Source organism: Lytechinus pictus, chromosome 12, assembly GCF_037042905.1.
Source record: "Lytechinus pictus isolate F3 Inbred chromosome 12, Lp3.0, whole genome shotgun sequence".
NCBI classification, from domain to species: Eukaryota; Metazoa; Echinodermata; class Echinoidea; order Temnopleuroida; family Toxopneustidae; genus Lytechinus; species Lytechinus pictus.
Genome location: NC_087256.1, coordinates 20,686,015 through 20,830,193, shown reverse-complemented (window position 1 = coordinate 20,830,193; position 144,179 = coordinate 20,686,015). Strand labels below are relative to the sequence as shown.

Sequence of the window (144,179 nt, the reverse complement as noted above, 5' to 3'; positions counted from 1 at the left end):
AATGACCTAGATGCTGTACATTGGAATAGCTAAGTTTTTAATTTTGATGTGAAATTACGTATAGTTGTTGAATTCCTAATGTCGAGGGGAGGTTTGTTCCATAGTTGTGGTGCTGATATAAGAAATGACCTATCTCCTACACTGTAAAAAATGAAGTGCTCATTTAGCACATACGGTGCTTGTATAGTGACTGCACTACGAGTGCTGATTTTCTAGTTTAAATTTAAACTAGAAAATCAGCACTTGTAGTGCAGTCACTATACAAGCACTGTAAGTGCTAAATTAGCACTTCATTTTTTACAGTGTAGTGTTGCTTTAGTCTGTGTGGGGGTAATTGCGGTGTGAGTGTATCTTGTGAGCAACCATTAAGACATTTAAAGACAATCATTAGTATCTTAAATGTGATTCTTTGCCGGAAAGGTAACCAGTGTAATTCTCGCAATAATGGGGCTACTGGAGATAATTTTGGAAGACGACATATTAAACGTCCACATGTGTTTTGCACTCTCTGCAATTTGCTTATTTGAGAATCAGGTAATCCATAATCCAATTTACTTATGATGCAAACATGAACTATACAACGTAGTTTTCATGCTGTCCCGGTCAAAGGATTCACCGATACGTCTCAAGATATAGATCATGAAAAAAGTTGATTGACAAACATTGTTGAATTGTGATTCCATGCTTATAAGTGGGTATCAAAGACTACACAAGGTTTCTGGCAATATCGGATGGAGTTATAACAGAATCGCCAACAATTAAACTGTAGTCCCAAAATTTTGAAACCTGGCGTGGGGTAACTATGACCAAAAATTCGGTTTTCTTATTATTCAACATTTACTTATTTTGGAGCATCCAGGTTCTGATAATATTCCACACAATATTCTAGTGATTTATCATCTCGTATTACATTTGGGGATAAGTATAAATATAGTTGTGTGTCGTCTTCGTAGAGTGGGAATTGATACCTGGAAACTCTTTTCTTATACCGGTAAGAAGTCTGCTTGGGTACATAGTAAACAATAAGGGGCCGAGATTTGACCCTTGCGGTACACCGAAAAACACCTTGATTACATCCGTTACAGTATTATCCATCTCGATTGACTGCCGTCTCTCTGAAAGATAGGATTTAATCCATTCTAGTGCATTGCCATTGATTGCAAAATGATTTTGAAGTGTTTCAACTAAGCGTGAGTGGCCTATCGTGTCAAAAGCACTGCTCATATCAAGTATAAGCAGCAATGAGGCCTATTTATTGTCTATGGACATTAAGAGATCATTTTTATTTCTATGGAATTTTCGATATGGAGACTGATTAACAGGCAGAAGTGACTGAGATTCAAGGTGCCCAATAATTTGTTGGGTAGCAGCGTCTTCAACTATATAGTTTAGAGATATACTGAATATTGCTAACTGGAGAGCGTTTCATCAACATTTCTGTCCGACAAGTTGTCAGATCTGACAATTTTCCTTGAATCTGATTGGCCGAGAAGCACTGTTACTATGGTATTTGTCGAATAACACACCCGACAAGTCCTTCATGAAACTCTCCCCAGGTCTCAAATGACTTAATTCTGTTTCAAGACCAGGCTTCTTTAGCAGAGGTTTAACTAAGGCAAGCTTCCACTGAGCAGGCCTGTTGACAGAGACAGTGAATCTGTGATTCACATGAAACTACATCAAGAACAAGCTTGTCACCATCTATTTCATTGAGTTTCAACTCTATATCAGCATGAATTTTCCAAACTTTGTCTACAAATCATTCGCCGAATAATTTTATGTCTGTATTACTAGGTGTTGTTGGTTGTTCAACAAGCCCTTTACAATATCAAAAAGAGTTTCAGTGCTGTCTTTGTGCTCAGCTATCAAATCTGGTAAATCTTCCGTGCTTCGCTAAAAAAAATGAGTTCGAGTTATGGAATGACTTGATTTTTTCCCCCAAATCTTTATCTGTTTTAAATTTAAGCCATAATTTATCTGCTTTCGAACAGGGAGTTTAGGTTCTTCTTCTTCAAGCTACAATGACTGCCTCCTTCAATCCTGAAGATTCTTGCAGTATTGTAGTACCGGGGACCGGCAGGTGCAATTCACCAGGTGAACACTCTACACTTTGACGAATAGTGTATTGGTTTTAACGTGCATAGGTTGTGACTCTCCTATACACGGGACCAACATTTTCGTCCTGTCCGATGGACGGAGTGTTTTCCAACTGCATTCACACCTGCACTGAACACAGCGGTGAGACACGCTAACACACAACGCTAGCATCAGTTTTTTTGTTAGACATCTTCCGGCATGCTGCGGGACTCGAACCCACGCACATTGAGATCTACGATCTTATCCGGAACAGGCGCTCTAACCGACTGAGCTACGCTGCCTCCGAGGTTTACTAACATTAAGGTAACAACATGACAGGAATGTGATCTGAGATTATAGAAGAACATGCCCAGGGTTTTCGGATGATACTTTTATCGTCAGATTGCCTTCTAATCAACAGATCAAGAGTATGGCCATACACATGCGTACAGAAATCAACTAACTATGCACAGCACAGAGACTCGAGAAGATTTATGAGGGATTGAGAGTCTCTAATATTGGTACACTGTAAAAACTGTGGTGTTAAAACGGACACCAGTGGGTGTTAATAGATGACCACACCCTCTGGTGTTAAAATTACACCCTAGAGATTGAATATAACACCAAAGAGTGTACATGTAACAACCAAAGGCGTTGCAATAACACCTATAGGTGCTAAACTAACACTGTCAATTTAACTCCAGTGTAAAATAACTGGTGTGGTCCTCTATGTACACCGGTTAACACCGCAGTTTTTGCTGTGTATCAACATGTATATTGAAATATCCAACCATCATTGTAGGAGCATTAGATACTAAGTGACTTACTGAATTCTGATATAAAACATGATTCTGAGTATGTAGGCCTATTGTATTTATCAAGGCCAACTGATATGATTTAAAACAGTGAGATCTGGGCCCCGTCTTACAAAGAATTACGATTGATCCAATCAATCGTAACTCTATGGAAATCCTTCAGTGTCATAATTTTTCTACAGGGAATTTACAAAATGTTCTTTGTAAACAAAGAACACACAGGCCATTGTGGCATTATCCTGGTTTAAGTCACCAGTCCATTCACTGCCGTTTAATCCGTCAGCGCTGGTGACTTCTTTCCACTCCTTTGTGCAAAACGATTGCACACTGGCCGGCATACACGAGAAGAGATGTGACAAATTTCACGATAAGGCCCAAATTGTCAAGAAATCAATGAATTTGTGGATATACATTCATATCTAGAATTTTTTTTGAATGAACATGCATTTTATATGTTGACTTTGCTGGCTTTCCATTGTTGCGATTGATCGGAACAATTGCAACTCTTTGTACGACGGGCCCGTGGTACTCAGCAAATTCAAACGATATTTTCTGCTTACCGGCAGATGCTTGAAAGGCATTGATGATTTCTCTGAAAACTAGTCCAGTTCCCCCACCACGGCCGGGCGGTTGTTTTGATGGTGATGAATGAGGAGGAACAAATTCTGTTAGCCAGGTTCTGTCATAGGGAGAAGATCGGCGTTACTGTCACAGATGAAGTTCATCACGATTCTCCAGTTCAGTGTTCGGATGCACGTCACCTGAGTGAAGAAGCACTTATTGAAAAGTAGCTATTCGGATTGTAGGGAATTCTAAACTTGAGAAAGTGTTTACTTTTGAAGAGTTCAATAGCTGAAGGTGTAGGGCCTAAGTCTAAATTGTACACTATAGTATACAGTCCCATTCACAGGAGCATACAAGCAGAGAATCAACAATAGTCCAAGCTGAGGTCCCATTGTGATACCTTGAAGCTCAAGACCCTTGTAATTCAAGTTCACTCAGGCACAGGAAACATAATAGACTTAGGGCCTTTTCACACGTAAATCTAGAATCATCATTGTAATGATGATTGCAATTTAATATACCATAATATGAGTGTCCAATAGATTTCAAATTTCTCGCGTGCGTTCGAAATTTATGTATACAAATGATATTGTATATTGAACGACAATTAACATGTACTATGCAAGGGTGGAAATCTGTCTCCAAAGGTAGGGGGGACCAGGGGCTGGAAAATTTGACAAGCAAAAAAAAACGAAAATAGTAGGGGGACATTTGATATTGTGTCCCCCTACTATTTTGGGTAGGGGGACACGTCCCCCTGTCCCCCTGGTATTTCCCTGGGATTTTTGGCACTATGTGTTATATAAGATGTGAACATTTCTGACCTCTGAACACTTCTGAAATTGTATCAAAATATATGTGAACTACAAAATGTACCGTTGCGCGGCTTTAGGAGGTGACGTCACAATACGATTCAATTCATTGTGCTCACCTCAGTGGAAATGAAGGTGTAATACGCGTTTGGCCTGCTGGCTAGCTGCGCACTGCAGCTGCCCTAGATATCATACTTACTTGTGGGATTTTGCTTTTCCCTTTCAATATTTTTGTCTCCTTTTTCATGAACTAATACAGGGAATAATTCGATTTTTTTTCCGCTAAATTCCGAGGTGTTGTACAACGCAAATAGCGAATATTTATTTATTTATTGTAATGAAAAAATATCGCGGAATCGTTTTCTTCAAGGTATCGATCGATACATCACCCTTTGAGGTTTTGTACACAAGTTACCGTGCAGAAATTGCTGGTATATGCCACGATCGTGGCCATATTCCGGACTACGTAATTGCAAGAAGAGGGCAATTGACCAATCAGTAATATAAATGTAATACAAATGTAATATAAACATTCTTTGGACCGCCGGATTTATATTTTCCCGAGGGGTTATAATCATCTTCCCGAAGCGCGCAGCGCTGAGGGAAAATATAAATCCTTTAGGCGGTCCAAAGAATGTTTTTTACACACCCCATCAGTCAATATCTATTATATTAGATAGCCTTGAATGACACTAGATCTAAGGTTAAGTTAGGTCCAGATCTAATGCGTGCAGTAGTTAGATCAGTTGTTTATATTCACAGAGACTGATGGAACTGGTACAGGTAACGTTAGTCTGACTCAGTGAATGACCCTTTTCTAATCAAAATCAAGTTTGTCTAGGCCTAGATCTAACTTCTAATTTAGAGTCCGGTCCAGGTCCAGGAACCATGGCAGACCGAGAATGCACGTTGAGCCATGATCAGGTGCAGATTCTGATCTAATTGGGGATGAGATAAAACATGAATAGATCTAACGTTAGATCTGTGTCAGACTAGTTTACTGTTGGTGGTGGTCCTGATCTTTCTGTTGGCGAACCAGTTCCAGGACCAAATCTAACTAAAAAATGTTTCGTTAGCAGTAACTTAACCCGTTGTCGTAAGCAAGATTTAGACTCTAGCCTGGCTAGCCAGATCTAGATTCTAACACGTTAAATGGTTAGACCTAACTTATAGATCTAACGTTAGGCCTAGGGTCTAGGCCTAAATCTAGATCTACTTACCCAAGTTTATCGTCCAAAAGCTGATCTTATTCCTCATTGCTCATCAGACATCACCACAAATCCTTGACGTTAGACCAAATCCAAAACTAACGTTAAAAGTTTTAAAAATAAGCTCAGTTAGTATCTGCTAAACTAACGTTACGCTGGCTCCACTCACCAACCATAATCAATCCATAATTGTTAAATAAATCCAAAGAATTTCAGAAATGACGGTTATTCCTGTCTACACGAATCTAGGCTCCATTTTAGTAACTGAAGGTCTAATATTAGATATAACATTAAACCTAACTCGTAGTACTTCAGGCTCCTACTACATCGTCGTCGAACTCACTTAAATTCCGAGGTCCGGTTCGAAAATTTATTGATTCCGTTTGATATCGAGTGTTGATCGATTGCAAATGATCGCTACTTTAGTCCCACATATATTATTTTCGTGTTATTGGTAACATCTGATCCACAAGAGGGTGCCATACACGTAGACAAATATATTAATGGACCGGCTGGTCAATATATTCATCGAAGGTGAACCGGCTGGGAAAATACATTGATTTCAATCATATCACGTGACACGCTATGGACCAATCGCGCATGGCTATCTACTATCATAATGTCAAATGTATGGATGTGTTGATCACAATATTTGTACGTTCAAACCAAGCTTTGTAATTATGGTGTAATTTGATTTGATATCGTTTTTTTAATTTATGATCATGAATGTAATGTTTTACTATGTTTAATTTTGTTTGATGAGAGAAGAGAATAAAAGATTATTTAAAAAATACTATAAAATACTATGGCACAGTATGAATGGCAAATAAAGAGCTCTTTTGGAGAGCGAGCAAGCAAAAAGCACAGGCCTATGCATGCTGATGCGCTACTACCCAACTGTGGAAGAAACAAATGATAAAATTGAAATCTAATTCTTTTGAACTTAATTTTAGCGCAATCAACATCATCATATGCAAGGTGTATTTTTCATTAAATTTGATTTAAAGGGATGGTCCAGGCTGGAGATAATCATGTCTCAATAAATCGAGTAAAATTCACAGAGCAAAATGCTGAAAATGTGATCAAAATCGGATTACAAATAACAACTTTATTGAATTTTAAAGATTTGCATTATTCCGGTGAAACAGTTCTCGGCATGTCTTTATGAATATTCATTAGGTGGTTTGATGATGTCATATCCCCACTTGTTCGTTTGTATTTTATTATATGAAATTAGGTTTATTCAAAAAAATTTCTACCAAGAACTAAACAATTGGATTGACAACCGATTAAGTGCAATAGTTATTTATTGCCACAACTTATTTCATCATAATGGAGACACATCATTTAAACATGTATGAAAAAATGAAACAATTATGATTTCATGTAATAACATAGAAAAAAGGAAAGTGGGGATGTGACATCATCAGCCCACCTAATGAATATTCATGACGATGTGCATATAACTGTTTTCACAAAATATTGATAAACTTTAAAACTCAATAACTTCTTTATTTGTCATTCGATTTTGATAAAATTTTCAGCATTTTGCTTTGTGAAATTTACCGTATTTATTAAGATATAAATATTTTCAGCCCTGACCATCCCTTTTAGATCAATTCAATCAATCGCAGACTATACATAGATTCATGCGCATACATTCGTAATTCCGAAGCTTCGTTATTCCGAAGGCTCGGATATTCCGAAGGTTCGTTATTCCGAAGGTTCGGATTTCCGACGGTTCGTAATTCCGAAGGTTCGTAAGTCCGAAAACGAAATGAGGTTCGTAATTCCGAAGGATCGTTAATTCGAAAACGAAATGAGTTTCGTAACTCCGAAGGTTCGTTAGTCCGAAAACTAATGATTAACGAGCCTTATTTCGTTTTCGGACTAACGAACCTTCGAAACAACGAACCTTATTTCGTTTTCGGATTAACGAACCTTCGGAACAACGAACCTTATTTCGTTTTCGGATTATCGAACCTTCGGAATAACGAACCTTCGGAATAACGCCACAAATGTTCGGATATACGAACCCTTTTACGTTTTCGGATTAACGAGCATCGAGGTACAGGCAATTTACGTGTTTCGGAATTACAAACCTTCGGAATAAAGAACCTTCGGAATTACGAAGTGTAACCGATTCATGAATCTTGGTGAAAACACAATCCAAATTGGTATTAAAATTCTACTCAATCCTAATATTTGGACATTTTTGGTCCAACCTGTATGAAATCATTCGTTACTTGAGAACTTCAGGATGGCCGAGCGTCACAAATTTTGTCTCAAAGGATGACACATTACAGTGACAGAAATCTAAATTCCAGTTTATGGTGGTAATGGGTGGTCGGGAGACCCATGCCTAGTTAGGGTAGAACAATATTATACTTTTTTATTAATAACTCATTAATGGCGGAAAACCCCCGAGGAGAAACCCTGACACCTGACACACTGTACGAGGCCGGAACAATAAATGTTACAGAAAGAAGAAGGCAATTGCCCATGCAGGTAACCGACTTTGGCATTGACTAAGAACGCTGTGACTTTCCCACTGAGACAAGTTTCTCAGGGTTCTGCTCAATCATTAATCATGTTAATGGTACAAAAACATCTGCTGGTACGATTGATTCATTAGATCCACGTTTATTATTCATGATGAGGATATTCATTAATAAATCAAGAATGGAAACAAGGTACAAGTTATTCAGAACATTGCATTCAGTGCGAACTTGAACATTAACCTTGAGGCCTGGGGCTACATAAACAGAAGTTTTGGCCAAGGAACAATGTATACTATTGAGGCACTAGCATACCTACGGGGGGGGGGCAGAGGGGGCAGTCTGCCCCCCCTGACGAGCCACAACCCATGCAAAGGACGTATCCCCTGCCCCCCCTGACGAGCTTGAAAGACCTTTTTTGCCCCCCCCCTAACGAGCTTGAAGACCTTTTTTGCCCCCCCTGGCGAGCTTGAAGACCTTTTTTTTTGCTTGTCAAATTTTTTTCTGGTACGAAATCCTTCATTTGTGATTGAAGACTTTTTTTTTTTTTTTTTTTTTTTTTTTTTTTGCTTGTCAAATTTTTTTCTGGTACGAAACCTTCATTTGTGCTTGAAGACCTTTTTTTTTTTTTTTTTTTTTTTTTTGCTTGTCAAATTTTTTGGCGGACGGTTTGGCCCCCCCCCCTGTGAAAAATCCTAGGTACGCCACTGTACTGAGGTCTGAGGTTTTCTATTAAAGGGACCTTTTCTTTTGTACATTTAAGTGTGCACGTCCATTTACATTTTGCACTCAAACTCACACACTTAACAAGCCATCTTAGAACTATCGCTTGCCATTTTGTAGCCGTCTCCTCCCCCCCCCCCATCTCTTTTCAAAATGTCTAGTTAGAGAAACTTCAAACTGTAGACTGTTTTGGAATCGAAAAGTCTCCCCAATATTGTTTTGAAAGTGGTAAATGTTGCCCATTTATACCATTTTCCACTAGGAATTGTTCCGGAATTCGTACACCATATGACAATGAAGAAAAGAAGGTCACAAGTTCATCATCGAGGCAATCAATCTGAAGAGGATTTCATTTTTTTTGCAGAACCCATAAAGGAGCCTTCGCAACATTTCATGCTGGTTCTCCTCTAAGTTCAGCACATAGGCCCCTATTTTTGTTATGAAATTTTATTGTGATAAATTGTTTTTCTTCACAAAGTTATACATAATATTATTTAGAATCATCATATTCAACATGAATTAAAGAAAGAACATTACTTATTTTATATTTTAGTACATAGGTAAACCGTAATACACATTGTGTGATACAATCACTAAAATTTATTTGAATATACTCTAGCCATGCACTTAAAAAAAATCACCCTTTTACTATTTAATCAGAACCTGCTACAACACTCAATGACATAATGTTCACCTTCTTCTTCTTTTGTTGTTACATAACCACCTTAATATGTGAAAGGCCTCTTTAACCACTCCACACCTGTGACCAAATCACATGAGACGTAGAAGGATTATGAAAGGTTGTGAATATACCCCCTCTGGCTTTAACATCAGCTGAAAAGGGGGTGGAAAAGCAAAAAAAAAAGAGAGAGAGAGAGAGGGACGACCTTACATTATACATCATGTCCATGAGCAGCACCTGCATGGGGTACGGTTCATAAACACTTATAATCAGACTTAGGACAACTAGATTCTGATTTGCTGTCCATGTCTAGAGGGAAATAGTGAAGAAACAATCTTAATTGTTACCTACCCGGAACCATAAGCCTATACGCAGAAACAGACGTATCACATCCCCAAACTAACCAAGAAATGATTTGCATCTAAAGAGTCATAATGTCATTGTCACGAAATATCGAAAACAACATTATTTCAGCGATTAGAAGTGAGTTTACCTAATCACGAACCTACCAATGGACCCCTCCTAGCAGCTAATCACAAGCAGACGAATCAACTTGACAGCCACATCTGGAAACCGGACAGTCAACCTCTCATTACCCTACTTTCTTTACAAGTAATTAAGGCCCCTAGATACTAATACAAGCCATCATCAGGAAAATATTATTCCCCTAAAGCATACTTTTAAAATGAAATTATCCCAAGGATGGCATATGCCTTATATATTTTGTTCCCCTTGATACAATGATCAGTGAAGTAAACACTTTAGGCTTGCGAGAATTACCGAGCCTGAAGACTATCCAGAAAAAAAGGTCATCCAATTTGCAAAAAAAAATTGATGCATAGGATATTCACCTCAAAGTATTCAAACCAATAAATCAATATTTGTAAATACATATTCCGTTCCATTATCTCAATATTGTTTGAATTCAAGTGGAAGGGCAAAGTGCGGATTTTGAGTATTTCTATTTATAAATGTGAACGCAAGTAAACCAGTCAACCTTTTAAACGCAGCCAAATGTAACAGCTTAATTTTGTTCATTGTTTTCCTCTCATAGAGAAATTCCACCTCTCCTCTCAAAGGCATATTTCCAAATTAATTTGTCAAAATACAGTATTTTCAGTGCAGACTAGATATAACTTTCTAGAGCAAACAAGCCATTAAGTCATTTCTTGGTAACGGCAGATTGCGTGAAAACATCGTCATCAATCATACTGGAACATTATCGTTCGATTTCAACAAATTATCCATGTGTGAATAGAATCAGAGACTATATGATGTGGGTTAAAGCACCCATGAATTGCTGGAGGGGCTGCTTGGTTGTGATAGAAGAGCACGACTTTCTTAACAAAAAGAATCAAAGGTACAATTGAATTATTTATTCTGTCGCGCGGAAAACCGTAGCTTCCGGCAGCCATCGTTTAAGAGTCATTTGTCATCAATGCAGTCAATTTACCACGGTTCTTTTCTTGTTATTCTGTCTCAAGAACCACTTTGCTCTTTCTATTCATTTGGCAGCTATATGTTTGCTTTTGGATGGTACCTCCATATATTTTTCCTCTATCTCACCTTCCGCAAGAATAATACAGCAGATCTTTAGTTTTTAATGCAAAACATGAAGGAGAAAGGTTGTTTTCTGCAATTCAAAACAATTCAATTTCATTGTTCACATTGCTCAAAGTGTGAAAATTTTAATGAATGACCTCAAGCAGGCATTTGGCTGGTAGTCTGCAGGAATCCAGGCACAGACCCTAATTGATAATTTAATCGATAGGCTTGAGAAACGACTAGTTCAATTTGCAACTTCATCTGTAGAACCATATGTACACCACTCCCATTTAATTAGACCAACTTTGACCAACCAGGCATAAAAACCTGAAAAGACGTGTGGATGGTGCTGTTACATTTCTCTATATTTAAAATCAACTTGAATATGGTGTATTCTGGTTAAAACCAATTGAAACTAGTTGAAGATCTAACTGTCTTCAATGTATTGCTCCAGGGTAACATCCGGGGTAACATTAAAACCAATGTGCCATAAGTAACTCTTTCTCTTGATGAAGTATAAATCATGGTCTCAGAACGAAAGAGTCTAAAGGCTAAATCCTATCAATTTTTCAACTGGTTATTTATTTTCCTCAACATTCAACCCTTTCAATGTATATTTTAGTAAGCTTTTCAAATTCCTCTGCCTCATAAACGAGGACCATCTACCTTTCCATCCCTAAAGTGCATCTAATGTTCCATGTACCACAGCAAAGGCACTGTATCAATTTGTCACATCCAACACAAATCTCTTCCCCACAAGTACCTCCATTTCGATTATCGGAATTTGGAGGCAAACAAAGTGCAGAGAACCCACTCCACTCTGTAAGTCACGTGCAATCACTATACACACCTAGCAAGCCATCAGTTTAAAAGCTTTTTCAAGTAATCGCCCTCTTTAAGGCAGTGAGAGTGGGTAACTTTATCCCCCATGAGCACCGGTGGAGTGGACAGGTGGTCAACTAGAAATTCGACAAGAGCTTCAGAATGCAACAATAAGTTGTTTTGAATTTCAGAGTGAAAGACAATAAGCAAGAGCAATGAAACAGAATAACATTTCCATTAAGAGTCTGATCAATATTTAATTTAGCCATACCTTTTAGGCAGACGTTTGGTTGTGGCTCCTATTTCTTACGTGAACACAGGAAGTGCAAAAGTTTAGTTGGTCTCCTAATTTGTGGACACCAACCAAACGAATAGCTCGTGTAATTTACAGGCAATAAGGTATCAAGGTACGCTTGCATTAAGAGGTAAAAAGAAAGAAACCCCTTTCAAAATAATTCACGAGTCACAATCCATCGGGTTCAAATCATAGGTCGTGTCAGAAACTTACATTCATCTGGAAATCAAGCAACATTTCTATAATAAAGCATCATTATGGTTATGGGTGTCGGAAGAAAGTTAAGTGGAAATTAAACGCTGATCAAATTTATTTTTAATCAATCAGGACGTGCTCATGACTTTGATTTTTTCCTTCTCAGATCGAGACACAATAACCATTCAAACGATGAAACATGCTCTATAGAAGTTACAGGAATCCGAGACCCAAGGAAAGGACCAATCTTACTAGAATGTGTTAAATGAGAGGACCAAAATAAACCAAGTTTCATGAAAATCAGTTATATAAAATAATAGAGTTATGGAAGTTTGAAAAGTCTTGCAAATCTGTCTATAGGGATCCTCAAATTGGCAAACATGCTTCAATATGGTTGATTTTGTGGACACTTTTACACATTTCTGATTATCTACACAATGTACTTGTGTGAATAATATTTTCCCATGACATTATGTTGTGCTCAAAAGAAGACAAAATGTAATGTGAATAATAATGGGGAAAATCTTGAAATTTGTGTACAAAAATGAGGAGTTGTCATATGGATTATAAAATATGTTTGTCAATTAGAGGATAATACCCATATAGTAAAACAAGACTATTCAAACATATGTCACTTTCTTATTTTAATAACCGATTTTGGTGAAACTTGTTTTAAATTTCTCCTTTCATCATTCTTCACAAGTTGATTCACTCATTGGGTTTTGGTTTCCTTTAAATGGCAAGAAAATGTTATCAAATGATATCTAAAAACAACAACGACAAAATACAAAGTGGAATACAATAGAAAACAAAAGCATGTACAACCTGACTGCAAGACTGTTACTTAGTACGTACACAGTATCACTATCAATTGCATAAACTGGAGACATTTATCAACATGGTTTTGGAAAGTCATTATTTCCTAACCGAAGTATATAGATGAATCACACTTCATTTCGAAGCTTCCTCAGATTTACGAGGGTTGTCTTATTCTATTCACCATCTCAGTACATTCCCTGAGACTCGTTACAACAGACATTAATTTTCTGGTCGTTACGACGCCCTAATGAATAATAAACATTCCATTTAGCATTGCGAGTGGGCAGAAGCCCAAAGACAATTCAACCCGATATAATAAAAAACCATAACTCACGCAGTTTGACCCGACATACTTTTTCCAGCATTGAACACGTTAGAAAAAAAATGTATTCTACACATGCGCAGATTGCTTTAATTGCACTCGCACGTATGTACTCCTCGTGAGGTTTCGTGTGCTACATTTAATCGTGACTTAAAGGCCTTTGCTGTGTCATGAAAAAATATATATTTGAATCTAATTCTTCAATGAGTCACTTCAATGAGTTGAACTTGACATATCAGACTTATAATAAAAATGATGGTACTAGCATTTTCAGTTTCACACCAATATCATCCTGGCTTCACCATGCACATGTGCAATTACTCGGAAATCAATCGCCCTGGGTAACCATGCATTCTTCTCACCTGGGTTGAGTGCAGCACAATATGGATGAATATCATGTTTAATGCGATGGCTAGTATTTGAACCCATGACCCTCTGTTTTAAATAGTGGGAGCTAGAACCGTCGGATTTCAAAGCTTATCACAATATGAATCAAAGAATTGTTACATTACATTGGGTGGCAGTCTAATATTATCTGAAATAACAGTCTCCTGCTACCTGTGAAGAACTCAGTGGAGGTAAAAGAAGGTTGCTACCTATGATATATTTCTAAAATCTAGCTTATTCTGAGCTTTCATCAAGTTATTTACATTTTGAGATAAAAGGTTATATCAGCCCAGCAGCGGAGTACTTTAAGCAAATCTGTTAAATTGACTCCTGATTTCTTTTTATTTCTGAAATGAACAACACGGGGAGCATTATGAAACAAAGTTCATTGTCAATGATTTCCACTGGCGGTTGTTATAAGCTACACTCTGAGGCCCGTATTCTGAACTTGGGTTTAAATTAAAGTTTAAATTTAAAGTTGTGGTTTAACTATGGAAAGCTAACTGGAGCACAAATCCCTTACAGTACACATTCAATTTGTTAACTCATATGGCACCAAAATTATTCGTAAAGGTCTGGGAATGATAACCGAAGTATTTTTCTTCGTTATGAAAGCAAAATGAAACAAAATAGTAAACATAAGAAATATACAATATAAACAGAATTTTTGAATTTTTGGCTCCCCATAATTTTAGCACAGAGTTAGACCGTGGTCTAAATTAAACCTGACTTCAGAATACGGGCGTAAAAAATAAGGATTTAGAATAGATCCTGATCGGCTGTGAATAGTGACCAGCCAAATATTAGATTTAGTTTTAAACCTTGAATATTAAAATATATCTAAAAGGTTTTAATTTCAAATATTTTGCGATCTGAAAGTTAATCTTAAAGAGCCGATCTGGATTTATTCTAAATCCTAGATTTTTAGAGGTTTCCACAAATCATTACCTCTGATTGGCTGAGATAAAGTTAGTATGTGGTATAAATCATTGAATAAAATCCTCATGAAACACCCCACCCCTTGGTTCATTTCAACGCTAATGATAAAAAATAAAGTGCATGTATTGCTGCGCAAAATGAAATGTAGAAATGAAATGACCCTCAGTTCAGCTCATTTGTATACAAAAATAACTTCACCTAATAATGTTCGTGCATTTCAAATGAAGAAGAACACAATCCTCAAATTCAGCATGTTAGATTAGGCCTATTTGTTTCCATTGAGTTAACTTTATAGAGTGACAAAACCCTTTTAAACCCTTTTTTTAAGTAGCTTAAAAGTTGGCATAGTTTTATTTCGCTTTTCCAACAGAGCCATGTTAAAACATTCAGAACCATGGCCTTGGTCCATCAGTCTGGGCTCTGTACTAATGAAATTCATTCTACCTCTAGGCGATAAACCCATGAGAACAATAAGGTGAGAATCATATTTGCAATACTATGATTAGATTAATATGATCTACCAGTGAGACGAGATAATATCGTCTGCTTGAGCCACAAGGGCTTTCACCTTATGTTAAGGGAGGTGAGAAACCGACCTTTCAGCTCTCAAATAACGAACAAAACAATAAGGTGACATTAATATTTGCAATACTATGAGATTAATATGTTTTACCAGTGAGACTTGAGAGTCTGCGGGAGCCATAAGGGATTTCACCTAATGTTAAAGGGTGTGAGATACCGACCTTTCAGTTCTCAAACGAAGATATTGTATTTTCATCAATAAGCGCACATCTGAGCCAAGCTTGGCGAGAGAAAAGATGCACAAATGATACGATATGATCGCTAGGAAATGAAAGAGGGAGAGAAAGAGAAGGGGTTAGGTGGATCATATATGTTGACAAACGTAATGCTCTTGACAGGTTCGCCTCTGGATGCACAGCTGCGATGACAAAAAAAGAATCGCGTATCCGTCTGGCCGACTCTTCTTCAAATAGCCTAGAGGTGGTGCCGAGTTGACACGCTATTGGGGGATATGTGCTATTGTGTTCCCATTCCAAAAACTCATCTCCAATCAGGAAGAGGTGTACCTAGCATAGAGACATGGATATATTTGCATATTCAATACACCAATTTAAAGTTTTGCACTTGAAATCATGAACAAACCATAACTTCCCCCATATTTCAATCGGAGTGAATCATTATGGAGCTGCTTTATAATATCATCAGACTGCTATTGAAAGCAAGGCGAGGCTGCTTGTTCATGTATGTAATTAACCAGAGGACATATGGCTTTAGGTTCTCTCTGAAGGACCTGGTTAGAGAAGATAAATGCATTTACATCATTACATGTATATGGAAGGGTGTGACGTACACACAAAGAAATTCGGGTTCAATTTTACAACTCTAGGGGTGCACAGGCGTGTCCCTATACGAGTGCCCCTAGGGGTGCACACATACACCCCAAATAGGGGTGTACAGTGTGCACCTCTATTTTGGGTGTCTATCTGCACCTTAGAGGGTGTACACGTCTACCCCTTAGGGTGCATAATGTACCCCCACATAAAATAACAAAATGATTGTCGAGACTTCCGGTCTATTCGATTTTTGTATCGATTTTTTAGTTACTTTAGTTTGGACTCGAACTTACCTCGTTTTATCTGTAGTCAAGATTCTTCCCACTAAGCCAGCGAGAAGCGCTGAGATTGGATGAGGTCCCTATCGATATGATCTGATTCTTTTTTGCTTGTGCTGATAGTTGTGATTCAAGTAGATCTATTTACTGTTTCTCCAAATGTATACGCAATCAAAAGTGTTTTTGAAACAATTATCACATAAATATTAAATATTTAACAATTTATTTCACTTGGTAAAGTGTGGCGTCAGTGCATTGTTATTTCGGGTAATCTTCGATCACAAATCAACTTTATCTATACAACACGTCTATCAGCGAGACTGTTGGGATGCGCGCAAAGAGTACAGGGGTGTACGACAGACACGTACTCTCGCATAAGAGCTAACTTGCACCTCGATGGTACTAAGGGGTGCAGTCAGTCTGCAAGCCCTTGTGTTAATGAGCAAATGAGCAAGATTTATCCAAGTCCTCTCGTGGCTGAATTCATGTCCCTGCAAAATCTCGTGAATTGTGAGAATTTGTTTCTCAAAAAAATTAACCACTTTCTCCTTTCCTTAAGTAAAATTTATTATTTGTATACCATATGAAAGAGTAAACGTTACACTTTTATACTAATTATTTCTTTTGAATAAAATATTTTGATAAATAAGTGAATTTTAGGCATGAGAAGATACCTCAAACAAATTTTTTTCCTATTTTTTTCTCTTGCAAATTGTGCAAACTTTTGTGTTTTAGGCACAAACATTATTTATATCATCAAAAAGCTCAAACTCTATACTTTCTTACTATGTCACTTTTGATATGTGGCACCTTTTAGATGGGTCAGCGGCCAGCTTTTTCCAACAAAATGCAAGACGAGATTTCTGAAATTTCTGAGTAGCATAAAATCCAGAGTTCTGATTGGTTGAATAGTGTTTTCAAAACATCAGGCGCGGGTAATTTGATGAGATTACCACATGGTGAGTGTGACCTTGCAGAGGCCTAGTGTGGGAACATTAGAATTTGCGTGGGTGTGTGGTCTCTATGACCAATCAGAGCGCAGTATTCTTGTTTTTAAACAAGAATGTACTTGGCCTATGCTAAATGTACTTGGCCTATGAAAAGCTGGCTGCTGACTCATCTAAGATAATTCTTCTTATAAAAATAATATCATATTAAAGCTTAGATTTTCAGCTTTATCATAATTTAAAAATTATTTGGGCCCAACCAGAAATTAAGTGTAAAAACAACAAGTTTTGTTGCATGAAAATAATTATTTTGTTTCATGTTTTAGATCAAAAGTTTTACCTTTGTTACAAAATCTTTTTAAAAATCCAGACACATGGCCTGAAAGAATGATATTTCTTCTTTATAATGATACCAAAAACATGAAATTTTGCCAATATTCAGAGCAGCAATGGCCGAATAAAAAGAGATGTTTTCATCCGCACCAAGATCATTAATAATGCAAAAACCCTCTTGTCATGAATATCACTTGGATAAAAGAAGCTACTTTTTTAGGGCTTGCCTACTGACTGGGTGTACTCACGTATCGTATCCCATTTGCACTGGGATTTCTTAGTGTGTTATGTATATCATCACATTTTTACATCCAGATATTTCTAAAAACATAAGATACTGATCACGTTTTGGCATCTTATTTCACATTACTAGTGTTTCATGTTTTCAGAAAGTAACTGAACAAAAGGTATTCATCAAGAATCTAATTTTTATCAGAAGTTGTGTATTTTGTAATAAAATCTATGATAGCTGGGTATGCATATCTAAACAGAGATACATGTATAGTGGCTGAAATCCAGTAAAGCTTTCTCCAAAATAAATAACCGATCTGCAGATTAGAAAATTTAGAGAATTTTGCCACGAATCGGGTTATTTATTTTACAGAAAAATTAATATCTTTGGTTTGTAAGTGTTTTGACAATAAGCAATCAGAAACCAAAGAAAATAGTAGACCGGCCAAAACGATTTTTTATACTTTGGACGGCAAAATTTGTTAATGCTTGCTAATGCTTGGCATCCCAGCTAATAGTCTTGCAAAAATACACAGGAATAGCGTACGGCCGGATGCCAAGCGCAATTTTGCGTGAAAGTGTAATTTTTAGCGTAAAATCTGAAAGAATGTCGAAAATCACGCATTTTGATATTTTGACGGATTATATTAATATTTTTGATTATCTTTGATATGCAATTATTCTTATTCAGAGTTTCAAATTATAAGTCTCATAAATATGCATTTCAAATTTGATTATTGCACACACACATATGGCACAGGGAAACATAAAACCGCGATTTCCTCAAAATAAAAGTTTGTGAAAACTATCAATAGTTTAAAGTTTTTTACGCAACTTAAATTCTTCGATTTAAATGCGTTTCTCAATCGAATGTATAGTAAATGTCCTAATGCCACAAATATTAAAATAATTTTCAGGTAAGATGGAATATATCTCATTTTATGTTATCCGAAAGGAGACAATGTGCATTTTACCAGGTGCGCATTTTGAAAGAAAAATTGAAAATACAATACATTATGTACATAATTACATGTATAAGTACATACTAAAGCGAGTTTTTAATTACATGTATAAGTGCATTCTAAAGCGAGTTTTTAATTGGATAGCACAATTTGTCAATTCTTTGCATCCCAGCTAAAAGTCTTGCGGAAATCCTGAGGAATAACGTACGGGCGGATGCCAAGTGCACTTTTGCGTGAAAGTATCATTTTTTGCGTAAAATTTGAAAGACTGTTGAAAATCACGCATTTTGATATTTTGACGGATTATCATCATATTTTTGGTTATCTTTGATATGGAATTATTTTTATTCAGAGGTTCAAATTATAAGTCTACTAAATATGCATTTCAATGTGCAAATTTACACACACATATATGGCAATATGACATAAAAATCGTGATTTACTCAAAATAGAAGTTTGTGAACACTATCAATAGTTCTAAGTTTTTTTACAACTTAAATTCTTCGATTTAAATTGGTTCATCTATTGAATATCGATCGTTTCTAATGTCACAAATATTAAAAGAATGTTCAAGTAAGATGGAAGAAATATTTTCCGAAAGGGGGCATGCAAAATTTAGCGGGGAGGGGGGGGGCATTTTGAATGTAAAATTGAAGATACTGTAAATTATTAACATAATTACATGAATAAGTACATACTTAAAACGAGTTACAAAATTTCTGGCCGCAACTGCCTCTTCCCCCCCCCCTCCCCCGCTGCCTAAGGTTATGTGTAGTGTCCGAAAGGATTACATGGAGCTGAAAGTATCCCGTTTTCAAGATAATAAACCACTAGCGTAAAGGGGGGACAGACTGCCCCCCCCCCCCCTGACGATTTTTTTTTTCTGGTACAAAATCCTTTATTTGTGGTTGAAAACCTTTTTTTTTGCTTGTAATTTTTTCGCAGACGAAATATCCTCAAAAAAATTCCCCCCCCCCCTTTGGAAAATCCTGGGTACGCCGCTGTAATATACCCAAAGTATTCTGCTCGCGATTCAAGTGTATATTTTATTGTGGTGTAGCGAGATAGGCACCCTACACGGGATTACAAAAATATGGCAAATAAATTTTCGACTCGAGCTTCGCGCTGGCATTAATATATGAGATAAACAACTTGCTATCTGTTTAAAAAAAAACCTTGCTTGATGTGTCAACTTCTCAGAATCCAGTCGCATCCAGTCCATTATCAAATAAATATGAATACTGTATGTCCAATCTTTAGCTCTTAGTCTCTCCCAATTTTAGCTCGCGCTTTTGCGCTAACGTTTTTGTAAGTAAGATATTCATCTTTTTCTTCATTAAAAACATGTTTAAAATCCTTCGTTTAATTCGAAATTTTTAGTTCACGCTTCGCGTTCGCATCAAATGCTATAATTAAATACTGATCATTGTTCATGATTTCACGATTTTTGTTTTACCTCATTTGCTAAGAAAGCGTGAATGCTTCTAAGTAAGCAACCAGATGACCGATGGCTTAAGGTACTCTCCGAGGGACCTATAGGATTAAAATGCCTTACTATATACCATTTAAATGCCTTACTTGGCACTAGCGCACCAAGTGGGAATCGAACCCAGGCCACCGGAATCCGAAACCCCCTCACTACCGATTGAGCTATCGCGCCTTAGAATGTTTCGTTTCTAATTTAAAAAAAAAGCCAGCTCGGCTTGTGCTGGATTTTTTTTAAAAACAGATACATAACATTTCAAAACGTCATCAAAATGTCCAGTTTACGGATTGGAATATAAAAATCAGATTGCGTTTCACGCTCGCATCAATAGCCTATATATCATTTTAAAAAAATATTTATTAAATGCTCCGTTTCCACGTCAGAATATTAAAAATTTCTGAAATTTTTTACATTACAATAATGTTCATGATTACACTTACGAATTGTGTAACTTTCTATATTTCAACTCTAAATTTCATGGCATATGAATCAATCTATTTTGGTACCCCCTGCAAAATACCAAGCCCCGCCCCCGTGCTCCTCTGCTGACAAAATCCTAGCTACGCTGCTGGTGAGTGAGCTGACTGACCAAGTCTTTTAAGCAAAAGCCTTAATTTAGGGAAGAATTTGTGTTCATTAATAAAAAAATGTATAAAATTACAGTATTTACATTCAATTGAGGTTATAATAAATAAATAAATATGTATAAATATATAAATAAAGTAATAAATAAATAAATAAATAACTAAATAACCCCCTCCCCAACAAGCTTTCTATTATTTTGCTTCTGTTGTTTTATGCCTTTTCTTGATTTTTTTTTTTTTTTTTTTTTTTTTTTTGGGGGGGGGGGGCAAGTTTCCCCTCCCCCTCACTTCCATGCATCTTCTATCAAAAGGCTTATGTCAGTGTCCGTAGCTCATTTTCCCAATTTTAGAATGTCGAAGGCGTTGTTTCATGCAACTGCGGTCTCTTTGATCAGTTAATTGAACAGTTCATTAGACCAAAAATTAAAATAGATCGGTCAGTAACCATTTGCATGAGCTAAGAGTTTTCATCTGTGGAGAATGATGTTTGAAATACTAAAAGAGTAGGTTCTTTAAGTTCACATTTTAATTCTCATGTATTGTCATGTTGGGAAATGCAGTCGCACGACCATTATGACAAACAAATCTAAAGGCTAATGACCAGCGTCCAGCGCAGATATTGTAATATATAGATTGCATTTCCCAAATTGGCATTGGCAATACATACATGTATGTCCAGGGCTGCCCAGGGTCGGGCTGTCCGGCCCCCGTCTTAGACTACGATATATAACAGCATGGACCTATGATAATAGCAAACGCGAAAACTTAATGAAGCAACATGAATTGAATGAAAATTATAACTTGCAATGCAAAAGACCAAATAACATTTATTATTCATATTTTCACATAATAATTATAGCAGCAGAACATTGGAAACAACTGAAACTAATAATTATTCACAAAAGCGCCATTCATGTGATAATAAAATAATAAGCTCATCGAACCTAAATAACGTATAACCTTGATCATGTGAACTGAAATTTGTGCAAAATGATCCATCATACTTTAATACCCTTATATTCAAGTTTAATCATGAACTGGATCAATAAAATTAAAAAGTTATGATGACATTAAGAAAAAAATACCCCCATATATATGGCCAAAGTTCAGTGACTCTAAATGACCTTTGACCTTAATCATGTGATCTAAAACTTGTGCAAGACGATCAGTAATACCTGAATACTGTTATAAGTGTCATTAATGTTGTTTTCCTATGTACGTTCAAAGTTAAAACGAAATTTCGAAAACGTAACATTGGTTAAGATTTCAAGGTTGATATGACGCTGTTATATCAAAACTACCGTCGCCTCCGCCGGAAAAGTGGCTCCTTTAGTCCTGCTCTGCTATGCATGCAGGCGAGACAAAAAATAGGTATTGCCGTGGCAACGGCCATATTTTTTTAGACTTTGATAATCCAATAATTGAAGTAAAATGTAGATTGACAGTGTAGTTTAAAAATGCTAATTCGATCGTTTTATTCATACATGTATGTTTTCTATGCACTAGCGTACCTACGGGGGGGGGGGCAATGGGGGCAGTCTGCTCCCCCCCTGACGAGTCCCAACCCATGCAAAAGACGTATCCATGCCCCCCCCCCCCCCCCGACGAGCTTGAAGACCTTTTTTTTGCCCCCCCCCCCCTGACGAGCTTGAAGACCTTTTTTTTTTGCTTGTCAATTTTTTTGGCCGACGGTTTTGCCCCCCCCCCTTGTGGAAAATCCTAGGTACGCTACTGTTTCTATGATTTTGGATATAGATATTCATACAAAATTAATGTTACCATGGTAACGGCAAATTAAATATCAGACCTATTTATGAATATCGCCACAGGTAGATTTACGTTCAGCACCAATTCATTCGCGGAAATAGCAAGAAGATCGAACTCTACAAAATTAAACATAATCTGATATAATATCATGACGAGTATCGCACTGATTAATATTAGTATGTGCAATATAGATGTAATATTGTGCGCTGTTTGTATTTTATCATAAATGCGCATCCGATAATTGTACATTGTTATCTTTCGCATATATAACATAAAATGATATATCTTGCATCTTCTTTCAACATTTGTTTTCACTATATGTGCCATGACAACAATTATTATGTATTTATTCGGTTAGCGCTAAAATGGACGAAATTGAGATGCGGAACAAAAACATTATACTATTGATAGTTTTCACAAACTACTATTTTTAGTAAATCACGATTTTATATTTCATATTTCCATATATGTGTGTGTAATATTCCAAATTGAAATGCATATTTACTAGACTTATAATTTGAAACTCTGAATAAAATTAATTCCATATCAAAGATAACCAAAAATATGATGATAATCCGTCAAAATATCAAAATGCGTGATTTTCAACAGTCTTTCAAATTTTACGCAAAAAATTATACTTTCACGCAAAAGTACACTTGGCATCCGCCCGTACGTTATTCCTCAGGATTTCCGCAAGACCTTTAGCTGGGATGCAAAGAATTGACAAATTGTGCTATCCAATTAAAAACTCGCTTTAGAATGCTCTTATACATGTAATTAAAAACTCGCTTTAGTATGTACTTATACATGTAATTATGTACATAATGTACGGTATTTTCAATTTTTCTTTCAAAACGCGCACCTGGTAGAATGCACATTGTCTCATTTCAGATAACATAAAGTGAGATATCTTCCATCTTACTTGAAAATTCTTTTAATATTTGTGACATTAGGACATTTACTATACATTTGATGGATAAACGCAGTTTAATCGAAGAATTTAAGCTGCGTAAAAAAAACTTTAAACTATTGATAGTTTTCACAAACTTTTATTTTGAGGAAATCGCGGTTTTATGTTTCCCTGTGCCATATGTGTGTGTGCAATAATCAAATTTGAAATGCATATTTATGAGACTTATAATTTGAAACTCTGAATAAGAATAATTGCATATCAAAGATAATAAAAAATATTAAAATAATCCGTCAAAATATCAAAATGCGTGATTTTCGACATTCTTTCAGTTTTTACGCTAAAAATGACACTATTCCTGGGTATTTTTGCAAGACTTTTAGCTGGGATGCCAAGCATTAACAAATTTTGCCGTCGAATCCTTATCTAGAGCACTTTTTGACTTTTGGCCGGTCTACTAAAATGAAGAGTTATTATAAAGGCTATACTTTAGTTTGAAGTTTGACGTCCTGAGAAACAATATCACTCCTTTGTTTAAATTCCATGGATGTTTATCGCTCTTAAATTTTTCGAAAGGTTTTCCTTTTGCCAAAATACTGCACTGTTATGTAAGCATGGACCTATAAGGTAGTAGTTCTTTACAAGAGTTGTCAGTAAGCATCTAAAGGACCAACGGCTTAACGTCCTCTCCAAAGGACATGGTAGTGAAGAAAACAAAATTACCAAAGGGTACTAGTGCACCAACTGGCACTGGCGTATAGATGGGGGGAGCTTTGGAGGCAATGGACCGCCACACGACCAAAAAGAAGGAAAAAAAAGGAACCTGAGACGACAAACTCAAGAAAAAACACAAGCAGAAAAAAAGAGGAAACAAATGCAAACACATTTTCTTTAAAGTTATGACAATGACATATTGAGGATCTTTCCTTAGAATTGAATTCAAGTCTACAAGTGGTGAAAGCAACTAAACCCATATATATTAATGGAACTGTAAGGTATTTTATGATTTATTGTATGAATGTCAAACTGTTCAGGTACAAGATAAGCGCTTCTTCCGAGCAATTCATCAATAACAAGCAACATTCCCCCGGTTTTCCCTTGACCTTTTCTCTGCCTAACATGGAACATTAGTCAGAGGCAAGACATCCAATTGATGGCCCTTTTAACACTTAACAAGGTTTCAATTTAAAAGCGGCATGCACAGAGGGAAGACAAAATCAATTACAAGTCGGAGGGGGGCATCTCATGATATAATGCACAATAGGTCAAGTGAAAGATTAGAGCAGGGGGGAGGTTTCGGGATGTTACGTAGATGTCGATACAGATTAATTAGAACAAAGGATTTGTGAATTGGATGAAAATGTCATTCAAATTGCAAGTTTAACTAAAAGTTAACCCGTTCAGAATCGGTGGTGCAACAAAGAATGAGCGAGTCGATGCACTTTTTTGTAAATCGAGCGCTCTTTGATTTATTGACAATATCATACTTTGATGATATTATTTTGCTTTTGATCGTGTTTTTCAACAACTAAATGACATCCATATTCATAGATTCAGATGCGTATCATAAGAGAAGCAGGAGTAAACTGCATGAAATATATCATATCAATTAAAAGAAAAATGACGCACTAGCATATCAACAAAACAAAAATGGGGTAATTTCTCCCACAGAGAGACGAGAGAGCTTCCAAAAATACAAGTATTGAAATTTAATAAAAATAAAAATCACAAGATTACATCAAGACTTCGAAGAAATACGCCATCCATCTCAGTAATCAACGTCCTATTTCATTCCCTAGGTCAGTAACACATATCTGAGAATCATTGTCAGGTTTGGGATGTTTTCGTATTACTACGCAGGCGCTTTCTAGATCGTAGATAATTTATTGTCAAAAGCCCTTCAAATAAAAACGCGCGGCAATCTTTGTTGAAAAATCGGTGAATAAACACAGCAGTGTCGTCCCTGACTCCGCACAAACGACATATTTGCAATTTTTCGTCCGCTCAGAATTTTACGACGATCAGCTTTCCCGGTTCACCAATAATTTTCGACAAATATCTGTCAGCTGTTCAATGTGATTTGACAGACATTTTAAATAGATTTTATAGGTTATACAATCCGTCCCTGTTGCAATTGCGAGAATTCGCTATTATCTCACAAGTGAAGACATTTCAACAACGATCAACACTAACACATGCACTCAATTTTTGGAGTGTCCATGTCGTCTTTGACGGTTCCTATACCATATACAGCTCGTTAAAGGTTCGTTAAACTGAAAATGAAGTAAAGTTTGCATCATTCCATAGTTGGGGAACCATTTTCCGATCATCACACCTTTAGAATAACCCCTATTTCATCTTCAGACTATATATGGGATTGTGTTTGGATTAACATATGCCCTTTTCTCGTTTTCTGTGAACGAACATCCTGCAGTGTTTTGGGATAACGAGGGTCAGTCACGTTATTCTGTCGATGACGAAATATCAGTCTTTGGAATCTGCGTAACAACAAATATATAATTTTGCTAGACAAATCTAGGATATTGTTACTCCTTTCCAGAAAAAGAGAGTGTTTTGAAATATAGTCCACATCTTTCTATGCCTTGGAAACTTGGGTGAAGGTGAAATAGGAAAATATGGAGGTCTTTTTTTCATTCTCAAAATACTGTAATGGCATGGAAAGAATTTTTCCAGGTATAGCCAGGATTGTTGATGTCAACAGCAAATATCTAAAGGAAAAATTACGAGGCAAACTTTCACAAGTTGCTAAATGCACATATTTGATTAAACACATTGCCGGTTTCATCGTAACAAAGTGAGAAAAAAAGAGTGATAAAACAATAGAAAGGAAATAGAACTTGTATATTCAAAAGCAAAAATTGTAAATGCCATGAATTGTTAGTATTTTTATTTAAACACTTCTTCTTTCATAATAAAAAGGTGGATAAAAAGAGTGATAACACAATAGAGTATGCTACAACTAGTCAGTTTTTTGTAATTTTGATTTTATTCTAATATTCACATTGAGTCATCTTCAGCCTGGGCTATCCCTTTGAAGTTTTCGATAAATGTAATTAGTGATATTTTGTCCATGATATTTTCTTATCCTGATAAAATAATGATGTAATCAGAGATACCACTATCCACCAAGAGCTACTCAAATTTTCAAATATGGCATCATCATTATCATCCTCCTCCCCATCATCATCTTCATCGTCAGCAACATCATTATCATCATCGTCATCATAATCGTGGTCAAAAAATGTATTTTAAAAAATTGTTTGAATAGAGCGCATAATTTCCTCTTTAACATCAACTTTACTGCTTTTTCATGAAATCTATCCTTCAAGAAATCATTACAATACTGAAGACTATCCATTCGGGCTACAAAGTAAGCTTCTTTAGCAGTTCAGAGCGGATCATTGACAACTCTCTGTGTCATTACATTCGACTCTCCACTTTATTATTTAAAGAGCCGTTCACATATAACCAGTCCGTGTCTAAATGTTTCTATCTCCAACTTTCAAAGCTTGAAACAAACTTTTAGAATTTGTAAATGAACTTAAAATAGCTTTTGCAATTTACATTATTTATATATGTATATTATTTTTCATAGCTTTTGTCATACTTTGATCATTTTCGCTGGTCCCTCGGAGAGTCTTCAGTCCTTTGGTTGCCTACTTACATCTTAGCAATCACCTAAAAAAATCACTACCAAGTTCCAATAGCACAGTAGTCCTTTACGGAAAATCATCTGAACCGGTATTCAATTCTATAATTGAGCCAGAATTTTAAGTATTTTACTTAGTATTTTGTTAAGTAAAATACTTATCCATCTTTTGGTATTCAATTGTATTTTTTGGCTAAGTATACACATATAAATAAATAAATAAATGAATAAATAAATAAATAAATATATATATGTATATAAATAAATAAATAAATAAATAAATAAATAAATATATATATGTATATAAATAAATAAATGAATAAATAAATAAATAAATATATATATGTATATAAATAAATAAATAAATGAATAAATAAATAAATAAATATATATATGTATATAAATAAATAAATACGAATGAAACAACACTTCACTTACGCCAATCCCAGTCAATCAATACTTTAAATTGAATACAGGCCCTGGAATGTCAAACATTATTGGAAATGATTTTCAGCTGATTTGAGTGGTCTAACCCCTCGCTATAAAAATGATAACGAAATAAGGAGATCTATATATAGCATACAACAAAGTCTATATATAGCATACAACAAAGTCAAGCATACAACAAAAGTCAAAGAAAGAGAACCCTTTTCTAAATACACAGTAATTTAATTAACCTTTTCTGTCCCTGGCGCTCCAATAGTTGATTTTTCTTATCTCGTATTGTTTCAGTACTGAAATCTATTGTTTGTTGTAATTTTCTTTGCCGAATAAATAAATAATAATAATAATGATAGTAATAACGATAATAATAATAATGACAATAATAATGATAATAACAACAATAATAATAATAACAGTAATAAAAATAATTATAATGATAATAATAAGAAGAACAATAACAACAACAACAACAATAAAAAAAAAAAATAATAATCATGGGCGGAAATCCCAGGGGGACAGGGGGACCTGTCCCCCCTTCCAAAAATAGTAGGGGGCCACAATATCAAATGTCCCCCTACTATTTTTGGTCTTTTATGATAGAGAGAAATACATAATTCACAATCGAAATAATACACGCATTTTGACCTTACATTTTAGATGAAACGTTTTGGGTGAAAACCCTTTTCTCATATTTTTGGTTGTCAATTTTGTTTTGGTTAAAATGACCTTACATTTTGGGTTATAACCTTTTTTTTTTGGGGGGGGGTTAAATTGACCTTACATTTTAGGTGATAACATTTCTTTTTTTTTTTTGCTTGTCAAATTTTCCAGCCCCTGGTCCCCCCTACCTTTGGGGACAGATTTCCGCCCATGATAATGATACACCCAGTTTCTGAAATAGAACGATCTGCTGTCCCGGTTCACCAATTTTTGACAATGACCTTCAATCTGTTCATTGTGATTTGACGGGCATTTCAAATAGATTCTCAAGGTTCCAGAAAGCGTCAACGTAGTGTTGCTAAAACTGGCTATTTGTTGATTCCATCATAGGTGAAAACCATCGATTGAACGCAGCAGCCAAGATTGAGTAGCCCCATCATATGTGAATGGAGTCATTATAACCAATGCCAAGAAGAACGGTGGCTGCAGGCGAGACAGAGGATACAGGATAGTGAAATCGAAGAGGGTGTGATGCCACTGCTACCCATTCATTTAGCCGGCTTTTAGCCTTTGATCTAGCATCACTTAAGTTCACTTCGAGCAATATGTTTACTGTTATTCACAGGTTACCCACGATGCACCTCCCGAGGATCTTCGGCTAACCCGAAACCTAGTAGTGAGTCGGTCTCTCACCTCCACTGGTTTTTAAAGACACCATCACCGTGACGAGGGTGACGATCGTTTTCCTTTTGATAAACAGCTTGATATTTATCACATTCAATCAAAAGTTAAAATTTATTTCATCATAACCAAGTTGATTATTAAACATAATAGGGATAGCCTAACTCGGAGATTAATATACATGTAACTTGTGTGTACATAAAGCCCTCTTCTATCCGAATGTTTCCGGGCTGTTTTTCCTCTTTTCTTCTCTCTCGTTATAGGGAGAAATCTGACTGAAAACTCCTCTAAACTACGGATTGTTTTAACCAAAGGTTCGCGTTATCTTCCTTTTTTTGGCTCTCAATATTTTCCATTGGAATTTGTACATTAAAGGTTACAAAACAGTCAATATTATGACCTGCCACACCCAAACCAACGATACATGTGAGTCACCAAAAATCAATTTGATAGTTTATATAACTTGAAAAAGCGCAAACTAAGCTTTAAAAGACATTAAACTTTTAACAAAATTGTTTAACAATAAACTTCACAGGTGCTTGATTGATCGCTAAAGAAATTCAGCGAGAGTTTAAAAAACGTAAGTAGAAAATAAGGTCTGAACTAGGGTTCACTCAAGCATGAGATAAGCACACAATGCAGTCTCAGTGAAACTTCATAGTCCTGTAAAAACATGCTTTTAAAAATTATATTGTATTTTTTTCAACCATACAACTACAATTTTTGACAGTACAAGAATTACTCTTTCAGACAGTGGCGTACAGGGGGGGGGGATAGGGGTGCTTGCCCCCTAAAAAATCACAACCAAGAAAAAAAAAAGGAAAGAGAGAAGAGAGAAGGGTGTTTATTTTTTTAAATATTATGTCAAAATCTATTACAGAATTAGATTTAGCTGGACACTCCAGTTGGCCGCCATTTTAACCTTCCCAACCACTCCATCACTGACATGATGCTACAGGGCATCGAATCTTTAGGTACCCGTCCTGACTCAGTCCGTACTAGCAGAGAGAAGTTCTGGATAAGACGACTTCGCACCACCCAACCTCATGGCCTGAACATCCAAGAGGGGAACGACTGATTAATCTTTCCTATCCACTTTCAATTTATATATACATATAATTTTTCCCCTCAGCTCTTTTAGAATAGTTACATTATAGTTTCTTCCTCTACTTTCCTCCCATATCTCATACAAGCTCAGCTCCAATTTTTCCTTCCTTATTCAGGCGATAAAATAATTATTATATATATATTTTTTTTCTCCACTCACCTCTTTTAGATTTACTACATATTTATTTTGCTTATTTACATGTATACTATGGTTTCTTCATAATACACCCCCTCTCTCATGCAACCTCAGCTTCTATATTTGCTTTTACCTTTTTAGGCAATTTGCTTCTTCTTTTTCACATATACAGTTTTTTTTTTTTTTTTACTACTATATAGTCTTATGTTTTTTCCCCCTCACACCTAGCGGATTACAATATCAGTTACACCATATGTATTTATATATATATATTTTTCATATACATTCCTTTTTGGGTATATTTATATACATATTACTTATAGATACATATTTACACTTACCTTCTTCTCTTAGTTTGTTGAATGCTTTATCATATATACTTATATGTCTTTTGCACATTATCAGTTGTTCCCCATTCTTTCCCTTTTTTCCCCACTCTTATGCACCAGTTTATTATGCCTTTCTTTGTAACCTGTTTGACCCACCTCTCACTTATTCTCTTGTTATTCATCTCTTCCTCATACCCTCTATCACTGTTTTGTTCTAGATCCTGTTTGATGTTGCCTGCCTCATTATCTTAATCCCTCTTGGCTTGATGTCTTTTACTGGCCTTACTTACATTAACTTTCCTTTTTGTCTGCCTACTCCTTTTCTTTCATCCCCTTCACTAACCTGATTGGTCTTCTCTACTCACTAATGCCCCTTTTGTCTCCTTGTTTCTAGTGTTGCTGTAGCATGTCTGTGGTCTATATTATGGTTGTTCCACTTTATATGTTGGTCATTTTGCCTCCGACGAAGATTCTGCTAGGATCGAAAGCTTAGGCCCCTTAGAATTAGATTTCCTGCTCGCTTGGCTCGATTGAACCTTTTTTATATATAAGTTTTGCCAGATGAGCCATATCTGGCCTCCTCAAAATATTTGGATCATTATGCTATTGCTTTTAGATAAGCTAATGCTCTAATTTTGACCTTTTAAAGATCAAGTACCCTTTCACAAACCCAACCTCCAATTATCCGCCTAATAGTAATGCGGATAATTCAATTAAAAGTGCATTCACAAACTCCGAAAATAATCCGCATTATTTTTTACGAGCGCCCGACCTGAAAAAGGCGGATAATTGTCATGGCAACTGCACACGCCCCCTCCGATGGGGTTGTGTTGGAAAAGGGTGACCTTTGTGACCGCACCATGGCAATTATCCGCATTACTTTGGAAATGCGTTCATAAAGTCAAAATCTGGTCCCGATGCCGATATTATGCGGATAATTGCAGCATCGAAATAATGCGGATAACTCTGGTCCCGCTCCGATTTTACGACCAAGTTATGCGGATATTATACCTCTTTCATAAACCAATCCTCCAATTATCCGCCTAAGAGTAATGCGGAAAATTCAATAAAAATTGCATTCACAAACTCCGAAAATAATCCGCACTATTTTTTACGAGCGCCCGACCTGAAAAAGGCGGATAATAATTGTCATGGCAACTGCACACACCCCCTCCGATGGGGTTGTGTTGGAAAAGGGTGACCTTGTGACCGCACCATGGCAATTATCCGCATTACTTTGGAAATGCGTTCATAAAGTCAAAATCTGGTCCCGATGCCGCTATTATGCGGATAATTGCAGCATCGAAATAATGCGGATAACCCTGGTCCCGCTCCGATTTTACGATAATGCAGAGAACCTTCCCTGGTGACTTATTGTTTTGGGTTTCTTGGTTTTGGAGTGGCTGGTCACAACGTTGTCATTTGTGCAGAGCTTGTTCACATCATGTGAGGAAGAGCAAGGCATAATTTTAATAATGAATAATTGATAATAATGATGATAATAATAATAGACATTTAAATAGCGCCATCTATCTAGAAATAATCTATTCCGAGGCGCATGATTATTATTATTACCCCGGCTTTAGCTCGAGCTGCCTTAAGTGCGCTCAACAATGTGGGTAAATTTCTTGCTGAAGAAAAACGCGTCATGACTGGGATTAGAACCCACGTCCCACTGATTGAAAGACGAGTGTCGTAGGCGCTAGACCACAACGTCAAAGTCCTCTAGTAAGTTGAACTTTCAAGCATGCAAACTTAGAAAGAAGACTGAAAACTACTACAACTTTCTAACCCCACAAAAAAGGCCAACCAAAATACACCTATGATAAGTGTGCATGAAATCAATTCAAACATAACTTATCTTCTCCATTACAAAATATAGCATTATGGAAAGATTTGGATTGATGAATTCCAGCTTTTCCAACATGCATGCATTTAAACAGATTATGAATTATTCACGAAACATTCCTTATGGAGGAAAAAACTAGCATTCTTGGAATATTTACCCTCGATTCTTTTCAAGAGAATAATTAGGCTTAAAAAAATTGCAATTTGTCGTATCAGCCAGACGTTCCATTTACATTGGTAATCTTACAGACTTCTTTGCACCATTTAGAAGATTCATTATGACCACATGAGGATTAGAGAATCAGTTGAAATCGGTGTATGCACTATGGGAAATAAGCAAACAAAACATAATAGGACACATCAATCATAAAGAACCAAAAACTAGGTTAAATTTCAAAATCCGATATCTGGGTTTCCTTTGCGTGCTGGGAAAGAATGCATGGATGTGAAGTCTCCTGCCAGTTTTGATTTTACGTTAAGATTTTAGAGGTACCATATTTGCAGGTAAAGCAGGACCTTTTAGACTGGTGAATTGATCTTCTGTCGGCATCTATTGAAGACAAAAAATAGCAACAGGATTAAGGGAGGATTAAGTTTAACTAGGTTCATAGATATTCAGCAAATTAATTATTCTCAGTATTTGACCAAGTTTCACCGTAAAATAACGATAAGAGAATATGTCTGGTGTCAAGATGGATGCAAGCAAGCAATTTATTCTCATCTTCCACAAAACGGTGAAGGGCATTTTATTTATTAAATTATAGCATCATATATTACTAGGGCCTGGAAATACACATAATAGAAACATCATAAGAAAACTCTCCGCTCTGGACATTGAAAATACTCCCAAACATTTATTTTTTGCCCAATTAAGCTAATGATACGATAAACAAGTCATCCATGATTTGATGTGGTAAAACTTTTGTAACATGTCCTCTTACATAAGAACACCTCGCCCCCGTAACACAAAGAGAGGTAGAGGAAGACCGGGTAAGATGAGCCATATGCTTTTTTTAATTTTAATTTTATTTTTTTTGCATGTTAGGACTGATATGACTAAAGCTCTTGTAGAAATAAGTACCATGCCTTAAAATTTAATTCTTGGAAAATAATTTTAATATATGTGACTCTCTACCCCCCCCCCCCACACACACACACTGAAGGGGTTTACTGACGGTTGGTCTAATCATGGACCTCCATGGTCTAACATCACTTGGTTTAATAATCGGAAGGGCTAACAACATTCGGGCTGAACCCACTTACTAGTAGTCTAATTCTCATTTGGTCTAATGACCACTTGGTCTAATAACCAATTAGTCTAATGACCACTTTGTCTAATAGCCAATTCTAAAGACCACTTGGTCTAATAGCCATTTGTTCTAATGCCCAGTTGGGCTAATAGACACTTGGTCTAATTGCCATTTCGTCTAATGTATTTTAATTTCACTTGGTCTAATTGCATTTGGTCTAATACTAGTTCGTCTAATTGTCGGTAAGTCTAATACTAGTTGGTCTAATACCAGTTTGTCTGCTTTGTCGATTATTCATTTGGTCTAATGTGCAGTTGGTCTAATTTCCAATTCGGCCAATTTCCACTTGGTCTAATTTCCACTTCGGCTAGTTTCCAGATAGCCTAACATTAATTTCATTTACATGCCACTTGGTCTAATTTCCAATTGTCTAATTCCCATTAAAAAGAGAGAAAAGGAAGTGGGGAAAGAGAAAGACAAAAGGTAAAAGGAGGAGAAAAAAACGGAAAATCGAGGGAAAGGATAGAAAAGGGTGAAAAGAAAATACGACATCGAAAAAAATTATCTTGCTATCACGTACAAAACTACAATTTCTTTCAAATATTTTGTTGGGGACAACATTCATAATCTTAGGGATCACGCGCCCATTGCCCCCCCCCCCCCCTCCATTTTAAGGAGGAAGAAGCGAAGAAGTAGAAAAAAAAACAGAATGAGTAGATATGATCAATGACTACTAACAAAATATTCATAACAAAATTCCATGATATAATGGCTTTGTAACTTTTGGAATCCCTCAAACTGCCTAACTATTTGCTTATTTTCCGTCAAGTTCAAGTATCGTCCGTAATGGTGCATAACAATGATTATAAAAGAGGCATAAACATGTTTACCAGATACGTATCCACACAATCAATTACATTATATTTTCGTTCCTTTCTTCATAATAATGTTATTCTGATGAAACCCTCGCCATTCGACCATTATAGGCTACAAAGGTCCCATACTTATTGTTCACCCAATACTTAGAATTTGTAAACGTGCATACGTTGATGTAATGATTGTGAGTATGATATAATTTTCAGCATCATAGATATAATCAATATAATCACGGTGAGATTCGGCGCCGCGCCACCAGCCCTATGCCCTGGCTCTACCCCTCCGGATCCTGGCGACATGTATCAACTGATGCATGGTGCATCCATGAACATATTAATTTTAGATCAAATAAATTATAGTGAATGATGTTATATTGTACTAAATGGACATAAGACCAAGTGTAAATTAGACCAAACAATCATTAGACCATATGACAATTAGACGAAATGAAAATTAGACCAATTGAAGATTAGCCAAACTGGTCAATAGACCATTCGGCTATCAGACCAAGTGGTCATTAGACCAATTTGATATTAGACCAAGTGGAAATTAGACTAAATGGAAATTAGACCAAGTGTAAATTAGACCAAACGGTCATTAGACCATATGACAATTAGACGAAATGAAAATTAGACCAAGTGGTGTTAGACCAACTGGAAATTAGACTAAATGGTTTTAGCCCAACTGCTCATTAGACGAATTGGATATTAGACCAAGTGGGAATTAGACGAATTGGATATTAGATCAAGTGAGAATCTGCCCAACTGGTCATTAGACCAAATGGGAATTATACGAAATGAATATTAGACCAAGTGGTTATTAGATGAACTGGGTATTAGACGAACTGGTTGTAGACGAAATGGGTTTAGACTACTAGTATGTGAAGTTGGACCCATCATGACAAGAATGAGGATCCATAAACCTTGACTAATAATATTGTCATCTTATGTCCTTATTATAGTTATTAAAGATGCATGTGGGTAGAATGCATTTACTTATTTCACACTTTCGTACTTGTTGGTCTGAAATTTGCATTTTTTCCCTCTGAAAAAAAATTATCTTTCGATGTTTGAAACAATGTGGTGGGGTTAGGGGTTATGCAATTGGTCACCAATATAATGGCACCACCACAATGCCTGGCTCATTCATAATTGGCTGATTTAACGTTGATAATGTTGATCGGCACTTATATAGTCTAGTTCTTGACTTATTTTTTTCGCCAAAAAGTCATGCCGCGAAAATCAACTTTTCGCATTAAGGAACTGATTACAAGAATATGTTGCCCGAGAAGCAGAACATGGCATCGGTTGCATAGGTGCGTAAAGTAAATGGTTCAAGCTAAGGATTTCAGCAAATAAAACAAGAGTCTTAAAGTAGACTAATAGGTACCTAAGTTGGGACCATAGAGATGTATACTAATTACGTATGCATCTCTATGGTTGGGACTCATCTTTTCAACAGATCTTCATCTGCATAAAAAAAAATCAATTTCCTGGCCAACACTGAACACCTCTACATTTTGATAACGTGCCAAAGCATGAAGGCCATGCTGGAGTATTTTCAATGAGCATCCGGTCAGTGATTCTCCACTGGAAGTAAATTGCTCTTAGCCAATAGAATGAAAAGATTTCAGTAGCTTACAACAACTTTCAGTGAAAATCACTGCAAATGTTGCTCCATGGAATCCCCTCTCCCAGAAGAAGACCATGTAAAATGATGTCATCTTAAAGGCAAAATCAATTATTCACCGTATAACAGAGAATAGCCCACACAAATAGAAAACTTTTATAATACAGTTACAGTCACTTGAGCTAGGTGAGCATCTACGGTGCAGATTATTAAAAGCCTTACAGTTTAGCCCTATGCAATGGGGGGTTCAATCATGATATCAGCTCTCCGTATTAATTTCAAATTTTTGATCGCTCCCTTCGCTCGCTAGCGACTTTGCAGAAATTTTATCCCATATACCATGTTTGGCCCCCTCGTTACGACACCGATCTTAGATCATCAAGTTCTTGGATAACCGAATAATTGGCCTCAATGCCAATGCACACCCTATCATGACCATGGAGCTTGTCTAGGGCTTTCTGAAATGGAAGCAAGATTACAGTTGTTAAGGTCCTTTTTATTGTTGTAAACGAATGAGCATGATGCGTCTACATTGTAATGACAGAGGACTCCAAACTTATTGAATTAAATACCTTTATAAAGCTAAAGCAGAAGTATATGGAAATTAAAAAGTTTCCCTCTTTAACAACATTCCGGAATGGGTGTTTGCATGGCAGACAAAACCTTCAAATCTAAAGAAATCACCTGGCTTGAAGGCAGAGAGTATACTGACAGGTGTCAATAAGTTAAAAACAAAAAAAACATTGAGCAATAACATTCTTGTCAACAGCTAAACACTGCCTAAACAGTCCACAGGCAATTAACTCCATAAATATCATTAGAGTCACTTTTCCAAAGGTTCTCTTGAGCAGATCGAGGGTTACAATGAAGTTTAGCCATGACAGACATTTCCCTCATTTTAGCTTCATTTCACCCCCCCCCCCGAAAAAAATAAACCTTGGTAAAATAACATGATCAAGGTGACATACAAGTCCTACTGAATAAATAGAGAATAGATAGAAAGAATAGAGAATATAAAGTTCTAATAGATCTTTAGGCTCATATCTCCTCATGCCCTGGAAATTTGATATTTTCTTTTCCTCGAAATAAGATAGAGAAACTACTACATTCTTAGAATTCTAAGGTATCCATTTTTTTTAAATACATTATTACAATATGTACCCCTCAAATTCATGTAATAGTCAGATGTGTTGACTAGCGATTTGTTCCTTGATTCCGACCTCGAGGACAAGTAGTCTTGGCCTCTGAGGTCTGACGTCTTCAGCCTTGGCCTCAGGAGAGTGACCCCTGGACCAGACTAAAAAAGGCCAGTGGCCGTAAGCATTCTGTAGGCCTATGTGGTCTTCTTCTTGGTCAAGGAGATGCAAGCCTCCGCCTTGGCCTTGAATGCAGCTTGTCTTTGCTGTCCTGTGCAAAACACTGATGACTGCTATATCTGTCTAATTGGAAAAACATGTAGGCGACCTGATACTTGTAATGATACTCCCATTGAAAATAAAGCTACAATTAAGTTATCCAAAGGAAAAAACGTAAAAGGCTTTTGGCAAAGTATTTCGAAATAACTTCATGGAATGCATTATAATCCTCTGACGATGAATTCTCCTTTTCAACAAGGTATGCATGTTACCATAGGCGGATCCGGGGGGCCGAGAGGCCCGGGTCCCCCATCACCCCTATTGATGGAGCAAAAAAAAGGGGGAAAAGAAAGAAAAAAAAATGAAAAGAAGGGGAAAGAGAAGAGGGAAAAAAGAGGATGTTGACGAGTGAATAATATAAGGTGAGGGAGGACTTGCGGAAACTAAAAAAAGAGAATGTTTCATGTCACTATATAAAATGCATTCAGAAAGTTGACATATTGGGTAATTCAATTTTAGAGTGTTGGTGCTAATTTTGCATTGGTAGCACATTTTAGATTTCCTTCCTTTACTCCAAAGCTAAATCTGGGTTTACAAAAAAGAAGACACTTTGATCCGTGTAGTTTACTTCATTACTTCATCTCAGGACCAGACCAATTAATATACTGAGTTCTGTTAACCCATTTAATATGATTGAATTTCATTTTGCATTTTCCATATACCCACCCCGGCCTCAAGGTAACTCATGTAGGTTTCAAGCGATTTGTTGCCAATGAAAGGCAAATGTGTCAAACTATGAATTATTTGCCCGTGTTGAAAATAATCATTCATCTTTAAATCATGTTATAAGTTAGAAAATATTTTGTCTAATCTTGAAATACAGAATGACAATATGATTATTGCCAATTGAGGGGTAAAGGATGATAAATCCATAACTACCATAACTCAGCCATAAAGGATAAAGGGTGGTTTATTTCGTTCACCTCCCCCGAAACACCTGGTTCAGATGCACAGTTAAGTTGGGAGTGCTTTAAAACAAATTGCGCCCACTTGGAAATCAAACGCCTTTTGATGACAGGTCAATTAGAACATGTACCGAGCAAGATTGTATCAGCTCGGGTATATTAGGACCAGCGGCGCATCGCACGATCTATCAGCGCTGGCTTAGATATGCCCATCATCTCTTATCATATCTATGCAATATTCGGGTCAATGTAGCCCCAGGGTTTGATATTCTCAAAATTAAATGGTATGACATTTGGGTCTTGGCAGGTTGCTGTTATCAAACATTAACTATGCACTTAAAGATTCTCCCCACTAGTATAAAATGGGTATAAAATGAGTGAAATTTCAATAAAAAATAAGTCAGTGAAAAAGGGGGAAGTGAGTCAAAATGGCCTCATTTCTTTTATGTTACTGTGTATTGAATATTCGTGTAGCATTTAATAGTTTGGTATATATTATATAGGCCTACCATAACCGTTTGGTACACGTATGTGTAAATGCATTGAAGAAAGATTATGAAAACATCATCAACAAACAAACATGCTTAGATTTATCGTTAGTTATAGAAATGCTACTAATTGTCGAACGATCACTGTCCAACTGATAAAAAACAAAGCTTGAAAGAATTACAAATATTTTTTTTGTTTCTGTGTTATCAATTCCAGCTTTAAAACATAAAACACGTGCCTTTACCCAATATGTACATGGTGTCATCACTCTCAGGAACAATATACATACAAAATATTATACATTATGCTTGGATCCAAAGCAGTTGAAACGATTAATATAAAATGATATAATCTAAGAAATAAAATGCCCTTCACCGTTTTATGGAAGATGAGAAAAAAATCTATTTAGCGAAAACAAATCCATAAAATACATTGATTGATCAAAAGCAAACTGAAGCACATCGAAGGTGTCATACTGCAATATCAAGTAATATTGTTGTTATTTTATCTAGGTTTCTATCCACAACATAATAATTAAAAGGGGTACAGAATAACAATAAATATACTGACCCTCTGCCCATAAAAGCCATTTGAAAGACTTGTATCTGTGAACAGCCTTGGCATTTGCAGATTTTCTTGCAGATAGCTGGGGTATATGAACAGGGTATGAATAAACTATAGCCATGGGCAATGCATAATGTATCTAGGATGCTAAAGTCTTTTCTCATGTTTTTAACATCATTGCATAGAGAGATTGTTAGAACACTACATGCACTTACATGGCCTCTTTTCATTGGCATTATTTTACCCCCAAAAAAAACCAAGCCGCAATTGGCCACAAGCTAAATCCAATTGCTTGTTTACTGTATGAAAACCACTCTTTAAAAAAAAGAAACGCAAACATTTAGAGGAAGGTCAGTCAGAAACCTTAGATTGCTATGTGGGGCAATTATCATTTAGGAGGTGGAAAGAATGAATATTTGACTCACTTTTCATAATGCCATTTCATTCGGCTATCGCTTAGAATTATTCATCAAAACCAAGAGCATCTCCCAAGAAATAAAAGAAAGGTAAATGCGAGGAAGTAACTTTGAAAAGAAGTGGATTCTCGAAAGCATACTTCCTAGATCAGAAGGGAAGATTTGGAGGGGGCATACCACAGCACACGAGCAGAGGCGTATATATATAACAAAACAAATTACTCGGGAAATTATTCTTTAAACAGCGAATGGGAAAGTTATTGATATAAATGAAACATGGATGTGTAAAATAGAAATGGGACAGCAGGCTCGAACCCATCGATTTTAACCAGTGGCAGTATCGTTCCTATTTGTTCTAAATACATTATTCCGATTATTTTGCCTTGCAGTTTCCAATAACACTATTTTCTCCCTGTCCATACTTTCGAACTGACTTTTTTTCTGCTCGCATGTCTCTCTTCAGCTCTTTCCAACCTGAACATGTATTATCCCACCCCTCTCTCTCTCTGTTTTCTTTCTTCTCTTTGCATCCTCCCTTCTCCTTTTCTCATCTTTCCATCTCTCTCACCATCATTTATACTCTTTCTTTTTTCTTTTCTCTCTTCTTCTCTTTTTCTTTGTTCACCCACCCCTCCAAACATGTCTTCGGCAATCTCTTACCTTTATTACACACCCTCACACATACCCACACACACCCTCCCCCAACCCCCCCCCCCCCAAGAAAAAAAAAACAGACATTAAACAAGTCCCACTCTTCATGCCTTTCTTAAAATGATATAGATTAATAAAATACAAGGCGCACTGAATGAACAAATTGAGAAAAAAATGTTTATTATATAAGAAAAATAAGTGTTGCAAAAATACATAAGAAATGAAAATCCCACGATGTGAATAACAATCACACCATCAGTACTTATATCTCTTTAATGAATGAAGAATGAACTATTCAAATATTATTACAACGAACCCAGTCTCATAAACTATTTTAAACATTGTATTTTCCATACATTGCTACAGTGTTTTATCTCAATTATTTTCTTTATATACTTAACCTCACTTTTAAAGGGAACCAATGGTCACTTTACAAATCATTCTCACTTTAGCTGTTTTTTCCCCTCATATAAATATGATGGTTATCTAGGTCCATATTTTATTTCATGCAGAATACCCCAATGTAACGGTATTGTAATGACTGACGGGACTACCGTGCCAAATAAATAAACATTTCATTTGCAGACAAAAAACACAGCACATATATATATTTGTACACATATTTGAGTACAAAGACATACATGTATCAACTGGCGTAAATTCTTACGTCACACCTATTGTTCAGATAAAGGACATTTACCTATGCTATCTTTTCATCTATTCATGTTTTCTATTAAAAAAATAACAAGATCTAGTAGAGATGTATGTCTTCATTTATCCCATATAAGTACAATCTATCCACTCTTGTTGAGGCTGTGTCCAGTCCATTGTACTCAGCCTAAAAGATTTATATGTTGGTTTGAACACAGCCTCAACAAGAGTGGATAGATTGTGAGTAAAAAAAATGACACCTCACAAATCCCCATTTGAAGGAAAAATATGTCATAAATGCATAATCATTATATATGTCTGGAAAGAATATCTTCTCCCGAATAATTTGATACCATATTTATGTAAGTCTTCACCCTTGGATAATCAGTAGGTACTTATTGCAGTGATGTAAATTTGGACTTGTGCCAAAGTAAAGCAAGACTGCAATGAATGAATCCAGATGCCAATGATGTCAAAATCCTCCATGATTTAGCAAACATATTTGCTTATTCATTTTCAATGAAGTTAACTCGAGAATTGACACTAAAATGTGCTTATTAAAACAATTATAATGTTAATTACTGAAAAGGTGTGTTTGAAATGGATTTTAATGCAACCCTTATAGGATTAGGACATCATTAACATCAGGATTCATTCATTGCAGTCATGCCGTAATTTGGCACAAATCAAAATTTACATTTTGAATGAATACCTCCTGGTCAACCAAGCGTTAACATGTATCACATATTATAAAATTATTCAAAAGAATATACTCCTTTAGGCCATATATAATAATTATGTGTTCATGGCATATCTTTTTCCTTGAATTAGGGATTTGTGAGGTGTCACTTTGTTTTCTACTCACACGGCAGTTTGGATAGAACATATAATAAACCCTTGTGCATGCATCATTTGTATACGTATTATTTTTCTCTTATTACTTTTCTCAGCCAGTATTTATGTATCTTCCTATTCTTAATTTTCCTGCTTTATAGTGGTATTGAATTAAACATTTGGATCTCTAATCCAAACCATGCATTATCATCCTGATCCAATTGCTTTTAAGAGTCCATCTACCGATGAATGCAAGGAGTGGAAATAGTCATCACCGTCACCTGTCCGAGTTTCTTCTTCAGCTAGAGCACTATATTCCTTCCGTAAGGTCTCCAGTCTGAATAAAGAAATGGTGGTGATTTTTTACCTGATTGTTAAGAAAGCATGAATGCTTGTAAACAAGCAACAAGAGGAATAATGGCTTAAGGTCCTCTCCGAGAGACCTGGTAGTGAGGATTAATGCCTTACCAAAGGGCACTCGCGCACCAAATGGGAATCGAACCTGAGTCACCGGAATCTGCAACCCTGCTCTACCGACTGAGCTATCCATGATAGCTCAAAGCTCATAAAGGTGTTCTTCACATAAAAAAACATAAGAAAATTTATTTACCTATGTTGAAGAGTCCCTTTAAGGCAGAATTTACTATTATGGTACAGTTACCATCACTATTATGGTAACAGCCATGTTGGTTACTGGGCTCAGAGGCCAATCAAAATAAATGGCTCCCTTGATGGAAAAGCTCCCATGATAAAAGAATAAGCATTTGTGATGCAATGGCTCTAAGTCATTTTACGTGAAGCAAACACAGCAAGGGGAGTGTGTTCCTACTGGACTCCCCACACATTTTACATCTCACTTTGCCCTGTATTTTGCCACAACCTGTTAATTAAGAAATATTTGGTGATGATGATGATGCACAGCATTTGTATAGCGCCATGTATCTGTCAAAGACATTCAAAGGCGCATTTTTGGAGGAGCCAGCCAATCTGGGTCGCCTAGAAGGGCGCGCACACAGAACTGTGACCTGCAGGTCTCTCCTCCCGATATAACTGGTTAAGGGAACGCAGGTGGACTACTACACCAGGGTTTCTCCCTACTCTTAATCGAATAGTGCAGTGGGTTCTTAACGTGCAAAGGTGGTGACTCTCCTCTACACGGGGCCTCCATTTAACGTCCTATCCGAGGGACAGAGTGTTTTGCACTGTAACATAGCCTGCATCTATGAAACAGGGGGGAGACGATTACACTCAACGCACTGGCTTCAGTCATCCGCCCAGGGTGGACTCAAAGTGACAAACCCATGATCTTTGGTTCAACGGGCAGACACTTTACCGACTGAGCCAACTTCGTGATGCGAGGTGATCGCAATCATGATGGATAAACGATGGGGCAAATTTTCGCGGCAATCACGTAATCAGCAGCCGAGACCTGAAGGGGGGGGGGCCAAATTGACCAGTATATGCTGGTCTGAAATAGCCTAGTAAAATTAGGGTTAAGCACCAACTCAGTAGTGTGCATGTCCTGAGTATAATCTAACCAATATTCATTTTAATTCAAGATTATCTAACACATTTTTCTCATATTTAAGTAAATTTCATTGTTTTCAGAACAATACAAACTACCAAGACAAAAAACCGTCGAAAGCAATACAGTGATGCATGATATAAAAAACCTAGCATGATTTTTTAAATAAAAAACTAAGAGATTTGAAGTAAAACATAACTTTTTTATATGAGAATTCCTTGTTTAAAGTAACATACCTGTGGTGTAAGTCAAGGTTTGTTGAATAATCACAGAATGACTGGAAAGTGTTCAGCGATAGAAGAATTTTCTCTCTTGAATCATGATCAGGTTCATCAAGCAACATAGGCACTGTATTACACCAACCACCATCTATCAAGTTGGCAACAAGGTTGATTCTAAAGTAGGAAAAAAAAATGATGAGCAAACCTTTTCATTAATGATGATGAAAATAATAATAATATTAGTAGTAATAATAATAATAATAATAATAATGATAATAATAATAATAATGACAACAATAACAATAATAATAATTATGATAATAATAGTGATAACAATAATGATTATAATAGTAATAATAATAATAATAATAACAATAATAATAATTATAATACTAATGATAATAATAATAATTATAATAATAATAGTTCAAATAATAATAATAATAATGATAATAGTAATAATAATAAATACATGTAATATTAATAATAAGTATAACGATTACGAATTACACATCAGAAACATCAGGCAAAAAACAAGCTTTGGAGAAGCATGGTTAGAGAAAATCTTCAGCTATCCAACCTCCACTCCCTCGAAATAACAAAATTTAAAAAAATCCAATCTTTTCTTGCCTTCATTTATTTATTCAAAGATTCATTCGAACATTTACATGCAGTTTCTTCCATTTTCACCAAGAAAAACAGGTATCATGATTTTTCAATATGAAATACAGAATGTCCCACAAACAAATTCTAACGGCACTCTAGATGAAAACATGCTCATATCTCCGTGATTATTGGACCATATTGCATAAAATTTTAAATGCTAGTTTACAACTATTAAATTGTATACGATATGATTGGTGATTTTCAAATTATACTCATTTACAGTGGCAGTAGCATAATTTTTCATAAAAGACTATAAACGTATAACAGGTGTGTCTCCAGAAGAAGGAACGATTCCTAAAAAACTATCATGTGGCAGGATATGCCTGCATGAAACACTTTGAATATGCAGGATTGGCCAAACAGTTTACATTATGAACAGTGGCGGATCAAAGTAGGGGCACGTCCGGCCTGTGTCCCCCCCCCCCCCTCCTTTGAGGTCAAAAAATAATCTTATGGGATTATGGCACGCATGCGCGAGTGATTCCTTTTTTTTACTGGTCAAATTTTTCCTGTAAAAAAATGCCCCCCCCCCCCCCTGGAAAATCCTGGATCAGCCACTGATTTAAGACATTCTACTTTTACAAATTTCCCGTCAAGACTTCTCTCCTGCTCCTACTCTGCAACTCGACTCACGTCAGCCTTCTCTCAAACTACTCAAGCCTCTCAACTTTTCTGGTTTTCAGTTCTTTAAAGGATTAAATTCATTTTCAGAAAACGATACTCTACTTTCCACTAGCTCACCTCTCCATTATATAGTTTTGAATAGTTAGGAATCCTATTTGTATTACGTGTTTTCTTTCAAAAAGTGCTTTGTATCTTATGAAAAGGTGCTTTACAAATTTTCACTTTATTTCTGGCAGTTCTACCGAGACTTCATTTTCACTGAAGTGATTCCACGAAATGGCATCATTTAATGGTCATGCCAATACATACTGTATCTGGGTTATTTAACTTTTCCCTCAAAGTAAGATGTATAAAAACACATACACTCGTGGCCTATTTTAATTAGCATTTCAGACCACAATGGACCACAGGCTAGAATAAAATGCTTGTTGACTGTATGAAAATTAATTTTCCATAGCGTGAACATAAACAATGTTAGAATGACTTCAGTAGGAAACCTTAGATAGCTATGTGTGGCAATTATTTTCTTGGAGTTGATTTAAATGAATATTTGACTCACTTTTCGTACTGTGATTTCCTTTCTTTAGCAACTTCATCCGCATCACTTGTACCCAAATATAAGGCATTTTTCTGGAATGACAAATGTATAGGTTGAAATAAAAATCAAATAAAAATGCATTCTAATAGCAATTGTTTAAGTTAACACAACATATGGTTTAACTTAGACCATTTTTTTTTATAGAATACTGGTTGTCATCTCATCCCAAAATATAAATTACTTATTAAACCAATGATGAAAAGTTTTTCCCCAAACTATTAAATATTGTAATGAATTAAGAATAGGATAATGGGTTGCAATAGAGTTTAATTATTTAGCACATTATTATTGTCATGGATACTGAACAAGGTGGTACATGAACCACAAGTCACATCTGATTTTGCGATCAATATGCAATATATTTTGACCCCTAAATGACCTTTCAACATTTGTAACAACTTTAAACACAATTGATGCAGAAATAAATAAATGCGAGCAAGTTGAATAAAGATGGACTTAGCTTGGAAAGGTTCGTGTAAACATGTTTGATTTTAGGGAAATTTTCAAAGGAAACCAAAGCAGATTTGACTGTAACAAAGATTACGTTGCCACGCATGTCTGCCAATCATACACAAGGGGAGATGTTCCAGAAAGGATAAAGTGTGACTGTTGATTTCAAATTTAGTTTTCTAATATTGCATGCAGTATGACACCTAATTGCATTGGTCTCGGTCACCATCAAAGAAGTGTTCAAATTTGGTAATCAAAACGACTATTGAATTCAGATGCATAATGTGGGCTTTATGCAAATAAGTGAGCCATCATAAGTAGGACTTACTGTTCTAAACATGTGAACTTATTTCTCACCTGTTCAACTAGTAAATCATGGACAAGAGTCACGCTTTTGACTTGGATGAGGTGCACGGTATTGTCTCGGAGTGAAAGATAATCATTTGTTTCTCTCATTAAACCAGTGAGCACGCTTAGACCTCCAAGTTCAATAAACTTCCTCTGAGCAAACGGGAACAATCGGATGAGAGACGACAGTCCGTAGAGCGCCCTCTTCTTGACGGTAATAGAAGGAGATTGGGAGAGAACACGAAGAAGGGCGTGCAGTGCCCCACTGTCTAAGGCACTCACCTGAGCCTTGGGATTGCTGTGGAGAAAATGAAAAACATACCTCAATCACCAAAAGTCTGACATAATCGCCAGAAAGTAAGAAAGTGACTCACATTTTCAGAGGTTTACACTGGTGCATTCTTACATATTTTCACAAGCAGCTTTTATTGATATGGATCTCCTCTGCTTTATTCACTGCACTACAGATACATTTGACCTCATGATGACCTAATGTGACCTCACACTGGCCTTTGAACCACTGATCCAGTACAAGTGAATCTTCTTTCCTCCATAGTTTCAAAGTATTCACATTTTTCAGGGTTGATTTAGATAAAATTTAGCTTCAGCACTTTTGATATCTTCATACGGGCCTTTGAACTGCTCTGATCTTCAGTGCACTACAGATACATATGACTTCTAATTGACCTAATGTGACCTCACACTGACCTTTGAACTGCTGACCCCAGTACATGTGCAGCTTCACTGTTAAGAACCACCTCAGTGGAGTTCAGTGCACCCATGATAACATCCCATCCTCCTAAACTTGCAAAGTCAACTCCATTGTCCACCTGTTCAATCAAAAATGGAGAAAAATAACTGTGATAATAAATAATAAATATAACACGCTGTAATACTGTATACCCACCAACGTGGAAGATAGCAGTTGGGATCGTGGCTTCAGTAGACCTTTGCAATAGGCCTGTTTACTAAAGTCAAGTTCATACATGTAGATGATTTCCTAGACATCGTGAAAAGAGGCATAACCTTTTAGTATTTAATGAGTAACAAAAACTCTTTGTTTTAGGAATTTTTCACATTTTCAAGAGCGATCTTGATCATTAGAAAAAACAAATAAAGAAACATGCATAAAATTTCAATACAATAGCCAACAAGTCTACTGACCATAAAATTAGCACCTCAAGTCATTTATATTCTTTTATCAGTGTGAATGACAGGGAATAAGTTTTGAGAAGTGGCTGTATATTTCATCAAAAATGTGGTATCAGATTTAATATCTAATTTTTACCCTTTTTATTGCAGAGAGGAAAAAGTTAATCTTTAATTGCACATAAATTTGTTATCATTCAATTTTTTTACCTCAAAATCAATAGGCTTCATGGGATCCATGCTAGTATCATACACACCAAATTATATGAGCCTAAGTTAAGTTAAACTGAAGTTATCACGTTTACATGGACAGCGGAAGGGTAAGATGAAAACAGGTCAGTGTGACCTTGACCTTTCGACCTCAAAATCGATAGGCTTCCTTGAATCCATGCTAGTATCATACACACCAAATTATATGAGCCTAGGTGAAGATAAACTGAAGTTATCCTGAAGTTATTGCGTTTACAAGGAAAAGTTAATGGACGGACAGACAGACGGATACCATATGATACCATAATACGTCCTGTCTAGAATGGCGTGTAAAAAAGCTTCTACTGGGTTACTCAGCTCCATCACTTTTATGTATCCTATCCTAAGAAATATTGACCAAAGCTGCCTCCATCCACCCATCCGGGGGGGGGGGGGGGACAACATGTAAATAGCCTTGGGACCTATGGCAGCCATGCTAAAGCTGGGATAACAACTTGCAGAGCTAAGAAACATTCCCCCATTATATCAATGAGAAAAAATGATGCGATCATCTTTATGTCTTCCCCCCCAACATCAAAATCCTGACACTGCACTTAGGTAAATTGGTCTACTGCCATCTTGTATACACATCACATGATAACAATTTTAGTCTAATATAATTTTGTCCACCGAGCAGGATTAAAAAGTCCAGTGATCATGGCAGTGGAATAAATGGCAAATCAAGAGCGGTGTTGGCTCAGTCTGTAACACGTCTGCCCGTCTAACCAAAGATCGTGGGTTCGAGTCCACCCCGGACGGATGACTGAAGTCAGTGCGTTGTGTGTAAACGTCTCTCCCATGTTTCATAGATGCAGGCTATGTTACAATGGAAAACACTCCGTCCCTCGGATAGGACGTTAAATGGAGGCCCCGTGTAGAGGAGAGTCACCACCTTTGCACGTTAAGAACCCACTGCACTATTCGTATAAGAGTAGGGGGAAACCCCGGTGTAGTGGTCCACCTGCATTCCCCCCAATCACTTATATATCGGGAGGAGAGATCTGCGGGTCATAGTGATTCAGTTCGCTTTTCGCCTCCCAGGCACAGGTGACGCCAAAACAAATAATAATAATAATAAAAAGAGAAAACACACTTTCCTTTATACCTTATGAACAAAGAATTCCAGATCTTGTAGGATGAGTTTCCGAGCTTCGGGTGATAAATCTATACGTTTTCTGTATTCATCAAGGAGTTCTGCCATGATCTCAGAGTCTGTTTTGATATCGACCTCCAGCTTAGCAAACTCCTTCTTGATTTCTTCAATAGAGCGGTAGCGTTGTTTCACCTCCTCTATCTAAAAGGACGATAATCATTTAAAAATATTATGTTCTTGGACATGTATAACATCGTACGAGTAGACATACTGTTTTGCAATTGAAAGTTAGGACTTTCAAGTCTTCCTGCACTATCAGGCACATTAGGAGGTGCCTATATGTTGTTGTTTTTCCCAGTACTGAATGATGTACCATATGTACCATGTTTTTGTTCTGTTTTTTTATTAAGAGTGAAATAAATGCTATCAATATCAATATAAAAAATATCAATGCAGTTCAATTAATATTTGCAAATTACTGTTTGATATTAACGAAATTTCAAACCTTCATCCTTTCAATCAAAATTAAACTATCACTGTACTATTCTTCTGACTTTTTTGTTCATTCAATCATACTAATTAAGCTTTTATTTATCATTTATTATGTTTCATTGTATTATTATTATTATAATTATTTGTTTGGCGTCGCCTGTGCCTGGGAGGCAAAAAGCAAACTGAATCACTACGTAATGTACATATATTACTGTTTTCCACACATTACCAAACTATTAATAATAATACTAATAATCAGCTTTTTTATAGTGCTTAATACATCGGAAAGACGTGTCTAAGCGCTTTACAGATATATTATTACCTCAGTCATCGGTTTCAATCTGTTATTCCCACACACAATGTGTGCACATCCTCCACTCCCTGGGGAGTATTCCAGTCAGTCGCGGGTGAGGCGCACACAGTACTGGATAAGCTACAATGACTTTCACATCCTATCTATTGCTAAATTCAATGAATTTATCACCAGATTTTGGTTAACATTCAGCATTTTGCTTGTTGAATTTTACTTGATTTATTATGATATCATCATTTTCGACCTTGGACACCCCTTCAAACTCACCAATGCTTCATTATCATCGCAATCATCACACTTGTCATCATCTGTCATCTTAGCAAGCCTTTCCTGAAGCTCCTTTCTATTGTGTTTCTCCAATTCCTCAACATTGTTCTCCACCTACCAACAAATTAAAAAAAAATATCAGTTACCAACTGCAACATCTGTAAGCGAAAAGGGCACGCATCACAATGTTATCACTTTTGCACACTTTCATATTTTGGTCTGATTGTAGATCAAATAATTCCATGATTTTGAATGTATGTTTCGTATATTTTTCTGTTTTACAATTCATTTACTGCTTTATTAAATGGAATACAGAAATAAATTAATCACTCTGTCAATAAAGTATGCATACTATTGACTTCTATTTGTTGTTATCCTTGCTTATTTTGGATTCTTCAACTTGGCTATAATAAACAAGTTCAGCCCCCTCATCCTTTTTTCAGTATTTTTTGTAAAAGACAAGAAAATGACCATCAAATTCAGTGTTTTACTATGTAATTTAATGTGCCAACACCAACTTGTAAACATGAATTTTCCAGCCCCAGCTGTATTTTTTCATTTGCTTTGTTATTGATCATCAATAAAGACCATTTCTAAATTGAATTTGGGATTTATAATGTTCAGCCCCCTCCCCACCCAAGCTTTTATCTGAGCAGCTCATCTTATTGCCCACTGCCCCTTTATATTCCTACTGATTTGCTCTTGAGATGGCTTCTAATTATAACTTTAAAACATATCTGATGAATTTCCATCTTGCCTGGGAGAATTAATCTGGTTTGCTTTCCTTCAGCGAGAAATTTATCCACCTTGTGCTTGTACCCAACCCAGGTGAGGTGAAAGGGTACCCGGCAGGATTAATTTCTTGAATGCTCCAAGCACCTTTAGCAGCTGGAGCTACAGCTGGGGTAATATATACAAAGTGCGCCATTGAAGAGACAAGATAATCAGCACCTCATAAATGCTATTATATTATTATTATTATTAAGAAAATACCAAAAAGAGACATTTCTGTACAAACAGAAGAATGCTGGTGATGGCAATAAACCAATTTATTACTAGGGCCTGAATTCATTTTTTGGGGGGAGGTGGGACTGAAAACTTTCTTCACTTATTGGAATACACTTCAGGTTCAAGAAATTGATCAATAAAATTACGTTCCTTGATCTCGCCAGAGTCAATTGAGTAATCAATCAAAAACTCAATGAGTAATCCAGGCAACTACGATAGGTGGATATAAACCTTCCTAAAGCCTTGTACAAGAACCATCAATGGTCAAGTCCACCACAGAAATTTGTGGATTTGAATCAGTATAGAAAAATCAAACAAACATAATGTTGAAAATTTCCTCAAAATCAGACGTAAAATAAGAAAGTTATGACATTTTTAAGTTTTGCTTATATTTCACAAAAAGTTATATGCACAACTCAGTGATATGCAAATGAGAGAGTCGAAGATGTCCCTCACTCACTATTTCTCGTTTAATTATACATTTGCCTACCAACCAGGATGTGCATATAACCGTTTTGTGAAATTAAGCAAAACTTTAAAATGTCATAACTGTCTTATTTTACATCCGATTTTGATAAAATTTTCAGTGTTATGCTTGTTGGATTTTTCTCCTATTATGTATATCAACTTTTTGTTGGGGTGGACTTGTCCTTTAACAGCCAGTGGAGAGATATACCTTTTCCTGAGACTTTTCACCTGTCAGAGATGTCTCTTGATCATCCAGATATTTGGCCTCTTTTTCTCCTGTTGCTAGATTGATCCTAACATGAAGTCCTGCTGGGATAGCTTGACCTGTCAATCATCAATATGAATTCAATAAAATAATCAAATCATTCATTCGACCAAAAAGATCAATTTCTATTGTTTTTAAACGCCCTTTCAGTTCAACAATATTCTACATATATAGGTCATGATACTAATAATAATATAATGACTATAAATTATGAGTCAAACATTGAGAGGGAATTAACTATATAAATTACTTGTTTTTTCTTTGAGGATATTTCTCCTAAGGAGAAAATAGGAACCTTTCCAAGGGATAGCAAATACTATTCAACTTATACAACTCTGCATACTGAAATAATATTTTTGATCATTTGCTTTTAATCAGGCCTACATGCATATTGTAAATAACAAATCTGTAATTTTAAATAAACCCCCTCAGCCTGTACCGATTGTCAATGCTTATGCTTATTCTTATACCAATGGATAGACAAATAGATAAATAAATTAACCAAAATATATTTTTTGAAATGCACACTACGTAATGAAGTGATTCTGAAAAGAGGTTTGGTAATTATCTCCACATATCATTCTACCAAAATGAGGACACCAGCAAAATATCAGGGGATTAAAACAGGTAAAAATCAGCCAGACACTTGACTAAGTTTTACCCATGAAAAACATTTCAAAATCATATTTTATCTTCTAATGCCTACCATTCAACTGTTGGCTTAAATACTTCAATTATATATTCAGTATTTGCAAGGCTCCACAGTCCACACTAACTTTTTTTTCTTGGTGGCCCGATAGGTTCACCAAAATCATCAATTTCATATTCTTGGTAGCCCTAAAACAATAGAAAACATTACTTACAATTCATCAAGACTTTGGTAGCCCGACTGGGCCACCAAGTGTGGGCTTTTACAGAATTTTGGTGGCCCGACTCTCACTTTTGGTTACCCCGGGCCACCGGGCCACTTGCTAATGTCGAGCCCTGGTATTAAGAATTGTCTTTTAACTTCTGTAGTCATCTATCATTCAACTTTTGGCTTAAATGATTCAATTGGACTTCAGCACTATGAAATCATATTTTACCTTCTTTAATTGTCTGCCATTCATGCGTTGGTTTGAAGACTTCAAGTATTTCTTGATCATCCACCAAATCAACGACCCCATCCTCGTCCTCTTCACTATCACGAAAAGCTTCGGTCTCATGAAGGGTGATCGCAGTTGAATCAGTTCCCTACGGTTAGAGAGAAAATAATATAATATTAAATGAGAGCCTCAGTGCAGAATATCGACATAGAGAACATGAACCAAAATTGCCCCCCGTCCCAAGTTGACCAAACGTTTGGAAGAAGAAAATATCAAGAACATGACGACAGAGCTTGTGTTAGCAATGCCTGGAAAATCACTTATTGTTAGTAGCAAAATGCTAGACTGTTTTGTTTTTGAAGAACAGCATGAAATAACTCTCTGGTTATGGCATGCCTCACAATTCAAATCACTTGCTTACAACACACAAGCCCCCCCCCCCCCCCCCAAAAAAAAAAAAAAAAAAAAAAAAGAGGTTATCATCCCAAATTTTAGGTAATTTCTACCCAAATAAATTTGACAAGCAAAAAAAAGAAAAAGAAAAACAGGTTATCACCCAAAAAAGTAAGGTAATCTCGTCCAATTTCGATTTTGAATGATGTATTTCTTTCCATCATAAAAGACCAAAAATAGTAGGGGGGACATTTGATTTTTCGTCCCCCCTGCTATTTTGGGTAGGGGAGACGCATCCCCCCTGGGATTTCCACCTAGCCTTGAGGACTCTGTGATCATATTTTTTTAATGATTTTGATATTGTCATTTGATCACGGAGCCTTGAACCCCCTCCCATATACATATAAGAGACACATGTAAACAAAGATAGGATTTCCCTAGGAAATCCATCTTTGAAGATAGAAATCACATAATTTTTCCGTCATTTTATCTATCAATACACCCTTCATACGCCTAATGCGTATGAACGTGCAAAACATATGTTAATAAAAAGGTTAAAAATTAGAGGTTTCTTACCAGACCGATCTCGTGTAGATCCCTCGATCCATTCGTATACACCGAACATACAATAGGCTTGCCCGATTTGAAGAACAAGCTACGTACATGTACGTCATAACGAAGCGGTTCAAGGGTCAAGCCTATTGTATGTGCGGTGTATACGAATGGATCGAGGGATCTACATGAGTTTGGTCTGGTAAGAAACCTATCATTTTTAACCTTTTTATTAACATATTTTTTGCACCTTCATACGCATTAGGCGTATGAAGGTGTATAGCTAAATAAAATGATAGAAATTTACGTGATTTCTATCTTCAAAGATGGATTTCCTAGGGAAATCCTAGCCTTGAGGACTCCATGATGATATTTTTTAATATTTTGACATATACTTCTTCATCATGGAGCCTTGAACCGCCTCCCATATATGCATAAGCGAAACCTCCACACCCAGATAGATTTCCCTAGGAAATCCATATTTACAGGGTGAAATCGGTTTATAAGTGTGAATTTTATTGATATTTGAACCTTCAAACGCCTAATGCGTATGAAGGGATACAAATTATTTCACTATGAATGGCAAAAATGAGAGGTTTCTTACAGACCGATCTCGTGTAGATCCCTCGATCCGTTTGCCAACAAAGCAAATACAATAGGTCTGACCCAACGAACGTAGAGGGCAGCAACACACGGCATTGTTGCTATTAGGAAGGTCCACTCGATACGCGCATACAATTGAAGTGCGCGAACGATTTGGTAGTCATGCCAACGAAACCATAGACCGATACAATACACTAACGGAGTGACAGCAAAATAGAGGTAAACTAATAGATTATGGCAATAGTAGATCAAATTATAAAAACAAAAAACATAAAAAATTGAATAATAATGTACCACATTTTAAAAATAATGTATTACTAAATTATTGTCAAAATTTTTTGTACATCTTCAGCAAAACAGGATTAAATTCTGTCATAAATAAACCAGTCTGCTAATTTCACCCGGATTTAGCCAAGCTCATTTTGTGACCACCGAAATCCTCTCAGAGCACTTTTTTAGTAGATTGTAGAGTTGATTTATTTTCATTTCCTCTTTATCATTATTTTTGCTTGAAAAGTTTTTACATCAAATATCATGCTTAAAAATATGAAATATGTGTTCCTGCATTTTTCCTAAATTATTATATGGTGGTGACAACAGTTTTATGACTTTGCATATCAATATGATATGATAACAAGTATACGTAAGGTTGATACGTCTTCATCTAAATTTCGCTGCACCACCATAATGTGCCTACACAATCCAGCACCGCCTAAAGCGCCATGGCATGGTATGACCGCGCCGGCGCCCCGGGCCGGTCAGTGCTGAGGTAGGGTACGGTTGGCTGCATGCATATGCTAACACAAATTTTTGTAATTATGGAATGAAAATAGTTGATGTGACATATAGACCTTCGCCCCTTGATAGTTCTAAAGTCAAGACCCGTCGGAATATAAATAGCTTGAGCTCGATACTGGACCAGATAATTTATGTCTAACTTTACACTGGGACTTGGCTTGCTAGTTTATATAGTGGCAGCCAGTAGCCATATTCGATCCTGCCTGATGGATTGCAAAATGTGGGTTGGATTTGTGGATATAGCATAATTATTTTAGATTTTCAGACTACAATCTACACTGTAAGTGAAAATTAAAATTCTAACCTTTAATATTTATCGTTGCTCATCCACCATAGTGCCACATCAATGACAAACCAAGTCTATATCTTTGGTCTAGCTAAGTCGAGTCACGTCAAGATTATCCTGCAAGTGCAGTGCGGATGCGGCCAGCATATCATTTGGATAGCGCAGTACGCGCATAATAATTATTCATAATCACTAAATTTTAGTATTTGTTAAATAATAATTTTTATCTATAAATTGTTCTTCAAAACGGCATTTTGTAACATCCCTAATCGAAGGTACGTCATAACGAAGCGGTTCAAGGGTCAGACCTATTGTATAAATTTTGTTGACAAACGGATCGAGGGATCTACACAAGATCGTTCTGGTAAGAAACCTCTCATTTTTGCTATTCATAGTGAAATAATTTTTTTATCCCTTCATACGCTAGGGAAATCCATCCGGGTGTGGAGGTCTTGCTTATGCATGATATATGATATATGGGAGGCGGTTCAAACTAATGTTGGGCTCCATGACGAATAAGTATATGTCAAAATATCAAAAAATATAATCATGGAGTCCTCAAGGCTAGGGAAATCCTTCCTTGTTTACATGTGTCTCTTATATATGTATAAGAGAGGGGGTTCAAGGCTCCGTGATCAAATGACAATATCAAAATCATAAAAGAATATGATCACGGAGTCCTCAAACAAAGCTTCCGCCCATGAACTTATTTAAGTCAAAATTAGGACAGCTCGTTTAACAATAATATTGCAACTATTAAGTAATTATTGAGTATTGAACTAAGGCATGTCATGCCTTAGACAGGAATAATCGTCGTTTCTGGGGATTTATTCAACAATTTCTGACATTTTACTATAATCCCCATGAGTGAGCCAACGCAGTTCAGCTCAGCGGAACAACCAAAATACAGAGACTGAAGCTTGTTTTGGTCTAGTCATGCCTGTAACTGAACAACCCTTCATGTGCGCTCTCTTATTCTAATAATAACAGGCAGTGGATTTTGTATTTCAGAAATGGTTCAATTCACATCTTTTTGCTCAAATATTTAAAGAAGTTTAACCCGCGGCCGGGAGACTCGACTGTCTGTGACCACAATAGGCATAGCGAGACAAACTGATCGGGCGCGGGCTACGCTCGGCGGACTAAAACTCAAGACACCGTTGCAAGCGCTCTAGATAGGTATATGACATTCTTACCATTGAAATTACACCACAAAGTAGCGAAATATGAAGAATCACAGAAAGAAGTAGTATACCCATCAAAGTTGATCTGAAGGCCGCCATGACGACGGTAGCCAATAACCAGAATTTGGCTGTCAAATCTTGTTTCGCGTGCAACTTCTAGTTCAAGTGCTGAAATATGAGATGAGCTGGCCGGTTTTGTTTTGGTTTTTTGGACGCACGTGATGAGTCATCCAACCGTTTTGTACGTACACGTGTAATAACAGGTATACTCTCAAGACAGATGATTTAATCTCGACGAGTTAGCTGGCAATCGGGGGGGGGGGCAGGGGAGGTGGGGCGGGGGTATTATCTTGTACAATGTGTTGTCTTTGTGAGGTGTTTGCGTGCGTGTGTGTTTTTTATTTTAATTTCCTGAAATTATTTTGATTCAATGGTATTGTGAAGGAAAAAAACGGGCAAAAAATCTTGTTCAACTTGAAATTTACTAGGATTACAGTGCTTTATATGAGAGATTTTTAGAACATGTATATATTTTTTCTCTCTAACGTTTGGCCCTTTGTGATTATAAATTGTTGAAGAAATATGAACAGATTGATTCTAAGTTTACTTTTGGAATAACCAATTGATTATGGATGAATTCTGATGTTTCTACGGCCCAGGGGCAGCTTAGTCTGCTGGGCAAACCCTTCGCTCGAGTTAAGGGTCTGAATGTGCAGCCTACTCATGCCTTGTGTACTGAAGGAACAGCAAGTTTTGTATGTGCTAGTCTTTGCGTGGAGGCACACTTGTTGATCAAAGTTCCAATGAGGGTCTGTGCCTGCAGACTAGGCAGCTAGCGGAGCGAAATTGAAAGTGGGGGCCGGGGGGGGGCACAGGGGAAAAAGGGCACTATCTTAAAACAAAGAAAAAATGACTTATTTATATTTACACTGGTGTAATGAGCCAAAAATTTTGAGCGAGTTAGATATGTTGTATCACGTAAAATTTATAATTAAGCTGCGAGTGATGTACAAAGATTTCGACATTTTTTAAAATCCGATTTTGTGATAGATTTTGAAATAATATTCAGAAAATAATATCATTTTTTACCCTTCTCTCTTTCCTTTTCTTTTTTTTTCTTGGTCATGAACAAAAATTTGGGGTGAGAGCCCCAGATCGAGCCCCCCCCCCTCAATCTGTATGCCACTATAATATAGAAGGCCTATATAAATGCCTTTTTTTTTTTTTTACTTCATATCACATAAATGGAGGAGCTGCTCGTTTATAACGTCACAGAGTTAAAATTTCAAATATTTAAAGCTCCATTCTTGATTTTCATCAAACCTTCACCAACAATGTTATCTCATATATCTTGTCATCAGGGTGAACATCCCCTTTATATGGGGGAGGGGTAAAAACAACCCGAGATCCAAATGATTAATAAGGACATTCCATGCAAATTTCACAAGTGAAAAACATGTATAAATTTTTCTCTCTCTATAATTTCTCGGATGACGTGATTTATGGGCAATACAACAAGCTATTTTTTTGTCACCATCATTATCACATTGTCAAATCATTTCTCACTTTTTATCTCTTCATCAGTCCTTTGATCTCTTCTCCCTAGCTTCCCCACTTCTTTGATCTCTCTCCAATTTGTTTTCTTCTCTTCCTGTCACCCCAATACCATTTAACCATGCTCTCTCTTTATCCCCCTCCCTTTTCTGGTCTCCTCTCCCAATGTATCCTCTTACCTACTTTTGTTGACCCCCCCCCCTTCCTCTCCAAAATTTCTCATCTCTCACAAATTAAAATCAATAACTTCACATTTACAGCTACACAATCATATACGAAAAATACCTTTGGAGATCCCTGCGAATTCACCACGCTTCAGCTCTTTGCTCTCAAATATAATTATATCGATTATTTTCTATTGTAATTCATAAATTTCATACATGTCTATATTCAAAACGTTCAGACTGATAATGACAGTAATCAGCACCATGCTAACCTGTTTCCCCATTCCGTTAGAAGAGAGTTAAACCCTCTTTTTTGCACATAAGAATTTCTGGGAAGAAAAATGATGACTTTTTTGGAGTTGAAAACAATAACAGCAAATCAGATTTTCTAGGAGGAAAATGCAGATTTTTTTCTACAATATCCATCCTTATTCAAGCTTCAATTCACAGGAGAACAAGAACATTTAATTACATCACCCTGTTTTTCCTTAAACTTGTAATGTACACAGTAAGTGAAAAACCATTAATTTCCTAATAATTTTGAAAATCAATATACAAATATATCTCTATTATTATTTGTCTTCTCATTCATGTCTTGTCACTCTATATTGAAAGGTTTGACCATAATATATATAATATATTTATATAATGTGTTTATATAATATATTAATATATTATATAAACTGACGAAGTCTAGCAGCTTGCAGACGAAACGTCGCTTTCACACTACGTTTGCTACATCGTGAGACAACTGGTTAATTTCTTCTACTCATATTAATATAATATATTTATATATATATATATATATATAATGAATTTGACCTCATTTAGCAGTACTTCAAATACATTTCCAGCCAATTTATCCCAATATTGAATAAATAGGTACATTAGCCTTTGAATATTGAATTTTGTATCCCAACTACATGAACCATAAAGGGCCTGTTTTTGTATTTAAGTACACTTGTACTATGTCAAACAGAAATTCGCAAACAAGGATAAGGAATTACAAGCTTTTACAAGCTCATAAAACAATTTTTTTCAATTCTCTTAATTCTATGTTTTAACGACAATGCTTAAAATATATACTTTTATCCAACATCTAAATTAATCATAAACACACCTTGAAATACACGGTGACATGACAACACGGGGGGCCTCATATGGAAAAACAAAATATATATATTTATTTTTTCAACACACCAATTCTTCTCTGTGAAACAGATAAATGTTTGCCTTTGCATCAAATACTAGAGATCATAATAATGCACCAACAGACTACAGTAAATAATTCCAATACTTATATTAATATTATTGCTTTTTAGACGCAAAAATATACAATTCAATCCAGCCACGTAGCCAGGGCTTTCAAATAAGGAGTACAGTTCCTTCTATTCCTTGGTTGAAAAATTTGATGAGCCAAAAAAAAAGGAGGTCATCAGTCAAAATTGTTAGATATTTAGAAGCCGAGAACATGGGTTTCTTTTTCGTCCCCCCCCCCCCAGCTACGTGCTTCCAATCCAATATTACAATCCAATACTTATCTTTACACATCTGTACCAGTACAATATGCAAAATGATCTACAAAAATATACATACTAAATCTTGCTAGTAGAGTCTTTAAATAGAGTTGCTGTTCATTAATATACAAATTTAGATTAGAACACATATTCACCAATAAATTCATTTTTATTCATAATATATCCTAAATGTACATCACATTGCGAATGTGTGTTATGAGAATGGTTTCAGGACAATATTGCAATACAGACATGAAAGACAACAACTGACAAAACAGAGAAGTAAATATGACTAGAGCAGTAACACCTCAGTCGCATTTCCCCTACGGCGGCTATGCAGCGAGTCGAAAACAGCCATTTTTTTTTACCAGCTAAATATAGGTGGGTTGAATAAAAATAAATATAAAGGCTGCTTTCAACTCGCCGTCTGGCCCCCGTAGGGGAAATGTGACTGCAGCATAAGGAATGTGAATGGCTGAATTGAGAACAAAATTATCAGTGGATAAATCCTGAAAAATGGTGGTGGGGAGGGTTGTTGATACCTTTTCTTCACAAATTCAAACGTAAGTACACAGAATGACAATTAATTGAATCATTTACTAAATGAAGCATTACTCTTCAAAAATTTCTAGATAAATGAACAAAGAAACTGTAAAAGTACCACTGATTTAAATGGAATGAAGGTGGGGGATTATAAGCACAGATTTTGTTATGATTCTTTTATTTGTGACCGTGCAGCCACCCAAAAATCAACAATAAGTCTCCCAAAATGAATTTTGAGATTTTTATTGATATTTACCGGTACATATTTCACAATTAAATATCTAAAACATGGCAGAACTTGAACACTTCAAACAAAAAATAAAGATTATACGAAATGGTAAATGGGCTAAATAGTAACGAGACCAAAGGTTAGTAGACAAAGAGGCAGCATAGCTCAGTTGATTAGAGCACATGTTTCGGATAAGATTGTAGATCTCCTCCTATTAAACCCCTTTATTTACTATCTATAGTCCACGGTGGACTGCATGTTCATATTTTAACGAGTTAGAAAGAAGAGGATCTAGGGTATTTGAATTCCAGTTCATCGTGACTTAGCCGTGAACCAGAATAGCCTGGTGGTTTATTAGCTGCCCGGAAAGCAGTAGATGGCAGGTTCGAATCCAACTGGTTCCAATTTTTTTCTGACTTATGATTTTCATAACAGATCGAGCATGCGATCGTAAACACATAGGACTAATGCCGAAAATTTGTCTTCAAATTATAATTTCCTCCCATCAAAGCCACTTTATTAATTTCCAAATCCAATGCCTCACATTTTAGTCACATGGGCCTGTCCCATAAATTAAGTAATGATGGACACTTTCCTTCAATGACGCTACCACGGTAACAATAGCCAATAAAAATAAAGGTTGCTACAGAAATGACAATTGATATCAAAGTTAACATCAATGTTGTCATTAAAAACTGGAACCAGGGTTGGGAATGGCAGTGAAGGAGGGATACTTGGAAGTTTTACTTGTAGTCTGCTCTGACCTGAAGGGTGTTTTCTAAAGACCTTTTCTTGCTTAAAACCTAGAGCATGAAATAAAACAAAAGAAGGTGAAAGTGAAAAAAAAATCAATCTCCATGGATACTGAATTACAAGAATGCTTTGACAACATAATTCATAACAATTATCAAGAAGCAATTAAAGTATTGAGAAGTTATGAAATTGGATGATGGCGGTGTTCATGATGGTGATCGTGATGATGATAGTGATGATGCTAGTGCAGATGATGATGATGCTGATGAAAGTGATGATGGTGGTGGTGCAGATGACTACATAAATGATCATGATCATTTTGAATACGATCACATCAAGGATGTTGATGATGATGATGACGATGGTGGTGGCAGTGGTGATGATGATGACGACCATAGCAATTGTGCTGATAATGATAATACTGATGACAATGATGATGACAATGATGATGTTGATGATGCTGATGACGGTGATGATGATGCTGATAATGACAATGATGATGAAAGTTAAATGATGACAATAAGCAGGTTTAAACCTCTCAGTACCAAGCCATGAAAGCGCACTGAGTTATTCCAAACTGATAAGCCAACGGTACTGAGAGGGTTAAAGAGAATGCTACATACCAAGAGCGTCTCAATCGCTTTACTGAATTCTTTTCTCTGTCCAGGACTAGCAGGCAAAGGGAAGAAATCGGACAGACTTAGATGGACCGAGATCCTGGTCAGCTGTGGACAAGCACCTAAATAACAAAGATGCACAAATAAGTATTATGCCTCATTGATTATAACTTTCAATACCATAATAATTCCAAATATTTTGATTGATCATTACATTTTCTTTTTTTTTTTTCATTCCGGTAATCAATCTGGGAGACTAATATTTGTGGGTTTACAGATAATAGAATGAAGCGTCCAGTCGAGGTTATGGTTACGTTTCTGATCTAATCCAATAGTCATTTGATACAGCGCCTTTTGCTTATGGTCACAAAGCCCTGCACACCCACTACTCTATTTCAGGCCACTAAAACAATAATTCAACACCTCAGAATGATCAACTTAGTCCAAGCTCAACCTATGAGATACTGACGCTAGAATGGTTTTAAAGAAAGTTGTTCATAAACCAAAAGGAATGTGGCTTGGAAAAATGCCATATTTACAGGTTATTCCAAACTTTGTTTGTAATATACATACTGTACATGAATTTAAAAAAATGGATAGAGAAAAAGAGAAAGACAAATAGATAGATAGATAGACAGACAGACAGACATATAGATAGATACATACATACATACATACATAGACAGACAGATACAGTAAAATTGATAAATAAAAAAATACAAATGAATGAATGAAATATAAAAAAACATGTCACTAATGAGGACTGGTAAATAAAACTCACCATTAAAATGTAATATAGCTGAAGGAGTGATGGGTGTATGTCTAAGAATAAGAGTATGGAGACCTCGTAATCCATCTTGGCACAGCTCGACTGCCTTTTCCTCCGTTACCTTGATCATGTGATCTAGTTCAAGCACCTGTAGTTTGGCACATGACCTTACTATAGAGAGGAAGAAGATTAAAGTATAAGTGTGAATTGTAACAAGTGGGAGCAAGTTGCACCCTTATTGTGAGATAACTCATTCGAGATAATCATCAAGATCACCCTTCCCAGCCACTCTTTAATTCACTTCACTGGCATCTTTTGAAAAAGAGAATTATGTTCAAATAACTCTTGATCGTCTACAAAACACTGAATAAACAGCATCCAGAACATTTAAGCAACTGTTTGACTCTGCATACACCAACGGGAGCTCTTAGGTCGGCCGGTGACCCTCTTCGTCTCAGGTATTCATTGACTTGTACATTAGCCAGTGAGAGAACTTTTTAATGTGTCAGCTTCAAAATACAGGAATGAATTGCCTCTTACAATGAGCCAGTCTCCATCACTAGCAATTTTCAGATAGGCATTAAAAATCCATCTCTTTTGTGGTTTGTAGTTTTATGATGAAACAATTCCTTTTAAATATTTCATGGCAAGTGTTTTGGGCCTTATTGGGAAAAAGGCAGTATAAGTATGAAGAAATAATAATAATCATCATAAGATATTGGTCAACCACAGTGTACTGAAGAGTCAATACAATGCATTATAATCATAGTGCTTCTCTTTCAAAATGATTACAATCCTCATTACAGTGTTCCTGGGATTTCACTTTTAGTTCTCCTGCTTAATCATTGGAGTTAACCATTTCTCTGATTTTTCAAATTTTAAATCTCACTCATGGCCCATGCTTTTTTTAGGAAAAAGTTGCTGAGCAACAAGCTCATCATCACAATGAACTTTGATGGCCCATCTATTATGAAACACAAATTAATGATATGACAAGTATCTTTTTACATAATATTGCATATACCAAAATATATGAAATACAGCTTAGCTGATCTCTCCAATGCGAATGTGGTCATATATCTGAGTTTACAAATTACACACTTCATTTCACTCACAGAGGGGCAGATTTGATACAATAAATTGTATTTTAAAAAAAAAATAGAAATAATGAACTGTTGTGGCCCAGAGGATTAGTCTCCAGACTTTGAAACAGAGGGTTTTGGGTTCAAATCCCAGTATGTTTTAATTGCCTTTGGCAAGAAAGTGAAACTATAAACTTTAAACACAATTTCATCATCTTTAATATTACATGAGGAAAAGTCCTAATGCACCCTTTTGGCAAAACCCAAAGGGGGGAGGTGGACAAAGGGTAGGGTGCCCATTTACATAATGCTACCCACCCCTTTTTGGTACATGCCTAAAAGGGAAACAAAATTTGTGAAACTTTAAACTAAAAATACAATTTTATCATCTCTAATATATATAAGAGAAAAAGTCCGAAAGGCCCCTTTCTGCAAACCTGGAGGCAGGAGGGGGGGGGGGGGGCTTTGGACGTGAAGCGACACTACCCATCTTTTTGGTACAAGCCTCCTTCAATAAGGAAACTATGGCGTATTTTTACACGGGGGGAAAAACTTGTGGTCTATAGACTGGTGGTCAAAGGGTCATGCTTGACTGTACTCACCAACAACTGAAAGTGATTCCACTTTGACACTGGGTCCCCCGACACTCAGGGCTTTGAGTTGAGTCCAACAGCGTCCAATCATAGCAACGCAGGCACTGTTAAACCTCTTAGGTTTCTCACTGCAATATAAACAATACAAAGAAAGACTCATTTGTAACCATATTGGAAAATGAAAGTAAACTTGAAAATAAAATGTTTTGACTGTGTAATTATTATCTTTTATTTTGCGTTAAAGTAACCTCATCAGGGGCTTTTGAGGTCCTCGTACACACTAAAAGCTTTATAGCAGATAAGGCACTGTTAAATCCCTTGTGGGTTTTTTTCTGCATAAGTTTCTGCATTTACATTTAAATCAACATGAAAAAATCACAGCAATGCTAAAAACATACAAAATAATTGATCAAATTAAAATGTGACATTAAGATAATAGTAACTGTAGATCATGGATATATCATACACAAGTACAAAAATGAGGTGTACAAGGTCCTCGTATACACTAAAGGCTTTGAGACTTAAGATGATTAATAATAAAATATAAGGCACTATTAAATCCCTTGTGTGTTTTTGTTGGCATAAGTTTCTGCATTTATAGTTAAATCAAAAGAAAAAAAAATCACAGCAATGCTAAAAACATACAAAATAATTGATCAAATTACAAATGTGACATTTAGGTAATAGTAACTGCAGATCATAGATATACCATACGCAAGTACAAAAACACAAAAAAAAAAACCCTGAATGCAGGAGCCAGTTATCAGCGTAGGAAATACATAAGGGCGACGGGCGATTTTGCCCTCTTGACATCCAAAATTGCCCCTAAAAGTCCCCCAAAATGCTTGCTTTGGGGCGACCATTCTTTCTAGAGTTGTCCCAAGATCTGTCACTTAACAATATTCAAGAATATTAAGAAAATCAAAATTCTGACTATGGCAGAATAATGATATTTACTTTTACTGCATAATTGCCTGTTAATCCTAAAAAGTATCCCTTAAAATGAAAAAAATAGCCCCCCCCCCCCCCAATTCTGCAATTGCCTAATGTGGAAAAAGGATAGCCCGTAAAAAATATGCAAATTGCTTGATTGACAACAGCCGGGGAAAAGGGCTACATGAAAACCATAATAAATACACCACAACAAAAACAATTTATTCAACAAAGCTGCTTTCATTTACTGTCTACCAAACTGAAAATGTAGTATTATACCTTTAGAAAAAGCTTTTCCATTTCATAAGATTGATTCTCTGATTTTATGTTTGCTTTTTTTTTTCTTTCAGAATCCCATAGTGTAACTGTAAAGACAAACAGAAATTGACAAAAAAAAAAACCAATGAATGACCTACCAGGGATGTTTCGGTGGTATCTTCAGAGATTGAATCTGACGACATCCTGCTCCAAGTGCCCAGATGACCTCTGACCCTACAGGATCTGTCTTGCTGATGTATGTCACGCTCATAAGGCTCCGGCAATGACAGCTGGCAAGCCACAGTACCCTATCATATCAAACATGGAAAGCATCCATTATCATTGGTTACCACTGAAAGATAAATTGGTATTCACAGTTCTTGTAATTGCACTAAAATTTCAGCATAAATTGGCCACTCTCCTCTCACATGAACACCTTCTCTATGAGTATCATAAGATTAAAGGTCAAGTCCACCTCAGAAAAATGATGATTTGAATCAATAGAGAAAAATCAGACAAGCATCATCCTGAAAATTTCATCAAAATCGGATGTAAAATAAGAAAGTTAAGACATTTTAAAGTTTTGCTTATTTTTCAGAAAATAGTTATATGCACGATTTAGTCACATGCAAATGAAAGAATCAATGATGTCCGTCACTCACTATTTCTTTTGTTTTTTATTGTTTGAATTATACAATATTTCAATTTTTACAGATTTGACAGTAAGGACCAACTTGACTAAACCATATAATGTTAAACAATGGTAATTCCACATGTTCGGGGCAAAATAAAACTTGGTTTCACAGGACAATGAGGAGAAAATTCGAATATTTCATATTTCATTTAATAAAATACAAAAGAAATAGTGAGTGAGTGATGTCATCAGTTCCCTCATTTGCATAATGACCGGGATGTCATATAACTATTTTGTGAAATTAAGCAAAACTTTAAAATGTCATAACTTTCTTATTTTACATCCGATTTTGATGAAATTTTCAGTGTTGTGCTTGTTTGATTTTTCTCTTTGTATTTAAATCAACTTTTTGTTGGGGTGGACTTGTCCTTTAAGTAGCTTTATTTAAATTCCAGAATGGTGCTCATCGGACATCCCCATTCCCCGTTAATATTTGGACATTATCATATCGGGAAAGAGTATTCCAACATGTAGTCCCTCGACTAAAGAACTAACTTTTTTAAATCTTTCAATGTTTATTGAATATAAATCAACCACAGCAGTTAGATAACTATTAAAGGAACAAACTTCCTGATTACAGTGTATATCAGAGAATGGTTTTGTCTTTTCCATATATAAACCCTATATTTTCCTGATTCATGATGCATTGCAGGTAGTACCCAGTCTCTGGTTTCTATAATTACATTAATAATAGGTTCCAAATCCAATCTAAATTATTTTACTTTTCTTTCTTCCTCATTATACCTATTTCAGAGTGCTACAAAACTTAATTGGTATTTGCACTATATAAAAACTGAGTATCATTATCATCATTTATATCACATTCTTCCTTAACAAAAGCAATAAAATCAGATTTGATATTTCTCTCGTTCTAGTGATTATTTTTAATCATTTTCTCCAATCTACCAGGATAGACCTTTTGTTATTTACTCAAGTGCATTTAATTGGAAATGCAATAGGAAGTACCTATCTTAATGAAAATGAATGAATACTCAAGATGACAACACAAGGGAAATATATCACCTTTAGCAAACATATTCCACCACAAATTCAATTTCATACAAATTCAAAGCATCCATTTTATTGAAAGGGGAAGATTTAGAGCTGAAGGAACAGCACAAGCTTAGTTAACCTCATATCCCAAGATTCAACAGTGTTAGAAAGAAAGTATATTGGATGATTTTAAGTTCAATGTTGATGCTGGTGTAGGAAGCACAATTAAGTTACTTTCCCAATTTCCAATACCTAATCTCAGTTTAACCAAAGAATTGCAATCACATTATTCACTTTTTTTCATAAATCGTGTTTTCAATCAATAAGGAGAATACACTATCACATTGCAATCACTCTAAAAAAAACAGAAGATATTGCAAAGGAAAGAAATGCTAGAAATGATTAATGCTTTTCGATCTAAAATCCCAATATACAGTACAGGGGGAAAAAAAAGAAGAAAGAAAGCAAGCAAGCAAGAGACAACATCAAATAAATGTAATAAAACCAAGATGAGAAGGAAACAGATAACTGTAAACAAAACGCAATATATTATACAAAGTCACCCATTGCATACCAATAACATGTTAGGAGGATATTCCTCCTTGTAAGGTCAATAGACAGTGTCTAAGCATTCTGGCATGATCCAGATCTAGAAATCAATAGGACCAATGGAATTACGTGTTAAATACATAAAGGCATTGAAAGACTAGTATAAGCCACCCCAAACCAATAACGAGTCGCAAGGGAGGGTTCTCTTTGTGTTCTTGAAATAGTAGAAAAAAGAAAATTTGCATTTCTGAAAGGGTTACGGTACTCTTTTACTTCCTACTGTACACCTTTTTTTTTTTTCCAAGACTGCTCGGGAGTTTCATAGAAATTGTACAGTGTACACATCTCACGAAATTCGAACCTTGTTTTCTTTTTGCCTTATCTTTTTTTAATCTTGCTCTCATTGAATATCTTCTACTTTCAATCAAGTACTGGTGTGGGTTATTGCTGATCAATTTTGACAAAATAAAAACACCAAATTCATTTTGGGTGACTTTTTGTTGGTTTTGGGGTGGCAGGTCATATATGTTTATAATGTACAGATAAAATGCAGAATGATAGAAAGTGATAAAAAATATGATTAATATCAAAGGAAATAATTCAAATGTAAATTTTCACTAAGCAAGAGACAGCAAGATAATTTATAGTTCAAAATGATTTAAGGCCACCGCACACCTTATGATTGGTCTGTGACCTGATTTTGGAATAAAAATAGAATTCGATGATACTATTGAGTCATGGAATATCTTACTGTGTAATGTTCTAAATTCCTCTTACAAATACCTATGCTCAAATCTCTATGCTATCATCCTCATTAGAATAAAAGCGACTTTAACATCTAGTCATAATGACGTCATAGCAATCGTATGATCGGCTACAAATTGGCCATTACTCCAAAATAAAGGCTTGCAATCATCCAAGATCACTATATTAGCACTCTTACACTTAATTTGAACCTCAAATATATTGATAATTTTCTTTCACAATTTCAGAAAATGAGCACAAAGCAATTTGCTCCAAAATCGGATTGTGGACCAGTCCTAAGGTGTGCGGTGGCCTTTATGGGTTATGGGTTATGCAATATGATTGAATGAAGGTAATGCACTCTTCAAAGTCATGAGAACAATTAACACCAATGTCCCCTCTTCTGAAGTCTGGGTTAACTAAATTCCATGCTTAATTCAAGGGAAGATAAATGATGACAAAATGTTATCAAACGGAAAATGAAGGACCTAAATCAATTTGTCCCAAACAAAAGTAAATATAAATCCCCGGCGGCACCAAGATATTTTAAAAGGATAAGGAAGACAACCGAGATGTGACATCATTTTGTTCTTAATTGAATAACAAAGGTGATGCAGCCTCTATTTTATTATTCTTCTTTTACTTTCTGATATTTTGAAAATCAAAGGGCAGGCAGTACCCCCCCCCCATTGACTCGCTGTATTTCTGCCCCTGTCATGCCCCCCCCCCCCCAAAAAAAAAGGGGGATTTAAATATCAATAGTAGACAAGATGGAGAAAAGAAACAAATTACCTTTCAGTAATAATGTATGGACAATCAACAATCTTGAATGTAAGAAGATCACTGCCGGCTGATTGTAAAAGTGCTTCAAGTCCTGGTTCTAAGCAACCTCTGAAATCACAGCAAAATTCAAAACAATTCATGATAATTACCTTAATTACTAGATTTTGGTTATATATGGACAATTCTGTGGTCACATAAATGCATTATCTTCAGAACCTGATAATTCCTACGTTTGTTTATTTGCTTATATTTCTGCATTCAAATAATACAATACTTGTACATATGTTTATTTATACAATATGTTAAACTACACATGACTGTGGTTTAATCTGATTTTACTCGGGTATATAACTTTCCCTGAATCAAGATTATCAATCTGCAAATCTATGACCAATTAACATTTAAAAAATTACAAACAATTGGAAATATCTTTATGTAACAGCAAGCCATATCGACTGCTGCAGTAAGAATTATTTCAAATCTAATCACACTGTACATTCACAATTACCATTTCAAAGTTGGAAGATTTTGTTTTTCATTTATTAAAGATTCTCTGAAGGGAGGAAAAGAAACAAAGTAAATTTGAAAAGAGTTACTCATATCAAGGGTCTCATGCTCTTATCTCCTTGCATAGACATGTTGGATAACTTGAAACCCACCTGATTTTCTTGAGGTAGACATCATGACTTTCATCATCTCTTCGGTTTCTGGATGAAAGCTTTTCTAGGGTTAGCCACTTCAGTTGTGTGCACCATACAGATATAGTCTTCAGAAACTGTTAGGATGATAAATTGGTTAATATTCATTAAATAGTAATAATGATAATAAGAATGTTGGGTATTTATATCGTGCACCTTATTAGGTGCTGAAGGTGCTCCCATATTACCCCGGCTAGGATGAAGCTCCTGATTCTGGTGCTCACAGCTTTTTGTGGAATTGATTCTTGCTTGTACCCATTTACCTCACCTGGGCCGAGTGCAGCACATTACAGATCGATTTCTTACTGAAGGAAATTATACCTTGGCTGGGATTTGAATCAATGACCCTCAGTTTTAAAGGCAAGATACAGAACCATCTGACAACACTTTTCAGCTAGTATATCACCTGTAGTATAGCCTCTCTTGGTGTAGCCTCTTGTCGAGGCCCTGGCGGCTGCTTCCCGAGTGAAGCGAGGGATTTCCTAATTCGCAAAGCGAATTAGGCCTGGCGCGAGCCAGGGCCTCTTGACATCTGAGCTGAATTATATATTCATGAGGAACGTCTTCCTAATGAATATACATGAGTCATGATATTACCGGTCACCTAGTAAACCAATGAAATGTCAAAGCTGTTTCGTCCGAAGTTCGTAGTCCACTATTCTGCAGGGGAGTCATTTAATTGCGGGACACTAAAGGGGATATAACCAGCAAAATGCTACAAGTAGTGGTACTACTACTGCTAATACTAGTACTGGCCGTAACAGACCCATCACCGCCCCGAAACTTCCTGGGAGATAGTGGTCAGCCGCTGGTCAGACTCGAGTCAAGGGGAAGCAACTCACTCCAACATTCCCTCACTGCACAGCGGAGATCGATAATCGACGCATAGTGGAATCACATGAAATATTACATTTTTTCCATATATCCTGTGGGTAGATTAACAAAAACATCTCGTCCTTTCAGTGCAGATTTAATTTCATCGACTTGCAAATCCTTAAATCGGTCAATATTCAGCATTTTAGAGGCATATTCAATGCTCTTTGATATTTCGTTGTCACTCCTCGCCAAGAATCCACGGGTCGGTATTCAAGATGAGCTCATGAATATTCAATATGACGTCATAGCGGCTTGCGCTCTCATTGGATGATTTTCACCGACCAGTTCTTGGTTGGAATATTGGTAAAAACAATAAATAACAAAAGAAAGTCGGTGAAATTCGGCCCAGATGTCAAGAGGCCCTGTCTCGCGGCGCTCTGCTTCGCTATATCCCTTGCTTAGCCATGTTCGCTCAGAAAGCAGCCGACAGGGCCTCGACAAAAGGCTACTCTTGGTGAGGCAGGTGACACAAAAATGAGGTAAAAGTGAATATAATGAAACAAATGTTTCTGATGGGAAATTAAAAGGAATAAAGTGATTCTTACCTTGGAGGATATCTGCCTGCTACGAAGGTGGACATACTGCCACAACTCCGGTTGGTGACATACATCTCGCCATTCTCTGCACACACTAGCACACTTCATTTTGGTGGAGGTTCGTAGGTATGAAAAGACTAGGAAGAGGATTACTCGTCGCTTTCTTGGCTCAAAATGATGTAGGAATTTACCTGAAATTAATAATGATATTAATTGTAAGTAACATTTGTAGGGCGCTTAATCAGGTGTTTCTTTAAAGCGCTCAGTTTCACAGGGGAAAATAAAATGAAGTCTTAATCAAAAACAAAATTTAAAGAAATAAACAAATGAAATGAAACCCTAAGATGTGCACCTCCATATAGACCAACCCATAACTGATATCTAGACATTAAAAAAGTGGGACTTTTAAGGTGGGTCTTTTTTTTTGACAGATAGGCCTTTACAGAATTATGCAGGGTTAAGAATTTACAAACTCTTGCTGAAATAATCAATTATAACAATGTGCTCAGTATCACCACTGAACAATTGGCATGAACCTCCCAAAACTGGGCCCAAAATCAAAGTTAGGGTTCCAGTTTTGCCCTCCCCTGACCATGGTGTTTCATTCTCCATTTGTATTTTGACACGATGCTCTGTAATTAAGTGAACCTTATATATAAACCACAACATATAAATCCATGAGCTATAAAAAAAGGAAGCACAATTGCATGCCACTGGAAAAGAAATGGCGACTATACAATATGTTTCAAAACAAAAAAATATCAATGAGACTGAGTCTTTTCCATAATATCTCATGATTTCTTTAATATATCAATAAACAACCAAAATGATGAACTTAATATACAGTAGGTTTCCAGGTTTCTAGAGTCACAAAATATCAAAGAACATACAAGGCATACTAACTGTAGCTAATTAATAATTTTGAATTCAATTATATTGCAATAATTAATCAATATTCTATAAATTATATTTTCTTAACATTCATTCATTTCCATTCATTTATTAGTAGTTTACTAATTTACTTACCTCTCCTATAGTGATAAGTTGCACGTCCTTCCTCCGACCACTGAGACACCGATGTCACTGAAACATCAGATCCACTCTCTTGATCCATGACTCCGGGGTCATCATATCTATAATCTGGACTCTGACGGGAATAATCAACACCGTGCGAAGGAAGAGGGGAGAAGCCTCTGCTAACAGCTGTGGGCGAAGCACGTGGGTTGTCATGGCGACTTTGTCTTTGTTGTTCTTCACGTTTCCTCACCACATCCTCCATGACTTCCTCCAGGAAGTCCATGTCATTCCAGTTGTTCTCATCCTTGAAGATGGGATCCCTGTCATTGATAGAAGATGCTGCTGGAATGTAGGATGATGTCTTGGGCCACTGAGAAGCCGATAGGTCTCCACCATCAGAAGGTATCCCCAAGGACACACTGGCTGAAGGGGTTTCATATGAAGCATTCCGTAATGTCCTTTGCACGGCTGACTGCAAGTGAGGCACATGACTGACTTCCGGAGCGCGGCTGGCCTGAATCGGATCTTCAACGAGGTGACTGTATCCAGAGGGAGATTTGGCGATATCTACCGGTCCCGCCATAAGACCATGTCCAGGGCCTTGCGACGGGAACAGTCCGTCTCTGCCTAAAGGCTTTCTTGGAAGACCACTATGATCTTCAGGTGGATACTGGTGTGGCATGGTCTTTCTGGACATACTGAGTGTGATATTTGGGTCTGGTACATAGTGATCGTGTGACGGAACAAGTCTGTCCATCGCTTTGTAACCATCACTGGATCTTTATAAAAGAGAAAATAGAACTTTAATTTACATGAGGACAAAATATTATTACATTGTATCACATAAAATGCAAATTATGTATGAATATACAAGATAATTTCCTATACAAGGCATTTTAGCAGATAAATTAAAGTCATATTTCGCTCGCTACTTTCAATCCGAGACCAAGGAGGTAAACATTTGCCATGTTGCCCTCCCCAGGTTTTGCCCATAGGAATCCTGTACAAGACAAGAGGGCAATATTGGCCATATTTCTGCAAATGCGCTTGAGCAGTAGGAGCCAATTTGATCTCTAATTTCAGCATTTGAAAAATCTGGCTGGAACCACCTTACCAATGCATTGTAGATTTCTACGTGTTAAGTGTATGTGCGCGCGCATGAATGATGCGCGACTGCAAGGTAACAATTTACGTCACAATTGCTTATTAAGGGGGTACTTCGCTAAGTTCGTGAAAAGCCTGAAATTAGAAGGAGTAATAAGCAAATTGGCATATTAATTGTTCCAAATAATAGCTTGAATTACACATTGTACAGCCTTAGGAAATAATAATGATATTGACTGGCTCTTCTTTCGGGAAACATTAAATATGTTGCCCTTAAAAGAACCATATTGCCCTCGCCTATAGGCTCGGGTCAATACGATTCTGTTGTGGGCAACATATTTGATGTTCCCCTCAAGGCCAGTCAATATGAAATAAATATCAACATGCATTCTGTAATCCAAACAACAGTATTTTAGATCAAATGTTCTGAGTGAGTATCTTTAGCAAATAACGTGGCAAAATATGACCTCAAATCTCAATAACAAATATTTACATCATACACTGTATTCAGCTAATCTGTTCCCCAAAGAGTTGAATGCATAAGGGCTATTCCACGGTTACCCACGTTACATTTGGAGACACCTTGACCCATACTTGGAGCTGTAACTCCATCATTATTGATAGGAACTAAACATCTCTTTATCACAACATAGTACGCAGTCTGACTATCCTTTGTATAAAAACAAAACTTGGGAAATTTCATTATGCTCCTGGCAAATCTTTGAAATGTGTTGGTTACTCATGTTACATGATTTGGACATGCATAAAATGAAAAGTGGACATAAGTGAAAAGTGTCCTTATACAAGGCTTTTATGAAAGTTGATTATATCCATTTCAAAGAAGTATATTAGGGAGACAAATTTGTACATAATTCAAAAAATAAAGAACACATGGTTTTTACTATGGGTGCAGATAAAGTGGTTACTCACGTTACGGTTCAGATGGGCTTTATGTACAAAGACACATTGAGCTCATGTCCACCAACCTATGGAATTGCCCATAACCAAGTACCCCATGGCATCACAAACTGATTTATCATCCATCCCAATCATTTCATCCATGCATTTTATAAACATATTGGTAGAAATCATCACATGTGTAAATAAGGAGACAGTTTAAAATGGCATTAGATCCATATTGCCAACCCCATAAAAAAAGAAAATAATGCAATACTAGTACTTTGAGGGATTTTCGGTAAATAAAGGTGTATTTTCAACTTTCTCCAATAGACCTGTATGCATGTTCATTACAATTTTGAGAAAAAGCGTTTCTTATTTAAGATTTTTTAAGGATAAGAAAGGGATGAAATACTGCAAACAGAAAGATTGGCATCTCTGATATTGGTGCTGCAATCAAGAACAAGTAGTGTAAAGGCAGGCCAGATATGGTGAGTTAGAGGCTGAAATCAAACCATTATACAACATTGTGGCTTCATGCAAATGACAAAGCATTAACATTATCAAAAAGATTTTCATACCTCGAAATAGAAGCAGTTCTGGATAATGTACGCGATGTTTTCAAGTCCTCCACCTGATTTTCTGCCTTCTCGGCCCTATCAGCCAGGTCGTCTATATAATGGCGTAGCCGTTGGCGCGCTCTAGACTGCTTGGCTGCTGTCTCGTCCCATACGGCTTTCAATGTGGCTAAATTCCTGCAAAAATAAAATACTGAATACAATCATATCACTTAAAGTTCATTTAGTCTTCAAGCAGATTGCCTACTTCTCAATATATCTGATACAATTTCAATAAAAACAAAACTACATGGGCTAAACCCATGTGGACTACCACGTTTGGTCAATTACTCAAGTCTAACTCTCTTCCAAAAAGTCTAATTACCACTTCTCTACTGATTATTTTGCATTTCATCAGTGATCATCTACATGTACATGTAGTATAGACTATAAAGTGGTGTGAGCCCACGCAGGTGTAGATCACTTTGCTGCATCAGAGCTAAATTATGGTTTTATGCAGATTCTAACAATCATATCATATGTATAATTGCTATTCATCTCATTCACAAAAGACAAAACAATGAGAAACATTTAAAATCCACTGTGAAAGCACCTTTATGCATCTTTTAATCACGCTATCAATGCAATGCAACTATCCAACATTTTGGGCTCGATGATTCTCGTTGCATGATTTCTATTTGAATTCAGTTAAAAATTCATTATAAGTATTTACATTATTGATTTTTCTGTTTTAATGGCAATGAATTAAGTTTGGACGGACAGATGGATGAATAAATAAAAAGAAACAAAATAAATGAATGAATAAATGAAAATAAATAAATAAACAAATAAATAAATATATGAAAGAATGACACAAATGAATGAATAAATCAATCAATCAATCAATAAACTATTCAATTAATCAATTAATCAAACAAAAAAATAGGCTGAAAAGAAAATAACAAAATCAAATCAATCAAAATTCCTTACCTCTCTTTACTTTGAGCTGCTCTGAGAGTGTGGTTGACTTGTGTTTCCAGCATGGCTACTTCTTTTGTTTTCTCTTGAAGCTTACCTTCTAATCTTCTCATCTCGCTCTGCACTTTCCATTTCTCAAGCAATTCATCACCTAAACAAAATAAATTATTGACAAAGATATATCTTAAAAACAATGCCCATACTCATCAGGCTGAAATTAATGATTATGATGATGATGACGATGATGGTGTTGATGACAGAGATGATAAGTGTGAATGGTGAAAATGATGATGAGTTGTGGTTGTGGAGATGTTTATAATACTGTATTTGATAATAATTTAAGCAATATCAATAACGGTGATAATGATAGTGGAGAAGACGATAATGGCGATGATGATGCTGATGATGATGATGATGGTGATGATGATGATGATGATAATGATCAAGATGAATTGATGATGATCATGATGATTGTGATAAAGAAAGTGATAATGATCATGATGATAATGATGATGATGATTGTGATAAAGATAGTGATGATGAGATGATGACGACGATCATTGTGAAAAAGACAGATGATGATGATGATAATGATGTGGTGGTGTTGGAGAGGCAGTTTATAATCACTCGCGTCGCGTTCTGGTTCGTAATCACTCGCGTTTTGGATTTTTGGCGATTTTTTTTATTTCGGTGCGATTTTTTTTTTACGGTGTCTTCAATGAAACAGACATGCAGGGAAATTTGAGTTTCGTTTTAAGCCGGCAATTAAGTGCCTTAAAATAAAATGTACTCGACTACTGTTTTAAGTACCAAGAATAGATAACAAGCTTGATCCGCCCCAGACAGCTGGCAGCAGTCTGTTTTGAGGAGTTTTTTTCAAACATTTTTATTTTTTTTTTTAATTTCTCTGTATTTGTTCTTTTAAATTTCTCTGTATTTCTCTGTATTTGTTTTTTTAAATTTCTCTGTATTTGTCCTTATTGTTCATCTCCCTTCTCACTTCTTCCTTTTCTCTTCTCAGTCTTCCCCTTATTTTATCTTCTCTTTCTCTTCTTCTACATCCTCTCCTCAATTTTCTCTTTTTAATTTTATTTTTACCCCCTTATGTCCTCCATCTTCTTTTTTCTTCTTCTACTTCTCCTCCTCCTTCTTGCTTTTCTTCTTCAGCACTTTTTTCCTCCCTGATTTTTACGTTAGTGTAGAATAATTCACAAAGAAAGGAAGAAGCAAATAAATAGTGATATTATGAAATTGTAGCACCTCACTATGCTTTATAAAGAATACCACAGACTTCAGGAAAATCCTCCAAAGGCAAAGCTAAATCGAGAGTAGCCTTTCCTCCTTTTTCTTCTTTATTCCTTTTCTCCTTTCTTTCTCCTTTTTTCCTTGCTTCTTTCTTTCTGTCTGTCTTTTTTCTTTCTTTCTCTTTTCTCCCTCTTTCCCTTCCTTTCTCCCCCCCTCTCTCTTTTTTTAGGGGGAGCCCCCCCCCCCGCTTCCGCCGCCTATGGCTCTAAGATTTAAGATGTGGAATGTGATTATGTTAAAACAGTAGTCAAAATTTGCTTGTTATCTTAAAACAGTGGTCGAGAACGTTTTATTTAAGGCACTTACCAGCTTAAAATAAAACGAAACTCGAATTTCAATTTCATTTTATTTTTCCAGTACGTTTGTCCCATTGAAGACACCGTTAGAAAAAAAATCGCACCGAAAAAAAAAAAATCGCCAAAAATAAAAAACGCGTGTGATTACCAACCCGACGCGAGTGATTACGAACGCGAGTGAATATAATAAGCCGTTGGAGATGTTTATAATATTTGATAATAATTTAAGCAAAGATATAAAAAACAGTGATGATGATAGTGGAGAAGACGATACTGGCGATTATGGTGATGATGATGATGATGATGGTGATGATGATGATGATGGTGATGATGATGATGTGGTGGTGGGGATTTTTTTATAATATTTGATAATAATTTAAGCAATATCAATAACAGTGACAATGATAGTGGAGAAGACGATATTGGCCATAATGGTAATGATGGTGATGATGATGATGCTGATAATAATAATGGAAAATGGAGTCAAAGTTATTATATGCTGCACTATTACTATTAGAGACTTCTGAAGTTCTGATAAAGTAAGTGACAAGCTCCAGTATAAATTATTATCATTTCAAAGTCAATACACTGATATTACCCACCAGTCTTTCTTGCTGATCCAAGAGGACTATTCTGTTGATTTCTTTTCTCACTCCGTGAAGTGTACATCCCCGAGTAGAGACTGCGGCTACTATCTCCTCCCGGCTTGTGCAAAGAAATATCATCTAGATCTTCATCATCTGCCACACTCAAGTAGGTAGTACTCTTTCCACTCTTGGCATCATCTTTTATATCAAACACCCAGAACAAAGCATTTAGTCCAAAAGGGCATTTATTTTATTACTGTGATAATGAGGATGCGTCATGAAGGGCCAATACTCAATATGGACACTTGAGTTAACAATATAGGCCATGGAAAGAAAAGAATGATAATGAAATGAATTTGTCAGGATTTCCTCTTGAAACATTGCATGCAATGAGAGCATGGCTCAGATTTTGCAAACGTCAACAGTTACTTGACCCCTTTACCAATAGTCACATCCATAATCTTGTCATTGTTTACTTGATTATAGTATGGATTTCACTGTTCTAAGCGTCCCACCCCCCCCCCTCTCCAATTGTTGCTTTGATTTCTATCAAGAAACCCAAGCACTACAAGTCTGTCAACCCGTTGCCTACTGGAACCGGGTCATACCTGTACAAAGTCTATGGGGATGACATAATTCAGTATTCAATGGGTTAAAAGAGCACACCCTATCACGAATTAAAAACTCACTATACTGTAACTTCGAAGTAATACAATTATAATTATAATATATAATTATAATAGTATTAATTTTCATATTTTTTAGATTTAGATTTATTCATTTTCCGTTTACAAAGCACAACAAAATCAAAGTAACAATACATAGTCAAATTTAAAGTACAACATCAATTGGAATAATGCATAAGAATTAGAAGGTATAAACAATGAGAACTATAATGCAAACTAAAGTAACTTTGACTAATAACTATATAAAACAGAACGGAGGGGCTTGCCAAGAAAAGCAAAGCTTGTATGGGAGGCAAGCCCCTGTAACTTAGTTTCAATACGTATATTACAAAACTATAGTATAAAGGAGAGACGGAAGACAGTTTCAAAGGAGGTTATACAAAATATTGAAGGTAACAACGAAAGAGTGACACAAATTATAATACATGGTAATAGTAATAATAATAATGATAAAAAATAATAACAATATGGTTACAATAATTGTGATAATGAGGGAGGAACAAAGAGACAAATGTAGGGAGAGGGGGGGGGGGGTGCAGGTACAATGAATTTTATGAATTAGTGGAGCCCAAAAAAATCCAGTTGTAAATGTTATCAATTTTTTTTCCATCAAAATTGATAACAAGATAGGGTTGAAAAATAAAACATGAAATGAAATGGACATTACATAAAAGAGGGTTATTTCATATGCTGATATGCTTTTTCTGATTTCCATCACTTCAAAATAAAGCACATAGAAAATAAATACTAGTACTAGTATCTTGTTTTTCATGTGCAATGTTTATAAGAGTCAAACCTGGGTTAGACTTATATACTATCTCTCTGACTCTATTGTAACCACCAGCCTGAAGTGATATGTGTACATTTATGTGCATACATGTACATACGAACCAAGGGCCTGTTTCACAAGTATCGGAACTCGTAACTCAACGCAGCTTGACGCCATCTCCAAGATAACTATATACATGTACGCTGATTGGAAAAGATGCTGAAGCATGGAATTGGCACGTGGAAAGTATACATCTTGTTAACAGAGAAATATTATCCACCTTGGCTTGTCTAGATTTGGCGTTAAGCTGGTTTTATGATGCTTTCATGAAACAGGGCCGTTTCCCTACATGCAATTTAATAGTGGTCCCTGGAATAGTCAGGTCTCAATATTATACGAATCGAACAAATGACTGCTGTCCGGGTCAGATGGTGCCATACTCTACTCACCAGTAAATTGCCAATGGTCTACACAGCCGCATCACCTACCTTCTGTTTGGTTTCATATCCCACATGGAAATAACTTTAATTGCCATTTAGCTAATTCACCATTTTGTCTAATGGCTGAGAAGTATACCAGCTATATTGTAGACCAAGTAGCTCACTACTCACCTTTCTTCATCGGCAAGATATGCGCCGCCGGCCTCATGGAAGAGCGTTTCTTGAAAAATGCATCTGCTCTGGATTCCGCCTGTTTCTGTTTCATCAGGAGCTGTCTAGCCAAGGTGATCTGCTGTCCGAGCTCCACGGCATTAGGAGACAGTCCCCTCCCAGGGGGAAACTGTCCATAATGGGCCGACATGGTATCCTGAAAGAGATGCAGTTAATGGTTGATCTTAATCTGTCGCTAGCTGGAACAAGGTGGTCTCTGTAAAGAGCCAATTATATACAATAATTAGAATAAGAATTCAGTTGTCAACAGGATTTTAAAACAAAAAATGCAGAGAACAGACCAAAGGCATAGTACAACACTCCTGACCACCATTTTACTTTGCACATCAATCTGAACCATCATATCACTCTTTAATGTGCACAGACAATGCAGGCTGATTCAATATGTTTGGCAAATTAGCATGTTATAGTCTGGAGGTTCCATGACATTTGCCATGGCGCCATGGCAACAAATGCTCCGCTGTAAATTCCACACACTGATGGGATGACCAACATCTATACTACCCTGGATTTAACACTATACCCTAATCCTACTGTATACCTAACCCTAAATCTTACATCGCCAGAGCGAATGTTGTGTCACTGTTATATATGCAGAACATGCAGTCAATGCATGGCTTGCAACGTAGATCTAGTAGTTTTCAATGGGAAAACTTCAAAAGCACATTTGGAATAAGATTTATATTTTGTAGTCTGCCTCCAAAGAGCAAAATAATTGTATTTTCCAACATAGACCACATTTAGACCCTTGATCATCACCACTTCCACTGCCACAATAAAACATTTTCCCTCGCGACAACTACGGCAGCTCACCCGTTGTTCACTGCATGTTTGCATGATTTTGGTCTCTAACTTCAGTCGATATAAAAATTACGGCGAATCCAAGCGAAGCAATGTCTGAGAATTTGAATGATGGCGCCAAGATCGAAGACAAAATACAGCCGTTCCCGATCACAATATTCGGAAAAGCGGTGGTCATATTGACCGTGACCTGTGACTAAGATACTTGCTATGACCAGTAGAGGCGCACAGCTAATATGGAAGACTGTCTCCAATGTGGGAGATTATCTCCAATATCAGAGACTTTTGTAAAGAATTTGGGTATCCAATGTCAGAGACAGTCTCCAGTTTGGGAGTCAGATTTCCTTTGTTTCTTGGTGGCAAGTCAAAATGCAAATTCCTCATGAAAAATTACCCCTTTCACCACCTACTTTAAAAATTGACCATCTACTTTTTGGTTTTTTTTTTTTGTCATCAACACACAATTGAAACAGGCTTCTGACCTCGGTGAAACAAAATTTTGGGTGGAAAAAATTATGTTCTTGTTGGTGCTGTTTCTTTTATCCTTTTGCAAAGCAAGTCTCCAATATATGGAAGATTGTCTCCCAATATTGGAGAGAGGCTCCCATATTGGTCGTGCACTGCTACTGATGACATTTGCGAACAGATACTGGTGGGGAAATTTGCTCGAATTCGGCCGGTGCAAAATTGCATTAGCGCCAGACGTCACTGCCATTGTGAGCTCTTGCTGAAATGTAATGAATATTCATGAACTGAAAATGGTAACACTTACTCATAAGAATAGACTTCTAACAAGTTAATAAGAAATATTGTCAGACATTGACAAATAAATTTTTTGTCAAATAAAAAGGAAATAATTTCATATTCAATTCAATTTCAAGTTAACTTAGAATAAAAATTAACCATAACTTTGCGCAGACAAGGCCAGGGGCCAACTTTACAATCCAATGAAATAATCGATTATGAGAGCATGGATACTAACTGTACTGTAGTGTTCAGCATCACACACACGACAATATATTACATTGGATTCTAGGCCGGAGCCCCCCCCCCCCCCCCCACCCAAGGGTTCGTTACATGCCGCCGCGCACAGAAAAATCAAGCCATAGAAGTCGTGTGTTGTGGACCCAAGAAGTGAGATCCGGATCCCAGCACGCGCGACCCACTAGTTAGAAATCCACTGCCAAACGCGGTTCGTGGTGCGAGGTTAGTATACTATTACTAATACTAACCTCGCAATACGTGAGTGCCCCCCCCCCCCCCCCCCGTAACTTAGTCCAGCCTGGACTCCAGGCCATGCATGAAAAGCAATGAATGGGACTGAAGATATATCGTGACCACTGACTGACTTGCGACAGGTGAGGTGAAACGGAAATACTATAGGGCCTAGACTTTATTAAGTTATCACATCAATTTTTAAACGCAAGGTTGCAAACTTATCTTATCGCATACACAATTAATTTAAGCAGAATCTTTAAATAATTAACTCGTGCAATATTAACTTACAACACTTCTAATTGTTCGGAATATCAATTGCAGTACATCCATCAACAACGACAGCCAGTGCTGCTGCGCGCGCAACGACGGTCGGCCTTGGTGGGGGCGGGGGCCGGGGGGGGGGGGGGTCGGGGCGGAACAAGGTATAAGTGGATGGAGATGAATGACATGATGTTGAATTGATTAAAAGTTGAACAGAAAATCAGATGTAAGAATGTGACAAATGATCAGCACCTGATAGGGTAATTATTGGAATGGATCATGAAGCAAAAAAAATGTAGACTAAACGGAACTATTATGGCTGCAAAAGAAGAAGAAGAAGAAAAGAAGAAGATGAAGAAGAAGAAGAGAAATAGAAGAAATCCAAAGTAAAAACTAACTTTCCTACATTTTGAATGATTCATAACATAACAGTATTGTATGTTTGTGTTTTTGTGCAAATTCATTATAGGCCTATATTGTAAATGTTTATACAGACTCGATCTTACCCTTAATAAAACAAAAGGGGTAATCCATGCAGGTGGAAAATAATTGTATTTAAGCATGGACCTGATGTAAGTAAATAGAGTAAAATTCACTGAGCATAACCTGATTCGATAACAAATAACGAGTTTAAGTTGTTGAATTTTAAAGTTCGGCAATATTTTGTTAAAACAGTTTCACGGGGTCATAAATTAGCAATTTCTGAATTGATATGCCATACCCCCGCTCTCCTTTTACCAAATGTTATTACATGAAATTATAATTATGTCATATGGTACTGTACGTGTGTGTCCCCGGGATGTGTCCCCCTTCAGCATGCAATGATTATGTTACTCATTTGAATCAGGTATCAACCATTTTTTTCTTCTTTTTTTCATTCTTAGTGGACAAAATTTGAATAAATCAGGGGCTGCGGAACGTACGGCCCTTTGCAGGGGCCGCGGAAGCCGGGGGGGGGGGCTGGGGGGCTTCAGCCTCCCCCCCCCCACTTTTTTCCAAAACAGTGTACAAAAACGTAAAAATGACCATATATGATTGTGATTTTTTGCATGGTCAGCCCCCCCACACTTATGGCTCAGCCCCCCCCCCCCCATTTTGAAAACCGTTCCGCGGCCCCTGCTTTGAAAGTGGGGGAGGCTGACCATGCAAAATAAAAAAAATCACACTCAGGTGATCATTTTTACATTGGGAAAAAAGTTCGGGCCGTGAAGAATACCCAAATATCGGACAAATATATATAAATCTGCTACATTGGACAAGCTTAAAAGACGAAAAGATGATTTGAATAGAAAGAGGAAATAAGCATAACCCTGAAAATGTCATCAAAGTCGGTTCTAAAATAAGAAAGTTATGACATTTTAAGGTTCCGTTAAATTTCACAAAACAGTATATGCACATCTTGCATGGTCAGTATGCAAATGAGGGGACCGATGATATCACCCACTCACTATTTCTTTTGTATTTCATTATATGAAATATGAAACATATGAATTTTCTGCTTATTGTCATGTAAAACAAAGTTTCATTCCTCCCTGGACATGTGGAATTCGATTGTTTAAATATTTTTCTTTTTGTTCAAACAAGAGGGCCCTAATTGTCAAATCCATAAAAATTTCAATTTTGTATAATTCAAACATTAAAAAACAAAAGAAAAAGTGAATGAGATCATCGACTCTCTCTCATTTGCATATTACTGAATTGAGCATAGAACTGTTTTGTGAAAAATAAGCAAAACTTTAAAATGTCATAACTTTTTTTATTTCCATCCGATTTTGATGAAATTTTCAGCATTATTCTTGTTTGATTTTTCTCTATTGATTCAAATCAACCCTTTTCTGGGGTGGACTTGACCTTTAACATAACAGTGAAAGGGGATTTTCGAGGGTCTCTTTTGAGCATTTCGGGGGCAAAATCGCTCCATATTCCCCCGTGTATTTTTGTCCCTGATTCTTTAAATTGTTAAAGCAGTGGCGTACTGATGGGGGGCTTTGAAAGTGCTTGCCCCCCCCCCCCATTCTTTACGACCTAGAAAGAGAAAAGGAAAAGAAAGAGAGGAGGGTGGAATATGATATTACGTCAAAATCTATCACAAATTTGATATTTGTAATAAAAATGTCAAAATTTTGCTCGCTCGTTTCGTGCGCTCGAATTTTTAAATACGTTTTGCCCGATACGCCATATCTAGCCCCCCTTCCAAAATGTTTGGCTCATTACGTCACTGTTGTTAATTGATTCGTATCGCTACCCATCATTCAATTGCATAAAAACCGATTCGTTTCATTTTTTCATTGCATGTTTTCTTGAAAATTAATAAATCAACATATTACATGCATTTATTTTGTGCTCCAATATTTAGTGAACTCCTTCACAAAATGTACTCTTACACGCAAATTGATGAATGCAGTCAGCAACATTACAATGTTCGGCGAGCTCAGAGAAACAAAGCTTTTTATTTGATATAATATTTTATCACCTGAATTCAAAAATAATATCTAAGACATGGCTGAACTTGAGCGCTTTAATAAGTATGTTCATTTTCTGGTGGGGTTCACTAATCCCCACCATATTTACATGATTGGAATGTTTCAAACGAAAAACAAAAATGCAAATTTCCCCTTTTCTGTAGTTAATGTATCAACCATGACGCATGCATTGATTAAACCTTATAAATAAATCAATGTAATTATCCAAACATGTTAACCTTTATTTGAACTCATCATTATTTTGTCAACTTTTGATCTCAAGGGCCTTTTAAATGCCAGTTGTGTAATGAGTGAATCTTTTTGAGAGGGGACGACACGGTAGGGGTAAAATTCCGGGGTAAAATTCCGAAATAATAAGAGCGAAGCGAGCGAGAATACAAAAGTCTCATATGAAAGGTCGAATTTCATCATCAAATTATTTCATATTTAACACTCTTCGCATTCAGTTCCCCTTTTCTTGGTCGTAGAACTGTTGGGCGTCCCCTATCACCAGAGCCAGTATGTGTTTGATGTCATGTACAATTACACGCCCTCATACAAAATAACGACATACTTCGAAAACAATTTCATTCATGCTTTGTTGATCAAATGTGATTTTTTATGTTCTCATGCAGCTATTGATATGACAGATTAAAAATCAAAACCCAGTATGATTGTTATAAGCCTAATGGATCACGAGTATAAATATCAAATGTCAGTTAAGATGTTGTGCTGGTTCATATGAAACTGCTTCTTGAAATATTAGGTACAAGATAGGAATGTAAATGTTGCAATGGCAGAATTCTCCCACACAATCAATAATTTTGACGCCTGGGGACGAGGATATATTATGTTTACATTCGTGGAGCACGTGCAATTCCAATGTCAGCTTAGTCTGATCATACAGACACCAATTTTTTTCTCTAAAATATTACAGTATTTATTTTGGATGTTTGATTTTGAATAAGGCTGATTTTGAATTCCCGAAACGCTTCGATACTGACTGAATTTAGAGATATAAAATACATTAATGCAAAATTTATAGCATACTTTCTTCATATCACACAGTAAAAGTTTGATGACGCCCCGGGGGGGGGGGGGCGCACTTACATTGACGAGTGGATACCATGCGCGACCAAAAAAACACGTAAAAAGGATGTCCTTTTCACGATAGGGCACGTTACGTACGTAACGTGATAAGGGTGTCAAAAATAAAGAAAAAAGGCTGTCTATTTCGCTAGGAAAATTACGTGTTTATGGTCGAATTTGCGGGAATGATAAAACAAAATTAAAATGTTTTATAGAGGATGTCCATTTTGCCCCAACACTTCGTGTTTAGAGTCCGATTTGCGCGAGGTGTAGAAGGTGGGGTCGTACTAAACCAAATAAGGTAAAGCCGACGACCGAAGGACCCGTAACAATCAAACATTCCTGTACTTGTTTAGGGGTTCATTTCAGGGAATATTTGCCAAGAGTATCGTTTTGTTTCCAATACTTGTTAAGGGTAGGGTTTCACACGCCAATACTTGTTAAGGGGTGCATTTTCAGAATATGGAAATTACGTGTTTAGGGTGCTTTTCGAGACCCCATGGTCGCGCATGGTATCCACTCGTGAATGGAAGTGGCCCCCCCGGGGATGACGCAACAATCAGTCTTTTAGAACGAACAACATAATTTCAATATTTTGATTTTACAAAGAAGTCTTCTTTACACAGACTATTCTATCTGACAGTTCAGTTTGCTTAGTCTGTCGATATAGGCGCTGTGATCAAACGGTAATGGGAGATCAATAATAATTCAGTTCAACATGATTTGGCTTCGAATGTTTTTTTTAAACGTTTTTCATCAGAAATTAAGTGATGAAATTGTTGAAAAGATACAATGCCTACTACAGTATAATACTCGAATATGATACAAACAAAAATATTTAAGCTTTATAATCAATTAATCATGCACACATAATGACATACTTGTGACGAGTTATGATTACTCCCGGTGATTATTATTATTATTCAGAATGCGAATGGTCGACCTGAACACAGACGACAAAAAAAACTATTTGGTAAAGGAACCCCAATTTACCAAGAATGTTCATTTGCCCTTCTAAAGGCCTTAAACAACAATAATTTATTTCAGGCGCTTTTCCATGCCAGCTTTAGTATATAGTTTATGTGAAACTATTGAAGTGAAGTCTACGAAAATTTACAAGCTTCTGTATTCTACTACATTTGATACATCGTGAGACAACTGGTTATTTCTTCTAGTCAAACTTCTGTGTTTTCTTATTCATGATTATAGGCCTACACACAACACGCAAATTAAGAAGCAATTGAAAAGGCCTGCTAAATAAAATAACATTAAAAAAATAATAAGCATAGTAGCCTATATATTAGGCTTATAAGGGCTATTCACCCGACGTAGCCTGGTCATTTGAGTCTCCGAAACTTTCAATAAGTATTGTTTTAACAGGTCATTTTCACATAACCATTATCAAGACGCACGATGTCTTTTAATACTTCTTAGCAGTCATGACAAAAAAGAATCACCACCAACATTTCCGTGAAAACATGATCAGTAAGTATATTAGGGTCTGCGACGTATAAGACTACGAAAATAATATTCTCGGACTTCGGATTGAGTGTTTCGCGGAACAGGCAGGGGTCATATAACAAAGATCAGGGAAGCTATATGTTTTGGGTTCGTTCAACTGTGTATAAGCTTCTATTATGAATTTGGATTGCCTTGCAATGTGTTGCGAAATTTGGGGATTCCTATTGAAATTGACGGATATTTAATCGCATTTTCTACATTGTGAAATCGACATTAGACGGTGAACTTGCCCCTGGCATTGTTCGTTTGGTGTTCTTCAAGATCCGGCACTTGCCACTTATATATTGACTCTGCAGTGTAGGCCACACAACACAGATTGCACAGGTGCTTGGCTGGAACAGATCGTCTTTGAATCTTCGTGTTCTTGCTCCTTGGTCTTCTGCTACACCTTTTCTCGATCTCTCATTCTCATACCCTGCAACATCACAGGATCGAACACGGTGAGTTATAGGACCCTACTGATTTAACTCTTATTTTTCCACATTTTAATTCTTCTGTTGCTATTAATACTAGTCTAGTCCGTAGCTCAAAAGTAGAGAAATAGATGTGGTAGAGTATGCCTACAGTATCAAGTGTATGAGAGTGTGCTTTTAAACAAATTTTATACAGCATGCAAGTATGTTACACCAATCCGGAGGACTGTTACACGGATGATGATGATGATGATGATGAATATGATGATGAGGAGGATATGATGATGATGATGAATATGATGATGATGAGGATATGATGATGATAATGATGATGATGATGATGATGATGATGATGAGAGGTGATGATTGATGATGATGATGGTGATGATGATGATGATGATGATAACAATGATACTATTTTATGCAACATACTTTGACCAGGAGTTTTGGAGGTAGAACTGTACCCAATTCAATTTCAATATCAATTCATTTCATTTTCAACAGAACAAAGTAAAGTGGTCAAAATAATTACAATGAACTTATACAGACAATATAAATTGAGGCATTTACAATATATGATATTTTCTATAAGTGAAACAAAACAAAGTATTACGTATATAAGCAAAATATCATAAACTTTATAAAATCAAATTCTAAGAAAATGGAGGGATCCACTATAAAGCAGTGCTTGCATTGTGTGGACCCCTCTAAATAGGGGTCCACACACTATAGCTGCCCTACCTATAAACCTTGAGGTAAATGATAACTGGCATGGGTGTGCGTGGAAGGGGGGTTGAGAGAGAAAGAGGTGTCTTATCTGACTTCAAAAGAAATGAAATTCTCCATGAGAGTCTCCCTTGAGAAAATTACAAGAAATCCTCAATCCTTGAAATATATACAGACTTATAACTTTTTTAATACTTATATCATAATGTGTTGCTTTTATTAGCTTGTCACCTATGAATTCGCTTTATTTAAGTAAATTAACATGTCTGATGATAATTAAGCAAGGTTAACCCTTGTCGCCTTGCCATTTACCCCATAATTTACTTTATTTTTGTTGAGGTTAAATGTAGGCCTATATTTTCTTTTTCATGGGTTATACGGTTATATATATTATACTCACTTTTTATAGCCTAGGGAGGATCGAGACATTGAAAAATAAGTATCATTTATCATTATAAGCACTTTTGTTGACATACAGTATACACATGAAAATGAACATTTCGTTTTCGACGTGCTATCATGCATGTCTAGCTAGTCTTATGTTTTTCAGTAATTCGCAAAGTCTGAAGTAGTGAGACTAGAATCACTATAATATGTACTGTGGCTGCCTCTATCAATAATTAGATAGTCTTCACTCTAGACATGGTATAATTGCATGCCTAAAGTGTCAAAATTGAGTCTGTGCTTGCCGACTAATGCAAGTCAACGTTGACCTCAATACTGACATAACCTCGTTCTGTATATCAACAAACACAGCTGACTCATTTACATACAATTGAGGCTGTGGATTTCCCTTCTGTTATCCGCACTAGTCTCCGGTCAAGCATTTCCTTGTTAAATAAATCCTGTAATTGTGGTCGGTCAGACTTTATCACTGTATTTTATATTTTCTGTCTAGTGGCGTAACTATGTAACCCAGTAGGTCCATGGTAACCCCAGTCGGCTGGCCAAAAAAGGGGGAGAGGGGGAGACGAGAAAAAGAGGGAGAAAGGAAGAGATACGTAGTGGAAAGAAGAAATTATTGTACTCATAAATATGTTATATATATATTATGTTATATTACATGATAATTTGTTTTTCATATTAAACTCTATGAAACATGATTTGCTCAGGGTCTATGTGTTCATCGTTACCGGTGCTCGCATTGTCTGTTTAACGAGAAATATAATCCTGTTGTACTAAAACATCCCGTCAGTATACACCAAATATATTTCCTCGCACGTCGAGTTATTATTGTTTTATGCAGTGACATATGCTTCTTTTTAATAATAACTTAAAGTGATTGCCCCATTTTAAGGTCTGAATATTAAACATATCTTGTCCTTGCTTACGTTCGCATTAGTGGACTAGTGAGATATGTCTGCTCTTCATGAATAGTCCTTAAAATGTCCCTTTTTATGATTTTAATATAATTTTTTTAAAACTCGCGCTTCACGCTAGCATCATTTGGTTAGTGAAATACGTATGGTCTTAGTGAATTCCTACAAAAAAAAACCTTAGGATGCCCCTCTTCAAGTCAGAATTTCCTAATTTTTTAGCTCGCGCTTCGCGCTCGCAATATTTGATTAGTGAGATACGTATGATATCATGATTACAATGACTACAAAAACTTTTTCATGTGTTTAGATGTAATTCTAACAAAATCAGCAAGCGCTTTGCACTCGCATTCGATGACTATGGTGAGATATGTATACTCAAAATGGATCCCCAAAAAATAGTCCTTAAAATGTCCCTGTTTGGGATCAATATAGGGCCTATAAAACATATTTCAGCTCGCCCTTCGCGCTCGCATCATTTGGTTAGTGAAATACGCATGGTCTTCTTGAATTCCTACAAACAAACCTTAAAATGTCTTTCTTCAGGTCTGAATTTCCTAAATTTTCAGCCTGCGTTCACGCTCGCAATATTTGATTAGTGAGATGCGTATGTTAATCATGAGTACGAAAAGTGCTTCATGTGTTTAGATGTAATTCTAACAAAACCAGCAAGCGCTTTGCACTCGCATTAGATGACTATGGTGAGATATGCATACTCTTAATGGATTCCTAAAGAATATTCCTAAAAATGTCCCTGTTTGGGGTCAATATAGGGCCTATACAAAAAAAAATCAGCTCGCCCTTCGTGCTCTCATCATTTGGTTAGTGAAATACGTATGGTCTTCGTGAATTCCTACAACCAAACTTTAAAATGCCCCTCTTCGGGTCTGAATTTCCTAATTTTTTAGCTCGCGCTTCGCGCTCGCAATATTTGGTTAGTGAGATGCGTATGTTAGTCATGACTACAAAAAGTGCTTCATGTGTTTAGATGTAATTTTAACAAAACCAGCAAGCGCTTGGCACTCACATTAGATGACTATGGTGACTGTGAGACATGTATACTCTTAATGGATTCATTAAAAGATAGTCTTTAAAATGTCCCTGTTTGGGGTCAATATATACCAAAATTTCAGCCTGCGCTTCGTGCTCGCATTGTTTATTTACCGAGACATGTACGTATCATGATTACATAAAAATGCTTATAATGTCCCTTTTTAGGTTTGAATATAAAAAATTTTCAGCTCGCGCTTTAATTGCGCTCGCATTATTTGATCAGTGAGATACATATCTGTTTAATGGCACAGTCCTTAAATTTTCTCTATTATAGGTCAGTATGCTTTGGCAATTGAGCGCGCTTCGCGCGCCCACTAATACCGTGTTTACACTTAATCGGCATTTGGTTCAGAACCAAATGCCGATGCAGAATCGGCATTTGGATTGCGTTTACACGTTGTTACAGCTCGCTGTTCAGAACCGCGAGCCGATGCAAAAACCTGAAATGATACGCATACCAACAATATACGTCATAATAAAGACAACGCTGGATCAGTGCGCTTACAATTACGTCACAATGGTAAAGTAATTGAAATGCGCACAAATTGCCGGTGAAGAATCGGCTTTCTGTTTACACGTAGTAAAAAAGTCGATTCTGCATCGGCTCGCGGTTCAGAACCTACTACTTTGGTGGTGCAAATTGCCGGTTCTGAACCGCGAGCCGATTCAAGTTGCTTGCGTTTACACGCTATGAAAAAGCCGATGCTGAATCGGCTCGCGGTTCAGAACCGCGAGCCGATTCAAATGCCGATTAAGTGTAAACACGGTATAAGTGACTCAAAATTGTTGCCGGTGACCCATGGTACGCCACTGTTTCTGCATGTCATTTTATTTTATTCTTTGTTTTGTAATATTGATTTACGGTTTGGTCATTATTGCCTTCCCAAGTTAAACATAATTAGTTTATTAAACATAATTATACCACCCCATCAACACCCCATATGCATTTAAATTCTAAGATCCTTTTTAAGACCCTTCATTTTAAGACCAAAAATATACAAATGCAATACCTTTGTGAGAATATGTCCGATTTGGGCGCAGAACTTGGCTTAATACAAATTTGAGCAATGCTCAAATTTGTATTAAGTGGCTCTAAAAAGGCACTTTATTATGCGTTTCGAAACAAGCTTCAAAGAAAAAGAGAAAGAGGTGAGGGGGTCGAGGGGTGATTTGGCGGAGTATACAGCAAGTGAACAAATTGTATATTAATTTTGTTATCTATTAGATGTATATTAATTAAAATAAACTTGAACTCGAACTTGAAGATAGAACCTTCACGTTGTTGCATCCTCGATGGGATGGAACAAACTTCCTCTCACATTTCGACAATCTCCAACAATAATCGAATCGTTCAAGAATTCCGTAAAAACTTTTTATTATGTTTTAGGCAACAGTACTGCCTTCAATTTTATATTACAATGTTTTTGTTTGTTTTTGTGTGAGTTAGGTACATTGAAATTTTGAGAGCTTTGGGCCATCTGGGAAAAGTGCGTTATGATGCAGAATGCCCAAAACAAGACTGGGGAATAGAGAGAGAAGAGAGAGAGAGGGGGTGGCCAGGGGTGGTAAACGACCCCTCGATCTTTGTGCTATATTTTGTTTTTCAAGTTTACGCAAAGGGGGGGGGGGCACTTTAAGTTTCAAATTGCCATGATGCCGGAACAGATTGGGCCTAATACTAATTGGCCTACATTTTTATGAATATGGTACCATATAAAGTGAGAAATTATTTTTTTAAAGATGAATTTTGAGCTTGAATTGAAACGGGTGCTTGAACAATAATGAATCGACTTGATCGTCTCGCCCCTTCCTTAGTTTCTTTCTTACATAAATGTAAATATATGATGTAAAAAATAAATATATAATGTAAAAAATAAATATATTCCATCTAGTTATACATCCTTTTGTCTTTTATTAATCGAACAGATAAATTATGCCTGAGAAGAAGGACATTATGAAAACCATCACCACGGACAACATCAGTCACACGAATGTTGATAATAATGACAGATTAAACGCAAGGAATATGCAAATAACACAGTCGGACTTGAGACGAAATGAAGGAGAGGGAAACATTGACAGCGTCCAACTCTCAAGACAGAACAGTAAATCAGTCACCAAGAACGAACGGTCAAGCGCCAACTACGATGGATGGGGGCCAGTCTTTAAATCAAGGCGGGATTTCGTCGACATGCATCTCTTTTGATTCATCGATTTTGACAACGAAGGCAAATAAAATTTAGCAAAATATACATTTTAACAACATCGTTTACAGCAAGACAAGTCTTATGAATAAATAAAACTGCATTTTTTCGGGGCATGATGCCACAAAATAGGAAGGATCTGGCGATGTAGACCAATTCGTACTGTCATATCGGAATTGCTTCTACTTCTAGAATGAAAAGAGCTTTAAAGATGCAGAAATCAGATCTGACATAATATTCAGATGTGATGTGATGCTGACAACCATCTATAAACCGCAATATGACGTAGTTACTTGCCTGTGGGCTGAACTTTTCCTCGATCTCATTTCATGGGGCCATGTATCATTGAAATGAAATTAGTGAAATATAATGGGACAAGTGCATGTTCGTGTATTAGAGAATTATTTTGACCTTTTAAAAAAAATTGTACTAATTGAAGGTAAGTTTGAAGAAAACGATGTATAAATTTAATCGCACAGTATTTTAATCTTTTTGACACAATGTACATGTAAATATTTCAATGTATTTGCCTATATTAGGCGTTTTTTTATGCCAACTTGATCTTTTTAGAAATATTATTTTAACTGCTGTAAGATTAGTTATTTCTGCCAAAGGCTATGGACCAAATGATAGGACAAGTCATTAGGCCTATATTATATTGCCTTCCAACAAATAAATATTGTTTTTGTCAAAGTTAATTTAAGTACTGATATTATATGCCATTATATATCCCATAATAATTTGCTGCAAAAATAATTTAATGTTGTGTTCAATGCCATGGACTCCATTATTTTAATTGCTAAAAATATATGTACAGTATAAGCAGGGAATCCCTGGTATAAGACAATGACAATAAAAGAATAGTTTTTAGTTGGGGAAAGAAGCGTGTACATTTTTAGGAAATTTGCAACAATTAAATACATTATCTACATTCCCCAAAGCTTTTCAACAAAGCTTTTTTTATGGATTCAGCCGAATTAGATAGGCAATTTCTGTAATGTGAAAAAATTGATTCACCGTAATTTAGAATATTTTACCAAATATTTGCAATAGTTGAAATATCTTGAAGGTTTACTCTAATTTACGCAGTTTTAATGTTTTAAGATGTATATAGCAGTCATATTGTTGTCACACACAGTAAGGTTGTACAACGGATAGGATTTTTATCAAATATTTTGTTTACAAAATCGATGATTCGAAGTAGTGCTAAGTTTTTATTCAAAGAAATAGTTTTACTTTTGAGTGACGAGTAAAAAAAAGTGCTCAATACCTGTAGTTCCATTTTATTTTTCAATCGCAATAGGCCTAAAAAAATACTGAAAATGAAGAATTTATTATCATTCCAGATTAATCTAAGAGTTTAATATTTTATCTTAACGGTGGTTGTGTTTGTGTTTAATATATAATTTTGCTTGTGTCTGATGTTCTCGATGTAATTAAGCGCAACTTTCTCTGTTGATCTATTGTTGGAAAAGGGCTTCTTCATGTACCTCTATTAGTCCAAGGAGATATCTCCTTGATTAGTCAATGCCTACATACAAGCATTAGATAAACAGCGCCATCTTTGATGAAAATTGTACAACTTTTAAAGAAAAAAATATATAGCATTCATCTTCAACGTCATTTCCACAGTCAGCCCCTTCGGCATCCACATTAATAATTCTCGGAGCGTAATTACTCAATGGATATAGTTTATATTATGAGAATTATTTTAAAACTAAAAAAAAAAGTTTATTCACAAATAGATGGCTGATTATATTTTCATTTGTTTTGTAGTTGAACTGAAATGGGAACGTCTTTTAAAATAATCTGTTTACAATGTTCTAGCGGTGTTAAGATTTCAGAATGAATGGAATGAATTACTAATGAACGTTTTCTCGATTCGTACACTAGCCCCTTAAAAATACGAAATGTGAAATCAACATTTGAAAGGCTGGAGGAGTGACACTCTTTCTAAATGTTGCATTTACCACTTTAAATGGTTCGACCCAACACTTAAAATGTTGAATTCAGCTTTATGCACTTGGTTAGATGCATGTAAAACATTTGGAAAAGGTTGTCACTCCAACTGTAAAAATGTTGATTTAGCTTTTAATTTTTAGAGTATGTTTTTTATTCATTTCATTATGACTTGTTTACTTTCATATAGTCTTTCAATGGTTCTGCCGAAGTATTCGTAATTGTCTCGATGTAGGGTCTTTTTACCTTTAATACGATATTTTTAGTCAACGTATAACGCAGTAAACGGTTTAAATTTCGTTATCACGTCAGAGGCTGCCCCAGTTCCGATTTTGTTTTCAATATTCCTCTCTTTCTCAAGACTGATTATCACTTAGACCGTCTTTATGTCAAAATTACGAAACATCGGAAAGATGTGATTTCAGATCATTGCATGTTATTTTACTCAAATTGTAAGTAAACTCTCCAATTAGGGGTGTCCTTTAATACTGATTGGGCGATGATATACTGGAGCTCAACTTCGGGCGTGGGCGAATTTTTCGGATTTTTTTTCTTTTCATGACTGTATACGCACTGTGAAAACTTCTTTCAAATAAAATATACTGTATACGATGTGTTCCAAGACAATGTATTATAACGTTTACACACGTGAATAAACTATAAATTATCCTAATATTACTTTTATATTCGTTAATGAGTTCATTTATTTACATGTTTTACATTAAAATAAGGGTGATGTCGAACAGAAACCCAACCTACACTTGAATACGATTGCATTTATGAGCACCGAAAATGCGGCAATAATAATTCCATTTGATTCATGTGGGGGGGGGGTTAAAAAAACAAGACTCGAATCATACAGCCGCTTTATCCGCAAAACAAAAGCAAGGAATCGACTTACGAATTATTCGATCTAGGCAGCCCCATTTCTTAAACTCAAAGATCCATTACCATCAACAGATATAATATGATTTAGAGAAAGTTTGCAGAATCCCTCATGCGATTATCCTTTAAAGAAAAGCAAATGCAAAATACACAAATTAATGAGTTTAAAAGAATAAATTACACTCACCTTATTATTCCCTTGTGGCGTGGTGACAAGAATAGTTCACTCATTATTGTGATTGGTATTAATAATGGCCACAGGCGATTATCCCAAGAATAAAGGGGGACGGTGGGCGGGGACATGTCCCAGGGGGGTCGTCAGGTTATCATCCCCTCGGATTTTAGAGCTTTATTTTTATTTTCGTTTACTCTATGTGCAACATGAAATATGAACCAATCACTTCTATATGATTATGTTTTTCGACGAAGAGTCTATTTTTGTAGTAAAAATAACTAACTTTTTTTCAATTTTATTTCGCGACATTTTTAAACTAACACAAAATCTAACACCGAAACCTCAAATGCAGATTGGGGCCGTGATGTCTTGATGCCCTCCCCCCCCCCCCCCTCATTACATAGAATCGCAGCCACTGATAATGGCTGTGTCCTCGAGGTTATCAATGATTATATTCCTTGTGAGACCAATTGAAATTGAGTAAACAACATATTAAGAGAAAGCACCGGGCGATGAAGATATAAGTTGTAACATAAGGGAATAGATATAATGAATGCCGAGGCGTTGATAATGAATGACCCATCATTATATCCAACGAATTGAGCGCCACTATTTACATTATTATTACCCATCTTCATCACCACAATAACGTCATCTTCGTCATCGTCGTTTTCATAACGGTCCATAGGAAGCAAAACAGACTGAAAACATAAATGATATAATTTTTCTATGGGTTCCTGTGACGATGAATCGATTCATGACATAAGTGATTTTTAAGTAATATAATCATCGTAATCAGTCTAATTAGCATAATGAGCTAATTAGTATAAGTGTAATATATAGGTATTTGCGAAAGTCCATCCAGAAAACCCCCAAATCTTTGATAATACTGCTCCTTATGGTTTTCTATGGCGAGGAATTCATTTATGACATCATTGTTTTTCCACTTTAACCAATGATATCATTGTAATTAAAATTAGCATAATGAGCTAATGAGCATAATATGTGCAATATGTATATTTTATCAAAGTACTGTCTATAACGGCCAGAAAACATAAATTATGCATCTATTCTATGGTGACGAGGCATTCATTATTTTATGACATTACTTTTCGCTTTTGATCAATGTAGGCATTGTAATTAACATAAAAGCTAATCAACATATAATACTGCTCTTCTAATGCTTTCTATGTTGAGGAATTGATTTATAACACCTAATTTCCCTTTTAACCAAAGACAATTTCTTAATCAGAATAATCACCATAATTCACTAATAAACATCTATGTGCAATATATAAATATATATATTCCTTTGTTATTTTATATCAGGAATGAATGAAAACATGAATAATACAGCTATCCTCTTGTTTTGTATGACGAGGAAATCAGTATGACATTATTTTTTCCCTTTGAATAAAAGTAGGCATTGTAATTAGCATAATTGGCATAATGCGCAATATAAAATATTTTTTCTGTCACTGCATTGCCTAAAACGGCTTGAAAACATCTGATAAAACAGCTTTTCTAAAGTTTTCCACGACAGAGAATTCATTTATGACTCGAGTTTTCATTTTTTTATTTAATGTTATAGTTTTAATGAACATAATCAGCATAATGCACTAGTTGGCAAAATTATGATATATATATATATATAAATATCTAAATATATTTATATAAATAGAAATGTCTAAAAAGCCTGAAAATATGAATGATAATTATTTCATACGGCTTTCTATGACTTTAGTCCTGTAGTTCCTATGGCTGGAACTGAGGTCCTATACTTTATCTCAGTACAGCGGCGAAGAAATATATGTATTGCACCTTATTAGCACACTATGTTAATTACATTAATTACAATGATTACAATTTGTAAAAATAGAAACATATATTGTCGTAAATGAATTCCTCACTATAGGAAAACATAAGAAGAGCTGTATTTAAATTATTCATGTTTAGGCTTTCTAGATATAACAAGTACAATGAAATAATATAATAATAATATAATAATATAGGGTATTTATATTGCGCACATATCCACCTTGTTAGGTGCTCAAGGCGCTCCTATATTACCCGGCTAAGCTAGGCGTTCATAGCGCACACAGCTTTTTAAGGAATTACTTCCTACCGGTACCCATTTACCTCACCTGGGTTGAGTGCAGCACACTGTGGATCAGTTTCTTGCTGAAGGAAATTACGCCATGGCTGGGATTCGAACCCACGACCCTCTGTTTCTATATATCTATATATTGCACATGATTTATGCTAATTTCAATGCCTACATTGGTTAAAAGGGAAAAATAATGACATAAATGAATTCTTCGACATAGAATACAGTTGGATTTGCTATACTGTTCATGTTTTCAGGCATTCTCGATAAAAAATATTAATTAGTGCATTAACCTAGTTATTCTTTTTAAGACAGTGTCATTGGTTAAAAGGGAAATGTAGTGTTATACATTAATTCCTCATAGAAAACATTAGAAAAGCTGTATTTAGTTTTCAGGCTGTTGTAAACAATACTTTGTCAAAGAATCGATATTGCACATATATGTTAATTAGCACATTATGCTAATTACAACAATTACTTTGGCAAACATGGAAAAATAGTGTCATAAATGAATTCATCGTCATAGAAAACCCTAGACGTGCTAGAAGGGATGTATCATCTATGTTTTATTTTGCAAAGCCATATTTAGCAGACCTGCCAACCAGTACGTTTCTGCAACCAAAATACGGCAGTACGTTTTTTCTTTAAAAAATACGTTTTTTTTTTAATCGTAATTTATTGAGAAAAATCATCTTTATATGTCTCTATTTCATAAAACTTACACAAATATGGTTATTAGATCAATGTAATTTCAGGTAACTTGTTTTTTTTCAATCAATTTGTTAAAACCAGGGTGAGATATACATATGTTTAAATGTTTTTTTTTTCATCTGCAAGAGCAGTGCGCATTTTAGCTTGCATGCAGCTTGAGCGCCGCGATGAGTGAGTGCGCCACGTATTTTATTGTTTTAATTATGAAAAACACTTTATGGGGGAAAATACGCTTTTTTCTATCACATAATACACTTTTTCATTCCCAGAGGTTGGCAGGTCTGATTTAGGCTTTTCCAAAGATTCTCCTTTTCCATTATCAACCTTTTGTAAATAATTAACATTTTGTATGCATTAGTGTTAATATGTAAATATGTGTATGTACATGTGCAATGTTTGAAATAATTGTGTGAATATATTTTTATGAGAATGGAATAAATAAATGATCAATAATAAAACAATTGTCATTAATCGATTCCATAGAAACCCTTAGAAAATTAATATTATCTATGTTTTCAGTCTTTGCTGGTTTAAGAATAGTAGTATATTACATATTTGTACATACGCTAATTAGATGATTACGCTAACTATGCTAATTACAAAAAATTATCACGGTTGCCAAGGTGGCAACCAAGCTGAATTTATTTCAATACCCATCTAGAACACGAAAAAAAAAACCCTTGTACTTCACAACTTTTCCAAGTATAACAAATTCTACTGGACTATTTCATGTTAAGGTATGCAACTGATACGCTTAAGAATAACCAAGAGCTGCAAATTCAATTTCAATGAGATGATCGTGTGATTCAACCTGAAAGATGCAAGATGCTCGGAAAAACAAGCGGTCTACACCAAACATAGACAGATCAGTACCTGAAGGAAAGGAGCCCCCACATCACCCCCGGTCGAATCAAGAGGTCACCGCCCCTGCCTGGTATAGCTGTATTTTTCGTTCCGTGTCTCTATTACAAATGTCACGGTATTACTTCAAATCTCTCTCTCTCTCCCTCCCCCTCTTTCTTTCTTTCTTTCTTTTTCTCTCTCCCTCCCCCCCCCTATCTCTCTCTCTTACTATCTGTGCATCTATCCAGCAATATATCGGTCCTAGGATTCAATTCGCATCGATGGATCTCTCTTCTCGCTTTCATTTTTTTTGCATCTCACTCTCATCTTTTTATTTTCTTGTAATCTATTTGCCTCATCTGTCTCCATTTTCGATTTCTTTTTTTTAGTCTCTTTTCTCCTTTCCACTCCCCTTCCTTTAAAGGGGAAGTTTACCCTGAAGAAAAGTTTAATGTATAAATAGCAGAAAAGGAAATAAAAAATATTGGGGAAGGTTTGAGGAAAATCCATTAAAGATTAAGAAAGTTATTAGAATATAAAGTTTAGGTTGTGTGACGTCATAAACGAGCAGCTGCCCCATTATGTTATGTAATATAAAAAGCATAAATTTCATTTTTATTAACGGTTCGTGGTGACTTATTTTTGTTTTCTTTTTAGAAAAGACTGAAATGATTTGTCTATTGATATACTGAATGTACAGTAAAACCATTTTCAATTTTTTGAGAAAATGACATTTCATTGATTTTGTTTTACCATATGGTGTGTAGGAAAGCTGCTCGCATATGACGTCACAAATCAAATAATTGATCTTTAATGGATTTTTATCACACCTTCGGCAATATCTATTATTGTTTTTTCTGATATTTCTAGAATAAACTTTTTGTTAGGGTAAATTTCCCCTTTAACCCTTCACTCTGAAGGAAGGAATAGAATGACTTACATGTATCTCAAACATTTCCCCACTCCTCACTGCCAACCTACAGGCAAAGTTAATTTAAAAAAATGGATATACCCCAAAACAATATAGAATAAAACAACGTGCAATGAAATAGAAAAAATGAGCAAATATGCATATTCATATTTTTTTTTACCTTTGTCATTTTTATTTCAATAAGTTAGAATCTCCCCTCTCCCTCCATGTTACCATTCTTGCAGTAAACGTGGAAGCAGGAACGCCAAATACGCCCCGGCACATACATACTATAATTGTGTTCAATAAATAACTTTTTTATTCATGGCAAGAAAATTTTGAAACGCTTGCACTGTAAAATTTACATTCAATAAATAAATAGTGTGAATGGCATACATAAATACGAATACAATGTACATTACAAAAAACCTGTCGCAAAAATTCAGAATAAATACCGATGTATTTCGAACTAAAATCTTCCCTGTTTTATCCGATTAAAAGGTGTTTTTTAAGCACGACCTGAATACAATATCGGTTTGGTAACTCGAGCATAATGAATACATTAACTCACATAAACAATAAATCGAAGAGAGTAAACATCTAAGTTTAATCATTATGTTTCAATAACGTTGACTTTCTATTGTATAGAACTCGTTTACGAGAAATGAAAGATAAAGCTAAAAGCCAAGCCGGTTCCAAAGTAACGCTTATTCATTATGAATGACGTAGGTTGTAGGTTGATATAATTATATGATGAGAGTGTATGAACAAGCTTTTGATATGAATATAATACGGAATCTTCAAAATCATTAGCATTTAATTGAAAGAAAATCTGACATAAGATACGAGATTATTCACCAATCATTTTAAAATAAATCATATTTGATACTGTTCTGCTTTTAAATTTAACCTAAATAGCTTTGTTGTGTTTCTGATGCGAAATGCCTTCTGTCGGGAATAGCAGAAATCGCATGAAGTACTTCCAGTATATATTCTATTGCCTGACACAATTTTGTCAGAGTGGATACAAAGTTATAATTGAAAAGTGGTTGCATATTGGCATTGCACATAAATGTTTATCATAAATTAAATTGTTGATCGAAGAAAAGCAACAGTCACATACCCGTCTTCTATCAATCAAATTTGACCATCATTTCATCTAAGAAGATACGAATTTATTAACATTGTCTATTTTGGAAAATAACATTTAAAATGGTTATCGCAATATTATTTTGTTCTTCAAGTTATGAATCCAACCAATCTAATCAATTTGCTCACAAATACTGTTACCATTATGGTACACGGTATTGGCGACGACGACGACGATGATGATAGTAATGATGATGATGATGATGATGGTGGTGGTGGTGATGATGACGATGATGATGATGATGGTGGTGGTGGTGCTGGTGATGATATGATGATGATGTTGATGATGATGAGATGATGAGGATGATGATGATGATGGAGAATACAAAAAACGGACAAAAGATAAAGGAAGGGCAGAAGAAAAAGAAGGAAAACTAGAAAACGTATAAAATGACAAATACGATAAAATTAATATCAAGAAGGATGGAGAAAAATAGATAGAAAATGGAAATAAGGGAGAATGAGCAATACGTATAATTTGAATGAAAGAGTATCAGGATTTCTGAATTCGGTCACAAGATAAAATAGTAAGAAAATATCAATAATGCCAAAAATGAACAGAAATGAAGCATAGAAACCCCTAAATGCTAGCTATTCAAGTGAAACTGAAAAGGCAGATATGCTAAATATTTATTTGAATTGAATTAAGTGTTATTTTGAAATAACAATCATAAGCTTACAATCATACATCTATCTTTTCCGAGAACTGGCTCTCAAATATTAATACATACATATAGCACTGGAAACAATGAAAGACTCGACTTTCAACTCAACCAGATATCCATATCAAAATTACCAGAAAGAATAGATTAATGACTGTCGTGTTAACGGGCCGGTGGGTTTAATCATCTGTTATGATTTTAAATTATATACTGTTTACATATAAACACTTCTGCTTATACAAACGGAAGTCATTACTTATTTGGATAGTCTTGGGTTAGTAAAAACACCTGTATCTAAAGATTATTGATTCTCAGAGATGATAAAAAAGTCAAATCTCTATGGTAGCAACATGTCAGGGTGGTCGAAATTGCTACTTAAATATTCCCTTATCCTAAAAATAAATAGAAAAGAATATCAACTCAATTCTTGCGACGTAAAAACATGAATAGGAATGCAGTGGATAACTTTGACCCTCGTCAGTTGGTCGCATAAATATTGTGCATTGTGAAAAGGCTAATAATTATGATTCATTGTATGTTTAGGCTTATTTTGTTGACACCCCCATGAATTATTTTGGCAAGAAAACAGACAACCTGAATTGGGGTTAAATTGTGCTTAATACACATTGTGCGTAGCACACCTTTTACATTATGGATAGTCAAATCATCCCGATGAATTATTTTGGCAAGAAAACAGAAAACCTGAATTTTGGTAAATTGTGACTTTACATCGTTTACATATTCATGCTGTGTTAACATATAAAGGCATGTGCGACTTGCTCGTCCGCTTATTTTCATATCAGCTACGTGCATAAGTCAAGTGTGCTGTTTAATTCAACTCTGAAATATTTGACATCACCAAAAACATTAATTGCTTTTTAAAAATCTCATACAAGTATTACACGCATTCTTTAAATAACATTTTCATCAATAATCATTATATACATCAGTCTTTCGATTTATTCATTTTTTATATAAATAACGGTGAAGAGTATCAAAAATAAACTGGAATGCTTTCAAAACAAAATGGCGGGCATGATGATAAAGTGTGTGCGTAGAATCCATTGGTTATGATCCAACCAGCGCCGCTGCTAAGTGTGATTGTGGATTTAACTCACACTCGCACCCGACGCGCACACTTCTCGTTACCACTTCCCAATGTTCGACGTACCGCCGTCCGCCCGTCGCACTCCTTTGGGGCGCGCACTCATCCGTTCTTCTGAGCATGCTCAGTTCAAAAGTTCGATCTGCGCATCTTCCAGTACCTGGAATGCATTGAAAAAGAAAAAAGTTTTTTTTTAATACAAAATTTAAGTAAGTCTCATTAATAATATACTACAAACCATTTGCCGATTTGGGGAAGTAGGCTTAACCCAGAGCAGAATTGTACTCAGTCTATTATTGGGGAGACAATCATTGAATCCAACGCATTATCAGCGCAAAAAAAAGAAAGAAAAGAAGAATTAATCATAAAAGCACCCGCAGCGATTCATTGTGCACGGAATTAAAGACGTGTACAAACACAGAAATACGTTGCAATATGTAATGTCTTTGAAGGTTACAAATGTAGTGACAGTAAATCACAGATCTGACAGATACTCAGCTGACCTTTATATATGATTTTGCACTCTCTTTGGAAAATGGTATGATTAGAATACTATACATTGAAATTGTTCCCTGAAATTTCACTCAAGTTCCATTCTGCTGGAAAGGTAAAAAAGAGTATGTATATGGATCTGATTTTTGTCTCATAAAGATATAAATTTGCAGATCATATCCTATAAAGGCCTGTCATCTCACAGTAGGCCTGAATTCAAACTCTTAAATCAATATGTCTCAAAATGATATTATTTTCCTGAATCCGGTTTGTCTAAACAATAATGCTAAATCAGTTCGTCTATGCCTTCAATAGTTGGAGAAAAGATGGTGTTTGATTTATTCATCTTGCATACAATGCCCATATTCATATCTTATTCTGCTTGATTTCATTCCTGATCTCATTACAAGCTTTCACAAGAGAAATGGAAGGTGTCGAGGAGGTCTCGATGGGATTGGTAGTGATGAAAGATACTAATGATATCATTCCGGCTATTAAACTGGCCCTTCTCAAAACCAATCTTCACGCATGACTGAGCACGCATCTTCGATCTCCCCCCGTCAGATGCGAATCTGCTATCGGAGGTAGCGTTTTATACCTCCACGATGGAACCTCAAAACATTGTTATTAATATAAGACTGCAATATCGCAAAGCAAAGGAAGTGATAACCCTTTATTAAATAGGTGTCCAATGCGAGTGATCCCATACACGCAGAATGCTCTTGCACTTTTCTGTTGATTTTATTTTTGATATTTTTAATCAATATAACAATAATACAAGCAAATAGAAATAATAATGATGCGTTTGTTATGTTTTGTAGTATCTTTGGAGTATACTATTATGTTGCGCTGCTCCACGACTGTTCACCTATGCCGATCGAGATGGAGAGGAAACGAACAAGAAGGAAAGGAAAGATTCCTATCCCCCGTGTGGAATAGACGCCTGCCTTTTTAGTGGGCATAAATATTTGTACCCAGACGGTTTCTGTATATCTAGAGTTTAATAACCCTAACAGATGCGGTAATACAACGTGAATGTCTTGTTCGAGATGAGATGATATTACAATCATCCCATTCTCGATCGCCTCCGTCCGACTTGGATATAACTCCAGAAAATACATTCCTTCCGTGCCGGTAATGTAAATGATTTTTTCTGCATTGGATCTGACACCGCTAAAAACATCTATCTTCTAGACTAAGTGCCAACCCTACCCATCTCGCTCTGTATGCTCTAGTTAAGGTAATGGGGAAGATTATAAGGAATATTTAGCTTACGATTTCCCGTCAAATCCCATAGGGTATACAAGCTTTCTTTTTTTTAACGAATCAATCAAAATGAATTCTTGCGTGGCGTATTTAATCACGTGATCATTCATAAAATTAATGCACATTCAGTGATTAGTCTAACATTAGTTTCATTTCAAACTTGTTGCAAATCTGGACACATATACTATTCAAATGGCATTTTCGGATCCCAATTATTCCATATCAGACACAGATCATATTAATTCAAACACTTCTCTATGGGGATATACCAATCGGACAAGGGGGGGGGGGTGAGATACATATTTAATGATCTCCCATATCAATAACCCATAATCAGCTGGATGTCCGTCCCCTTGGCGCTAGATAATAGACATATTCTCACCTAATAGACAGCCCGCTGTCGCCTGTTGAGGGTCGCAGACAACTTCGTTAAGATACCGCGGGAAATAATTATCTGGTAGTTCTGTTGTCATCATGCATGCTCCGCAAAGACGCAGAAACCCGTCATCATTTGGTTCTCCCATATTTTCACAGTATCCAATAGTACTCTCACCTATACGGTCAAATGAAAGATAGATCGGGGGCGAAGGTTAAAATCACACGTCTTCTTCAATATACGGTAATGATACAACGTGTCTTTCCTGATTATATTATGATCTGGATAATGGCTTTTTAATTCATTTGTCCACCATGACACTAAGTTGGCTTTAATAGAAGTAGAAAATCAGAGATAAATGTCAATAAAACAGGCTGGTGAAGATTCATCAAAGATATACAAAGCTGTACTTATAGATTTTATTGCATATTCTGTGACATTATATACGAGTGCCCTTTATGTCATATACCTGGTATATATATATATATATCATATACCTGGTATATATATATATATATATATATAATCTTTTGAATGGTTAACATTATGTTGATTGCAAAGAAGCGTGTACGATATGATGTGACAATATGATATATTAAATGCAAATGTAAAATCGTTTTCAATTTTCTGAGGAAAAAGCAGTTCGTGTAATTTAAATGACATGTCATAAGGGGGCTCTAATTTTTTATTTTTTGTTTCACTTGCAACAAACTTTCATTAATCGTCCTTATAGCGATATAAAATACTCTCGGGTCTTTTTATCAGAGCGAGGATTCAAACTCACAACCTTACGATCAGGAGTCCAATGCTCTAACCACTAGACCACACTACTCTACTTGATGTAGGTATGAATATTTAATGATCAAGCAGGCGTTCATCACACGGGGGGGGGGGGAGATATCATCGAAAAAATGAGAATGAATGGTCCCCATGGCCCATAGTTGCTTGTTATTTATTAGTACCAGAGTACAGTTCTTTTTTTTTCTAAATCAAATATCTTCGTAAAACAACTTCGTAAATATAGTTCTTTTTTATTCTATTTTAATCCTGATTGCGAAAATGTGAAGCACAATAACTACAAGTTTAAACTACCAAGTCGTTCTTCCCAGGCACATATTTATTGATATGTGGGTAATCAGTACCTTGGAGAATTATTGGCCTACGGCTAAAATACGCCACTTGTCAAATCGTATCACAAACCAATTTTCTAACCACATGGCCGGATACAGCCTCTAATAACCATCATATCATGGACCCTACTGCTATCGTGGTTGTCGTATTATTCACATCGTTCGCTACAGCCATTGCTTGACGCACCGTCAAGTCAGATAAAGTAGCGCAACGCAGGTACCCGCGTCACAAATATGAAGCGTAAGTCCGAATGTTTAAAAAGAATGAAATCAATTAGAATACCTTCAACAGTAATATTTTGCTTTCAAAAATGTCTTACTTTTTACCCATTTGTAAAAACCAAAATATGGCGCCATTTTGATTGCGATATACAGCGCAGCTGTCCGTTCGAAATAGAGTGATGAAAGTAAATTTAACCCCTTAACAAGCTCAAATGTGTTAGATTGCACTGTTTTAAAATCCATTGGCTAATCATCACACTGAATTTAAAGGTAATCAATACCCTGTGTTAGATTTATCAAACTCTGTGGATTCTGGTTTAGTATACATACATGCGCTAATGTTTTAACAAAATTAATTTCTATGTATGATACGCCAAAGAACGCATTGCGAAATTACGCATGATCACTATATCAATCAAACGGCACCTCGATAAGCTTTGGCTCAAAACAACCTCTGGCACAGAAGAAACTTAGCAGGTAACGTAAATCACTGACCTACTGAGTTTCGTATCGATCTGGTCGATCTTCTTTGCTGTGGTGTGACGTATGAGTTGTGTAATTGTTCCTGAAGTTCTTGGGGTAAAGATGGGTGGGAGCCTTCGTGTAAAACCGATTCTACATCCCTCTTTCTTAATCTTCTGCTGCTTTTTGATGTCTGTCGATATGAAAGCAAGATAATTGAACGTACTTATGCTCATGGTGAGAGCGACAATGAATAATGATTATAATATCAATGAAAATTTGGCGTGATTGTAGTGATGAAAACAATGATACTGATCATGATATGATAGAATCATTGTCATGATAAATTAATGTGAACGGAGAACCCACTGCAGACAGAACTCAAACGCATGTCTTATTCGTTGAAAATCAGATTGTGTTCGATCCTTGGAATTATGTTTAATCGCAACTCATTCTGCAACGATACCCTCAAGGGTAAACAATGGAATCAAAGCAGATTTAGAAAATTGTAAGACAACTGCATACCAGAGAACACAATTTCATTAGATTTCATAAAGTATTTATAAAAACATATTAGCCAACATCCAGTTAAATAATCTTAAAGGCACATTATTTCTACAAAAGAAACTATTCTAGCTGCTACACTACTAAACGATATCATGTGTATATATCGAGCCATCACATAATTAATTACAGTTATTTTGATACCAAGAATCTAGCTGTTAACGATTTGATGTGTTCAAAACGTACCTTGTTTGAAGCGAAGTAAAGTAAATTTGGGAAATTTAGGGGACTGTTGTCCATATAGAGTGTGTTTGCCCCTGCTGCTTGTAACATTTCTTGTAGAGCATCAGTAGTTTGTCTTCTACACCTAGTACGACTTCTCTTTATTCTATGCAAGGCACCCTGGGAGAGAAAAGGAAAGCAAGAGAGAGGAAGAGAGAGACGGGGGAAATAGAGGGGAGGGGGCAAGAGAGAGAATTTAAAATTTAACTTGTTTTATTCATTTCTTCAATATACATGATGGACAAAGCAAGTGGAACGCCTCCAGCAGTCTCGCCTGCATTTCAAAACCAACTGAGATGGATAGCATTTCAATTCACAAAAAACGCCATTCATAATTATCATAGAAAATATAATTTCATTGACCCTAAATGGCATTTGAACTTGATCATGTGACCTAAAACTCCTGCAAATTGATCAAGGAGACTTGATAACCATTTCGTCCAGGTTTCTTGCAATAGATCCATTTACTTAACATTGGTTTAATAAGATTTCATTGTTGATATACCACAACATGCTAAAAATTCATTGAACCTAAATGACCTTTGACCTTGATTGTGTGACCTGAAATTCGCGAAAATAATAATTGATACTTCATTACCCTTATGTCCAAGTTTCATGAGGGAGATTCATAACATTTCAAAGGTATGATGACATTTTTATTTTTAAAAATAAACAAACTAATAACCAAGAAACTTCATAAAATAATCGCATGACAGTTATACATGTACACCGTATCATTTCTTGAAAAATACAGAATAAACAAAGAATTAGGGATGTACTGGACGTCATTGATATTTCAGTTATTTTGATAACCTTTTTTTTTTCTTTGATAATTATTCCTACACTTATGAATTATATCAATAAACCATTATTATTTAAATTAACAGTGTATAAGTGGATCAAATAAAATGAAATACTTACATTTTCATTTTCATATATTTCCTGTTCATCGTCAGTACCTGTACAGAGAAAGTGAAAATAACACATATTTTTCAAATATTGCAAATGATTTTTCATGTAGTAAAAGAAAAAATTGAAGAACCGAAAAAAGTTGTAGAGAGCAGGAAAAAGGCACAAAATAATATAAAAATAGTAAATGCTAATTTCCCTTGTATTAGTTGTAATTTAAATGAAAAGGAGAAAATTGCGTCAGCTTGTAGGCGCCCCCTAACAAAACATCACGGCGCCGCCCCTGCATGTTAAATGTAACATAGCATAACCATTGAGATATTGAACCGTACGTTTGGGTTTTTTTTTGCACCCATGATGCTAAGTGTGGTATCTTTTTCACATTCAGCTACATGCTTTGGCAATCATCAGGTCCCCAAGAGCTGGGTGAGAAACGGTGTAGTGATGGTTAATCCAGCCATGTCTCTGCAGCACCGCATTCTCATCATCTCTTAATCATCGCTTGGCCTGTTTTCCAGGCCTATATATAGCGGAAGATGCGATTGTCTCGTTATAATATCCCCATCAAAACATTATCACCAATAAAGAAAAATGTATTTTTACCTTTCCAGGAGGGTGAAGGCGTTTTTTGGGGGAAGTGCGACATATTGATGGAATAATTTATTAAAAAGTGTCATGTTTTATTTTCGTGTACTCGATAACCACTTTTACAAAACGAATATGCAAGGCCCTAAACCGTTTCGCCATCACCTGCACTGGGATTAAAAAACAGAACTTACTGGACTATGGCCGAGCTGCGAGCTAGTTGCTCAAATCACATTAAATCTCATTCTTATTAAAAAAATGAATAAATAAATAATGAATATCAATTTATTATCAACACACACCTTTAGTGTGTATCATGTTAATTACAATGATTTAAGTCACATAAATTTCACTCACAGTTTGTCGAAAAGGGATGAATAAGTATGAGATCTCGTTTTTAGCACATGTTCCAATGGTTCTGAACTCATGAATAATTTTACGAACGGCTTTGTTATCCCATGGTGAACCCAAAGAGTTTGAAATAGATGGAGAACGTTGCAACCCATTCCCTTTGAAGTCATGTTTGATGCCGCAAGAATGAAACATACTAGGTGTATGCTTCTTGCATTTTTAAGTGTAGATTGTAGACAAAATATCCATGCCAGGCTTCAAATTTACTGCCCAGTTACAAAAGCAATATGCCTTTTAATAAAAGTTACTTTCGTTTCCTTTGGTCTTTCTAGAAATACGATTTGAAACTACTCGACTGGCCAAGTTTTGTCCAGTGCATCTGTGTATTATTTGTTTTACTTCTTTAGAAATGGAACCTTACCTGTACTATTTGTTGGAGGCACGGAATCAAGGAGTGTGTGTAGGGATGCTGGTTGGTGGTGTGATGGTGGGGGTACGGATGGAAGGCTTGCTGAATGCACCCATCTCATAAAGTACTGAAGTAAAATACCCGATAGTAACGTCGCATAAATCTGGAAGGATAGGAATTAATATGAAATATAAAACATAAAACAACTTTATAAATTTCGGTTATTTTGGACAATGATATGCTCATGCTCATGCAACATCGGCGAAACCGACCCAAGACCGACCAAATCTATTCCGGTTATTCCCAATTACACATCTGTCGGTTTTGTGTCTGTTTCGTAGGTGCATGTGTATATATATATATATATATATATATATTTATGTATGTATATATTTATAATCTCTATCGCATATATATATATTTATAATCTCTATCGTATAATATATTATCTAATTCTAATACGATGAAAATATTATTATGGGGATGTTAGCATCGTAGTTAGTATTTAGCTAATACCTTGATAATATACATATATTTTGTGTTCAATTTTCCCACATTCTCATCAAAAATAAGTTATAATGAACAATGGTAGATTACAATTGGTTTAATAGCACTGCATGCAGTACGTCAGTATCAGTGGTCCCCCATATATTCGTCAGGAAATTAATTATTTGTCGATGAGAAAGCCGCGGCATTCGCAACAATATATATGCCCTAGGGCTACCCTGTACAGAAAAATAGAGAATGGCAACATCAAATTATTATTAAGATGAAAAAAAAAACACCTTAGGGAAACAGGGTTTGAAATTTATTTGGATTAAGGGTTTGGCGATCCAGGCCCATGCTTTTATGCTATACTATTAGTTTGAAGTGACGCCGGCGACCATTTAGGCAACAGGTTGCCTTTGAATAGAAAAAAATCGTTAATCTGAGTTTCACTGAAGCTCAACACCGGCCTACTCGCGATTAATCAACCCATTGTTCTATACTTAATCATAAATTTGTAGGTTCATATCTGAACCCCACATCGATAGTCTCCCAAAACCCTCCCCTATTCTTAAAGGGGAAACAGTCTGGTTACACTGTTTGTTTACCGTATAATGACGCAAGATGTTTTTGGTGTCGTCATAATTTGCTTTGAGCCGACTACAGACCCTTCGGGCGACTGAAACGAACAATGGTGCAAATTAATTTACAAAATTGCGTTTTTTATATTGTGTGTTTGACATATTCCATTCCGATTCTTCTCCCTGTGCTATTGTGTTGTATATTCCTCTATTTTATTATCAATTAACCTTTTACCTTTCATATCCAATGCAAAAAGGCGTAGACAAGATGTATTTTGAAATACTGCAATTGAAGATGATAATAATGTTTGTTGACTTAATCACATAAGAGGTGAGAAATTTCTATATACCAAAGAATAGATATTTTGAAATGTTTCTATGTGGCATATATTTCTTAATTCTTCAGAACAGACAATTGATGTTCCGTTGATTATTTTTTCCCCTTTTCACGATTTTTGTTTTCTTAAGTCCAAACTCACTTAATACATAAGTAGCACATGCACAAAGAAATTGTAATTTAAATTGATACACACTTCAAAGAAAATAATCTATAAATGTGTATGTATTAGTGACTTTATATCTATACAAATTATTCAATTTTTGTTATTATATGTTCGTTCACCAAATTACGCTTAAAAACATATATTCTCTCGGGTTGTTGTTTATTTTTGTTATAAATTTTTGTCGAACCTTATCCACAACTTACAAAACACTTACAAATGAAAATAGGGAATATACCAAAAACATGTAGTGTAAAATGGAAGCGGTAAAATCTTTTACAGTTTAGTTTTAATCCATCATCATTTATGAATAATTTTCAACTCCTACGCACTCCTTCACTACTCATACAAATAATTCACGAAAAACATGTGTATACATCCCAGCTATTAAAGGTCGATAAATATAAATCGAGGTAAACATAATTATTACAAATGTCACCCGGTAATGCGTACATTGCTATTAATTTTCCACTTTCCCGTTTTTCAATTCTACCATGTGAAGAATATGAGTTTTATTGGTACGCTAGTACAATGTGACGTCACACTCGTATACTCCTAGCAATTTATGACAATCTATTTTCTCACTGAGTCGGTGCATTATTTCTTCTGACTTCACTGAATTATTACAATCAGGATTATCAAGATCGACATAAAAATAAATTTAGAACGCCTCTCCAGGGACTCTATAAATACCAGGTATGTGCTTATTGAACATGTGTACCTAATATGAATTTCATTTGGATTTACTGCAAATTAAATGATCACTATTTGTATATATACTAATTTTAGATTGGATATATAGACTCTCATTTTAGCTGGTTTAGTGATAAAGCATGAATTTATAACCAAATGAATTGCATAGCCTAATTAAGTGACATTTGAGTATTTCTAAATCAATTTACAAAAGATCTTTTTTTGGGGGGGACACCACATCAAACGCCATTTTTTAGAAAATGAGCAAAAAAGAGAAGAACAAATAATGTTCTGTTAAAATGAAATGGGTAGCTTTACGTTTTAACATCATAAACATTTTTGTGTATACACTGACCTTTCAAATACACGCAGGAGCAATTATTGAAAATGTTTAAATGGAATACTATTGGTATTTAGGCCTGTCATGCATGACTTTTAGCTTTGCTGTAGAAAAACGGTCAAGGGTCTTTGATTACCCAATTTGACTTGGCCTTTTTTAAGCAGTGTTTATCATTGATTATTTGTGAATTTTATTCTTTGTAAAATATTGACCTATGATGTTTAATTGTAATTTAAGGATTTTTATGAGGAAATAAATAGATATTGAAATTAAAATTACTATTGATATTACACCTATAATTACAATCATCATAATCTATATTAATGTAATTATAATAGCACAATCGTTTTAAACTTATTCTAATCCCTTGCAAGATTTATAGGAATTCCAATGCTTTATTACATTCAATTAGCGAATAAATTAAAACTCATCCATGAAGCGAAGGGATTAGGCAAGTGAAAGGGAAGATGAAAAGAGGAAGACATGTCTGTTTATAAAAAAAAATTCCTTCGACATGTTCGAGGTTGGAGGAAAAATTGAAAAAAAATGAGTATAATATATTGGTCTTGTGGGTGGGGATATTTCGAACATGTCAATCTGTTTTGTATTCTGCTTTCGACATACCTAATTCTCTAATTGGAATCTTCATGAATTTCATTTTATGATTTTTTCAGCTTATTTAAACGACCTGGATTTGAAAGTTCACTCTGCTCACTTGACATGTGAGTACAAAAGCAGACGAGGATAAGCTCTGCTAAGGAAGGGGGCGAAATTGAGTGAACATAGTTCGTAAAATTTAAACGGAGTGCAGATGGAATTATGGGAAAGGGGGGGGGGAATGGGAGAGGAAACATTTTTATATGAAACGTGGGAAAGAAGTTTAAAATGACATAAAACATAGAAATTGATATAGTAGGCTAGACAAAGAAAAGATAGATAGGAAGAATGGAAGGAAGAGGGAATAAAGAAGACATGGAAGAAATAACGTGTAGAAGAGAGAAAGATGTTTTATATATGTAATAAATTTATTAATTGAACGTGTTAGTAGTCGTAGTATTCATTAATTTTTTATTTGTTTATTTATTTTTTCATTCATGTTTTATTTAATACAAGTAATGAAATTGTGTTCTTTAGTAGTTGTTGTACTGATGTAATAGTAGTAGCATCAGTAACAGAGATAGTAATGGTTGTTATTGATGATATTGTTTTTGCTTTGGGGGTGATGGTATTGGTTGGAGTAATAAGTTCCAATGTGTGTTTTTAAGTATGCCTCTCAACCCCGCCCCGAGATAACATTGAAATATTACCAAGGGTAAACGCGAAAATCGGGTTCGTGACTCGAACGTCTGAAGCATAAAGATCGACCTTTAAATGCTCGTATTTTCATCGTTTATTGATTAAAGGCTTATCAAACAATATATTTCCAGTTTCAGTTAACCGACAGTTCAATCACCATGATACATGACTTCACTGGAATTTTTTTTACATGTTACTTAATATCACTATTTCTAAAGGAGTATTCGATTATTCATATTTTTTTCCTTTGGAAGCATCTTCAGTTAAAAACTCTAACGTTGTATAAGATCAACCATTCAATGACATTAAGGTTATAAAGATACGCAATAATATATTGACTATGTACATTTTCGAGCATACATCTGGAGTTAAAACACCAATAGTGTATAACATCAACCATTCCATGACATTAAGGTTATAAAGATACACAATAATATATTAACTATGCACTTATGTAATTTTAGGGCATGCATCTTGAGTCACAAACACCAACATTGTATAATATCAACCATTACATGACTTTTAAAGTTACAAAGACACGCACTAATCTATTCATTTCACACTTATAATTTTTCCAGCATGCATCTTGAGTTTAAAATACCTACAATGTATAATATCAACCATTGCATGATATTAAGGTTATAATATAAATATACGCCATGATCTATTGACTATGCGCTTATATGAATCATCTCTTCCGGAGGAGTGTACACCGCTGTCGATTATGATTTAAACTCTAATTGAATGGAGATGCCATCGCCAGGTAAAGGCCTTTTAATTAATTGCAGAGATAGCGATGATAATCATGCAAGGAAACATAAAAGACCTTGCTTTCTAATCAAACCTGTTTATAGAGACCTTGCGAATCACCCATCCGTTGATACTGGTCACTATAAAAAGCTATCCTTTCATGCCTTGTTCGAGGGATTCCCTTCCGGTAAATTTTGGCGCCATTAAGTACGTATCGATAACACGTGTCATTTACAACGTACGAACATGACAAAAAAGCTCTCACTGTTAATGTTTTAAATAAGATACATGTAAAATTTACGCTTCCTTCTGGCGCATTAATAATGTAGTTATAATAATTATAATAATATGATTTTAAGTTTGCATTAATTTCAAATGATCGTAAAGAGTATTCTACTGTTTGTCATGCGCAATGAAAGCTCAAATTATTACCAATGTTTATTTGCAGCTGTATAACAAGAACTAATAGCCATGGAATGCTATTTAAAGGCATGTGGTTATTTCAAGAACTCTATGATACCTTCAAATTTCTCTTTGGCAGTGAAATGCTAAAACCCGGATTCGTTGGCTGTCTTGTCTTAAGCTTATAACTAATCAAAAGAACTCTTAGATGCAACGTTAAACGTTTTTCGAGTACGCTTAGGTAGTGGAGATTAGGGAATCTTTAATTGCATGAACATGCCATTATTTAATGAAGAAATGGTTGATATTTCTTCTTAAATGTATCATACTTTTCCGTTACCCGAATATGAGATGAAGTTTTCACAATTTCAAAACTATTCCCAGATTTGGAACATTATGGATTAAATTCAAAACATCTATTCAAAGCATCAACATCCTACAAGTGGTAGCAGTTAGGTGAGAGTAAATGTCAGGTACATCAGTCATCTCGTAGGCACATTGCCAGTATTTGGGGTTTAAAATCATCTTAAACCGACGCATACAACCGACCCCATTCGACAAGGCGTGTGATATTACATTGACACGCCACTGCGAAAAAGATTGAGCCCAAATATTAATCGGATACGCCTGCAAGACGAAGTTAGCCCCAGTTTCCACGTGTACAACACGTATGAATGTAGACATAACAAATATCAGCTCTTTTGTGAAGAAAAAAATATTTCTGAAGCATGAAGAATGTGGAAAAAAGGGCGAAATATCTCTGTGAGATTATAAACAGAATTATATTTCAATAGCAAATGTTTCTATTTTTAGAGGCATTTAGAAAATGCTGTTTGTTAGACAAGGTCGCGAGCCAAGAGGAATACGGGATGCGATGCTAGTTATCTCTCCCCCTCTCTTTCTCCTGATTTCTAGTATTAGTGCCTGCCGGCATGTCGTTGCCTCTGTCTTGGCCACTTTTTTGTATGAAAACACACTCTCACCCTCACCCGCAACGTCTCTCGCACACATTGAAACGTATTGGCCCTTTTCTGTATAAACACACACGCTCATTAAACCTACCCCCACACCCTCCTTCAAACACACTGCTTCGTATTTGCCTCTTTATACGTGAACATACACATACACTCTCCCAACCCACACCGCTCTGACGCAAATCATCTATGTATTGTCCTCATTCTGTATCAGCGAACACACACTCACAACTCTCCCCTCTCCCACATCCACCCTCTCACACATTGCCTTTTATTGTTTTTCCCCCTGTATGAGCACACATGCTCACCCAACGCACACCCTCCTTGTCACATATTACCTACATGCTGTCCTTTTCTTTCTATACGAACACATACACTTACATTCTCTCACCCACCATACACCCACCCTCTCACACATTGTCTCGCAATGGCTGCTTTGTGTACGAATACACGTGCTCACACACGCTCACGCACCCCACACCATCCAGGGCACAACGTCATCCCTCTGTTGTCCTCTTTCTCTCTGAACATATATACTCACCCACCCCACACCCACCCTCACGCACATTACCTCATCTCTGCCCTATTTGTTTAAACATGTGCACTCCCATATTCTCAACACCCGACACCCTCCCTCACACACACTACCTATGCCGTAGCTTCTGCCCTGGGTCTCTTTGTATGTGAACCCACACGAACACACACGCACCCACTTTCATCAACCCCACACAACTTCCCTCACAACACATATGCACACACTTGCTAAATCCCCCACTTTCATTATCAATCCATTTTGGTTTCCCCTTCCCCTTTTTCATCTTCGAGACTTGGAAACCCTTTCCTTTTTCTCCTTCCGTTCATTCTTCCTTTATCTTTTCCCCCGACTCCTCACCGTCTTTACAAATAGATATAGAATTCATCCATGAAATTGTATTATGACCATTTGATTTCTCGTATCGCCCTTGGAAATGAAGTTTGCGAATCCTTTACTCGGTCATAACCCTTGCAATAAAGAATTGAATGGCCTGTATCAATGAAATACCGCTACGTGGTGTCCTTATTTATCATCTTCCCTATATAACCAAAGCTCACCTCAAATATTGACAATCACTTACAACTTGGTTGAACCCTAGAAGAGTGCATATTAAGCAATGTGTCATCACTATCCACATACACACAAACACACACGCTTCACCATCACCCACAAGAAGATGGTATAGTCAATAATATAGTCCTCGGCGATATTAATATCGTCAGGAACGCGATCGGCACGCCGCTCTGTACATCATGTTTTTCGTAATGTATAGAGGCATTTCATGTTGTATCAATTTGGTATTAATATCAATTTAAAAAATTCATAGGCGTAATACTTTACTGAAAATAGTGAGCTCAATAAATATCGATTTGTAAGATCCGATTGAGAGCCATTCTCAAAATGATGTGTACCGAAAAGATTAAGTCAGTCTCATATCATCAATTTGTCAAGAAAATTGTCAATTTGGAATAAAAATTTGTTCCATGCATGAATAGTTTGATTTTTTTTTTAATAGATGAAGTATAGCTAAATTTACAGTAGTGTTTGCTCACTAAACATTCCTTAAATTTCAAATTTGCGTCCTCACGAGATATTTTATGACTCATAAATCCTATTTTGTTTTCATTAAAAAAATATACAATTTGCCAGTTGTAATCCATTACAACTTACATGACATTATGGATACTGCTTTCTAGTTATTTTTCATGTATTTTTTTTATTAAAGATAAATTAACACATTTCTAATTAACTAATATTTCAAAAAAATACAAGTAAAAAATCTACGACTCGTGGAAATATCCAGTGAGCAAACACAAATGCATAACCAATTAATTATCAATTGTCAAATAAGACCATTTCTTTTCTTATTGATTTATAGAGTGATGAAATATTAATCTAATTTCGCCGCTCTTGACTTTTGCATTGGCAAAGGATATGACTTATATGTGTTATTCAAATTCAAATTGGAGACTTAGTTGAAAATTAAGCGAAACATTTGTGTATAATCATAAGCCAGGCAAATTATATGAAAGGAGGTCCTATCATGATTTGCAATATACTATTTTCGGCCAAATTTGCCACCAATCGAGGTTGCGTGAAAGGCCTTCTCCTGTGGTAATTAACGGCAGTCATGGCCGTTTAAGCGCAGCGTAACTGGATGCCCAATGACACAAAACATGGTCTCAGGTGGGAGAACTCCACATGTTGCTGACACGACTACAGTATATCTGTCGACGATAATTTGTCATATTGCAGTTATTATGACGATAGATGGATGGGAGGAGAAGGAAAATGTTTAAAGGTTGATCATCATCATATGATTGACATGCTTAAACGTCACATGCCCCAAATACATAGCGGGACCTTGACCCGACGACCTTTGGGATCAGAATCGTTCCTTAAAGATCCATCGTTCGTCGCATCGTATAATCATGACTGACATTATAGGAGATGGCAAAACAAATAAAGATGGGCTCGATGTGAGCGACTAGATAGAACCTATGGCTATGCCTATTTCAAAGATATGTGAAATATATGTAGGACTACTACTTCATCTATGTCAAGTCCTGGTTTTCCCCTTACCCATGTTCCTAATATACTCCTCAGCTACTTTTGCTTCTCGTCCTACTATTGTAATATTATCTTCACTGTTTAGTGTTTACACTAATACTAGGACAACGAAGGCGACCAACTACTACTCTTTTGCTTTTATTACTTTGACTACTTCTACTAGTACTACCTCTGTTCTAATGATATCATCACCTTTACCACTACAACTACAGCTACCACCACAACTTTTACTACAACTATTAGACGTCATGGTGATTTTTTTTAAGCAGGCGAAAAAAAACCAAATTCTTAAGTAGAGGTGCATGAGCAAGGTATAATTTGACTGACGATTATGCTCAGCTGGGCTATTCAAGGATACAGATACCTGTCTGCCAAAATAAAAACTCATGATAAAAAACGGAATCAACAGTGACACACGCATTACAGTTATGACTGCAACATCGTTCAAATCGAGAGAGAGTATATTGAGCAATAAAAAAATGACAGAATTTTCTCCAAGTTCGAAAAAGCACAGAACGAGTGACCAAATCTTCGTGCAGGCGTAATTGAATACAAGCATGGGTAGTGCCTCGCAATGTTTAGCCAGGCGAATTAATGAAGCCGAAAATGTGATTAAATCATAATTACGTATTGAATTGCACTTTCGATTGGCGTGCTATACCTATCAATATACTCGTTATCTATTAAGTAATTGAATTTGAAGCTCCCCGATACCAAATACATCTCATCAGTATATATGTAAAGAGAGAGGAAATAATAAAATCGTTCGTTACTTACATGTAGATTTGAAGTGTTCATGGTTATGATGAAAATATAAATATTAGTAAATAAAATATCCCAATGTTCAGCGGAAAACAATATTGTCTGCTCCACAGTTATTTCAACGGATCCTTCATGTGACAAAACAAAAATATTAGAATAGTCTTCTTTGATGAGGTGCGATGGATGTACAATCAAGTCACATAGTCCCTGATGTGTAGATAAGTACATCAAACAAGTGTAATTGGCGCTTTTATTTCTTGAGTCTGGATATATACCAGGTCCGGCGGCGTAACATGTTTCTGATTCGCCTGAGATCAGAGTCCTTTTTTATAAAGTTGTACGACGGACGTGCGAACGGCATCGCGAAAGACACGCTTATACAGAATAGTGTGTGAGTGTGTGTTGCTTATGATGACGTATTAACGTCGACTTGCTTCTGTGATGACAGACTTAATGCCATTGGCCTACGCCAAACCCCGCCCACATTTCATTCACCTCAGCCAGCTGATGATTTACCCCCTCATTTTTTTTTTCTCTCTCTCTTACTCTGCTCCCCCGCCCCCTCTCTCCACCACCCTCAGTTTCCCCCTCTCACTAACTGCATGTAAAGTCTCACCCCTTCTCATGTTTTACCCAACATTTTGAAGATGATAGATCTGACTCACGAACCCTCCAAAAACACATAAACACCACATGATGATAGTCACACAGTACCCTTCCCCAGGAGAGTAGGAACTATAGTTTGGAGATTTCAGTCACCTTGCCTGTATACGTGCCAACTCGTAGGAATCCCCCTTCCGTCCCCCCAAGAACAGTAGCATGGCTCAAGTTTATCTTTGGATTTGTACGTCACCCAAGAAACGAGACGAGACGAGGCAGGTCCTTGTAACCTTCGGGGTAATCTCCATCGTCCGAACTATAGGGCTAGACTAGACGTCCAAGTTCAAAGAACTGCCAATACACCTGTCTTACAAAAAACACATAAATTTAGTAATAGGTAGGCCTACATGTTCTTCTGAAACATCTCTCTCGGTGGTGCCCCTCTCTCTTTTACCCCTCTCACCTTGTCTATTTTTGGTTTACCTCTACTCTTACGTTCTTATCATCTAATCATGATATTTCCATTATAATACTTAAAGAAGTTCTCTTTTTTCGTTTTGCAAAAAATCTAACTCTATTCAGCAGTCCTTTAAAGGGGACTCCTGGCTAGAAATTCTCATATCGACAAAATAAAGTAAAATTCACCAAATTTCATCAAAAGAGTTTAGCAATTTTTAGCAATGATTTATGTAAACAGTTTAATGCTCATCGTCGTGGATATTCATTAGGTGGGCTGGTGATGCCACATCCCCACTTTTCTTTTCTTATGTTATTACATGAAATTATAATCATTTCATATTTTCATACATGTGTGTATTATTATGTCTCCCTTATAATCAAACAAGTTGCTGCAATGAAAATCGAATGCATTAAATCAGTTCTCAACCAATATTAGTGTAGTATGTTTCACGATACACCATGTATCTTTCTTGGGCAAGTGTTGGTCCTGAAAAGAACCACCCAATTAGTTTTGGTGGTCCTTTTCTGGACCAACAATTGCCCAAGAAAGATACATGGTGTGCCGTGAAACCTACTACACGATTCTTCTTCGCCATGGAAACCTTCAGAAGTTAAATAAATTTATTATTATTCCTGGTGGACAAAATTTGAATAAATATAATTTCACATAGAAAATGCAATTAAGTTAAATATGAAATCATCAGTTGCTCAGTGAATATTCATGAAGACATGCATAGAACTGTTTCACCAAATAATGCAAATCTCTAATATGTCATAACTTTTTTATTCCTTGTCAGATTTTGATTAAATGTGCAGTGTTTTGTTTGTATGATTTTACTTTACCTGTTCAAATAACGATGCTCTCAGCCTGGAGTACCCCTTTGATATTTCATCATCCATATTTTATCAAGTTAATTCTACCTATCATTTCTCTTTATTATTTATCTCTCCCCTCCCCTCTCTCTTTCTCTCCCTCGCTTTCCTTTTCCTTTTCTCTTGCTTTTCCCATACCACACCTACCTCGACATAGTATTCATTTATTTTAGCATGCCAGCTATTGTGCGTTAATATTTCCACCTTTAATGAAATTCATCTCTCACTGTACTTCCGGGAGCACCGAATACCTCACTATATGCTTCAACATGCACATACACCAGCAAAAGGGCAATAAAGGAACTAGTATAGCCTCAAAATAATCTTCTTCTTTTTTGCAATATACGCCAAATTCTGGCAAATGTATTTGCCAGAGCTATTCTATGACTTGAAATCATAATTCCAACATCATCTCATGCCACGCTAGTTCTTATCTAAATATTGAAAAATATCTTTATTGGTATGAAATAATGATTTTCTGCGCGCTATTAATGGTACTTGCGAAATAAGTAAACAATTGCCCCTGTTTTTATAAAATAGTATGGTTATCGAGTATAGCATGAACATATTTTCAGGGTTTAAAGAGAAATTCCAGTATTTGCAATAAACACTGATTTCATGAGAAAGTCTATAAAACAAGGCTTAATTGTCAGTATATCATCGAGGATCTAGATCTTGTACAGTTACATAAACTGAACTTTGTGAAATCTTGAAATTTACGCTGAAAAATGTTCACACTGAAGATCACCAACACAGATAGGCACACGTGGGACAGTGTATTATTATTGCTAAAATAAAGACCCGACGGAAGTGACCGAATCCGCGCTTATTTTGCTTATTTCTCAGCAATTACACAATTTCTTCCAGAATCCTTTGGCACATATTTTTTATTCATACAAACAGACACTTGGGTGGTCATTATATTAGATTCTGTAAAAAGTCATTTTGAGATCGTTACCAAAACTGGAATTTATCTTTAAGTGAAACATCTCCTAAAATGGCTCCTGATATCATTTTTATTATGTTCGACTTAAAAGCGACTAAATCTCTTATCTCTCAGCTTCAGTATCAGTCGATTCATTTAATGTTTCATACTTCTTATACTTTGGTTAGTTTGGTATATATATATATATATATACATGTGTGCGGGGGTGCGTGTATGGGTGTGTATGTGGGTATGTATGTATGTATATATGATACGTCTTCCTCCCTTGTTGTATGTCATTTTAATGTTGATTTTGAAATTAAATCACATATCATTTGAAAGATGTATAATCAATATGACTGTCTCTTTGATAAATATCGAAAACCCTGGAAGAGATATAATATGATATCATATAGCCCGCTGTAAAATCAGAGAACGCGAAACCACGTTGTACACATGTAGATATTACTGTCTGTTGTCTCAATAAATTGCATTCAGCTAGAATGAATATTGATATTATTGGATGGCTCAGAGTGGGATACCAGAAATATCCCAAGAGTAAAGGCCAAAATCAAACTCATTTCCAATTCTTGCATTATTGGTCTTCCTTAAAATGTTTTTTTTTGTAGTACATGAAATATAGCAATCCAGTAACATTATTTGCTCCCCACAAAAGTGATTGGGAAAATAATGCTACTGACCAAAGTAAATTAATACGGTCCCTCATCACATAGTCATCCATTTTCATCATACAAATGCGATTTACATGTAGCAATGGTGACATTCAGTATCATTACAAATTGTGCACATTACAGACAGCGCGAAGTGAAAAAAAAAATGAGTTTATAAACACTCTAGAAAATGTAATCATTGTAATTGATCATCATCATTCCTCCTCCTTCGGCAGATATCTGCGTTTCATGAACTATGCTCAAATATTGCATAGGCAAACCAGACAGGCTATATGAAATGAATGTTTTCAATGCATCAATAAAGTGTTATATAGATAATGCAATATACTAAAATACAATTTTCCATGCCTATTAATATTGATTATGCCTAACATTAAGGTGTAGTACCAATACTTTTTAATTCGAGTCCGTAATCATTTTTAAGTTGTACTTTTGTATATACAGGACTCTACCCAGGGATCATAATTAATGGTCATATCTATATTTTATACACATATATATATATATATATAATTTGAGGTAGGATGTAGGATTGTTAAATCAACATGGCTACTGCCAGTTTCGTGTTTGAAGAAGCAATCATCAGGCCGTCGATATATATGTATATCCCTCCTATAAATATTCATGAGTATTCTAGATGAACGATTGGTCAATTCGCGCTTTAAGAAAACGTCTATACGTGTGTATAGTTATATTGAAATATCGTTTACCAAATATTAAATAGACACATCAAATTGTTCACTACAAAGCACATTTATAAAAAAAAAAGCGCACAAATTAAAAAACATCCTCTTGCAAAATATGATGAATTGTGGTTTGTAGATAAAAAAATACACAAGTAGAAATAAATAATTTATTTATAGCTTAATACAACATTGAACCTGTCAGAGTATTTGATCTACTTAGAGGATAAACAGGAATTGAGGAAGGAACAATAAGCGTCAAATCACGGAAGTCAAAATTTTCCACGCTGAAGTCCTGTAACATTAGATATTTTAGTGTTATTTCGTTTGCCACCGACAGCAGTAATAACACTGAAAGTGAATTTTTGCTTCCCGAAATTAGTACCGAAAAAACAATTACATCAACTATTCATTCTTCCTTTTACACCTCTTTGTTACCAGTTCTTAACTTAATACCACGATTATTGTGTTACGTTATTTTTCTTTGTCTAATTTACCGTCTGTCGATTTCTATTCGAAATAAAACATGTTTAAACGACACATATGAGCCATATTTTGACAGGGATCTGTTTTTGTTCACTGTATGGTTGAACATAGCCGAACGCAGCAGGGGGGGTTATTTTGTAATATAAATTGCAATAAAACAAAATTCACCAAAAGTGTCCATGAAATCATTCAATATCAGTTAAAGGGGTACTCCACGCTGAAAATAATATGATTGCAAAAGATAAAGAAATATCAGACAAGCAAAACACCGAAAAATTGAACACAAATGAGAATTGGAAAAGGAATATTAAACAAAATTATGACATTTTAAAGATTCGCATTATTTCGGTAAAACAGTTCTGTAAATGTCTTCATGGATATTGAATGAGCAAAGTGATGATGTCATATCCCCTCTTGTTCTTTTGTATTTTATTATTTAAATTCATGTTTATTCAAATTTCTTATCCAAATTAAGAACTAAAAAAAAGTCGGATTGACAACTAATGTAATACATTAAATATTCATTGCTGCAACTTATTTCATCATAAGGGAGACATATCATTCACACTTGTATAAATTTTTTTAAATAATTCTGATTTCATGTAATAACATAAGATAAAGAAAAGTGGGGATGTGACGTCACATAATGAATATTCATGACGACATGCATATAACTGTTTTTACAAAATATTGCTAAACTTTAGAATTCAATAACTTCGTTATCTGTTATCAGATTTTGATGAAATTTAGCATATTGCTCGATGAATTTTACTCTAGAACCCGAAGTCTGGTGATTCTAGGTAGTCAATACAAACACAAACTTTTTTGTTATCAAGGGTCGTTTAAAGAGAAGGGGAAGACAGAAAGGCAGAGAGAGAGAGAGAGAGAATGTGTGTCTGTGGGGTGGATCTGTGTGTGGGTGTGGGTGTTTGTTAGAGAGATAGACGATTCAATGTTGTTGTCTTTAATAAACCAGGAGACCTACAGCTTGGCACGTTCCGGAGAGCGTTTTCATCAACATTTTTGTTCGACAAGTTGTCAGATCTCACAACTTTCCTTGATTTTGATTGGCTAAGACCACAGTTCCTGTAGCAGTAACTGTATAGTAAAACATGCTACATGTAATTTCATGAAACGCTCCCCATCCCCATCACTTGATCTCCGTTCTATTGAGAAAAAAAAAAGTCGTTGACTTCTGGATGAACCAATTGCCAATCGTCAACCTAACAAAGATCATAATCATGGGGAAAAGAAACAGTTCCCCTAACTAACCCACCCTCTTTCGTATCTCAGCAAATTTCCTAACACCTTCGGTTACATTCTACACGTATCCAAGTTTGGTTGCACTACCACACCCTAGGGGGCATCGTTACCCCCCTCTTCAAGCCTACGTGTTTCTTTACATCGCTTAATGATGACGCTCTCATCCTTCTTGTGGTCAGACAGACTCTCAACGTTGATGTCGGCCTTAGCAACCAACATAACAATCTAGTCAGAAGAGAAAAGCCGTCATTTTGACCCAGATTTTCTTCTTGTCGTATCCTCAATAACCTCTCGTTTCCAGAGATTGTAATCATTTACTCTCGATATTACACTAATCCACATCGATGTCTGTCGAATTAAAAAAAAAAAAAAAAATTATAGGGTCTATGCATGTTTAGCACAACACACCCTCAAATACTAAAATCCAAGATTTTTATGATATACAATTATAATTATTTGAAGAAAGCTTTGAACTTGAACAGTATTCACATGAGACACGCTCATAAACTATTTTTCGATGAGCAATATTCAATTCATATTTTTTATTCCCCGTAGAACTTGATGACAATCTTCAAATGCGCCGCTAAGTAGGCAGCTAGATCTTGACGCTGAGCAATTTCAAACAGTAAAGGAGTGAGTAAATGTGATTGTATAATCAGGAAATAAATCAATAATTTCTTTTCATCATCAATGGCGATAACAGCATAAATATTCTATAATGTGTTTAATAAAAAATATTCATAAAAATTCCTAAAAAATGATAATTCATCAATAATCTCTTCTACCTGATGTTTGGATAGAGATTGATATAAGAACAGCGAGGCAATGATAATTTTGAAAAGTATGACAATGACGACGACGATAATTATAACAATAATAAACAAAAACTTATAATGATAATATAATTGATACTTAGGATAGGGAATGATGAGAATAATATTAATTAGATTAAAAATAATGATATGATGATAATAATAGTAACGGTCAATAAGAGTAATAATGATTAATAACTAGATGATCTAGCTCAGTGCTCTCTCACACACACATCGACATTTTGTTTTAAGTTGCCCAACTGCGTTTTTTTTTTTTAATATAATATCTGATCTGATCTGAATTCCCCTGTGCTGTACACTAGCGTACCTTTTTATTTTGCTTGTAACACATGTTCTGCCCCTCATGACAAATTTGTCAGGTATTCCCACTGATGCCGCATATAAATCAAGAGAAGATGTTAAAACGGTATAGTAAAAGTAAAGGAATATGTGAAGTGCAAAGTAAAGTGTCTGGATGTTCTATGAATGTCACACTATTACAGATGAAATGTAAAAGGTAAACTCTGTTTACATTGTCATCTTCACACATGCTGCAACATGATGAAGATAGTTTAAGACCATTTTAAAATGTCAAGAGTGAGTTGTATTCATTGGAACAAATCGAATGAAAGGGACAACCGATCTAGTACAGAGAATGCAAATTAAGGAGTACAGTTAAAACGTAATCAGGGTCAATATCAAACGCTCAATCCCCAATGGGAATTGCTGAAAACCACGCAATTAGCTCCGCCCTCCTGTCTTGTTAGATGTCACCGTTTAATCTTTCATCTTTAGGGAAACCTTGAGACATAGTAAATTCTATATTTGGGAGTCGAGCGACGCGAGAAACACGGTGGTCAATGCGTGGGACTACGGACACTGGTGGCCGCCGTTCGCAACATGCCAGCTAGAAAAATTAGGGTTTATTAGAACACGTATCTGGGGTCGATGACACAGTTTGGCGTCAATTTAACATGGTTAAGATGAAATACGATGTTGGAAACCGTCTTTAAACCACTAGCGAAGGAAGGGATTAGCGTAACATTGACCTATTTGCAAACCTGGCCAGGTACTAGACAAGCAAGAACCGATAGATGAGTGCTAAGATAATTGAGTGCAGTAAGCAGAAAAAAGTGTCATCTTCAGCATTAAATGGAGATATTTATATAATTATGGTCACTAAAATTTACCATTCATATTACCTATTCATGCATTTTGCCTTTAGAACAGGGTGGTCTGACATAATTACTCAACGAGGTATAGATACCATAGACCAAAAAGGCCTACTATTTTATGCAGTTGCTCCAAATTCAATGTTAGTTTTATCAAGCATTGGTACTCGCTTTTCAAATCATAATTATAATGATTTTAGTAACTTTTACTACCATTTGAACTGAAATTTACTTAGCTTATTACTGATAACGAAAAACAAGTTTTAGGGACATTTGGGCACTCATTGTAGTTATACAGTTCTCTCTACGCGGATCACCAGAATCTTACAAGGTAAAATATAACATAATATACCAGATTTCGTTATTGAAACCCACGCGTTAACTGGGTTAAGTGGACCCCATTACAATAGTTCATTGGATTGTATCCTATAATATTTAAGTTCATCTATCAAACATGATCTATAAACACGGCAATGGGTAATGTCTTTAGAGACCTGTTTAACAAGGGATCTCTTGAATGAAAAAAATCGTTCATTTCATTTTCCTTTAAAAAACTAGTCAATCACTCCCACGCCTAACCAGATCCTTACCCAAGCATCCTTTGTCGTCTACCTTTATCAAGCTTCAAGTGTATGTCAGTAGACGAAGGTGACCTATGGGACAGTCTTCAAGATGGACAAGTCTTGAAGGAAAATCTCTCGACGCCGACCATAGCTAGTATTTGACTTTTATTTCAATTGCTAATAGGACTTTTGGTTGCATTTGACCGTCCCAGAGGGAGTCCAGACATTGGGAACGGATTAGAAGGGTCTATAGGTTTCACACCACTTATTTATTTATTTGTTTTTTTTTATTTTTAGCTGTTTTGTCCACGAAGTTGTAGTGGGCAAGAGTTGTGGGTGTTGTGCTAAATGTAACGGGTTACCATCTGACAAGAAATAGAGGGAAGAAATGAAAGGGTCTGGCGGAGTGGGAAATTACAAATCCGATGCAAATATCGACCACAGGGGGGGATATCCTTTTTGTTCCTCTCTTAAGGGTGGGGTGCACCCCCCCCCCCCACACACACACACACACTCCCACCCTTCCTCATAAACACATACAAGTATCCTTGTCTGTCTGGATCAAATTTATTTTCTGCATAACAATATCAATTTATATGTATTTATCTTTTCTAGGTCATGAAAGGAATTGCTAAGAATGAACTGGGCATGCTGAGTGCGCCACGAGATATTACGAAATCCCCACCTGCTTATGTTTGTACGAAGAAATGTATTTCCCTCGTCAATGCGTGCTCTTTTTCAGTCAAACGAACAGAATATTTTATTAAATTATGGAAATTTTCCGTTAACTTTGTGATTAAAATTATGATTATAAGCTCAAGACTCTAAAAAAAAAATTTCTTCATATTTTAGCCTAGTAAGCTTCCGCTGGCCCACCCAACATGCCCATTGCCATTGCGGTATAAAATCATTCCACACTCATTTGTGCTTAGACTTTTCATGAATTATTGCTGTTTCTTATAGCATAACCGAAATAGATTCATACCGCCTATCATTCAAAATCAAGGTTTCATCTCGAGCGTTGCGGTGTCTACGGGCACTTTCTTATGAAATAATTCCATTTTCCAGGAACGCGCCTTTTTTATCAGTAAATGAATCTCGAGATGCGATTGTTTTTTATTGAGGAATTATTAAATAGTATAGCCACTCCTCAAGACAAAAGCGAAAAAAAAGGAATGCTACGGTTGTAATTCATTTTGTCCCCCCAAAAAGTCGGTCACGAACCTAAAAACGGAGGTGCGTGGGTTTGTTGGATTTTGTCTTGGACCTTCTGCGTCTTACAGCTTTCTTTGTAACGAGTAGGACAGGACCAATGCTGATCGCCTGGTGGTGATCGTTCCTCATATCATTGACGATGACATCCCCCCCGCTTCCCATAGCTTTGATGAATCATAAAACCTCCTCTATTTCCTAGAATGATTTAAAATCAGATCTCATCGATCTTCATTCCAAGCATGTTATTGAAACGATTATCTGATTTTTGACGTCACAATATATATCTGATGTCATCAGAAGGTCATGTTCATGCAATACACATATATGTAAATGGCCGGTATTTGAATATTTTGGGGACAAATTTCGTTTTCGATGATCTTGAATTTATTCATTAATTCCTTCACCATTCCATTTTGTTTAGATTAAAAAAAATTATAAGCAATTATTCTGGAGATATGATTTATATGCATTTGATTAAAATACCGATGCATTAAATGATTTTATAATTGTTAGTCCTGATATACATTATTTCCTTTTGTTGTTGTTGTTATGTCAGTTTTCCATTGCATATAGATGAGAGGTATGGATATGCCTGTTTTTTTTTTAGAAATCCAATCATGATTTTGGCAGGGGCGGATCCAGGATAAAAAAAAAACACACACAAGTAAAAAAAAAAAAAGGTTTATACTTCCGAATGATTGGGACTTATGTCACGAGAATTATGACAAGCCCCCCCCCCCCCCAAAAAAAAAAAAAAAATCACTATTTCTCATGGTTCGGGGTGGGGCAAGGACCGGAAGTGCTCCCACCTGGTTCCGCCACCGACTATGGGACACTTAAAAACAAATAAAAATACAACTTTCGAATCCCTGTCACAGCTTTGATTCATTTTCATTAAGAAGAAATTGGTTTTAACCTGTAGAGATAAATTTAGAAGAATTAGAATATGAATTTGGATATAACATCCTGTTCTTCAGACGAACAAAGGGATGCCCATCACACATACCACGCATACCCAAAGTTTAATTAGTTAACATTCCTTAAATTCTCAGACTTTATATAAATACAAGCCGACACCGATTCATCGTTTTTTTACGCACGTGTTTTGGAGGATATGGTGGTGAAGAGATACACGCGAGGATACTTGTTGTCCTACAAAATACTTTGCCCAATCTTCTTTAGGTATAATGTGTCTCAAGAAACCCAAGTTTTACCACTTCAAAGAAACTGATGAGTCAGGAAATTCAATCATGACTAGTCAAGTATTTATCAATCTCCTAAATTCTATTTGCAAATAGACTAATGGAAATTGACATAATTGATTTGAGTGAAGGAATTAGATAGTTATCGAATTGTTTGAAAACGGTCCAACACTTGGACTTCAAATGAAAGTGCAACATGTACGGGCAGTGACCGCGTAATTCTTCAAAAGTAATTAATTATTTCGAAAGTGTATCCGCTCTCTCAAATAGGTGAATGTAAAAAGGTTGTCAATCAATATATATAATTTCGATTTTTAGGTGGAAATTTTCACCATGCAAAGTAATATTCCCTTTGACCCGACCCCCCTCAAAAAAAGGTAAAGTAATAACATCTGCAGATAAAGAACAACTCATTACAAAAATAAATGCTTGAAGAGCAGAGTTCGTTTCAGTAAACATTGCGTGAAATATAGCATTTATAATTTAGTTTTGATAATTGGTACGAAAACTTTAAAAATATAAATATAAAATAATTATGCACCTATAGCATATTGAAATAAAAGCATATTCATCGTCAACATTTTTCAAAAATTATGAATATTTTTATGTAGTTCACAAATTATGATGGGTATCTTGAAGAAGACTGAAAAAAATTATGTGAGCAAAGCTGTTCTTCACGTTCTTCTTAAATGATAAAATATTGTTACAAATTCCAATATCTAAATGTAAAGAATTCCAAAATGGTTTTCTTTATCATTCTCCTTATATACAATATTGCCAGCCTATGAATCGCGACGTTGTCTGCGTATATTTTCCTCAATTGATATTCGACTTTACATTCCATTTTTATATATAAAAAACATTTATATTCTTTAGGCACTGTGTACGAAATGTCCGTTCATCGAACTACAATGGTGACTTGCAAAAATTCCAAAATAATGTATTTATCCTGAATGGTACATTTTAAAGGAAGATGTGATTCGATCCATTATAATTCGTGTTTCTTTTTCTATAGCGAGTAGAAAGATTACATAAAAAACAAAATATAAATTCATCAAAATATCTCTGACTTTATTAATACATCTTGTAAAGATCATGGTGGTAATCATACAACTATTTTTGAAAAATGTTTTAAAAACATTTTTTTCTAAGGATCCAAACTCCAGTCAGCTTTTTTGTTCTCTCCAACTTGTACTAATCTCTGGTTTTGTCCTGTATGCTTATTATTCAGAAATATATTCATTTATTCCTTTTTAAAATAAAGCGAAGACAAATTAGATCGGCGCTTATTGGTTATACATGAGTAGGTATCTTTTTGTCATGCTTGTTTCCGCCATGTTGAAATCATCACAATATCCCTTTAATATATGATTCCACGAGTTGATATTGAACGTAAACATCACGATTTTCACATAAACGCCTCGACAATTTGAGGAATGTGGATGACACCGTAAGACTGAGCTCTAATAACTTGTCACTTTCAACCGTATCTCCCCCATCCGCCCATTGCCAAGTTCTCCTTCCGCCCTTCGCGTCAAGTTATATTTCCGTCGACCAGAAAAACTTCTTCATCGGAATTTCTCTCTCTGCCATTTCTCCTGCTCTCTCCCTCTATCTCTCTTTCTCTCTCCCATACTCACACACACCAACACCCTCTACACACTTTCTGTCTCTCCCTCTCTCCTTCCCCTCTTCCTTCTCTTCCTGAGTGTGTGTGAGTGTGTGTGTGTCTTCCCATTTCTTTCTTAAAGGACCAGTCCACCCGAACTTAAAGTTGATTTGAATAAAAAGAGAAAAATCTAAGTAGCATAACACTGAAAATTTCATCGAAATCGGATGTAAAATTGAATGTTCGCTTAATTTCACAAAACAGTTAATATGCTCATCCTGGTCTGTATGCAAAAGAGCAGACTGATGACGTCAACCACTCACTATTTCTTTTTGTATTTCATTATATGAAATGTGAAATATTCTAATTTTCTCCCTTTGTCAAGTGAAACAAAAATTAATTCCTTCCTGAACATGTGGAAGTAGAATTGGTTAATACCATATGCTTCGGTCAGATTGATCCTTAATGTCAAATCTGTATAAATGAAATATTGTATAATTCAAACAATAAAAAACAAAAGAAATAGTGAGTGAGAGACATTGTCGACTGTCTCATTTGCATGTCACTGAGTTGTGCATATAACTGTTTTATGAAAAATAAGCGAAACTTTAAAATGTCATAACTTTCTTATTTTACATCCGATTTTGATGAAATTTTTAGCGTTATTCTATTTCTATTTTTCTCTATTTATGCAAATCGACATTTTTCTTGGATGGACTTGACCTTTAAATTTGATAATTAGATGGCTGCAAAATGTGATATATATAATATTAAAACAAAGACCGAAGGTTTATTGACCGTTTTTAGTGCATATACACATACAGAACATAACCAAATTTTATTTTAGGAGGGGGCCAATGGTATGATTATCTATAGATGTTTATTGGCAGTCATGGTAGCATTATTCCTCTTATCGGCTCAGGCAGAACTTGAAAAAAAAATGTTTGGAAATATTCTCTTAGAAGGTATAAGAGGTGGACCTATAATAAATCAAAAGGGTTATATGAGCCACTAGCGTACCTACGGGGGGGGGGGGGCAGAGGGGGCAGACTGTCCCCCCTGACGAGTCACAACCCATGCAAGGGGCATATCCCTGCCCCCCTGACGAGTCTTGAAGACCTTTTTTTTTTTTTGCTTGTCAAATTTTTTGTCTGGTACGAAATCCTTTATTTGTGGTTGAAGACCTTTTTTTTTTTTGGCTGGTCAATTTTTTTGGCGGACGAGATCCTTCATTTGTGGTTGAAGACCTTTGTTTTTTGCTTGTCAATTTTTTTGGCGGACGAATTTGCCCCCCCCCCCCCGGTGGAAAAGCCACTGATAAGAGCCATTTCAGATTTTGCTTTCATCATAATCACGATGACGTATTTAATTACATTAATTAGCAATACATCACCTGGATTTATTTCCTCCTTACGGCATAACGCATTTCAGATTCATGATCAAGCTAGAAAATAATGGTGAAAGTCTGAAAAAATGGTCAACCACTCCCTATTATTCCAAGAAATGTTTCCGAAAAATTCGTGATACAATATCCGATCGCGTGAGAACAAAAATCAAAGATATGTTCTTTCTAATTAACCCACATGTAAGCCCGAGGAGCCCGAAGACACAAGTTATTCAATTTTTTTTTTCATTTCCGTCATTACAATGAAAATTGTGAAACATGTGCTGTACGTGTCTGCTTTGAAAGTTGAAACTTTTTTTTTTAAAGCAGTAGCCTAAAAAATTTAAATTAAGATGAAAATCAAATTTGTTATAGACTTCAGAGAGATTTTTCCCTAGCTATTTTTTTTCATTTCCTTTCTTTTTGTTTATTTATTTGTCTTTGTCGATGATTTTTTTTGGGGGGGAGGGGGGCAGGCGGTGCCCAAATGCCCCATCGGTACTCTGGTGCTTAAAGTTCAAGTATATCCCCACAATCAAATAAGCTGTGTGTAATCTAATTTGTTGATGTTAAATGCCCACAAACCTTCTCCTGAATTTGTAATTAAAATGAGGAGAAATGTTGAATATCTTTTTAGAAAATGTCGAGGTTTTATACTAACAAATACCAATTTTCTTTAGTTTTACGCAATGCATGTAAGATTACACAAAGCAGTAGGATTACAGGTGTTTTCAAGACTCTGCTAGAGGAACTGTTTTCAAGAAGAAATTTCTGCCATATAATATATAAGCATAACATTGATGCTTAAATGGCTGGAAGTCTGGAAACGTGAGATAAGTTGCTTTAAAACTAGCTTGAAGTCTGCCAAAGTTTGCATCAATTCTTGCTCATGCCTTGTTTCGTTTTTTTCCAGACCTTGGGACAAATACTCTACCCAAAGTTTGGGAGGAGTTGATAATATTCTTCTCTAAAATCCTTTGAGCAGTGATTGCATTCGTTAGCTTTCCAAAGGAAACGGGGAAGAAAATTTTCAAATTCAAATTCATTTATTTCACTTCCATCAAACAAAAACAAATTGTATACCATATATAAAACATAAATATTTGTATCCGTTGCAAACAAAATTAATTATACATATGTAGTGAAAAAAAAAACACTTAGACGATTTGGGCAACACATTGTAGGTTTTAAATATATATACTATTTTTCAATAGAAATTAAATTAAGATGGAAATGGAGGGACCCACTAAAAAGCAATGCTTGTACAATGTGGGCCCCTCAAGAAATAGATAACACAACAAATAACAAAATAACAAAGTATAAATACAGATAATCAAATGAAAAAAGAATGAATAAATGAGAGGGAAATACTCACAAAATAAATACAAAGTAATAAAAAATATACAGTTTGGTGAAGGACAAAACAACCCGTCCTAAAAATATCTACCCTTCCCACCCCCCCCCCCCCCAGAAAAACTTGAGAAGAAAAAAAAAGGGAAAAAGGGGGAGAATGCCCTGAGAAGATGGATGGGTGCTGCTGTACGTAGATATAACACATGCCGTCGTGGACTCAAGCAAACTGGATTCAATGATGTGTATAAGAGGAGAAAAAATATATAAAATAACCTGGAAAGAATATAATGCACGAAAAATGTGATTGATGCCGTTAAACAAATAACCGGTAGGAAGGCGGATAAGCGGACTGGAGAGGAGAAAATAGAGGAGAGGATAGACACAATAATGAGGACATCTGAGAAGGACTTGTGTCAGATTTTTTTAATAAAAAAAGGATAATAATTTTATGTTTTAATTTTAGTTTAAAGTAATAATGATGATGACTTGACATAATAATGATGATGACTTGACAGAAATGATGAATTAAAATTAATTTGGGAGTATATTATAAGGTTTTAATAGAGATAATTTGAATTTAGTCTTAAAAGAGTTCAAAGATTTTGCATTTGTTATATCATTATGAAGTGAGTTCCATAACTTCGGTCCATCGTATATAAATGTGTTCTGAGCCCGCAAAGTTCTTAAAAGTGGTAAATGAAATTCACCCAATCGCCTTGTTGGATAGTTGTGAATGGATTGATTTTTTGGAAACATTGAATTGAATACATTTGGGAGGTTGTTGTTGTTATAGTTATACATAAACTGACCGAGATTAAACAAATATAAGTCCTTAATTTTCAATATTCTATGTTAAAAAAATAATGGGTCAGTATGAGACAAATATGCCGTGTGACATATAATACGTAGAGACTTCTTTTGTAATAGGAGTAATTTGTCTAAGAGTGTTTGTTGTGTGTTACCCCACGCTAAAATTCCATAATTTAAATAAGGCAATATAAGGGATGAATATAATGTAAGCAGGGACGATAATGGTAAACAAAATTTAAGCTTGTTAATTATACCAATGTTGCGTGAAATAGTTTTACATATGTTATCTATGTGAAATTTCCATGAGAGCTTATTATCGACTGTTATTCCAAGAAACTTAATATGGGATACATTTTCCAAGGGAGTTCCATCCAAAATAATATCAACAGGAAGTGTATTTATGGAGTTGCTAAACAACATGTATTTTGTTTTTTGAAGATTTAGTGACAATTTATTTGCTCTTATCCATTCGGTAACATTTTCTAGTTCAGAGTTGATTATATTAGCAAGGTGAAGAGGATTTTTATGTGAAAAAAATAAGTTAGAGTCGTCCGCAAAGAGAATGAAAGAAAGAACGTCTGATGATCTACAAAAATCATTAATATAAACTATAAACAGAATCGGGCCTAAAATACTACCCTGGGGAACTCCACAATTATTTTTTTTCATTTGAGAATTGCAACCGTTTAAAAAGACATATTGCTTCCTATTCAAGAGGTAGCTCCTGAACCACTCCAAGGCCTTCCCACGTACTCCATAATGATGTAATTTGTTAATTAAAATATCATGATTAATGGTGTCGAAGGCCTTGGAGAAGTCCAGGAACAAACCAATTAAATGAGAAGATTTATCGATTGAATGTGCCGCTTTTTCAATGAAACTCAATAAAGCATGTGTGGTGCTATGCTTTTCCCTAAATCCAAATTGGGAATTTGAAAGAATATTATTTGATTTGAAAAAATTTACAGTTCTTTTATAAATAATCTTTTCAAGTATTTTCGACAATGTAGATAACAAAGAAATAGGGCGATAATTATTAACATCTAATTTATCACCCTTTTTAAACAAGGGAATGACTTTTGCAATTTTCATGCTCTCGGGGACAATGCCGTTAAGAAGTGACAGATTGAAAATATGAGTTAGGGGATCCGCAATTGACGATATTACCCCCTTAAGAAGAAAATTATTGATGTCATCATGTCCTGTACTTTTTTTAGAACTAAAATCAGAGACAATATTAATTATCTCCTGATTATAAGTTGGAGCGAGAAACATTGAACTAGAATTTGGTGGGCCTAAAAATTCAGAAAAGTGTTTTGTTGCGGGAGGAATATTACTTGCAAGATTTTCCCCAATTGAAGAAAAGTGATTATTCAGGATACTACAAATTTGGTGGGAATCTTCAAAAATGACATCGCCAGATCTAATTTTTGTAATATTAGATTTGTTATTTGATATATTCATTGCTTGTTTTAAAACTTTCCAAGTATTTTGCATATCACGCTTGTAAAGTTGTAACTGGTTAGTAAAATATCTTTTCTTTTCTAAACGTATAATTTTTGTCAATGTATTTTTGTAAGAAGTATATTTAAGTTTGGATTGCTCAGAGCGTTTCATTTTATGTTTATAATACAAATTATTCTTCCTATTTATCGAACGCAAGAGCGATTTGGAAATCCATGGGAGCTTCGGTGATTTTTTGTAGTTAGATGTCTTATCTCTAAGTTTTGGAATATGAGTGTCAAAGTGTAAATTAAAAATGTTCATAAAATTTTCAAAGGACAAGTTTACGTCATTATTATCAAAGACACAAGACCAATCAACATCGTCTAAACTAGCACCCAGACGAGCTATATTTTCGTGTGTTATTCTTCGTTTTAATGGACGGCTATATATGTTATTGAATCTGTCTTTTAAAGAGAAATTAGTCGAGACAGGGAAGTGATCAGTGATATCAGAGAGTAATATGAAGGAATCGGGTGGGGGAAGAACGTTACAGAAAATATTATCAATAAGAGAAGCGGATTCATTGACTATGCGTGTGGGTTTAGATATTAAAGGTAAGTAAGAAGCGGATAAAAATGTTTCCAAAAAATCTTGTGTGACATTATTTTGTTTTAATAAATCAATATTAAAATCGCCCATTATAAAGCAATTTTTATTATCAAAAATTTGATTTTTAACTAAGTCTGAGAGATGATCTAAAAATGATTTAATATTCGAACTCGGAGGCCTGTATATAACACCTATGATAATGTTTTTGCTGTTAGGGATAGTAATTTCAATAAAAAGAGATTCAATTGTATCAGTCATACTGTTAAGTTCGTCTCGAACTACATAATCATAGGATTGTGAAACATATAACGCAACGCCCCCACCCATCCTATTTTGTCTGTTGTTAACTAAAAGATCATATCCATCGAGAGCGAATGGAAGGCTTGAATCATGAGAAAGCCATGTTTCGGTTAAACCTACTACTGAAAATGTTTGCATGGTGGGATTATTCAAAAGTAACCGTAATTCATCAAAGTGTTTATTAATGCTCCTAATATTAAGGTGTATAAGAGAAAAAGAGGAGTTATCAAATTCCTTAACAACATTATTAAACTGGTTGTGGGTGACGTATTCAGAACATGGACTTTGAAATTGGTTATCAGTGTCAAAATCATAATTCAACTCTTGTGACGATGAATTAAATTTGTCTGTAACATGATTTTCAAAGGAAGTAACATAGGGATTTATGTTTGATTCACCTTCTACTAATGAAGGTGAGCATAAAATAATTGAAAAAGACTTTATAGAATGTCATCTTTTATAATAGATAGGTGTTAAACATCTCTATGATGTTATGATTAAATTTAATTTTGGGCATTTTAAAGGAAAATAAGGGAAAAGTTATAGAATGTATATTATACCATGGACATACAGCAAACTGTACTCGTACATACAGATGACCCCCTATAAACTCGAGGTCTATCGTTTTCCACGTACTCTGATAAAGAAATTAAACAACACAAAAAAGTGAAGATAGAATTTAAGCAATCCCAAAGAAAGAAAAAGAAAAGACGATTGAAAATAATATATCTTTATCAGATGTACATGTAATTGCATATATCAAGCTCAGATTTTTTTTGTCACCTATTACAAACGCATTAACCATGAATAAAATAATACGAGGTTTGTTTAAGTATCTGCCATGGCAACAATCTTAAACAAACATTTCACAAGGATATAACGAGCAAGTAATATGTTATAGAAATTGATAGGAGTGGTATATATGCCTAATCAGCCAAAGAATTCGGGTTATCATTATAATCATGTGTCGTTTTCTCACTCGAAATGAACGATACATGATCCCGCAAGGCTTAATGCGATTTTGGGGGTGATCTCCGTTAATTATTTGCAGTAGCATGGTTGATTTGCCGATACATGATGAGAATGACGTGTTGATTCATGATGACATCACATGTGATATGACGTCACAATGAACTTGAATCATCCACCCCCTGCAGACGATATGTACCGCGTATAATCCCGCTGCAGACAAATTTCGAGTGATTGGCGGTGCGTTGTGAGAGCCGAGACGTGAAATGATATCCCGGATCTGATGCAGATCTTTATCGCTCTTATTTCGAGCTCCTGTGTTTATGGGTAGTCTAGGGGGTTAACGTAGGTGGAGAAGGGGTAGCGCTACACTTTTAAGAACTAAATTCTCCCCTTAAACATGTGATATAATCGTTACTTTGTATATCATGAAGTATTGATTTTATATGCACATTTTTAATTGTAATTGCTGCGTATCCATGATATCAAGCCGCGAGGGGGCTCAGAGTTTTAAGACCCGGGCTATATACTGGTGTGTAAGTGTTGTCCAAAGTAGGAAAGCATGCGAAAACTGATTTGGGAGACAAGTTGGGCAGTTGAGAACTGGGTGCGTGTGTGCGCGCGCGGATACGTGTGCGTGTGTGTGTGTTGGGTGATATGGTGTCTGTCAGTAGGAAAATTTAACTCGATCAGGGTGAGACGTAAAAGGGTTGAATGTTGTTCAATGAAACATGAACAAGAAGTGGTGAAATCGTATCATTATAGTCTTTAGATTTATAAAACGATTAACTCTAGCTTCCTCTTTTAAATTCGATCTTTATCAGCAAGGAAAGTTAATCCTGGGCACAGTCTGCGGTAAAAGCGTTGACTTTGCACAAGACTGGTCAATGAAAGTTCAAAATAATTGATATCAAAGTGAGATTTACACAAATGAATGATAAGAAGAAAATCTCTGATCCCGAGGAAAACCTTGTTTTTTCCCCCACTTTGTCTGCTGTGGTGTGTGGCTACACGAGAAGTCTTTAGAAATATACTGTAACACGTTCAGGTTAATTTCTTAGAATGGGATTTTCCCGAAGACTTTGCCCTTTGTGTAGTCTGTTCGTTAATTTGAGTTAAAGTTAGATATTACTAAAAAAAAGAAAAAAAAAGAAAATCCGATGGTGTGTTTTTTTTCGTGTGTAAATAAATCAGCAGTGATTGGAGAGAAGAGCAGAGCGAGAGAGAGAGAGACTAATGAGCGAAAGACAAAGAACAAGAAGAAGAGACAAGAGAGGGGAGGGTGCGCGATGGAGGGGCTACAGTTTAGGCATATTTGAAATAGTGAAATGGAGAGGGAGAAGGATAGAGAGCGAGAGATAAAGAGAAAGAGAGAGAAAGAAACAGAGTACTGGAGAATATTCTTCAAAAAGGAATCGAGGATAGTTAAAGAAAAACCTGAATGAAGAAGTAAAGGAAAATAAATATACATATTACGAAAAAACAAAGAGTCAATTAAAGGACAAGGACGTGGATAGGAGCTTGCTATGCATGGACCTATTACCCATGGGTTATGGCAAAATACTTTCGCACTGCGACGCCGAATGCTTTCAAGGACATAGAAAATGTATTGTCAAATGCCCTTCATGACAAAGAAGTCTTTGTCGAAAATTGGTGACTCAGGAAAGCAGTTTCGCCCTGGACTCTGGACAAACGACATATTTGCAATTTTCCGTCAGCTCCGAACCTTAGGACGGAACTGTTATTCCCGTTTCATCCATTTTCATCAAAGACCTTACAACTGTTCATTGTCATTTGACGGGCTTTTTTTTCTTCAATATATTTACCGTGGTCCTGAATTCATTCTGCGATAAAGTTCCCACTGAAAGACTGGAGAGAACAAAGATGTTCCAGGGTTGAGATTTGGCCAAAGGCTTGTGGATTGTAAATATCATTCTGTCAAGTATGATTGTAGGACAAGTACCTGATCGTGTGGCTCATATAAAACATGATTCATCCACTTTCGGCTCTATTTCAGTCAAGCTCAACCACACGTAATTTGGAATACTATTTTTGTGATCAAACAATGAGTGTGATGTCAGTCAGAATACGTATCTTTCAAATTTAATCCATCCATTTCTAGTTCAAAGACATTCTAAAATGTCAAAGAAGGGTTTCCAAGGAAACAAATATCGATTAATCTTTCTTATACTTCGTTTTATTCAAGATGGATTTCAATTTGTTGGAAGTTCTCATGTTAAGAAGCAACTGTGACGTCATCCACTACCAACTCTGTCAACGACAATATTGAATTAGTTTATTGAGTAAAACAATTATTGGACAATTTATAAATAATCGAAATTTTGATAATTTCATTGTTTATATAGGATTGGAACGACCCTAACTTTTAATTGATACCACAAACACTGCGCATTCTGGATGATATTACTTACCCCAAAAATATGTATATTTAACTCTATTTGCCAAACTCAATAATTGTCACCATATTATTTGAACAATGTTGAGAGGAGTGACATAATTATATAGGCATTCTAGAAGAGAATAAGCCGAAATGCGATCGAAAAGATAATTATTTTATGTAATAATGCCTGTCCAATTATTTGTAATGCATTATAAATATCCGAAATGCAATCCAAGAGCATTCAAATTGTTTGGATCCATTATTGAGCCTTCATTGTCCTAAACTACATTCGAAGAGGTGAAAATGTTCGCCAGCATTTGAGGAACATTCGTAATGTAATTCAAATACATTTTCAAATCCGAAAGGTATGTCCACTGGATTCGAGACATCTAGATTGCATTTAGGGGCGAATCGGAGCAAATGCGGGAAAAGTCATGAAGTCTTCAAAACTCGGCAGTTTCCTGCAGAAAAGTCAATCGATATTGTTATAAATCATGTGTATAGAGGAGTCGCCTCGACAACTTCAAATACATTCTTTCTTTTCCTATACATTATATATATATGCCTGAACGATTATAGTAACTGATTCGGTTTGAGATGTGGCAGAGAATTTCGCCAAAAAATCTCCAAATTCTTTACTCGTTCTATAAAACCTTAATTGGGAAGGAAACTTCTGCAGAATTTTTTTTCGTGTTTTCTTTCTTAACCTCCGACTTAAATTGAATACATCGACAGATATTAAGCTAATTCTTCCGAATTATGTAATTCATTTCATTTGCAGGTTATTTTTTTCCTCAATCGAATTGGGTACACAGAGCTATTGTGCAGGTCTTTTGTCTGACAAGTGAAATCCTTTTTTTCTCCACCAATAAAAGTTCCCGGATGGAGGAGGGGGCGGGTAATATATATCATTTGGGGTATTGGGGGCTTAAAGGGGAGGATTTATGTCATCAGTATTAGAATAATATTCCTTTCATTGATTTGTGCTTTAACCACTGCATTACCCATGGGTATTAGACCACCGAAACGTGACATATGTAGCATATATGATTCATTGGAACTGCCCCTGACAACTAGCAAACGTTTAACCTTCTCGATGAAAACAGTATTTTGCGTAAATTTTCGTATCAACTTCGATTTGGAGGTTAAGCTTTAAATTATTTAAGCATCTATCAAACAATAATAATAATCATTTGTAGATTTTACTTCGATAAACAGTGTGCATGTGCACACTGATAAATTGGCGTACTGAGCCAATAGCGAAGGGCACAGCATAGCGCGTGTGGCAAAAATGTCTTTAAAGTACCGATCGAACGAAGCGGCCAAGCAAAGTTCTGGGATTCAAAAAGGCTAAAATAATATAGTTGAAATATTTGACATGATATTCAGAATATAACATAATATCTTACCCCTTTTCCCTTTTATTTTCTTTAATTTCTGCTTCTTTTCCCTTTTGTTCTTCTAGGCCTTGAAATTTTCGGGGGTCATGCCCCCCCCCCCCCCCCATCTGTAGGCCAGTGATTATTCTGATATATTGCTGAATGCGCACGCTGAACCCGTACCTGGAGTATACATGTACTTAGAAGGGGAAAAAGTCAGGGTTTCAGTTTTCCTGTTTCACTGACTATTCTTTGTCTTGGTCCTATTTCATTTCAATGTGCGAGTTATTTGCTTTCTTTAATCAAGTTAACTATACATGCATATTTCGACAGAAATATATTAGATATTATTTACTAAATTATGTATACACATGTATATGGTTATTATGGAAGGGTGCATATATCTTTTAAACGCATGTTAATAATTTGTATTGCCTTGACCCCTTCAGTTTTCTATTTTTAAATATTTTTCTTTCGTTTCTGTACTTAAATGAAAATTCAAATCTGCATATTTAAGGTCATAAATGT

The 144,179-nt window shown here is 35.7% G+C and overlaps 3 protein-coding genes and 1 long non-coding RNA gene across 5 annotated transcripts; 1 reads left to right on the top strand and 3 right to left on the bottom strand.

The window, feature by feature from the left end:
• Nucleotides 1-40,788: 40,788 nt before the first annotated feature.
• LOC129272536 (nucleotide exchange factor SIL1-like) lies at nucleotides 40,789-57,019 on the bottom strand. The gene is made up of 10 exons (XM_064107656.1): nucleotides 56,760-57,019; nucleotides 52,932-53,079; nucleotides 51,790-51,905; nucleotides 50,106-50,219; nucleotides 49,046-49,234; nucleotides 47,251-47,372; nucleotides 46,552-46,840; nucleotides 45,706-45,776; nucleotides 43,872-44,030; nucleotides 40,789-42,447 (listed from the first exon to the last, which is right to left on the bottom strand). Exons 1-10 carry the CDS (start codon nucleotides 56,844-56,846, stop codon nucleotides 42,318-42,320), a joined length of 1,425 nt encoding a protein of 474 aa, XP_063963726.1. The 5' UTR covers nucleotides 56,847-57,019; the 3' UTR covers nucleotides 40,789-42,317.
• Nucleotides 57,020-59,626: 2,607 nt separating this feature from the next.
• On the bottom strand, nucleotides 59,627-82,876 carry LOC129273680 (F-box only protein 41-like). Of its 2 annotated transcripts, none has more exons than XM_064107994.1 (14): nucleotides 82,807-82,876; nucleotides 80,440-80,635; nucleotides 78,389-78,571; nucleotides 76,198-76,336; nucleotides 75,232-75,405; nucleotides 72,659-73,428; nucleotides 71,642-71,823; nucleotides 70,182-70,297; nucleotides 69,532-69,630; nucleotides 65,918-66,067; nucleotides 64,578-64,696; nucleotides 62,906-63,064; nucleotides 62,131-62,246; nucleotides 59,627-61,557 (listed from the first exon to the last, which is right to left on the bottom strand). In XM_064107994.1, exons 1-14 carry the CDS (start codon nucleotides 82,846-82,848, stop codon nucleotides 61,498-61,500), a joined length of 2,505 nt encoding a protein of 834 aa, XP_063964064.1. In that variant the 5' UTR covers nucleotides 82,849-82,876; the 3' UTR covers nucleotides 59,627-61,497. The 2 variants fall into 2 exon arrangements, with proteins under 2 accessions (XP_063964064.1, XP_063964065.1); XM_064107995.1 differs by having other exon boundaries at nucleotides 80,440-80,695; nucleotides 82,807-82,875.
• Nucleotides 82,877-87,865: 4,989 nt separating this feature from the next.
• Nucleotides 87,866-99,881, top strand: LOC129273681 (uncharacterized). Its single transcript, XR_008585853.2, has 3 exons — nucleotides 87,866-88,291; nucleotides 93,286-98,204; nucleotides 99,322-99,881. It is a non-coding gene; the product is annotated as an uncharacterized LOC129273681 (long non-coding RNA).
• Nucleotides 99,882-101,332: 1,451 nt separating this feature from the next.
• LOC129273019 (uncharacterized protein T16H12.9-like) lies at nucleotides 101,333-120,741 on the bottom strand. Its single transcript, XM_054910081.2, has 7 exons — nucleotides 120,462-120,741; nucleotides 111,070-111,220; nucleotides 109,725-109,762; nucleotides 108,768-108,923; nucleotides 108,051-108,210; nucleotides 106,210-106,380; nucleotides 101,333-104,229 (listed from the first exon to the last, which is right to left on the bottom strand). Exons 1-7 carry the CDS (start codon nucleotides 120,672-120,674, stop codon nucleotides 104,033-104,035), a joined length of 1,086 nt encoding a protein of 361 aa, XP_054766056.1. The 5' UTR covers nucleotides 120,675-120,741; the 3' UTR covers nucleotides 101,333-104,032.
• Nucleotides 120,742-144,179: the final 23,438 nt, after the last annotated feature.

What these genes read in the sequence shown, in the direction of transcription:
- LOC129272536 (XM_064107656.1), bottom strand. Translation starts at nt 56,846, where the DNA reads ATGGCGGCCTTCAGATCAACTTTGATGGGTATACTACTTCTTTCTGTG. An exon ending in ATGGCAGACAATTAAAGAAG is followed by an intron (nt 51,906 to 52,931) that starts GTAAAATATGAT and finishes GATGATTGACAG; the next exon opens with GTCAAGCTATCCCAGCAGGA. An exon ending in AACCTTGACTTACACCACAG is followed by an intron (nt 42,448 to 43,871) that starts GTATGTTACTTT and finishes TTCTTTATTCAG; the next exon opens with ACTGGAGACCTTACGGAAGG.
- LOC129273680 (XM_064107994.1), bottom strand. Translation starts at nt 82,848, where the DNA reads ATGGATGTACTGCAATTGATATTCCGAACAATTAGAAGTGTT. An exon ending in ATACCACCGAAACATCCCTG is followed by an intron (nt 64,697 to 65,917) that starts GTAGGTCATTCA and finishes TTTATATTGCAG; the next exon opens with TGAGAAACCTAAGAGGTTTA. An exon ending in AGCTATATTACATTTTAATG is followed by an intron (nt 62,247 to 62,905) that starts GTGAGTTTTATT and finishes TTTGTTATTTAG; the next exon opens with GTGCTTGTCCACAGCTGACC.
- LOC129273019 (XM_054910081.2), bottom strand. Translation starts at nt 120,674, where the DNA reads ATGTACTTATCTACACATCAGGGACTATGTGACTTGATTGTACATCCA. An exon ending in TTTACTTCGCTTCAAACAAG is followed by an intron (nt 108,211 to 108,767) that starts GTACGTTTTGAA and finishes TCATATCGACAG; the next exon opens with ACATCAAAAAGCAGCAGAAG. An exon ending in ATCGATACGAAACTCAGTAG is followed by an intron (nt 106,381 to 108,050) that starts GTCAGTGATTTA and finishes TTGACCGTATAG; the next exon opens with GTGAGAGTACTATTGGATAC.